We start from the raw sequence: 128,318 nt of genomic DNA, 5'->3' as shown, positions 1-128,318 counted from the left end.
ACTTCTGATGGCAGCAAACTTTTTTAGATTGCTGAACTTACTTTTTTACCTAAAAATTTAACTTGGTTTGGTTATTTTGTTTGTTTGTTTGTTTGTTTGTTACTCAAAATTTCCGTGTTGGTTATTGCAGTGTTTTCTTATTGCTGAAAGTGCGTGAATGAACAGCTAAAGTAACCTGTTAAACAAACAGAAAGAACTATTGTATGTGGAAAGAAATTAAGTACCTGTATTGTACACAGCAGCCAAAAGCCTCAGTCAATGCTGTGTTCAGTATGTAAGTGTACTAAATTGAACAAACATAACTAGACTTTGTGGCCTCATGTGCAAACATTTTAAAATGTTATTTTTCAAGTATAATTTTAAACTTTCAAACCATACCAAAAGAATCTTTTTTGTTTGTTTTTTAGAGATTTGATCCACTGAATAACTTACAGTAAAATTATTTTAATACAAAGTATTGCTATTTGTTTACTTCTGTTTTGCTCTTCTTTTTTTAACTTCCATGCAGTTTTTAATACAAAAATCAAAACTATAAATAGCTTTTTTCAAATAATGTTATTTTTATTTATAAAAAATACTGAAGACTGGGCATTGCTGTTGGAATCATGCAAGCTTGTCACAATCTGATTGGCTAAAATGGATTTACTCTTAGCCTGTGATAGGCAGATCTGCTGTGCCTTCAGTTCATATGGTTCTTGAAATGCCTGGTCATATGGAGCTCCAAGAAACAGCACTGATGTCATTGTTTCTGTAGAATTATTCTGCTATGTAATACTATTTTTGCAGAACTTTCACTTTGTACTAATTTTTTACTGCATTAACTAGCATGGCTGAAAAATATTTTTAAATGTCTGTGAGATTTATCATTTGGTATTAAAACTTGTGTTTGACATAATATATCATTTTACAGTGAGGTTCAGGTAGCAAGATATGGTGTGAACCTTGGGAAAAAACATAAATAGGGAAATATTTCACTTAATATTAAATTTGTAATAACATTAATTCTGTTTTTGAAACCTTGCAATTCCAGTGTTATTCTTTTTAGAAAACTTTATTGTGTGTAAAAGTTTCATTCCCAGTAAAGTTTGTGAATAAGTGAATGTTGTTGGGGTTAAATATTGTGTCCTAATAAGTAGTTGAATGTTTTAATTAGTGGTTTGAAGTTAGTCTGTAATAACTTAATTTAAGAGTGCAACCCTTGTACCCAACGAAAAAATACCAAAATAATTTGTATATGTTTTTTTTTGGCATAGCTTAAATTTCTGTTTTAGGCTGAAATTATGCAAAGAGGTCTGTAAAAGCCTGAAACAAGAAATGTAATTTTGTTTATATAGGGTCTTTGTCAAAAATGTTTATATGTTGGAATAACTAGAAATCTAAAGAAAAAATAGAACATTTTACATATCTTACTGTCAATGTAGTGAACACAAAATGTTCATTACTTATACTTTCAGTTTGTGATCATTGAAATCAAATTTTGTTTCCATCTTTTAGTTAATGTTTCACATTTTATACAATTTCAAGAGATTATCTTTCCTTCCTTAGGTACGTTTTTTCATAGATAATTAAACTACTATTTCTCTACTTGTCTTGTTACACCATAGCCAATGGGTGAAGAATAAGCAGAACGTTAGAGCTAATGTCTCCTGATTGGTGTGAGACAGATGTAATAAAACAGTAAACACCTTGAGGTGATTTCCTTGATGCTATAGATAAATGTCTGGGAATAGTAGGCATGCATGAACAGGAACACAATGTAAGTGTGTGTTGAAAAAAATAATACAGTATCATGTACATTGGGATGAAAATGTGAATGTACTATGAAGTAAAAACTGGGAACTTTGAAAATAGTGAGACAATAGCATTCAATAAATGTGTTGTGAAGTACAACTAATAATAAAGATTATAAGTTGTTCAGTGTCCATAAGTTATTCCTTTGTTTATTTAGATGTAGAATGGCAAAGTAGAAACAATATAATGTAGGGTAATTTCTATTTCTTGCTATTAGTTTGTAGATACTGTTTTTTTTTTATCTTATGAAAGTAGAATGTGTAAAAAAGCTTTAGCTCTAACGTTACATTACATTTAGGTGTGTCAGTTGTACACTGTAGTCATTAAGTGCTCATATGTAATATGTCTTTATAATGAAAATAACATACGTGAGCTTTCACTGTTTTATCAAGCACCAGCTCAATGCCTAAACGGGTTCATGACATCTTCACATTACAACCATGCAACTTGCATATTGAAATCAATATTTGTAATTGTTTTGTTAAGGAGTAGTGGAAAATGCAGAACAAATGTTTTCAGGTAATGCCTAGTTTAAGACAAATGCTTTAATAATTCTCCTCCATACCTTAACCATTAATAGTTTTCAATATTTTGGTGTGAAACATGTACTACTTAAGATGTTGTATGAAATTATTCACAGAGATTTGAGACAGATAAAAAGTCAGTGCTTTTTGCTTAAATGAATGTGTTCATGTGTTTGTATACTTCTAATGAACAGAACATTGTGTAAACCTTTTAAGCTTTAGATTGGAATATGAGTGTTATCCCCCTCAATTTTATTACAAGTAGCCTTAAAACACGATGGGCAGTGGTTAACTTGGATTGAAATATCAAGCCTCATGTCTCACTATGGGTTGAATAGTATATAAAAATATAGTGAGATACTCTTTTTATTTCAGATCTGATTTTTCTATCTTTACTAGTAATCCAGTTATGTTTAATTTTCTTTATCCTTTTCTTTCTTTGTTATCAGCAACTATTAGGACTATTTTATATTAAAGCATCTTTTAACTATTCATTCCTAATTGTTTATGATAACAGGTTGAATAGTATATAAAAGTATTTATACTCAGATACTCTTTTTACCTCATATGTCATTAAACCTCTACATTGGAAGATATTAAAAAAATATATATTGCATAGAGAATAGATTTAATGTTACTACTGAAATGTAAGGTCTTTAATTTGTCTAAAACTGTAACAGACATACTCATAGTATGTGTATGTCAAACTGCCGTGATAGATGTAACAGTATCTATAAAGGATATATATTATTTAATAGTATTGTATAATATACCTTTGGGAAACTTTAGAAGTAAGTGTTACCAAACTCTTACTACATGTCATTTTTGTGACAAGACTATCTAGTCTTATTAAAATTCCTCTATAATATGACTTTTATGTCCTTCTGAAACACTTTAAGACTTCAAAGATCTGCTAAATAATTTCTGTAACCTTAGTGAAATGTTTTGCTAAAAAGTTGAACATTTTGTAAAAATCTTAAATAATCTTTGTCATGACTCAAGATACTCACTTAATGGTTTTGAAATTTTCTATTGTGGTTATTAAGAACCTTAATGCTAAATTATGCTTAGCAGAATTTTATGGAATGATCAAACAGGGTTTACATAAGTTTGTGTTTGACATAATATACAGACAATAACAGAATCTTTGGTCCTTCAAAGCTGTCTTTGCACACCCACACTTCTGACAAGTAAATATTTAAGACCCCACTTTCCTGTTTTCTAGGAAATCATTGAATCTCTTGTTAAACTCCCATCAAGTAGCGGCTGATGGAAACTCCCTCTGTAATTAAGTCAGTCATGATTTTGAAAACAATAAACTATTTTAACTGAAAGCTAGCCTAATTTTTTTTTTTTTTATGTTCATAATACAGTGTAGAAAGTTAGAGGACTTCATACTATCAAACACCAAGGATAGGTTTGTAAACTTTGGTAAGATCAACTCCTTATACCTTTATTCTGTCAAGAGAAAATAAGTTAATAGATCTTAACTTATCCCTTAAGGACAACCCTTGAACCATTCTGACAATCCTTCTTAAATCTTTTCAGTAAGTCAGTATCCTTTCCTTGATAAGGAGATCATAAACATATCTTGTATCCTTTCTACTTGTAATCATTGTGTCTTATAAGTACATACTAATTGTCTAATTAAGTTTACTGCTACTAACAGAGAAACTGCTTTGATGGCTTGAGAGATGTTTCCACCAAACTGAAGTGAAGATCCTTTACTTCATTTGCACTGTTGAGTGTTTTTTCATTAACCATGTAATCAAGTTATGAAAATCTAAATGCACTTACTATAATCAAAAATAATTTATTAAAAATTCTTTGAACTTACCTCTTTATACAAGTCATTCTGTAATATTCTAACATTCTCTATTGCTAGAAATGCCCAAATGTTTATTTTTGTCTTCAAATTTCAATAGCTTAATAGTAACGTTTCCACTGATTTAAATAAGGTAAAAATACAAAGTCCAAGCACTGCTCCCCACTTTCCTTTGTCTTTATCAGTTATGTTTAATTATCTTTATCCTTTTAGTTATCAGCAACTATTAGGACTATTTTATATTAAAGCACTTTTAATTATTCATTCTGAATTGTTTGATAATTTTTGTCTCTTGGCCTCAAAATCAACTTTTTGAAAATTAAGATGCTGAAATTTCTTTTATGTTTCAACATGTGGTAGATATTCCCCCATGTCACCTTTTATGCTTCAACATGTGGTAGATATTCCCCCATGTCACCTTTTCCAACAAACTGAGACTGTGAAAGGGTTGAATAAGCTTATTAAGTAACTATTTTTGATGTTTCTAAAATTCGTGAAAAACAATTGGTGTGGCTTGTCAGATCTGCTACATAACATTATGGTATAACTGATTTCACCTGTTGACTAACTAGGCACAACTTTCATAACCTGTGAAAAACAGAATTAGACTTTGGTAATATTTCCAAGTTAAATTACTAAACTTGCAAAATAACCAGCAAGAGCTCTCTAACTATCATTTTAATAATTAAGACTGAGTTGCAAAGTTTTCATCTTGTGAGATAGAAACCCAATTTGTTTAATGCACTAAAAGGCATGTAATAAGTCAAAATTGACTTTTAAACACTTGGTTATGGAGAGGGGAATTGTCAAGTCCACTAAACATTTTAAGCAGTAAAATATACTTGCCAAGTGTAACGTGTCAAACAGTTAGAGAAGGTTATTAAAAACTTAAAATAGTTTCAAACTGTTGATGGAGTAATGGAAGATTGTGACATGGTAGTTGGTAGTATTGTGAATACCTTGGGTCACTCAGCAAAATTCTTTTATGAATATTTTAGTACACTCATTTGTTGTAAAGTTTAGAAAAATTTGTTACATAATAAATATCAGATTTAAAACTATATTGTGTTTATTTTCAGTCAAGAGAACAACATCAAATTACCAAGTTATTTATTTACATGATTTATAGAGTTTTGTTAAAGAATTGGCAATGTACAACTTTGTGTTTGTTTAATATATTAAAATATCATTGTAATTAAATCACTAATAGACGTGCAAACTTAAATGACAATCTTGTAACAGAAATGAAGTTTCACTTATCTCATACGTGTTATTGTATATTTGATAGAAAATGCTTATAATGTGGTTATAATGTACTTACTATATTTTTAGAAGTTTATTATGGACATTTACTATGTGAATAAAATACATATGTTTTTTATATTTATATATTTTTAAACGTTATTAAAATTATGAGGGTACAATGGGAAAAGTACTGTGTTGTTGAAATTAACAGTTCAGTTTTACTACTTTAGTATGAATAGGCAGAACTAGTGGTAATGAATAGCTGTTATCAGATCAAAATAAAAAGTGCCTTATTTTAGGACTGTTCAGGTGACCACCTACCCTTAACCAACAGTGCATCATTAAACCTTTTTACCAAAGTAAGTGATCTTTATTTATAGAACCATTACTAGTATTTAGAAGATAAGCCAATATATATTTCTACTGGTGTGCATATAGAAAATGTTAGTACAAACGTTTTGAGCTGTAATAACCATAAATGTTAAATAACTTGCAATACTCATAAATCTTTTATAGATTCATAAAATTTGAAAGGGATTTATTAACCCATCGAGGATGTCTCAATTCCCAATTGTAACCACCCCTTACTTCTCATGTATTCATTTAATATATTTTTTAATTTTCTACCTCCACCACCCTAGAAGGCAGCTCATTACCACAGCTAACCACTTTGTGTGAAAAGTAATATGTGTAAAGTTTGAATGACTCCAACATCACTAAAATTTGAATTTATGCCCCATCTTCATATTGTTTTCACTTCTAAACACAGAAATGTTTGATCTATATTATCAGTACCCTTAAACACTTCAATCAGATCACCTCTGACCCTTGCCCTCTCTGAAAGAAAAGAAGTTCAGAGATTTTAGTTTCTCCTAATACAGCATCCAATATATTACTTGAGTGTCTTATCACAACATCCAATATATTACTTGAGTGTCTTATTACAACATCCAATATATTACCTGAGTGTCTTATTACAACATCCAATATATTACTTGAGTGTCTTATCACAACATCCAATATATTACTTGAGTGTCTTATTACAACATCCAATATATTACTTGAGTGTCTTATTACAACATCCAATATATTACTTGAGTGTCTTATTACAGCATCCAATATATTACTTGAGTGTCTTATTACAGCATCCAATATATTACTTGAGTGTCTTATTACAACATCCAATATATTACCTGAGTGTCTTATTACAGCATCCAATATATTACTTGAGTGTCTTATCACAACATCCAATATATTACTTGAGTGTCTTATTACAACATCCAATATATTACCTGAGTGTCATATTACAACATCCAATATATTACCTGAGTGTCTTATTACAACATCCAATATATTACCTGAGTGTCTTATTACAACATCCAATATATTACCTGAGTGTCTTATTACAACATCCAATATATTACCTGAGTGTCTTATTACAACATCCAATATATTACCTGAGTGTCTTATTACAACATCCAATATATTACCTGAGTGTCTTATTACTTACATCCAATATATTACTTGAGTGTCTTATTACAACATCCAATATATTACTTGAGTGTCTTATTACGACATCCAATATATTACTTGAGTGTCTTATTACAACATCCAATATATTACCTGAGTGTCTTATTACAACATCCAATATATTACCTGAGTGTCTTATTACAACATCCAATATATTACCTGAGTGTCTTATTACAACATCCAATATATTACCTGAGTGTCTTATTACAACATCCAATATATTACCTGAGTGTCTTATTACAACATCCAATATATTACTTGGTGTCTTATTACAGCATCCAATATATTACCTGAGTGTCTTATTACAACATCCAATATATTACCTGAGTGTCTTATTACAACATCCAATATATTACTTGAGTGTCTTATTACAACATCCAATATATTACCTGAGTGTCTTATTACAACATCCAATATATTACCTGAGTGTCTTATTACAACATCCAATATATTACCTGAGTGTCTTATTACAACATCCAATATATTACCTGAGTGTCTTATTACGACATCCAATATATTACTTGAGTGTCTTATTACGACATCCAATATATTACTTGAGTGTCTTATTACGACATCCAATATATTACTTGAGTGTCTTATTACACATCCAATATATTACTTTGAGTGTCTTATTACTTACATCCAATATATTACCTGAGTGTCTTATTACGACATCCAATATATTACCTGAGTGTCTTATTACAACATCCAATATATTACCTGAGTGTCTTATTACAACATCCAATATATTACCTGAGTGTCTTATTACAACATCCAATATATTACCTGAGTGTCTTATTACAACATCCAATATATTACCTGAGTGTCTTATTACAACATCCAATATATTACTTGAGTGTCTTATTACAACATCCAATATATTACCTGAGTGTCTTATTACAACATCCAATATATTACCTGAGTGTCTTATTACAACATCCAATATATTACCTGAGTGTCTTATTACAACATCCAATATATTATCTGAGTGTCTTTTCACAACATCCAATATATTACTTGAGTGTCTTATTACAACATCCAATATATTACCTGAGTGTCTTATTACAACATCCAATATATTACCTGAGTGTCTTATTACAACATCCAATATATTACTTGAGTGTCTTATTACAGCATCCAATATATTACCTGAGTGTCTTATTACAACATCCAATATATTACTTGAGTGTCTTATTACAACATCCAATATATTACCTGAGTGTCTTATTACAACATCCAATATATTACCTGAGTGTCTTATTACAACATCCAATATATTACCTGAGTGTCTTATTACGACATCCAATATATTACTTGAGTGTCTTATTACGACATCCAATATATTACTTGAGTGTCTTATTACGACATCCAATATATTACTTGAGTGTCTTATTACGACATCCAATATATTACTTGAGTGTCTTATTACGACATCCAATATATTACTTGAGTGTCTTATTACGACATCCAATATATTACCTGAGTGTCTTATTACGACATCCAATATATTACCTGAGTGTCTTATTACAACATCCAATATATTACCTGAGTGTCTTATTACAACATCCAATATATTACCTGAGTGTCTTATTACAACATCCAATATATTACCTGAGTGTCTTATTACAACATCCAATATATTACCTGAGTGTCTTATTACAACATCCAATATATTACTTGAGTGTCTTATTACAACATCCAATATATTACCTGAGTGTCTTATTACAACATCCAATATATTACCTGAGTGTCTTATTACAACATCCAATATATTACCTGAGTGTCTTATTACAACATCCAATATATTATCTGAGTGTCTTTTCACAACATCCAATATATTACTTGAGTGTCTTATCACAACATCCAATATATTACTTGAGTGTCTTATCACAACATCCAATATATTACTTGAGTGTCTTATCACAACATCCAATATATTACCTGAGTGTCTTATTGCAACATCCAATATATTACCTGAGTGTCTTATTGCAACATCCAATATATTACCTGAGTGTCTTATTGCAACATCCAATATATTATCTGAGTGTCTTATCACAACATCCAATATATTACTTGAGTGTCTTATCACAACATCCAATATATTACTTGAGTGTCTTTTCTCTGTACTTCCTCTGACAATTTAATGTCCTTCTTGAGGAAGGAAACCCAAAACTGTACACTAGATGAGGCCTTACCAATGAGCTGTACAGTGAAACAATAATGTCCCTTGTCTTCTGTTCAGTGTTTCTGTAAATGCTGCCCCAAATCATACGAGTCCTATAACAAGCTTAATACACTGTCTAGATGATTTAAGTTTATTATTACTGTGGCCTTTTTACTCTCCAGCAAATTTTCTATCCAATTTAATAATATTTCTCACACACACTCACACATTTATTTTTTGTGAGACACTTTGTCAAATCTTTTTTTAAAACAAAGGTAAACTAAATCCACAGTATTTCTTTCATCAACTATTGCAGTAATATATTCAAAGAATGTCAGAAGATATGTTAAACTTATTCCTTAGTGGAACCATGCTTGTTATTTAACACTATCAGACTGCTTTAAGTGACTTTAAATTATAATTATCCAAGTTGGTGATACTGTTTTATGGATTAACTTTGTAATCTAGACTTGATATAATGCTTTACATTGATTGAACTAAGTATTGGTAATTGTATACTGTGTGATTAGATTTGATGCATCTTTTTACATGACTTGTGCATACCGATACCATAAAGTTACGTTTCAAGTCCTTATTTGGTACGTGAAATCGTAATTAGTCAATTATAATTTTTAATTCATCAAATTAGAAACCCTTTATCTCTGTCCGAATCTGGTTAAAATATCTTTTATTATATATGATAACATTCAACCATTAAGTGTAATATGTGTAGCTGTATGTCGAACTGATGATGGCTCTACTGTTCACTACTGTGTGTTGACAGGTAACTGCTGTGCTGTCCACGGCTGTGTGTTAACAGACTATTTTACAACTGCGTGTATTTTTTATGAGATATCTACTCGGAATCCAAGTTTGTAATGTGTGTAAAAGCATAAACTTTACCATTTTTCTAAATTTAAATAATTCTTATTGTTTAACTTAAGTTCGTTTTAACTTTGAGAAATAATGAAGTTTATAGATTTTTACACTACTTGTACAACAAAGAAATGTTGGAAGGATTATTCTTGTCTCCAGTCTTCATATACAATGCGTAATTGTTTTACTATTTTTTTATTAAGAAATTTCATCCTCTGCTACAATGTGTCCACCTGTGTATCAAACAAAATATGCGAGTGGAATCACTCAATACTTCATTATTTTTGACATAGAGTATTCTAGTCAAGGCTGATATTTAATAAAATAGTTGTAATGTAAAAAACAAATCTCGCCCTTTTTAGCTGTACGGTGTTATAATGTCGCAGTCAATTCCACTATTTGTTGGTAAGAGTCACCCAAGCGTTGATGGTGATAACTAGCTGCTTTCCCTCTTCTTTCTAAATTATGAACTGCTAGTGCCGTAATAGCCTTTCACAAATAGAAGGATGACACAACCTCTTTGTACAGTAACTTGAGAAGGAAGAGCAACATTACGTTATTTTTATTCTGTGATGTTTCTCAAGTGAGAATGGGAACAAATTTAACACTCAGCATGATGTAGAAATTCAGCCACTACACAGATGGAGTTGATGTCTATATTGGCACACCGTCTTTCATGTCAAGTGACACCACTAATTGATTGTTGTCGTTATTATAATCAACAGGAACTAGTGAAAGGAAGAAATACATTTCAATGTTTTACAGGTTCAGTTGGGAAGCGAATTTTGCATAACCTGATCACTATGGTACTTGACTCACAATCTGAGAGTTGCGAGTTCGAATCCCATCATAATATGCTTGTTCTTTTAACTGTTGGGGTGGTATTACGTGATGGTAAATCCCACTTCTTGTTGGTAAAAATAGCCTAAGAGCTGGTGTTGTCTAGCTCCTTTCCATCTAGTTTGTCATTTCTAAATTAGAGAGATCTAGAAGAGATAACCCTCAGTTAGCCTTATGCAAAATTCAAAAAGAAATAAAGAAAATTCTATATCACTTCCTTAGACCCAGGACCAAACAAAGCAGAATTTGCTGCTTAGTATGGATGTCTTTCACTTGACGACATGAAACATTTGGAACCTGATTAAATTTGCATTAGAGAAGACGTGGTAGTGGAGTTGAGAATTGTCATAACTTTAACGTAGTAAGAAACAAAATCATCTTTGCAGTAGAATGCAAAGCTGATAAACATGATACCAATGATAACATGGCTAGGTGTGCCAAATAGATGCAATATTTACGCTTAAAGAAAATCACCATAATGTCGGAGAACCGAGAAGATACGGTCATGTATACTTTTTTGGAAGGGCTTCCTGGTGAACCCATGAAACACCATACTGGTACTACAGAAATTACAATTATTAGTAGTTACAAAGCAAGAGTTTGTTAAATGTTGCATGATGAATTTGTTCAATTTGGTCATCTGACCAGTAAAGACATTTGAAGCCTGCTGAATAATTTTACAGATGGTTATTGGTTTAGAACCATGAAAATAGTAAAGAAGATGCACGTGCTATCTGCACAAGAAAAGAAACAATGATGACAATCTGTGAATGCTGTCAGATTCATTAGTTAAAACAAACCAGTGTTCTTAAATAATATGTAACTGCTGGTCTACGAGAAAATATCGTTTGTGTGTTCCTTTAAGCATAGTGGTTAGTACAATTATAGGACAAAGCATGGTTTGGTGTCTACCCGTGCAAGTATCTAAATACAAGCTAGGGAACTAATTGGTTTTAGGGTATATCAGTCACTATCATTTCTACTGTCACTCTGGACAATTCACACAATTGTGAATGGAGAAGTTTGACATCACATGAGTGTGAGTAATATAATTAAGCATGGGAGGGTTATTATTGTGAATCTTGGATCAAGTAACTATTTCAGGTTTATATGTTGAGTATAGCTTCCATACCAGTTTAACTACAGCTCCTTAGTGAAATAATAGTGGTTCTTATTAGGTTTAATAGTGGTAGTCTAGGGAGGTCACTTACCCGTTTTAATTAGTCTGTATACACAGCATTGCCTTTACATTTTATGAACTTTTTGCATTCAGATATAAAATATCACAACCGAAAGAAATGTTTCGTATGTAGAGCATGAGTTTTCTTCCTTTTTTTAGACAAAAAATAAGTGAATTTCATAGAATTAGTGAAAGCGATTTTTTTTTGCTGAAAATTGGTTTTTAGTCATCAGTTGTTTAAATGTTATTTCACTGAGAATACATTGACTTGTTTTCAACAACTTATGTCAATTATTCTAAATTCGATAAAAATGTCAAAAGCATTAGTTTCAAAGTCGACCTGCAACGTCACTGTCGCAAAATGTTCAGAATGTTGCCAGTGTAACAGTGGTATATGTGATCATGATGACATATCAATAACCTCCAAAAGTAAGGTGTAAAAAATATAAATTAAGGTTTATCTTTGACAAAAGTGGTGAACACAAAGAATAACATCGAACATTTTCAAAAAGGTTACACGAGTTTCTAAATAAGGATGGTGAAGAGGACATAAAGAATATTGGCAAGTTGCTTACCAGTGAAGTGTCTAAAATAAACAAACTGAACTTTCACATGGGTTAACAACAGATTAATGGTCCTGTTGTAAAATACTAGAGAAATGTTTGGCTAAGTTTTCGTTATGGCTAAATTATAATCTTGAGGACGTGTTGCAAAATAATAGGTGTGAAATGCAAATGAAAAACAAACATCGAACGCACCTGCCAAGAACAACTCCCATGTGCATCAAACATTGTCTGCGTGTCAGTGAGAGGAGTCTCACGTAAAGTGATTCTAACTATTGTCCCCTTTAAAGGGTATATATACATATAAACAGAATCCATAAGGTTTTCACAGTGAACTTTATTCATGGATGTGAAAGTATCCATGAAGTAGCAACAAATATCATCCGGTCAAATAGATTTTCGTAAAGACAGACTAAACAGAATGAGGAATTATACATACAAGTAACTATAACGTCATTTGAGGTGCAGTCCAGGATCACTGAGCAACTACTGGACCAATCACCTTAAAATCTATCTTCAAGAGTTTGAAAAGATTATTCAATACTAAAATATATACACTTTATTAACTATGAAGGTTTATAATGTATGAAATACAATTGTAGTGATAAACCTTATGAATAGAAGGAAATATCCAAAAGTAAAGTTTCGGAACAAAATACAGAGGAATGAAGAGACCTTAGCTGAACTTGCAGAAGATTTTGAACGATTTGCCTAATTGTTTTACTCGTATACTCCACGTACAATAATGGATTCATTGGCACGTAACCAATTTATAGATACAATAACAAGCTATAATATGTAAATTAGACTGAAGCAAAGTAATTTTACATCGTTAAAGGGAACTTTAGTATTGAGGATGATGCTTGTTTTGTGTTGTTTTTGAATTTTACACAAAGCTACTCGAGGGCTATCTGTGCTAGCCGTCCCTAATGTAGCACTGTAAAACTAGAGGGGAGGCAGCTACTCATCACCGCCAACTGTTGGGCTACTTTTTTACCAACGATTGGTGGGATTGACCATAACATAATAACGCCCACACGGCTGAAAGGGCGAGCATGTTTGGCGCGACGAGGATGGAGCTTGAACCCATTAAAGTGACAGTTAGACAAGTAAAGGAATCATCTTTAAGTTAGGAGATCATAAAAATTAAGTGGTTCCGAAACATCAACTCCCCCTTAAGATGGTCTAGAAAACCTTAAAGGATTAAGTTTAAGAACTTTGCAAAGAATGGAGGAAATAAGTCACAAGCTGTTTTTAATGTAACTTGAAAAGATATATCGGAAAAAAATTGTAGAGAAAACCTATTTGTAACAAGAATGATCTGAGGAAAATGTAATTTTTATAAATGTGGAAAGCATAGCCATTATAGCTGAAACTGTAGTGAATCAACAGCTCCTAACACCTCAAGAAGAACACCGGAAAACAGTAAATAAGTGACTGACAGAGCAAAGTTCAACTGAGAATACTCCATTTACCTCAAATGAAATAAGATCATTACTAAACGAAAATAGTCCCAGGGTTTATTGAGGACAAGTTTTCTGATGTGTTGAAAACACTAGTTTTTTAACTGCTATAGTTCAAATCAATTTGCTGATGAAAAGTAAATTGTTCGCTGATAGAAAAAAGAAGATACGAACAGCAAGTGTACATAAATGTGTAGTAAGAGAAATTTGAATGTCACTTTTATTATAGGAAACTTTCTTATACATCATGAAGGATGCGTAATTGACTTCAAGAAAGAATGTGTGCATATTAGAAAGCAGCTTCATGCAAATACGCAATTGTCAAGTCAGGGTAACTTCAAATAGTTTCATGGTATATGGTCAGGAAATCTCAATGAACTGCGTGACAGTTACTACGTTAGAAGTTGAACTTCCAGTAACAACAAAGAGAGCAGTCACTGTGCCACCAAGAAATGTAATTATATCAAGACGTACTGAGAATAAGTTTTATTTCGTGACTGGAATGTAGTAGAGTCAAATATTCCAGAATTCCTGGAAGATCAATGGTTTGAAGAACTTTTGCGAATCTGAAGAATAAATATATTATTATTAGAGATATAAACGCAACAAACTATAAAATTCAAATAATTTGAAACAAAATGTCAGAAGTATCAGGTCAGATACTAAAATAAGGAAAGCTTACTACCTCACAAGAGATGAAAAAGTTTTACAGCTCATGGAATATTTATATACCTCCTCCAGGAACCCTCATGACTTAGACCAAATAAATAAAATATCTCACTACATCGATAGTGGAAGCGTAGCTCCAATCTGTTATTCAGCCAAACGATTCTCACTTGAAAAACATGCTGAAACTTTCAAAGTCGTATAAAAACAAAGTGGCAAAATTGAATATTATCCCTTGGGCCTTATCTTCAGAACCTATACAAAATAAGGATGGATCAACAAGGGTCTTTATGAGCTACCAGAATATGAATGGAATCTCAGAAAAGGATTTACACCCACTGCAAAGGATCTACTCTACTTTCGATGCTTTACCTGGATCAAAAGGACACTCAGCAATGAATTTTAAGAATGGATATTGGCACGTAGAAGGTAATGAAGCAAGCAGAGTGAAAATAAGCTCTATTACAAAACTGTTTGTATTAACTTTATGTTGCCATATTTCTATTATGTAATGCACCTGCTACATGTGTGCTTTCTCTAAAGTGTCATACTCGTCATATTAACTTACATGATTACATATGGGAAGATTCTTGATAATACTCATTATGGGCTGAAAAAGTTCTAGATTGATCAAAGAAAGAGAACCTTAAGCAAAATCTTAAGAACTATTTCATCAACAAGTGAATTTCTTGGGACACATAATCAACAGAAGTGAAGGGTTTAAGGATCCATTTAAGACTGAATCTGCCCAGATTTACTCAAGAATTAGCCAACATCAAGGAACTTTGGACTGTATTCTTATTATCATCGTAAATCAATTCTCTGGCATAGTTCACTTTCGACACATATTAATTGAAAACACAAATACGTTCTGGGAACATGAACTCAGTAAAATCATAAAATAATTGCTTTACGAACTGTTTGAATGCCAACTCATTTTAGGTACAGCTGCCAGGGATTTTTCAGAGGGAGAAGTGTTCGCATAAGTATAGTATGGAAATGAAGTTCTGATAGCCTACTAGAGCAAGGCATTGAATGTTACAGAAAGGAGGTATTGCACAACCGGATATTGCTAGTTCTGATAGCCAACTAGAGCAAGGCATTGAATGCTACAGAAAGGAGGTATTGCACAACCGGATATTGCTAGTTCTGATAGCCAACTAGAGCAAGGCATTGAATGTTACAGAAAGGAGGTATTGCACAACCGGATATTGCTAGTTCTGATAGCCTACTAGAGCAAGGCATTGAATGTTACAGAAAGGAGGTATTGCACAACCGGATATTGCTAGTTCTGATAGCCAACTAGAGCAAGGCATTGAATGTTACAGAAAGGAGGTATTGCACAACCGGATATTGCTAGTTCTGATAGCCTACTAGAGCAAGGCATTGAATGTTACAGAGAGGAGGTATTGCACAACCGGATATTGCTAGTTCTGATAGCCTACTAGAGCAAGGCATTGAATGTTACAGAAAGGAGGTATTGCACAACCGGATATTGCTAGTTCTGATAGCCAACTAGAGCAAGGCATTGAATGTTACAGAGAGGAGGTATTGCACAACCGGATATTGCTAGTTCTGATAGCCTACTAGAGCAAGGCATTGAATGTTACAGAGAGGAGGTATTGCACAACCGGATATTGCTAGTTCTGATAGCCTACTAGAGCAAGGCATTGAATGTTACAGAGAGGAGGTATTGCACAACCGGATATTGCTAGTTCTGATAGCCTACTAGAGCAAGGCATTGAATGTTACAGAGAGGAGGTATTGCACAACCGGATATTGCTAGTTCTGATAGCCTACTAGAGCAAGGCATTGAATGCTACAGAAAGGAGGTATTGCACAACCGGATATTGCTAGTTCTGATAGCCTACTAGAGCAAGGCATTGAATGTTACAGAAAGGAGGTATTGCACAACCGGATATTGCTAGTTCTGATAGCCTACTAGAGCAAGGCATTGAATGTTACAGAGAGGAGGTATTGCACAACCGGATATTGCTAGTTCTGATAGCCTACTAGAGCAAGGCATTGAATGTTACAGAGAGGAGGTATTGCACAACCGGATATTGCTAGTTCTGATAGCCTACTAGAGCAAGGCATTGAATGCTACAGAAAGGAGGTATTGCACAACCGGATATTGCTAGTTCTGATAGCCTACTAGAGCAAGGCATTGAATGTTACAGAAAGGAGGTATTGCACAACCGGATATTGCTAGTTCTGATAGCCTACTAGAGCAAGGCATTGAATGTTACAGAAAGGAGGTATTGCACAACCGGATATTGCTAGTTCTGATAGCCTACTAGAGCAAGGCATTGAATGCTACAGAAAGGAGGTATTGCACAACCGGATATTGCTAGTTCTGATAGCCTACTAGAGCAAGGCATTGAATGCTACAGAAGGAGGTATTGCACAACCGGATATTGCTAGTTCTGATAGCCTACTAGAGCAAGGCATTGAATGATACAGAAAGGAGGTATTGCACAACCGGATATTGCTAGTTCTGATAGCCTACTAGAGCAAGGCATTGAATGATACAGAAAGGAGGTATTGCACAACCAAATATTGCTAGTTCTGATAGCCTACTAGAGCAAGGCATTGAATGCTACAGAAAGGAGGTATTGCACAACCGGATATTGCTAGTTCTGATAGCCTACTAGAGCAAGGCATTGAATGATACAGAAAGGAGGTATTGCACAACCGGATATTGCTAGTTCTGATAGCCTACTAGAGCAAGGCATTGAATGATACAGAAAGGAGGTATTGCACAACCGGATATTGCTAGTTCTGATAGCCTACTAGAGCAAGGCATTGAATGATACAGAAAGGAGGTATTGCACAACCGGATATTGCTAGTTCTGATAGCCTACTAGAGCAAGGCATTGAATGCTACAGAAAGGAGGTATTGCACAACCGGATATTGCTAGTTCTGATAGCCTACTAGAGCAAGGCATTGAATGTTACAGAAAGGAGGTATTGCACAACCGGATATTGCTAGTTCTGATAGCCTACTAGAGCAAGGCATTGAATGTTACAGAAAGGAGGTATTGCACAACCGGATATTGCTAGTTCTGATAGCCAACTAGAGCAAGGCATTGAATGCTACAGAAAGGAGGTATTGCACAACCGGATATTGCTAGTTCTGATAGCCAACTAGAGCAAGGCATTGAATGCTACAGAGAGGAGGTATTGCACAACCGGATATTGCTAGTTCTGATAGCCAACTAGAGCAAGGCATTGAATGCTACAGAGAGGAGGTATTGCACAACCGGATATTGCTAGTTCTGATAGCCAACTAGAGCAAGGCATTGAATGCTACAGAGAGGAGGTATTGCACAACCGGATATTGCTAGTTCTGATAGCCAACTAGAGCAAGGCATTGAATGCTACAGAAAGGAGGTATTGCACAACCGGATATTGCTAGTTCTGATAGCCTACTAGAGCAAGGCATTGAATGTTACAGAAAGGAGGTATTGCACAACCGGATATTGCTAGTTCTGATAGCCTACTAGAGCAAGGCATTGAATGCTACAGAAAGGAGGTATTGCACAACCGGATATTGCTAGTTCTGATAGCCAACTAGAGCAAGGCATTGAATGCTACAGAAAGGAGGTATTGCACAACCGGATATTGCTAGTTCTGATAGCCAACTAGAGCAAGGCATTGAATGCTACAGAGAGGAGGTATTGCATAACCGGATATTGCTAGTTCTGATAGCCAACTAGAGCAAGGCATTGAATGCTACAGAGAGGAGGTATTGCACAACCGGATATTGCTAGTTCTGATAGCCTACTAGAGCAAGGCATTGAATGTTACAGAAAGGAGGTATTGCACAACCGGATATTGCTAGTTCTGATAGCCTACTAGAGCAAGGCATTGAATGCTACAGAAAGGAGGTATTGCACAACCGGATATTGCTAGTTCTGATAGCCTACTAGAGCAAGGCATTGAATGCTACAGAAAGGAGGTATTGCACAACCGGATATTGCTAGTTCTGATAGCCTACTAGAGCAAGGCATTGAATGCTACAGAGAGGAGGTATTGCACAACCGGATATTGCTAGTTCTGATAGCCAACTAGAGCAAGGCATTGAATGCTACAGAGAGGAGGTATTGCACAACCGGATATTGCTAGTTCTGATAGCCTACTAGAGCAAGGCATTGAATGCTACAGAAAGGAGGTATTGCACAACCGGATATTGCTAGTTCTGATAGCCTACTAGAGCAAGGCATTGAATGCTACAGAAAGGAGGTATTGCACAACCGGATATTGCTAGTTCTGATAGCCTACTAGAGCAAGGCATTGAATGCTACAGAGAGGAGGTATTGCACAACCGGATATTGCTAGTTCTGATAGCCTACTAGAGCAAGGCATTGAATGCTACAGAAAGGAGGTATTGCACAACCGGATATTGCTAGTTCTGATAGCCTACTAGAGCAAGGCATTGAATGTTACAGAAAGGAGGTATTGCACAACCGGATATTGCTAGTTCTGATAGCCAACTAGAGCAAGGCATTGAATGTTACAGAAAGGAGGTATTGCACAACCGGATATTGCTAGTTCTGATAGCCTACTAGAGCAAGGCATTGAATGTTACAGAAAGGAGGTATTGCACAACCGGATATTGCTAGTTCTGATAGCCTACTAGAGCAAGGCATTGAATGTTACAGAAAGGAGGTATTGCACAACCGGATATTGCTAGTTCTGATAGCCTACTAGAGCAAGGCATTGAATGTTACAGAGAGGAGGTATTGCACAACCGGATATTGCTAGTTCTGATAGCCAACTAGAGCAAGGCATTGAATGTTACAGAAAGGAGGTATTGCACAACCGGATATTGCTAGTTCTGATAGCCTACTAGAGCAAGGCATTGAATGTTACAGAGAGGAGGTATTGCACAACCGGATATTGCTAGTTCTGATAGCCTACTAGAGCAAGGCATTGAATGTTACAGAAAGGAGGTATTGCACAACCGGATATTGCTAGTTCTGATAGCCTACTAGAGCAAGGCATTGAATGTTACAGAGAGGAGGTATTGCACAACCGGATATTGCTAGTTCTGATAGCCTACTAGAGCAAGGCATTGAATGTTACAGAAAGGAGGTATTGCACAACCGGATATTGCTAGTTCTGATAGCCTACTAGAGCAAGGCATTGAATGCTACAGAAAGGAGGTATTGCACAACCGGATATTGCTAGTTCTGATAGCCTACTAGAGCAAGGCATTGAATGCTACAGAGAGGAGGTATTGCACAACCGGATATTGCTAGTTCTGATAGCCTACTAGAGCAAGGCATTGAATGCTACAGAAAGGAGGTATTGCACAACCGGATATTGCTAGTTCTGATAGCCTACTAGAGCAAGGCATTGAATGCTACAGAAAGGAGGTATTGCACAACCGGATATTGCTAGTTCTGATAGCCTACTAGAGCAAGGCATTGAATGCTACAGAAAGGAGGTATTGCACAACCGGATATTGCTAGTTCTGATAGCCTACTAGAGCAAGGCATTGAATGCTACAGAAAGGAGGTATTGCACAACCGGATATTGCTAGTTCTGATAGCCTACTAGAGCAAGGCATTGAATGCTACAGAAAGGAGGTATTGCACAACCGGATATTGCTAGTTCTGATAGCCTACTAGAGCAAGGCATTGAATGCTACAGAAAGGAGGTATTGCACAACCGGATATTGCTAGTTCTGATAGCCTACTAGAGCAAGGCATTGAATGCTACAGAAAGGAGGTATTGCACAACCGGATATTGCTAGTTCTGATAGCCTACTAGAGCAAGGCATTGAATGCCTACTAGAGCAGATGCTAAGGAGGTATTGCACAACCGGATATTGCTAGTTCTGATAGCCTACTAGAGCAAGGCATTGAATGCTACAGAAAGGAGGTATTGCACAACCGGATATTGCTAGTTCTGATAGCCAACTAGAGCAAGGCATTGAATGCTACAGAAAGGAGGTATTGCACAACCGGATATTGCTAGTTCTGATAGCCAACTAGAGCAAGGCATTGAATGCTACAGAAAGGAGGTATTGCACAACCGGATATTGCTAGTTCTGATAGCCTACTAGAGCAAGGCATTGAATGCTACAGAAAGGAGGTATTGCACAACCGGATATTGCTAGTTCTGATAGCCTACTAGAGCAAGGCATTGAATGCTACAGAAAGGAGGTATTGCACAACCGGATATTGCTAGTTCTGATAGCCTACTAGAGCAAGGCATTGAATGCTACAGAAAGGAGGTATTGCACAACCGGATATTGCTAGTTCTGATAGCCAACTAGAGCAAGGCATTGAATGCTACAGAAAGGAGGTATTGCACAACCGGATATTGCTAGTTCTGATAGCCTACTAGAGCAAGGCATTGAATGCTACAGAAAGGAGGTATTGCACAACCGGATATTGCTAGTTCTGATAGCCTACTAGAGCAAGGCATTGAATGCTACAGAAAGGAGGTATTGCACAACCGGATATTGCTAGTTCTGATAGCCTACTAGAGCAAGGCATTGAATGCTACAGAAAGGAGGTATTGCACAACCGGATATTGCTAGTTCTGATAGCCTACTAGAGCAAGGCATTGAATGCTACAGAAAGGAGGTATTGCACAACCGGATATTGCTAGTTCTGATAGCCTACTAGAGCAAGGCATTGAATGCTACAGAAAGGAGGTATTGCACAACCGGATATTGCTAGTTCTGATAGCCTACTAGAGCAAGGCATTGAATGCTACAGAAAGGAGGTATTGCACAACCGGATATTGCTAGTTCTGATAGCCTACTAGAGCAAGGCATTGAATGCTACAGAAAGGAGGTATTGCACAACCGGATATTGCTAGTTCTGATAGCCTACTAGAGCAAGGCATTGAATGCTACAGAAAGGAGGTATTGCACAACCGGATATTGCTAGTTCTGATAGCCTACTAGAGCAAGGCATTGAATGCTACAGAAAGGAGGTATTGCACAACCGGATATTGCTAGTTCTGATAGCCTACTAGAGCAAGGCATTGAATGTTACAGAAAGGAGGTATTGCACAACCGGATATTGCTAGTTCTGATAGCCTACTAGAGCAAGGCATTGAATGTTACAGAAAGGAGGTATTGCACAACCGGATATTGCTAGTTCTGATAGCCTACTAGAGCAAGGCATTGAATGCTACAGAAAGGAGGTATTGCACAACCGGATATTGCTAGTTCTGATAGCCTACTAGAGCAAGGCATTGAATGCTACAGAAAGGAGGTATTGCACAACCGGATATTGCTAGTTCTGATAGCCTACTAGAGCAAGGCATTGAATGCTACAGAGAGGAGGTATTGCACAACCGGATATTGCTAGTTCTGATAGCCAACTAGAGCAAGGCATTGAATGCTACAGAAAGGAGGTATTGCACAACCGGATATTGCTAGTTCTGATAGCCTACTAGAGCAAGGCATTGAATGCTACAGAAAGGAGGTATTGCACAACCGGATATTGCTAGTTCTGATAGCCTACTAGAGCAAGGCATTGAATGCTACAGAGAGGAGGTATTGCACAACCGGATATTGCTAGTTCTGATAGCCAACTAGAGCAAGGCATTGAATGCTACAGAAAGGAGGTATTGCACAACCGGATATTGCTAGTTCTGATAGCCTACTAGAGCAAGGCATTGAATGCTACAGAAAGGAGGTATTGCACAACCGGATATTGCTAGTTCTGATAGCCAACTAGAGCAAGGCATTGAATGCTACAGAAAGGAGGTATTGCACAACCGGATATTGCTAGTTCTGATAGCCTACTAGAGCAAGGCATTGAATGCTACAGAAAGGAGGTATTGCACAACCGGATATTGCTAGTTCTGATAGCCAACTAGAGCAAGGCATTGATTGCTACAGAAAGGAGGTATTGCACAACCGGATATTGCTAGTTCTGATAGCCTACTAGAGCAAGGCATTGAATGCTACAGAGAGGAGGTATTGCACAACCGGATATTGCTAGTTCTGATAGCCAACTAGAGCAAGGCATTGAATGCTACAGAAAGGAGGTATTGCACAACCGGATATTGCTAGTTCTGATAGCCTACTAGAGCAAGGCATTGATTGCTACAGAAAGGAGGTATTGCACAACCGGATATTGCTAGTTCTGATAGCCAACTAGAGCAAGGCATTGATTGCTACAGAAAGGAGGTATTGCACAACCGGATATTGCTAGTTCTGATAGCCAACTAGAGCAAGGCATTGAATGCTACAGAAAGGAGGTATTGCACAACCGGATATTGCTGGTTCTGATAGCCTACTAGAGCAAGGCATTGAATGCTACAGAAAGGAGGTATTGCACAACCGGATATTGCTAGTTCTGATAGCCAACTAGAGCAAGGCATTGAATGCTACAGAAAGGAGGTATTGCACAACCGGATATTGCTAGTTCTGATAGCCTACTAGAGCAAGGCATTGAATGCTACAGAAAGGAGGTATTGCACAACCGGATATTGCTAGTTCTGATAGCCTACTAGAGCAAGGCATTGAATGCTACAGAAAGGAGGTATTGCACAACCGGATATTGCTAGTTCTGATAGCCTACTAGAGCAAGGCATTGAATGTTACAGAAAGGAGGTATTGCACAACCGGATATTGCTAGTTCTGATAGCCTACTAGAGCAAGGCATTGAATGTTACAGAAAGGAGGTATTGCACAACCGGATATTGCTACTAAATTTAGTTATGACCAAAACTTATTTCTATCATTACATAGATGGACAAAAGCTTACACTCCAGAGAACTCGTGAGCACTGAAGTGGTTAATAAATTTTATAATCAAGAAAGTGAGATAGCAAGATGGCTTCAGAAACTCCAGAACTATATGTTTAACATCGTGCATTGCCTTGGTCACAACCATAGAAATTTTGAATCATTATCTCAGAGATTATTCTTTAAAGAAGAATAAACTCTTACACTGTGTCGAGTTTATTTTGCTATAAATGCTATAAAGATAAAATATTTTCCAAAAATCCATTTTGAAATTCACATTCGTGAGATTTCCATGTGTAATATTTTCAATTTAACATTTTCAATGTGTATTTGGATGCTACCATGTTGTAAGTCTTTTTCACCAGTAAAAAAAACAAAAAAACAAAACCGTATTAAAGTAATTCCAAAAAGTATTACATATAATCATACAATATCTACGTCATTTATAAAATAACGTGTAATAACTGTCCAGAATACCAAATCGGAGAAAACTGGAAACCGGATTCACCGAATGTAATAAAAAAACCTCCCATGTTTACCATTATTGTAATCCGAAAAACTGTAGTATATATATTACAAACGCTGTAATTTTAAATAAGGATTTAACATCAACAAACGTAAAATAAAAGAAGTTATTTTAATATTGTAGATACAGCCCTACTGTAAAACAACGCTCCAGGGTACGAAGGTATCTTCATTAATTTGTTAAGCAATCTCTGGTCGTGTGGCCTTATTGTTCCATACTGTGTCTGTGTAAACTACTTGTACCTGGTATTAACAAAAACCCTGTCAAAACGATGTATATTTGTTACTATGTTAATCTTGTAATAAATTGTTTCTTATTATGCACTCAAGCCGTCTTCATACTTTATTATCTCAAAGTAGGTACCTCATCATCAAATTCAAAATAAGATATCTATCACAATGTGGTAATAAAAAGTGATATAAATCCAACTCTGACATTGCAGGATAACATCACATATTAAGCAACTTCATTTAAGGGTTAGAACAGTAAATCATGGTGTTTAAAAAATTGTATTTCTTTTTATAACAATCTTCAAAGGCTGGGAGGATATTTGCCATAATTCCCGTATATAAAATAACGCCTCTGTGAGGAAACAATGTTCAGTTACTTATTTGACCTTATTTTTTAACTGTTTAATAGATATTCTAAATCAATATAGATTAGTCACGGTAATTAATGGCTTAATTTAGGATATGTTTTCGTTTTTAATGCAAAATTACATGGAGATGTAAGCCTTAAAAAATTGATAAAAACTACAACTCATCACCTTAGTCTATCGTACATCAAAACAACTGCTGTTCAATTAGTTCGATATTCTCCCTACAGTAGCAAACTGACTCTATGTCGACGACTTCTACATCTCGGGTCAGTCGTCAAGCATGAGGTTTATTGAGCGCCAGCTACAAACTGCCCTCAATCGTTTACTGAAGTGGACCACAGCAGCCGGTTTTACTTTATCTCTCTCTAAAACCGTTTGCATGCACTTTTGCTACCAACAGAATATTTCCCCAGAACCCGAGCTCCGGCTTTGTGAAGTTATGTTTCCTGTGGTCTCCGAGGCAAACTTTTGGGAGCTTATATTTGATCGTAAGTTGACTTTTATTTCACACATCAAGCAGCTATGTGTCAAGTGTATAAGGGCACTGAACATCCTTTGTATCATCTCTTCCACCTCTTGGGGAGTGGATCGATATTCTATGCTAAAAATCTATCATATCTTCATTCAATCAAATCTAGTCTATGGTCCTGTCAGGACCTTGGCCTTGAATTTGTTAAATCCTATTCGCCCTCTAGGGCTTTGGCTCTGCACGGGGGCTTTCCACACATCTCCAGTTCAGAGCTTTTACACAGAGTCTCATGAACCTCATCTACACCTCAGCTGTTTGGAACTGTATTTACTGTATGTTTCGAAACTGGGGTTGTGTTTTCCTTCCCCAGTGGGCCATGTTTTTCAGAATAAATGCTCTGTCATTGTTCCTTTTGGCCTTCGTATTCAGGCGCAATTGACTCAATTGGCTCTGTTTTCAGATGCCGTTGCTGTCTGTCTCCACTGGTTAGCCCATTCCACCATGGTTTATTACCATCCTCAAGTTTGACCTTTCTTTGAGTCATCTAAAAAAAGCGGATGCTCCCGATTGGAAGGGCCGTCTTCTATATGCTGAATATTTCTCGAACTATTATTTTATTCCAATTTATACGGAAGTTCGAAATCAGTTGACTCTATGGTTGCACAGAGGATCTCCTCTACTGTTTTTGTCCTGAGTTACGCAAACGCTATGCAGTACACAAACTGTAATATTTATATCGACGAAAACAGGGTGAGAACTAACATTAAGCGAGAACCACTAGAGAGTTAAGCGAGTCGGTTAAGTTAAGTCGACTGGCTCATTTTTCTTTATCATCTACTTCTATCTAGTTCTTCTGGATACTAGGCCACGTCGGTATTCACAATAGACCACATTTTACTGTCGTTACAACCGTGAGCGATGGCACAGTTTTCGGCATGTTTTTACCATTAGATCACCCCTGACGTTGGACAGTGTCATTGGCGAATATCACACCGTCCACCTTACAAGTGTTTTTAATTGTTTAAGGGTAGTTGGCCTTTTAATTCTATTTAAGTTTTCCCCGATGTTGGGTCACTGTTTTTGTTTCAACTTAATTTCCTTTTACACCTTATAATAATTTTACTGTTATTTTATATTTTAACGGTTGTTTGGCGCAGTTACCTAATTACTTTGTACCATAAAAAGCCAAACAAAAACAACAACATTAGTTCGTTAATATGAATAAAGTTACAAATACTAATGTGTTCGTCCTATCCCAATCGATTCAAATAACCTTAGTATTAGTTGGAATTCTTTGTTTGGGCTTTTGTTCAGTAAAAACTACAAAATCGTCTATTTATTTTGCAACCACCGCGGGTATCGAAATCTGATTTGAAGTGTTATAAGTCAAGAGACGTATCGCTAAACCGTTGTTTCGAAATGCTGTTTTCTGCTTATCAATAAAAGTGTTAATACCCATATCCAGCCGTTATTTCAAGTGGGTTTCTCGTCATCAAGAATTGTATGCACTGACTGCTTACTAACCATGAGGCCTAGCATGGCCAGGTGGGTTAAAGCGTTCGACTCATAATCTGAGAGTCGCGGATTCGAATACCAGTTGTACCAAATATGCTTGCCCTTTCAGCCGTGGAAGCGTTCTAATGTTACGGTCAATCCCACTATTTGTTGGTAAAAGAGTTGCCCAAGAGTTGGCAGTGGGTGGTGATGACTAGCTGCCTTCCCTTTAGTCTTACACTGCTAAAGTATGGACGGCTAGCGCACATAGCTCTTGTGTAGCTTTGCGCGAATTTAAGAAAACAACAACAGTATTAACCGGGTAACTTTTACAGATGCTTCCAGTTTATGAATATTTGATACAAATAACAAAATAAAGTAAAACGATAATTGGCCTTTATGCAAAAAAAAGTTTTTTAACAGTTTTTAATCAACTCATTTTCAGTGATGTCGAGAAAACCCGCTTGTAGAGAAATATATATGCAAAAACAACTCGTTTGGGTTGAGAAAATATTTTACATAGAAGAGCGAACAACGTTTCGACCTTCTTCGGTCATCGTCAGGTTCACGTAAAATATTTTCTCAACCCAAACGAGCCGTTTTCGCGTATATAAATCAACTCATTTTGTTTAGTGTATAGTTTCTTGATTATAATTATTGAAATTTTACAAAACTTTAAGCAAACCAAATTAGCATTCAAATGTAAACCAATTAAACCTTTTGTGCATGTGTATTAATAATTCAAAATACTATTTATAATTTTTGTCAGAGACTTGTTTAACTTTTATTACTCGTACATTTACAGTTTAATCGAGGCTAACTGGAATTTACGAGTATACCTTATTGATTCAGTGTCTTATATTATGAAAAGCTCTTTCTGTGTAAGAACATGTAAAATAATCATTGTACTGAAAATAATATTAAGATGTTAAACATATTATCATGGTCTGTGATGTATTTTACGTATTTAAATTAATCAGTGATGTCGAGAAACCCACTTGTTGAGAAATTTATATGCAAAAACGGCTCGTTTGGGTTGAGAAAATATTTTACATAGAAGAGCGAACAACGTTTCGACCTTCTTCGGTCATCGTCAGGTTCACAAAGAAAGAGGTAACTGACCGGAAGATGACCACATGTGTGAAAGGAGTTGTGTAACTGTGTGTCGAAATGTAGAGGGCGGTATTAGATGTTTGCATATATAATTTTATTTATTTTATTATATTAATATAGGTATAAAGGCGTTCCTTTATATTGGTTTATTTTGGGTTTAAGTTGTTGTATAAGTAAGGCTTTTTTAATTTTGCGTTTGTTTCTTTATTTAGTATTTGAGTGTTTTCTATGGTTATGTTGGGTTTACTTGAGTTGCAGTGTTCGAAAACGTGTGAAGGTGACTTTTTATGTTCTTTGAATCTGGTTTCCATTTTTCTACTTGTTTCTCCAATATAGAAGTCGTGGCAGTTATCACATTGTATTTTATAAATAATGTTGGTGTGGTGTTTGTCAGTGTAGTTTTTACATAGTATAGACCTCAGTTTTGTGCCTGGTTTTTGAATAAATTTGGTATTAACTGGAATGTCATATTTTGTTACTAATTTTTGCCAAATGTTGGTTATTTGTTTGCTGATGTCAGGAATATATGGTATACAGCAGTATATGGTTTCGTGATTTTTTGATTCGTGAGCTGTATTTACTTTAGTTGGTTGATTTTGCTTTCTGTCTAGGTGTGTGCGTATAATGTTTTTTACGGTTTGTGGAGGAAACTTATTGATGTTGATGAAGTATTGTTTTATTTTGTCTAATTCATCGTTAATTTTATCTGGTGAGCATAGTTTTATGGCTGTGTTTATTTGGTTTCTTAGTATGTTGAGTTTTTGTTTTGTTTCATGTGCTGAGTCCCAAGGAATGTATAGTCCAGTATGGGTGATTTTTCGGTGGATTTCTGTTTTGAATTGTGTGTCAGTTCTTGTAATTTTGAGGTTAAGAAATGATATTTGATTGCTTTCTTCCTGTTCACATGTGAAGTTAATGTTGGGATGTATAGAGTTAATGTGATTGAAAAAATCATGTGTTCTGTAGATTTGAATCCCGCAACCGTGTCATCTACATATCTGTACCAGTATAGTGGTGGATGTAATGCTGTGTTAATTGCTTGTGTTTCAACTTGTGTCATAAAAATATTGGCTAGAACTGGTGATACTGGGTTGCCCATGCTTAGGCCATTTGTTTGTATATAGTTTTGGTTGTTGAACATGAAGTTTGTCTTTATCGTGGTGAATTCTATGAGGGTTGCTAATTGGTTAATGAGAATTTCTATAGTTGGGTTAGGGTCTGGGATATAGAGTTCTAAGGCTATCTTGCAGGCTTCAGTGGTTGGAACTTCTGTAAAGAGGGATATAACATCGAAACTGGCCATTAAGGCTTTATGATTAAGTTGATTTAGATTAGACTTGAAATTAAAAGAGTCTTTGATGAATGAGCTGGCTGATGTTACATATTTGGAGAATGCCCATGCTATGTATTTACCAAGATTGTAATTAAACGATTCATATGTGGACATTATTGGTCGTAATGGACAATCTGGTTTATGAGGTTTGGGGATGCCGTATATTTGTGGTGTGCGTGAGTCGGTTTTACGTAGGTAGGAATAAAGTGTTTGTGAAATTGTGTTGGCTTTTTTCATTTGTAGTAGTAATTTGTTCAGTTGCGTCTCGTGTGTCTTTGTTGGATTTGTGTGTATTGGTTTAAATTTGTTCGTGTCTGATAGGATGTTATTCATTTTTTGGATGTATTCATTCGTGTTCATTATGACTATAGCGTTACCTTTATCTGCTTTTAGAATTTCTAAATTTTAAATTAAGAACTTTTATTATATAGCGTCCTCTAGTGTGTTTTATCAAACTTATGAAGGCTGAGTAGGAGATTAATTTTCCTCTTTCGTTTAGCTCCCGAAGCAAGGTAAAGTTATGTATTGTATTTGTCGATAAAGTTCCAGTTTTTCGTGGTAAATTCTGCCAATAATTTTAAAATTAAACAAAAATATTCTCTGAAATCTATATTTTTCTTCAGGTAATGTAACAGAGAGGTATTGTATCTCTTAAAATAGATGATTTCGGATTGATTTGGCTCATAGGTTTGAGCGGTTTTTAATCATGTTTTATTACAGCATTAGTCATTATGGTTAGGCTTTTCATCTGAAATAAAGTGGTGTTTATAATTTATCAAGTAATGGTTTTTCATTCTGTTTTTATTATTTTTTACTTGGTGTTTTCGTATTTTAGAGAAATAGAATGCAACTACTGTAGTAGTTGGAAGAATTAATAAGGACGTAATTTTATTTTAAAAAGTTAAAGTCGATATTAATCCAAGACTAAGAAATGTGTAAATAGTCATAACTTGAAGTTGAACATGAATTACTGATTTTTAAATGTACTGTGGTACAGGTTTTAAAAATATCGTGTATATTTTTGGAGGTTTCAAATATGAAATTAAAAATGGCTACAGATCATGGGCTTATGCAGTTGAAATATTTGATTAGTGATATTCGAAGTGTACCTTAGTGTTTTAAATTAGGTTTTGTATTTTAAGATTAAATATTTCACCCTGTGACCCCAATAACTCTTCTGTTTACATTAATGTTTGGAACATAGACATGTACCTGTGAACTAATATTTGACTAAAAATAAGGTGTAAGGTAAATGTTTGATGTTTCAAGCTACATCTAGAAATTCCTGGTAATGATTGTACAAGATTGTACTTATGATTAAAGTTTTATAGCTGTTGCAAACTATGACCTCCCCTCCTTAAATTCTAACTCTTGACAAAACCAGATTTATCAAGGTTTCTTGTAGATCTGTATTGAGAAAACAGTAACTTAAGTATAGGCCATTAAATGTTTAAACTTGAGAAGAATTGATCTAGAGGAAACACAATCAGCACAAAGAATTCATGATGTGTAAAATAAAGAGCTTGCTAACATAAAGGACTGATTCCAGAACCCCTTGTAGCTCATACTACTATTATCTCCAAAAGTTGATTTTATTTGTAAAACTATTTACTGCTTTTACTTGTTTCAGCTTTGAGTTACTATGTTCCATAACAATGTTGAATAATCAGTGATGAGAAAACCCACTTGTAGAGAAAAATATATACGTAAAAAATGGCTTGTTTGGGTTGAGAAAAATTTTTTTATGTAGAGGAGCGAACAGTTTTGACAATCAGTTGCATAACCCCTTTCAAACATGTGGTCAACTTCCAGTCAGTTACCTCTTTGTGAACCTGACAATGACTGAAGGTAAAAAATTTTCTCGACCCAAACAAACCATTTTTACATATATAATATTGAATAGTTGAAACTACTTTGAGTTATTTTGAAGTAGTAAAAAAATTCATGTTTATTTCAGTTTTAAAATCACATTCTTGAAGTATTGTGAATATAACTTAGGTTACCCCTTCACACAGGCCGTGTCATCACATTTCTTGATTCATATTCAAATTTTTGTTGAACCGCTATTTTAAATATTTATCATTAAATTTGGTATCAAACTAATTAAATTCAAAGGTTCATATCATACTTTAATTTCTTAATTTAAAAAGTAAATGTCAAACACAATATTTGTCTTAATATCTTGAAGATGGTGTCTTAATACAAGTCTGTAGCTTGTTAAGAATTAGAAACTAATTACCAATATTGAAAAGTTAGAATATAGAATAAGAACCTCCTGTCTTTTGTATTTGCTAGAGATATTACTTTTACTGAATTACATTAAGCACTGTTCATCTCTTCACTTTTGGAAAGAGTCCATAATATACGTGTGCTTCTACACGACATGAATAATCAATCATAAACTCAATGTGCATCAAAGATTTTTTTCAAATATAGTGGTGTCTCTTTCTTTGTACTAGTAAGTTCAGTTTTACTGTTTAAAATTTCATACTTTTGATAGCCCAGGTACTTAACGTGATAAATTGTAGTGGATATTTCTTATTCACAACAACCAAGTAGAAAGATTGTAACTAGAAAGTAATTGTTTCTAATAAGTTTAAGAACTTGTTTGTAAATTTCATTAATCTAAATATATACAGCATATAATAACTGAAATATTATTTTGTTTTGTCAAATACTAGTTCACTAATAACACAGTCAAGACAAGTCAGTTTTATATTCTTGAATATGGTAACATGAGCCATGTCATTGTAACTTCTGTGATGTTAGCCAGGTGCAGCTGTAATGTTATACATTTATAAATGTATAATGTTATGAAATTTAAGCTACTTACACTATGCATTTGTGTTTTTAACTTAGTTTGTAGTTATTCTAGAATGAAGAAAGCATAATTTCTCAATTTTTTTGTGGTGGTTACAAGATTGCTCGATTCTTCTAAACAGATTCCAATTTGTTAGTGAAAATGACAGATAAAATACAAAGTTTTATATTTGAAAAAACAATTTATCTGTAGGTCATGTGTAATATGAAAATTTTCTGATGCATAGTGGTTTTAATCTTAAAATGAAAATTACTTATGTTGGACAATCATTCTGAAAGAAAAGGTTTTATGAAAAATTCTTTAATTAAAAAATCTTAACACTTGTTATAAATATTTTGTGTACAAAAGCCTTGTAATGTTTACCAGTAAGTTGCAAAATTTTGTAATGGTACATGTATATTAACAGAAACCAGTGTAATTCTTGTGGATACTTTTGTTGCAAGCTGGGTGGATTTCACCCCACTCATAAATGGAAGGTTTAATCTTAACATGTAAAATGTACATGCAACTAATCATCAAATAATTTTGTGTAACAATTTTCAGTGGTGTTAGCATCTTCAGTTTTTTTTTTGTATAATTAGTATCTTTGAGAATTTTACTTACGGATATGTTGTTTTTAACAGATGTATTCGGCTAGTGCTAAAATTGTCAAACCCCAAGGGGAAAAACCTGATGAATTTGAATCTTCTATTGCTCAGGTATGTTATATGGACATTTTTTGTGGTACTGAAAGAATAGTTTTTAATCCTCTCAGTTCTTTCTGTGAAAGTACAACTAGTAATATTTGCTAGAATTCAAAATGTTAAATATATTGTCCTGAAATTTATCAGTATGTTAATAAATATGTTAAACATTCTGTTGGTATGAATATGCTTTTATCTATTAAATATAAATGTTGTATCAGAAAAATCTGGTTTGTTTTAAAAGATTTTTCTGTAAACTTGGTTTTTGTTATCTGAATAACAAATGTTATAAGTGTTATGCATCATTCATACTCTTTAGAACTTCCTAAATGCTACTTGCAAATAATTATTTTACAGTGTAGTTGAAAATATTTGAATAATTTAATGTAAATATCTAGTCAGATTATTAACTGACAGTTTATACTGGTGGTCTCGTGAATCCAGTCAGATTATTAACACTGACAGTTTATACTGGTGGTCTCGTGAATCCAGTCAGATTATTAACACTGACAGTTTATACTGGTGGTCTCATGAATCTAGTCAGATTATTAACTGACAGTTTATACTGGTGGTCTCATGAAATTCTGAGTATTCATTTTTCTTTTTGTAGTATAAAGTTTCTAATTTTTAATTTCAACATCTTTGTTAAATAATACATATAAACTATAAACATATTTTGGACTTTCATACTTGATAGCCTAATTCGTTCCCATTAGTTTTTTTCATATACTGCATGGATTCTTCATACACTTAGTGATGTACCTTTCAAATGTGCATTTTAGAAAACAAATGTATCAGACACTAAAGTGAATGTTACTATAAATACCAGTATGATGAATCTGGAAAAGACAAAGTTATTTCTGTTGATTTTAAATATTATTTCCAAAATTACTGATGGGTTTAGACAGTACGTGAGTGTAGTGAGATTAATATCTGAATAGAGCAAGATTGAAATTTTATATTTTGGCTGATCAGCATCTGTGGTATGCATTTCTCATTAGTTTTATGCTTTGAAAATTATGTAAGAGTAGAAAGTTAATCTGATGTTCTGTTGTTAGTTGGTACAGGTATTCCTGTGGTCAGGGGTTAAAGGGCATGTCATTGCATTGATAGGCTTATATTAAAAAATGTTTGACTATTCTGTGAATACATACCAATAATTTTGGTATCACATTGTGGATTATAATTTAAAACTAAATATTAACATTCCTATACATCAATATTTGCATAGATGATTGTGATGTCCATATACAGTCTAGTTTATGAATTAGAAACTCATTACCAATTGGCAAGCTAGAATGTAAAATAGAACCTACTGTCTTGTATACTTGCCAAGAAGTCACTACATTTAGTAAATCACAGTAGCCTACCCACTTTCAGTTGTTGGAAATGCTTATGTATATCTACTTCTATGATGTGTGGAAACTTGATGTCCTCCTGGTTGTTTTTTCAAGTCTAAAAGTGGTAAATGAAAATCTCTGAAGAAAATGTTCTTAAATGGAATTAGAATTAGTAAATCGAATACTTTAAGATGATAAAGTATGGTTGGAATTAGAATTAGTAAATTGAATACTTTAAGCTGATAAAGTATGGTTGAATTCTGCAAAATTGATCTACCAATTTATAGTATTTGGTTATTTCTAAAGGTAAAACCTAAGTTTTGTATCCTTTATATGTTGAATATGACAGCGAGTGCAAAGTTTAATTAGGAAAAAATTCTTTATTTGGTGTTCTATGTTTTAAAAAAACCTCAAATTTAAGAACTTGTTTGTAAATAAGTATCTGACATAAATGTAACTATGTATAAAGTACAGACCTCTTTGTGAGGGCTAGTTTTATCTAGATATGATAACATAACTGTTACTTCATTGTAACTTTTGTAATGTTAGATACAAAACAAACCAAGTACAGACCTCTTTGTGAGGGCTAGTTTTATCTAGATACGATAACATAACTGTTACTTCATTGTAACTTTTGTAATGTTAGATACAATTGAAAGATGAATAAAATAAAATATATATTTAATGTATAATTAAGTGGTTAAACCTATTTAGACTAAACATTTGTTTTTTGTCATTCTGGAATAAGTGTAGCTTCTACTTATTTCCTAATTTTTCTGTTGCTTGTGAAATTGGTCAAATCAACCAACCCACACAGATACAATACTGAAAATAAAATGTAAAGTTTTTAGTTAAAATTCTCAGGGTGCAGATATGACATTTTGAATACATCACACAAGGATCTAATGCACTGGAGCCATCTATATAAATAAAATAGTACTGTCTGTTTTGTGTCCATGTAAATACTTTGCAGGGTATGGAGGCTCATTAGGTCCATGGGGAAGTGCACACACATTTTCAATTTTCCACTACTTCACCCCTGTTGATGAATCTTCACCATATTTGGCATGAAGAGATACATGCAAATTTATGGCTTCACATTGTGTTTTGGGTTTTTTTTAAATTGTATATAAAAACTTCAAGTCCAAAAATAACTTTTTATTAATCATGAATTTAAATAACTTCCATCTAGGTTACAGGTACCCCAGCAAGTGTTCAACAATTTTTATGGTTGGTGGTGGGTTAGTTCAGAGATTTGTCTTGGAGTTAAACCAGTAGTGTAACACTTTTTGAAGTCCATGAAATCAAAATTAGTTGATTAACTTGCACTTCCTGTTACTGGACACTGATACATTTACTACATTAACAAAACCTTTTCCGTTGGAAGTGGGTAATTTCGCTAAGTTAGTCCTTCCATTGTGGGTTGGGTTAAATACAAAAAGCTGCTATTTACAACAGTAAGTGTACTGTTTTTGATAGCACGCGTGTTTACAAAAAATTAGTAAATATTAATTTTTTTCGTAGAATGACAAATTATAACAAATATTTAGTCTGAATTGCTTAAAGTTTTTAACATTATACATTTATGTACGTAATTATTTGTTATACTAACATTTCAACTATTGCCAGCTAACATCACAGAAGTTACAATGATGAATGCATGTACCACATCCATTAGGTTTTATTTATATATATGATACATACACTCTTAAATAACAAAAAATATCAAATTACAATACCATAAAATTCCATTAACTATTCAAGTATTTGGGTACAAAAAATATGATTTTGAACAGGCTATATATTAAACTTGCATGCATGAAGGTTTGTCTTGAAACAGAGAACTTATATGAAAATGGCTGAGACATTCTGCATTTTGGATGGGTTATTTACATGTCATATATGAGGGACCATTTCCAAGAAAGAAAAAAGTTGAGTAGGGGCCACTGTTTGATTTGCTAAATATATCTCAATAAATCGAAAGGAATAGAAGCTCTTATTTTATTTTCTAGCTTTTAAATATTGGTAACTTGAGTTTCTAATTCACACAACACTATGTAATTTATTTTGACATCACAAACATTAAATTGAACCAGTGCTGTACACACCATACCATGCATACATGTTTCTTTAACATTTACTCTTAAGAAGTTCAACAATATATGGAAAATTGAATGAAAATAGATAATTTAATACTAAACTCAATGACATAAATTTATAAAATGATAATTTAATAAAAATTTGAATGCAAATTAAACAAGGTGACATAGCCTTTGACCTAAGATCTCATATGGAAAGGGCTAATTAAGCATTTCCTATAACTGGAAATTGGTGGTTTTGATAGATTAATTAAACCTATCTTACCACTGCAAACAGGTAGTTTTGCTTGATTTTAATATTAAAAGCACTAGTGGTTCAATAACCCTAAACATTAAGCATCTGAGGTTCCTTTCCAAAAATGTATGGAACTCTATTCAAACTAGATGTGTGATAGTAAATCAGCTTAATATATATATATATAACCATTAAACTTTCATTACTGGTTCAAATGTCTGACACGTATGTCAGTTTCACTTCTGTAGAGCATAAACACTTTTGAACACAAACTCCATTTATTGTAATGTTAATTTCACCACTGAATATGAAAATAATATTCTTTCCTTAACCATAGATTATCAGATCTGACATAATTTCAAAATCAAAATTTACTGAAAAATTTCACATTCCCCTGGAATTGTGCCCATAAATCCAAACAAATTGATATACTAAAAACTCTTAAACATGCAGCTTCAAGACTTTGCTCAACTGGATATATAGATGAAGAAATACTTATTTTTTCATGCTAACACTTTCTACTAACGATTGTTGAAACATTTCCATGCAAACACCAGAACTCAACTCATAAACAGAATTGAGACAATGTAAAAATAACATTACCCTGCAGTTTTTCACTTACACTTCACATCAGCTCAAAAATAATCAAGTGTTGGAAAAAAACTTGTTATTAAATATAAAATTCCTGTTGATGTCAAATCCACTATAAAACGTGGCCCTAGATTGAAGCCCTTGTTAAATAAAAATTATAGAATTATACACAGTACCAAGACCATTTATTAAATAATATGCAATAAATGGTCAGAATTGTACATCACAAAATTGGAAACCAAATTCACTGAATGTAATTTAAAAACCTCCCATGTTTAGCATTATTGTAACTCAAAAACAAACCTATTACAAATACTATATTTCTAACTAACCAAACCTCAGCAAATGTAAAATAAGAGAAGATATCTTAAAACAACCCTTTAACTAACACCTCAGTGTACCAAGATAGCTAAATCAAGCTGCATAACTGTTTGACATCATTTTTCTGTCTACTGTGTGTGTATGTACACACATACTCGGGTATCTTAAATTTCTCATGCCTGTGGTTGTCGATTTTGTATGAACCATTGTACATTTAATATAGTTTTTCATTACTTAATCAGGCTGTCAACTTTCATTAACTATCAAATTCTAATGTTTCATCTTCATCTACTCCAGTATCCTTTCTTGCATGCTTTCTTTGGTTACAGCAGTGTTGGTATCTTCCATGCTTTTTTAGATAGATAAGTATATATTAGTATCTAGTGTTCAGATGTGTTTTTGTATGTGTACCAGTTATCTCCCAGAAAACATTTTAACTACAGCTGGGAAATCAATTACAGCATTAGTCAGTGCCTCCAACTGTCACTCTTAGATGATTTAAACTTCATCAGCAATTAAAAAGGTATTACTGTTGTAATTTATTTTTGGTTGATTAGTTTAATCAGTTGTGTATACTTGTGAAAGTACTTTGTTTTCAACTACTGCTCTTCAGTTGTTCTTACTCTCCAAGTCTTGTGAGAATAATTGAAGACAGGTATTAACCATTCCACAAATTGCCCAGATCTGTTCGTAACCAAACATTTAATGATTATCACTAAAAATATCTGGAATGGACATTTCATGAGTAACAGGTTAGGTCTATCTCAAGATCTGTAGCTCTGGTTATAACTACTTTTAATTCCACAGATGACTTGTATTACTCATCTTCACACAGTTCTTAATGGTTTAAGTACATTATCTCAAGATCTGTAGCTCTGGTTATAACTACTTTTAATTCCACAGATGACTTGTATTACTCATCTTCACACAGTTCTTAATTGTTTAAGTACATTATCTCAAGATCTGTAGCTCTGGTTATAACTACTTTTAATTCCACAGTTGACTTGTATTACTCATCTTCACACAGTTCTTAATGGTTTAAGTACATTATCTCAAGATTTGTAGCTCTGGTTATAACTACTTTTAATTCCACAGTTGACTTGTATTACTCATCTTCACACAGTTCTTAATGGTTTAAGTACATTATCTCAAGTTAATATTTTCCTATTTACATAATAGCTTTTGTCTTCTGTAGGCACTCTTGGAGCTTGAGATGAACAGTGACTTGAAAGCACAACTAAGAGAACTCAATATTACTGGTGCAAAGGAAATTGATGTTAACAACAAAAAGGTGAGATAGTCAGTTGTAAGTTATTTAAGGTACGATTAGTTATACCAGACAGAAATGTCAGTTGTAAGTTATTTAAGGTACGATTAGTTATACCAGACAGAAATGTCAGTTGTAAGTTATTCAAGGTAAGATAGTTATACCAGATAGAAATGTCAGTTGTAAGTTATTTAAGGTAAGATAGTTATACCAGACAGAAATGTCAGTTGTAAGTTATTCAAGGTAAGATAGTTATACCAGACAGAAATGTCAGTTGTAAGTTATTTAAGGTAAGATAGTTATACCAGACAGAAATGCCAGTTGTAAGTTATTTAAGGTAAGATAGTTATACCAGATAGAAATGTCAGTTGTAAGTTATTTAAGGTAAAATAGTTATACCAGACAGAAATGCCAGTTGTAAGTTATTCAAGGTAAGATAGTTATACCAGATAGAAATGTCAGTTGTAAGTTATTTAAGGTAAGATTAGTTATACCAGACAGAAATGCCAGTTGTAAGTTATTTAAGGTAAGATAGTTATACCAGACAGAAATACCAGTTGCTTTAGAATTACAAGTTTTAATATACTGACTGTTTTAGGATATTAGTTTGATACATTGAGAGCACTTGTTCTGGAATGTTAACATTTCTGCATCATATTCTGTACTGAGTGTGACAGTGGGTTTTAGTCTTTACATTCAAATTTCATTAAATTACTTCATTATACCATTTAGTATAGCGTGAAATCTTAGCTAATAACCCATATATAATATTATACAAGTTTTAAAGGCAACATACTGAATTTCCCCAAATGTGATTCACATGAAACATTTTCAACTCTATTTTACACCTCTCCCCTAAGAAACATTATTCACTATAAAAATTAACATTGCTCAAACAAACCATAATTTTTGTAGCCCTCAATTTTGTTTGGTTACAGAGCTATTAAATAGAAAATCATTCCCATCATGTCACATCCTCTTACAGGATATCTTGATGGTTCTCTTACATTTAATTATATATTACCTGTAACAATAGAAAGTCAGTGTTTTCATCTACCAAATGATGTATTATGTTCTGAATAGAAAAGTGTCAATTTCACTTATAATAACACTTTGGTTCCCTGAAGAAATGCAACAGCTAGTTTGGATGAATTTGTAATGGCTCTTGTTGCTTACTTTGAAAGCCAGAATAATTGTGGTTGATAGGTTATAACAGGTAAAAAGCAGACATTTATTCTATGTTCTTTGGTGCATTATTTAGTGAAATATAATTCATTTAATGCACTTACTACCATTGGTATAAAAATATTTGTCACTGACAATCTACAGCAAGATCCTCAGATAAGTGCATTATTTCTTGTTTATTATAAAGATAAACTGTAAAAATAGTTAGATTAGGTAAAATAGATTTCATGAGAAAAGCACATGACCAGTTTGGTGTAGCTCTTGTGTAATGTAATGTGAGCTGCAACTTCTCCACTGGTTTATAACTTAGTGGTGTGAAAAGGAGTTGAACACACTTCAAAAGATAATAAAATGTAATTATAAATAGGTGTATATTGTTACATGTTTAGAGCTACTTTGGATAAATGAATGTATTTTCACACTACCTTTGAAATCATTCTATAAAGAAAAGGGTGATTATTTAGAATTATTTTGGATTTATTTTCGAGGGGGCTATGAAGTTACTTATTGACCACCCTTGTATAGATTTAAGGTAGAGAAGTTTTACTGAAAACAAACATTTGAAATGTACATAGGTTTCAGAAGTTATGCAGTTAAATTTCATGTGAAAGGTTTACATTTGCTGAAAGATTGACAAATTTTGTGAAGATACACTATACATACAGAGTTAATGGTATTAATTTTATAAAGACTTGGTACAAGAAAGTCATGTTGTTGGTCAGATTGACCAAGCCCATGTGGAAGGAGTTCAAAGTTTGATATACTGACAGCTCTTGTTTGGGGTGCAGCCATTCCGTTCCAGTTTTGGTTTACATAGTTTGAGCACATTGAATGGTAGTGTTTCTTAAATTGTGAGATTGATTAGATCTCCACAAAGTTGACTGTATGGTTATCTAATATATACCATTTAAGATTTTGAGTAATTTTAATAAAATGTAACATTTTAAAAGTTTGCTGTATATTTATATGGAACCAAAACTGACACTTGTAAGGTTGAAAGATTTGTTTTTCATATGTAACAAGTAGCTTTCTCGTAATCATGAGACTGAAGAAAGGAGTACCTTGCAAGCTCTTAAACAGCATCACTAGTATGTTAGATAATTAGATTACAGTGTGTATGGCAAACAGCATCACTAGTGTGTGTGTGTTAGATAATTAGATTACAGTGTGTATGGCAAACAGCATCACGTGTGTGTGTGTGTGTGTGTTAGATAATTGGATTAGTGTGTATGGCAAACAGCATCACTAGTGTGTGTGTGTGTGTGTGTGTGTTAGATAATTGGATTACAGTGTGTATGGCAAACAGCATCACTAGTGTGTGTGTGTGTTAGATAATTGGATTACAGTGTGTATGGCAAACAGCATCACTAGTGTGTGAGTGTCAGATAATTGGATTACAGTGTGTATGGCAAACAGCATCACTAGTGTGTGCGTGTTTTAGATAATTGGATTACAGTGTGTATGGCAAACAGCATCAATAGTGTGTGTGTGTGTGTGTTAGATAATTAGATTACAGTATGTATGGCAAACAACATCACTAGTGTGTGTGTGTGTGTGTGTGTGTTAGATAATTGGATTACAGTGTGTATGGCAAACAGCATCACTAGTGTGTGTGTGTGTGTGTGTTAGATAATTGGATTACAGTGTGTATGGCAAACAGCATCACTAGTGTGTGTGTGTGTGTGTGTTAGATTAGATTACAGTGTGTATGGCAAACATCACTAGTGTGTGTGTGTGTGTGTTAGATTAGATTACAGTGTGTATGGCAAACATCACTAGTGTGTGTGTGTGTGTGTGTTAGATAATTGGATTACAGTGTGTATGGCAAACAGCATCACTAGTGTGTGTGTGTGTTAGATAATTGGATTACAGTGTGTATGGCAAACAGCATCACTAGTGTGTGTGTGTGTTAGATAATTGGATTACAGTGTGTATGGCAAACAGCATCACTAGTGTGTGTGTGTGTTAGATAATTGGATTACAGTGTGTATGGCAAACGGCATCACTAGTGTGTGTGTGTGTGTGTGTGTTAGATAATTGGATTACAGTGTGTGGCAAAGCGGCATCACTAGTGTGTGTGTGTGTGTGTGTGTTAGATAATTGGATTACAGTGTGTATGGCAAACGGCATCACTAGTGTGTGTGTGTGTGTGTGTTAGATAATTGGATTACAGTGTGTATGGCAAACGGCATCACTAGTGTGTGTGTGTGTGTGTTAGATAATTGGATTACAGTGTGTATGGCAAACGGCATCACTAGTGTGTGTGTGTGTGTGTTAGATAATTGGATTACACTGTGTATGGCAAACAACATCACTAGTGTGTATGGCAAACAGCATCACTAGTGTGTGTGTGTGTGTGTGTGTGTGTTAGATAATTGGATTACAGTGTGTATGGCAAACGGCATCACTAGTGTGTGTGTGTGTGTGTTAGATAATTGGATTACACTGTGTATGGCAAACAACATCACTAGTGTGTATGGCAAACAGCATCACTAGTGTGTGTGTGTGTGTTAGATAATTGGATTACAGTGTGTATGGCAAACAGCATCACTAGTGTGTGTGTGTGTGTGTTAGATAATTGGATTACAGTGTGTATGGCAAACAGCATCACTAGTGTGTGTGTGTGTGTGTGTTAGATAATTGGATTACAGTGTGTATGGCAAACAGCATCACTAGTGTGTGTGTGTTAGATAATTGGATTACAATGTGTATGGCAAACAGCATCACTAGTGTGTGTGTGTTAGATAATTGGATTACAGTGTGTATGGCAAACAGCATCACAATTATTGTGTGTGTGTGTTAGATAATTGGATTACAGTGTGTATGGCAAAACAGCATCACTAGTGTGTGTGTGTGTGTTAGATAATTGGATTACAGTGTGTATGGCAAACAGCATCACTAGTGTGTGTGTGTGTGTTAGATAATTGGATTACAGTGTGTATGGCAAACAGCATCACTAGTGTGTGTGTGTGTGTGTGTTAGATAATTGGATTACAGTGTGTATGGCAAACAGCATCACTAGTGTGTGTGTGTGTGTGTGTTAGATAATTGGATTACAGTGTGTATGGCAAACGGCATCACTAGTGTGTGTGTGTGTGTGTTAGATAATTGGATTACACTGTGTATGGCAAACAACATCACTAGTGTGTATGGCAAACAGCATCACTAGTGTGTGTGTGTGTGTGTGTGTGTTAGATAATTGGATTACACTGTGTATGGCAAACAACATCACTAGTGTGTATGGCAAACAGCATCACTAGTGTGTGTGTGTGTGTGTGTGTGTGTGTGTGTTAGATAATTGGATTACAGTGTGTATGGCAAACAGCATCACTAGTGTGTGTGTGTTAGATAATTGGATTACAGTGTGTATGGCAAACAGCATCACTGGGGTGTGTGTGTGTGTGTTAGATAATTGGATTACAGTGTGTATGGCAAACAGCATCACTAGTGTGTGTGTGTGTGTTAGATAATTGGATTACAGTGTGTATGGCAAACAGCATCACTAGTGTGTGTGTGTGTGTTAGATAATTGGATTACAGTGTGTATGGCAAACAGCATCACTAGTGTGTGTGTGTGTGTGTGTTAGATAATTGGATTACAGTGTGTATGGCAAACGGCATCACTAGTGTGTGTGTGTGTGTTAGATAATTGGATTACAGTGTGTATGGCAAACGGCATCACTAGTGTGTGTGTGTGTGTTAGATAATTGGATTACAGTGTGTGTGTTAGATAATTGGATTACAGTGTGTATGGCAAACAGCATCACTAGTGTGTGTGTGTTAGATAATTGGATTACAGTGTGTATGGCAAACGGCATCACTAGAGTATGTTAGATGATATTCATGTTGTCTAACATTCCACCCTGATGCAAGAAAATTTGGAGAACAGTCTTAATCTTTAAGTTCTCTAGCTTGAAGATGCTACTTTACCTCCTACAGTTGAAGATGGAAGTTAATTTTTTTTGTGACAAGTTACTGATTAATAGCCATATCATTGTTTGTTGACTTGTATTCAAAATTTTGAACAATTTTAAGAATTTGTCAGTAAGATTGTAATTAAGTTATAGGTAATTTAATGTTTATTATTATGCATAAATTAATATTTTGTGTAAAAGTATTAAAAGAATGCAGTGCTAGTTGAGGTTAGATGTTTGTGATGTCAAAATTACCAAGTCTATAGTTTCATTCAAATTAGGAACTCTACCATTATTGACAAGCTAGAATATGAAAAGAACCTCGTATTGTTTACTGAGATACAGTTCATAGTGAGTCAGTCAGTGATCCTGTTCACTCTTTCCCATTGTACACACACTCAGTATATAACATGAATAACCAATCAACTGCTCAGAATGTCTCCCAAGTCTCAGCCATTGTAATCTGTTAAGTCTGCCATGCTGTTTTTTAACCAAAATTTTGGGGAGGTGGATTGTGTCTTTAGTCTGTTAGAAATCTTGTGTTGGTTGAGACCTAAATACAGCTAAGTTATTAAACTTGATTAAACTATAGTGTAATTTCTGTAGTATTGATATAATAATTTATTATCTTTTGGTTATTGAACTGTGTATATATAAGCCTAAAAAAATTTGTTCATATCCTTCACTTGAAATTTTAAAAGGCTTAGCAACGTGTATCCAGCAGTAACTTTTTGCTTCTTGATTTATTATTCTATATTTTAAGAAAACATAGGTTTTGTTTCTGGATAGTAATAATCTATATACATGTATAATTTATAATAATTGAAATATGAATGTATATTAAAAATTACCAGTCCAGTAAAACACAGCAAAGACTATAAAGGTTTAAAGTTTTATTAGATCTGGCAACATGAATGTATGTGCACCATGTAAATGCATGCAAGCTGTAAAATGTTAGCCAGGCAGGTCAATATAATAAAAATATGTATAAATGTTTGATACAATGAGATTTAAGTTACTTAAACATGTTATAATTTAGTCATTCTAGAGTCAATTGTATTTAATTATTTTATGGTAGAGAAAGTAACAGACAAAATATAAAAATTTTTACTGAAAACTAATGTTTAGTTTGTATTTTGAAGGTTTTTAAGGGTTCCACAAATAACATCTAAAATTTTGTGGTGAAGATTTTTAATTTACATAAATTGTTTACACTCAGGCTAGTAATGAAACAGGCTTGATACTGTCACAAAAAATCTTTAGTCAAAATACTTTGTTAGAAAATCTGACTTTTTATCATTCAAGAATATTGTAACATTTACCAAAATTCTACTAAATTTTGTGAATATACACATACAGTATGAAGTTATAGTATAAATAATGTGTGGATATGTATATTAAACCAAGCTTCCTGCAAAAACATGAACTCCTGCAGTAGGACAGCTTTAAATTTGTGTAGTCATGATTATTTTAGAATATTTTCCTTTGTTTATACATAGTGTGTGTGTGTGTGTATAAATGAAGTAACATTTGAAATATCAATAGATTACAAGGTTGACATGTAGTAATTAGCTGATAAAGTATAGCTTATTAGATATGTAGTACCACATTAGTAAGGGAAAATATGATAATCTGTTAGAAGAATATTTACAAACCTGTATAGCAGTTGGACATGCATAGTTACCTGTGATTTTGATCCAGTCTGTGTAGTAAGGTATAAAGGCAGATGAACTGTTCATGTTGGCCAGTTTTAACCTTGCACGAGTACAAACTAACTTTTTGTAGTGGTGAAAATTGATTGTAACATCTTGATTATTAGTCATAACCAATTAATGATCAGTTATTGGTAGCATTATAATATAACTATACAGCCCTACCTAATTAAGGTTTTGATGAATATAATTTGACTTATTAGTCTGGTTCTCACTAGTATGAAGCCCTTCACTGGAATAATTGTGTGGCATGGATTTCTCTTATCTTGATTTTACATTGTTCCATGCACTTAATATTATATGTATCCATGTAATTAGTACTAGGAAAAGAAGGGGTAATTTTCATTGTTGATGGGGAGAAATACTGGGTAGTTCAAGAAAATAAGTAGTTGTGGAATAATTATCTTAATTATAAAGAATATGAAGCCAACATGTAGACAAAGATGTGATTGTAAGATGCTCTTAACATAATAAGTAAAAGGTAAAGACCATGGCAGGTAAGTTATGAATAGAATACCACCTTTCAGTAGATGTTTTAGTTTCGAAGCTGTGAAACTTAAATGAGGTGACATGAATGTTTCAGTTCTTGACCTTGTCCATTTCTGAAGTTTAAGAGCTAGAGATAAATGTGAACAAAGGTCACCAGTTTTCAACTTTGTTTTGGAAACATAATTTTGTATATGATTTAACAAAAACTGGATTACCTTTTTAAAACTATATGGCTAGAAGGTGTTAAATGAGCTAAGTTACCAGGTACATTCTGAAGTCATGTACCTCTCACTAAGATAGTAGAAACATTATACAGGACTAGAAAGTATTGAAAAATAATTTGTGTTTATGGTACAGTGTGGCATATCCTTCTGTAATCACTATGGTGATACAAAAATTATATACAGGGTAGAAAGTGTTAAAAAAAGATTCATGTCTATGTGGTACAAAGTGATGTTAGTTACAGTTACTAAGGTAACAGAAAAATTCAGCAGTGTTACACAAGAACTAAAATGTGTGTGGTACTGTGACATGTCAGCTGACCATGGCAAGTATGGTAATAGAAATTATCCATCTGTTTTAATTATCCCGTATAATATGATGCTTTTGTTTAGTTATGGATAAGTTTTACTGTGCTTAGTATTGTCAGTAACTAAACTTGTAATGTTATTCTACAAACTAATTTTAATCTTTTTAAACACTTTAAACTGTTAAGGTGTGCACATGTGTATTTACATAGTAAAGGTACACGTATATTTTCAGGACAAACAAAATCTGTATTATTGTAATGGATTAGTTGGTAAGATGACCTGTTTTAAATATCAGTCTATTTTCAGGCTATCATCATCTTTGTTCCTGTGCCACAATTAAAGCCCTACCAGAAGATCCAAGCTAGACTTGTGAGAGAACTTGAAAAGAAGTTTAGTGGGAAACATGTAGTATTCATCGCTCAGAGACGAATTCTTCCTAAACCATCAAGAAACATGAAAGTTAAAACCAAACAGAAGAGACCAAGGAGGTAAGAAGAATAATGTTCAAAACTTACAGAAGACAGACATTAAAAAGTACAAGTTTAGTGCTGCAGTAACCAAATATTCATGTGCTTTATCATGGTCCACTGTTGTAACCAAATATTCATGTGCTTTATCTTGGTTCACTGGACCAATTCCACCCAGGTGAAGGAATGTTGTATGTAATTCTAACTTTATTATGACAAAATATGACAGACTTTTAGAAAAAAGTATGTTGTTCACTGAAAATCAGATGTTATGAAAGTAATTATATTCAATATAGGGTCTGTGAATTGCAGACATCAGTTTAACTTGGAACTGACACTTTGGAATATAAGGTGTTCATGTGAAGAATATGAGATTTTGTCATCTGCAGCTGTTTTCAGTATCTGGTATTTACTGTTTGTTGAATCATCATTTTGGATAAAATAAATAGTTGATAACTATGACACTGTCATACATTATTGAATGATACTGTTAAAGGTCATGGCATGTGACCCCCCACCCTTACACAAGTTAAAATCACTATTATTGTTGAACTAGAAGCTGGTAAACATGTATTAAGTACTTATGACTACCTTAAATGATTTTGTTTATATAAGTGCTAAATAAGTATATAGCATATGTTTAAAGGTATTTCTTATTTCTCTAGCCGTACCTTAACATCTGTTCATGATGCTATGCTAGAAGATATAGTTTTTCCTGCAGAAATAGTTGGAAAGAGGATCAGGATTCGTCTTGACGGATCACGACTAATCAAGGTTCATCTGGACAAAAACCAGCAGACCAACATAGAACATAAGGTAATGAACTTGTTTGGGACAGACAAGAGTGTAATAAACTTTCTTGTTTGGGTCTGTTTTGAGGTAATAAATTCCCAGTTTTTGCTCATAACTTCACAGTTAAAAATTTATCATATTCCAAGAAAAGTGCATTTACATCAGAACAGAATGTTCAAGTTAATTCACTGAAGTACAAATTGTTTTATTATTTTTTTCTTATAGTGTTATATCAAGTGTTGGTAATGTCTAGTAGTATTACCTGTGGATATGTTCCATTTAAATCCTCCAATAGTTACTGTTTTTATCTTGTAGCCATGTTTTATAACTTTCCAACACATATTCCAAATAGCCTTGTTTTTGTAATAACCTGTGTTGCAGGTTGTACCATTTTTGTGTTTTGTTTCAAATTGTTTTTTCACTATTATCAGTTGTGTTTATTAACCCCTCTGGTATTGTCCTAAGTGACATTACCTTGAAATCCTGTATGATCTCATGTTTAGTGTCTCTTCAGAAGTTGAGTTTAGCAGTGTGATGTAACAGTGTACAGTAATGATGATTTAAACAATCCAACTCTGAAGGCTAATCAGAGATGTTGACAGAAGTATGATCCTGAAAAGTACATGTTACTGTTTCTACCTGTAGTTTAATTGTAGAAGTTAAGTTAGTCATGCTCTATTTTAATATACTTCATTAACCAACAAGCTGTATGTTATCCAGTTCTTAACAGGTGGACGTGTAAGTTTTAACTTTTCTTTATTTTCAGACTGACACGTTTGCTGCTATCTACAAAAAACTAACAGGCAAAGAAGTGACGTTTGTATTTCCTGAACCTTTATTCTGAAAGTATGTGAAGTATGTATAACTTGGGAAAACACTCGAATAAAACAGGTGTTCAAGTCTGTTTTTCTCCCATTTTCTTACCAGTGAATAAGATGTCAGGTTTATCAATGTTAAACTTTCCTGAATTCCTTTTAAGGAGTTAAAATGAAAACTATATACACAGAATGTGATAGTGTTTCATTCAGTCATTGACTCTCAAGTTAATGTTTTCAGAGTTGTGTGTTTTATAAACCAGTAACACTTAAATATAAAAACTAGATTTTTTACTGGAATTTTAACAACTGAACTTGATTCTTAAATAAACATTTACTACTACTAAAGTACAATGACACATGCTTCTGACTTCAACAGATTAATGCATGCACCTGAGCAGATTACGCAATAGCTTAAACTTGTGTGCTGAATGAATTTGCATGGTGTATAATACTCAAGTTTGAGTTCAAAACTCATTTTTGCTGTACATATGTTTAGGTACAACTGACTGGGAAAAAGAGTTGTGTGAACTACTTTGTATTTTCTAGAATGTTTTTGACAAATGGTGTTAGTCCTCTGTCAGTATTATCTATACTTGCATGTTAAATAAATTTTTGTCTTTTACTGAGCACGATGACATGTGATCACTTATGAAACCAGTATGGTGGTTCATAATGCTATTCTAAAATCGTTTCTCCCAGAACAGACCCCTCTGTGTGGATTTCTGTAGGTGGTGAGGGGACTTTCTAAGGATGGTTTTGTTCTTTCAGTTTATCTTCTCTGTGATCTAAACATCCACCCATGTGTGTGGTGACTCATGAAGAGAAGATCCTGGTGGTTGAGGGGTCCAACCCTAACACACCACTTTGCCCTTGAATTTCTGTAGATGGGCAGCCTTGGGGTGACCTCCCTTGGGTCAGTTGGCTGGTCCAACTACTAGCATTAGATGTTCTCAACAGGTGTTGTAAACATTGCATCTGATGCTGGTGTTTGGGTATAGTACTCACAAAACCATGGCAATGCTGCAGTGTCCTTGTTTAACATTGTAGTGCATCCCCTCCTAGGGCTTCATGGTGGGTGGAGTCAATGAGCACTGAAATTTCCCTTTTTTTTTATTATGAATCTTCCAAATAAAAACTTAAATAAAATAGTGAAAAACAGTCCATAGGTAAATGACTGTATCTTGAAGATTCTGAGCAGCAATCTTCAACACCTGTTGTACCTCATTTTTTATCATACATTATCTTTCAGACAAACCTTTACGGCAAATGTCTTCCATTTTTATTCAGAAGGGAATTGCTGGCTCTCCAAAGTCACTAAAGAAGCTTTGCTCTGGTGACATATTGGTGGAAACATCCACATCTCAATACAGTGAACTCCTCTTGAATTCAAAGGCAATTGGGGATATACCTATTGAGGTTACCCCTCATGCTACCTTGAATTCATCATGAGGAGTTATTGTTAAGAGGGATTTGAAGAACATACCCAAGTCAGAGATTCTTGCTGGTTTCTCTACTTACAAAGATAGAATTACAATGCTGACCAGTATCTTCATTCTATCATTTACATCACCACATCCACCTGCCACCATCAAGGTAGGTTATCTTATTTGCTTGGTATGGCCATACATTACAAACCCTGTCTCCATTGTCAGCAGTTTGGTCACTCAGACATCATGTCGTGGTTCCATGATGTGTGCTCATTGCAGTGGCAAGGACCATGATACCTGTGAGTGTGAAACGGACTCTTATTGCATCAATTGTAATGGCACTCACCTGTCCTAGTTTCGTTCTTGCCTTAAATGGTCGGAAGAAACAGAGGTGCAGTGTTTGAAAGCAATTTATAACATTATTTACACTGAGGCTTGAAAGTTGCTATCCACTGCTTCATCTCGGATGTATGCTGCTGCACTTCATTCCACTACAACAGTGAGAATGCAGATAGATCTCTGTGCCTCCAAAAGAATTGTTCTCAAAACAAAGTCTTTTGATCTACATGGTTAAAAACAGTTGATGAATCAACTTCAACACCCATCTCTGTTTCTAACATACATTCCAGCAAATCCCAAGATCCACTTCTTTTAGTTTTGGGTACGGGCATTTCCTTGGATACATCTTCTTCTGTCCCAATATGGAAAACAATCATTTGTTCATGTCCTCATTCACTGTAATCCTTTTCCAACAGCAAAGACCTGCCTAATTAACCCCAATGGCCTTCCCTTGAATAAAGACGTATAAAAAAAAAAAAGTCATAAACAGAATGGCTCTTCACCCAATTCATCTACAAATAAAAATGGTATCCTGGCAGGAACACTAAATTAATCAAGCTGACCAGTCATTGTTACTACTAAATTTCACTTTTACTAATATTTCAAATATCAGCTTATTTATTAAACTAAATAAATTATTGCTAGAAACTAATTATGATTAGCGATTTTAGTATCAAATGTAAAATACGAATGTAATGGAACATCGAGAAGTGGTAAAAAAACTGGATGTTTAAATGTCAGTGTGTCATGAATGACTTAACACTAACACTAGAAATATTGTGGATCTGCTTATTTGTTGTACAGAAAGTGGCATTTTTAAATTTTAACAGATCATGATGGTAAACAGTGATAATTTATGTATGTGGTGTCTGACCTTTAACCTCACCTGAATGTACCCCTACTTTAAAATTTAATTATCAAAAAGAAAATTGGAAAGAATATGCAAATGATTTTTATACATTACTTGTTACATTATTTCCTGAAACTGAAACAAGATCAGCATGCACTGCAAACAAATAATGAATCTAATAATGGAGCAGAGACATTTATACATGAATCAACTAATTCAAACATTGGAAAATGAAATATAAAAGCAAGTAAAAACAAAACCCAAGATACTTCCTGTTCAAAACTCAATGGGTATTTGTATTGAAAACTATTCTGAACAACATCGAATAATTAATTAATATTGCTTAACCATTAAAATAAACTTGCAAAATAGTGAAACATCCAAAAAACAGTTAAAACACAAGATATGAACACCCAATATTTTAATACAGTAATCAGTATATTAAATAAAACAATTATATAATCCACTATTCTCAACTGAGAACTTTAACAAAAATTTGGCAAATGAAATAGCAAAACCAACCGTTAAAACAGAAATAATCATCTCTGCTAAAAATATGTAAAATAGAACCAGATGAAGACACATAAAAGCGCTTGGAAATTGTTTAATCATTTACCAGCATTGTTTAACCTATCCATAATTTCAGGTTATATTCTGGCCTCTTGGAAACAAGCAAGTGTTCTTATGTTTCTAAAAGAAAGTAAAGTAGCAAAGAGAATTTTAGACCAAATTAGGCAAAATTTTAGAAATAATTGGTAATAAACTTTCAACACTTTGAGAGAACGTCAGGATTACCTGAAGTTTAAATTTCAGCGAACTATGGATTATCTAGTTAGATTAACTGAAACCATAAAAGGTGGTTTTAATACTGACTAATGAGCTATCACCTGCTTTCTTGATATAAAGAAAGCATTTGACATTTTATCATACTGGGACCTGACAAACACTTGAAGTCTAATTTTGTAAGCTGTTTAGGAAAGCCTTTGTGCCAAACATGGGAGAGTTAGCAAGTAGAAGTGGTGCAAAAGGAAACTGCATGATGACTCAACATGTACATTTAGAATAGAAAACAACGGATGAGTATCATTTCGTGGTTAATTTGCGATTTATGTTAAAATTTATAATTAATGAATAAATAAAAATGTTTATCAAGGCTGCTCTATACGGTTTATCCAAAATAGCTAGGTAACTATCAGTATAAGTGTAGATCTGTTTTATTTTTTTGCTGATCATTGTTTGACAATTTTATCAACAAATTAAAACATAACTGTGTATTATAATTATGAATAGTATTGTGCTATGCCTAACTTGACTTTCTTTTTTACAAAAACTACATGTATCGTTCAGGATGAAACTAGTAAAATACCAACTAGAAGAACTTCAGTTTCCTCATATATTGGAGGGAATAATATCCTAAAAGTTGAAATATTGTGGACACTGCAAATCATAGCACTGTTTGTTTTTGAATTTCACGCAAAGCTACACGAGGGCTATCTGAGCTAGCCATTCCTAATTTAGCAGTGTAAGACCAGAAGGAAGGCAGCTAGTCATCACCACCCACTGCCAGCTCTTGGGCTACTTTTACCAACAAATCGTGAGATTGATCATCACATTATAATACTCCATGGCTGAAAGGGTAAGCATGTTTGATGTGACAAGGATTTGAACCTGCGACCCTAGGATTGCGAGGTGAGTGTTATAACCATATGGCCATACTGGGCCAAAAACCATGACATCAAGCTGTTTGTATAGTTCATGCAGTGGTCTACCTGACCTGTTTAATTATTGTATTGTCAGAAAAGAAGTGTTCCTACTTAACTGTTTAGACTGGCTCCCTGATGCAGACTTCCAAACACAGATGGAAAAAGGTCATCCCACAGAACTGGTGGATATTGAAAGTTGTGGCTTCTAAAGATGGAGTAGCTGCTTCACAATGCAATATATCACACATCTCCACACTTTTAATGGTTATTTAAAGATACACCACCTAGATTATACAGAAGTGATATATTTCTTATGAAGTTTTGTCATCACGGATGGCTATAAAATCTGGTAGGGAAGAGCACTCAAGGTTTGACCAGATATTAAGTTGAATGTACAAGCAGTTGGTCAGATGAAAGTGACAAACCCAGAGACAAAAATCCTTTGATGATCAGTCGTGATGATCCATTGACTACTGTGAAGCTAGTCGTCTTTAAAGGGTTGCAAAAATGATAAATCCTCGTACAGTATCAGCCAAAGTCTCATACTACCTTTTGTAGCCAAGAACATGGCAGAAGTGGTGACTGAACTAATAAATATTTCAGATGTGAATAAGTTGAGAAAGGAAGTAAGACACCAAGGAAATTCATTCCTCTTAATGTTAGGAAAAAATAAACTTCAAGTGGCCTGCAGTAAAACAGATGGTGGGCATGGAAGCAAAACAGGCACTGACAACTACTTAAATATGTTCACAAGCAATGGAACTTAGGATGGCACGCAAAGGAACGACAGCTAAAGGCGCCAATCAAGTACTCACTGGTGAGAAATCTACAGTGTCTGAATCCACGTCAAATGTCAACAAGCCCTATTCTGGGTGCTTCAAATGAAACAAGCATTAATGATCTTGTAACACTGTCTGTATTCAGGTGGTTTCTTTCCAATAAAGTTCCTAAGCAGAAAGCTGTTTTTATAACTTCAATTCTGAAATGCAGTCTTAGACACTTCTATAAATTATTCTCTGCACCAGGCAAAACTGAGTATATGGTACATTATGAGACTTGCTTTTGTTCTATTCTGTGGTTAGACTAGCAAAGCAGGGATTTTCAGTGAATTAAGCATTGGAAAGAGAAAATCTATCAGAAGGATAATATGTGGCTCAAGGACTAGATTTAGAATCCCATTCAAAAATCTGGGGAAAGTTGATTATATGGGTATTAAACTAATTAAAATTAAAGTACAGAACAACGTTGTGACCATCTGAGGTCGTCTTCAGGTTAACAGAGTTTGCAACTGCAGTGAAAACACTTTGTTCATGGAACTGGTTGCCAATTGTTTACTAAATGACCAAATGAAGTGATGTTGCAAATTAGAACTAAATGCTATGGTATGATAATAGACGTGGCCCTGAAAAGAGGAGAGATAGAATACGTGTGCATTTTCGTGTACACTAATTTCATAAATATTGAATATAATTTGACGGCTTAGATTTAAAAAAAAAAAAGATTCGAGGATAATTTGTTTGTTTTGCAATTTCGCACAAAGCTACTCGAGGACTATCTGTGCTAGCCGTCCGTAATTTAGCAGTGTAAGACTAGAGGGAAGGCAGCTAGTCATCACCACCCACCGTCAACTCTTGGGCTACTCTTTTACCAACGAATAGTGGGATTGACAGTCACATTATACACCCCCACGGCTGGGAGGGCGAGCATGTTTGATGTGATGGGGATTCGAACTCGCGACCCTCGGATTACGAGTCGCACGCCTTACGCGCTAGGCCTTCGAGGATGAACGAAAAGGTTTGAAAGTGGATGAACCTCGTGGACACAATGTTGTTGCCATAACAGTATGATTTTTAAACATTTTTACTAAATCAAGCAGCGGATTGACAAGTGAATTGGGCTGGGGTGTTAAGTTTACTATAAAAGTTGACACCCAGATAGAAATCTAAGTTTACAGTTGTGGACTAAAATAACGACACTTTTACATGTTACAATAATGACTATTGCATATAAGTTTTCTGAATGTTAAGTAAAAATGTAAGTAATCAATATTTACCCCTGATTATTTGGTTACTAAACGAATAATAACAGCCTGAAAGTTTTGTTTTGAATTTCGCGCAATACTGCACGAGGACTATCTGTGCTAGTTATCCCTAATTTAGCAGGGAAAACTAGAAGGAAAGCAGCTAGTCATCACCACCCACCGCCAGTTCTTGAGCTATTCTTTAACCAACGAATAGTAGGATTGACCGTCTTATTGTAACATAACTACAGCTGAAAGATTGAACATGCTTGTTGAGATGGAGATTCGAATCCGCAACCCGACCGTCCTAACCACGTGGCCATACTGGACCGAAGTTGAAATAAAACTTTCGAAGTTAAAAGTATAAGAGTTAATTAACGTCTCTCAATGGAAAACATTTAATGCAGTTAAGGGTTAAGTATCAATACAAATATGGATAAAAATAACGCTGACGTTGCAGAGTAAACCATAGCTTTGTATACAAAAATGAAATGCAAAAACAAGACTAAATTGCTAAAAGTCGAAAACATTTTTCAAAAAATTTACATACCAGTTAAGGGGATAAGAAATGTATGATACAATCCAGCTTTATAAAGAGTGACGAATTTAAGGTTACGTGGGCCCTACATCTTTTGAAAATTTAGATAGACTAATCAATGGGTCCCATGTATTCCCTATCTAAATACGCCACTGGTTACAAGAGTGATAGTGGATCTCTTAACATGGAAAGTGGAAGACATCTGTGACTGGTTGATTTCCAGTCAGTCAGTAATGGGTACGTAATAAATACATATGATTAATAATCCAGAGGAAATATTAACTGCTCTCCTGTTCTATGTTTATATCAAGAGAGGAGTGTATTCTATAAGATACCTAAAGTAGAACGTTAAGAATATGTATATACAGTGGAACCCCTCTAAAGCAGCCACCTTAAGGACTGAGACAAACTGGCCTGATTAGAGGGGTTCCACTGTGTATGCCTTTTTAGAGAGCACATTACATTCAGATCATGTCAGACCAAAGATATTAGGGATTCTTAATAAACGAAAGGTTACTATAAATATTCGGAACAAGGGTTAGATTGAAAAGTGAGTTTAAATGTATCTCAGAATGGCTGGTCGGGTATTAACACTTTTATTAATAAAACACCTGAAGATGTAGGAAGGTCGAAATGTTCTCTGCTTATCAGTAAGTGTTAATATCCGTTCTGAGATACATTTTTATTTTAAACGGGTCTTTCGTTATCCAAGAAGGAGTATATTATGAACAGGGTGAGTTAATTAGTTGGTCAAGTAAGTTTGTAGTGAAACAGTAAAGCACTGGAAAATGTTTTATGATCAGTAATGAAGTTGGGGTAATACTAATTCTTCCCACAATCTTTCTTTGTTTTATGATCAGTAATGAAGTTGGGGTAATACTAATTCTTCCCACAATCTTTCTTTGTTTTATGATCAGTAATGAAGTTGGGGTAATACTAATTCTTCCCACAATCTTTCTTTGTTTTATGATCAGTAATGAAGTTGGGGTAATACTAATTCTTCCCACAATCTTTCTTTGTTTTATGATCAGTAATGAAGTTGGGGTAATACTAATTCTTCCCACAATCTTTCTTTGTTTTATGATCAGTAATGAAGTTGGGGTAATACTAATTCTTCCCACAATCTTTCTTTGTTTTATGATCAGTAATGAAGTTGGGGTAATACTAATTCTTCCCACAATCTTTCTTTGTTTTATGATCAGTAATGAAGTTGGGGTAATACTAATTCTTCCCACAATCTTTCTTTGTTTTATGATCAGTAATGAAGTTGGGGTAATACTAATTCTTCCCACAATCTTTCTTTGTTTTATGATCAGTAATGAAGTTGGGGTAATACTAATTCTTCCCACAATCTTTCTTTGTTTTATGATCAGTAATGAAGTTGGGGTAATACTAATTCTTCCCACAATCTTTCTTTGTTTTATGATCAGTAATGAAGTTGGGGTAATACTAATTCTTCCCACAATCTTTCTTTGTTTTATGATCAGTAATGAAGTTGGGGTAATACTAATTCTTCCCACAATCTTTCTTTGTTTTATGATCAGTAATGAAGTTGGGGTAATACTAATTCTTCCCACAATCTTTCTTTGTTTTATGATCAGTAATGAAGTTGGGGTAATACTAATTCTTCCCACAATCTTTCTTTGTTTTATGATCAGTAATGAAGTTGGGGTAATACTAATTCTTCCCACAATCTTTCTTTGTTTTATGATCAGTAATGAAGTTGGGGTAATACTAATTCTTCCCACAATCTTTCTTTGTTTTATGATCAGTAATGAAGTTGGGGTAATACTAATTCTTCCCACAATCTTTCTTTGTTTTATGATCAGTAATGAAGTTGGGGTAATACTAATTCTTCCCACAATCTTTCTTTGTTACGCTTATTTCTATTACTCGAAACTTTCTCTAAATTCTACCACTTAACTCTTTAGTTCATCTTCGTCCACAACATCAACTTTAAATAAAACTCATAGTTTTTCAGTTGTCGGATTCTCTATTTGAGTTCTACCAATGCACTGTCCAAAACACACACAAAATCAGTTTCAGTGTTTTTAATTATCAATTGCCTCATCACTTCCTTCATCAAAGGCTAGCCTTTTTTTATGCAAATGACTTTTTTTTATGAGTTCATCAATTTCATTAATTGTCGTCACCCATTTTTTTAAAATTTATACAGTTCAATCCGATTCATCATAGCATCAACGTTGTCTTTTCCTTATTCTGGTTCAGACAATTTTGCACCGATGTTTTTCCACAATCACGAATGCCTTTTTTTGCCAATCTACTGCTGATTTCTGTAGGTAAAGTGAAAATTTACAAGCAAAACAGTACAGAGCATCGTCTTAATTGGAATGCATCAAATATTGTCGATGAATCGGTTCACCATTTAACAATTTGTATTTAAAATATTCCGCACTGAAGTGTACCAGCTTCGTTAGTGTGGAAATACAGGACGTCACATTTTAAAGGCCCATTTTTAAGTTTAAACGTAATCATGTTATGGTTCAGAGTAATTGGTCAAAATGCCGGATTACTTCTACAAATCTGCTGACTATCTGAACTTCCTTGAATGGCTGTAAGTGACTTGCATGTTCCTATATTACTGCTTCCATTATTTATTTTTACTCTTCAGAACCAGCTGGGATGGTAAGTAGGTTAACTGTACTACTTGAAACTCGCTAACATCTTTTGTTTGTCTTGTTCTATATCACAACAACTGTTAATTTCAATATATTTTAGCGTAGGATCGGCTCTGTTTCTGGATTTCAGCTGCAACTTTGCAGACTTTTCCCCTATTTCTAGCACTAGATGGTGTTTCTGTCCTACCTCACGCTGACGTTTTGGTCCAGTGGAACCTCTTGTTTCTAAGGTGCTAAACATTATTAGGTCTAATGAAATGAATGTTTTAAATGTGTGTGTGTGTATATATATAATTATGATATATAATTCACAAAAATTAACAGTTGTCATATTTAAACTGTGTAAAGGAATATTATTTAGTAACTAAAAGTGGTATTGAAGCAATAGTAAAAACGCTCCTTAATCGATAATACATTTATTTATAATCACAATTACCAAAAGATGAATTATAAAGATATGCATGAAACATGACAATGATTGAGGTACCAAGGAATACAGTGTCATGTGTTTCAAGGATTATTTGATATTTCTTTAGAATAAATGAAACAAGAATAAATACAATTCAAACAACAGCAAAAATGTTAAACATAGGTATAATCACATTAAAATTAATTGGACAGAATTATAATTGTGACGTATGTAAGACTGGGAGTTAAGGCATCACGAGCCCACAGTTTACGATCAGAAAGTGCATTCCTTCACATTCTGGCATACGAGTTGTGCAGTATACTCCTATAAATAAGTATAACCCGAAAATCATCTACTCTAACTTTAAAAATATATCAAAACTTTTATTTTAGTTATAAGGTAATTCATAATTAAACATCACAATTTCTTTTGCCAATGAACATTGCAATGTTTATGTTGCATTTGGTTACACTTGAAGATAATAATTTAAGTTTATAACCAATTTTTAGTGTAATAACAAAACATACCAACAGTACAAAATATATAGAATAATGTACATATTCTGCGTTGAAAGACGTTTCCTTTATTTGCGAAATTTTACCTCTCCTAAGCTCGAACTACATTGTACTAATACGGTGTTGCTCGATGTGAAAGCTCCGGTATGGGGTCCGAAAGCTCTGAGATAACAATCTATTTTAACGTATAGAACAGTTCGTGTATGATTCTACATACTAAGTTACCTACGTTATGAATATTTAAAAACAGTACGTAAATGATGAAGCAAGCAATATGTATTTTAAAAATGTCGGGTTGTACTGCAAAAAATAAAGTTTTAGCGCTTTAGAAACGACTCATCGATTGGTTGTTTTAACCAGTTTTGTGACGTCACTGATACAAATACATCTGGTGAGCAATTAGCATTTGACAGCAAACATTGAGTAGGGAGGAGGTTAAGCCTAATGATTGTGTGGGTAACGGTAGTTAAATTGAAAATGTTGATCTGGTACTTAGTAACACTTGAGAAGATTTAGTTGTCCCTTATGTGAATTTTAATGTTTCATTGCATTTACAACATATTTATTTATTAAGTTATGCCAGAAATGTTAACTGAGGTGAGTGAAGTAAAGCCGAACCCATCTGACAATGAAATTTCTTATTTCTACAACTTCTAGTGAGTGTTACTGTGGTCTTATTTAAGTTTGAGACTAAGTAATAATGGTAGGCCTGAATTCTTCCTAAAAGAACTAATTGGTTCTATTTGCGTTATGTCTATCACTGTTTTAATATTGATGTTAAATTGTACTCTTGTGAAGATCAACCTGATGGCATAAAATAAGCCATTAGTACATTATTAAAAGTTAATTGAATATATGATATTTATTATTGTTATAAATATTAATTAACATCTGATATACAAGCACCAAACAGTTGATATAATAAAATTATACAGCCAAGTCACACTGTTAGGCTTGTGATGCTGTATTAAACAATGTTCTTAACAGTAGGAATACTTTATTATATGGGTTAGTCAAATTGTGCATGTGTATAGCATTTTAACAGGTTTTATTTATTACTCTTAAGACCTCCATCTATATATATCTGAGAATTTGAACTTATTAAATGTAAGATTGTCATTAATAAGTTATTACATGTGTGAAACTGTTAAGTACCACAAATAATAGTGCAGTAGGTCACATGGAACATTTCCTCATACTTTTTAGGCTTAGGATCTCATGGTATTGTTATTGGGTTGAGGAATAATTCGTGAGCGTTTTTTCAAGTTAAAAAAAAATATATTCATAAATGAAACGCTTTCGCAAAATATTTCATGTCATTTGGTAGATAATTTTTTGCTCTAATAGATGGTGTGTTTGATTTTCATATGTCTTTAATTTTTGCTTTCATTTTCAGCTCATTAAATGGAATGTCAAGTGGACAAAATCGAGCATTTTCGACACTATCTGCTTTTCGCACTTAATTTCTTGCAATTTCGTTTAAAACAATGCGTACTATATACCTAGGTATTACATGAAATAAAGTATCATAATAAATGTTTTGGGTGTAATGTGTTCATGCATTGAAGTATTGTGTAGTCTTGCATGTAATGCTTGAATGAAATTATTTAAAAACGCTCACGAATTATTCCTCAACCTAATATATCAGTAACATATACTTTTGTAGTGTCAGCATCTGGTAGTAAAAGAAGTACAGTAACTTCACTGGAAACTTAAAACAATCCAACAGTCACAATAACAAAAATATGAAAGTAAGTTTATTTATTTCCAGTTTCTCAAAGTTGTGTGTACCATTGTGTATCCAGTTTCTCAAAGTTGTGTGTTCCACTGTGTAAAGTTGAGGACAACAAAGTATTGTAATTCATGAGTGGATGTGATTGAAAATTATCTTTTCACATTATTATCTGTGAAATAGTTGATTCGCCTAACTTAAAGTTGCATGGAATATTATTTTTATTTCCTTAAAATCCAAACTATCTGTATGTCGTTTGACACTTTTCAAGAAATACTGCAATTCAGTTTTTACGTTTCTACAAATGTAAGTATCTTAATATATGACTTTAAGAAATGGAAGATAAAAGGTGTTATAATTAACAACTACACCTGGACTGAAAATCATGTTTGTTTTTATTTGAACCTATGATAGTCGCTTCCGATCAAAGTAAGATATGTACGTAGAGCAAAGCTCAAAAATCAACCACATATAACTAAATATGCTATTATGTTCTAACGTATAAAGAGTAGAATGCGTAGTTTCATCAGTTGTGTGACCTCACTGTTAGCAGTAGTTTTTATCATAATTCCATTAATGCAAGAAACCAGGTTTACATTGTATGAACGAAACATCAAGGAACTGATACAGGTTATAAAATGTCTGTTTTGTCTTTTAAGTTAATAACTACATTCCAAACATTGCGAAAATGTTCGAGTTTCATTAACATGTGAGGATTAACAGCTTTAAGTTATCAACTTCCTTAAATACACTCACTATGATGGAGTACACATCATGTTAAATACACTCGCTATGATGGAGTACACATCATGTTAAATAATTTTTATATTTCCCCTCTTATAACACCTATAATAATCTTGTTGAAAATGCTGCATGAAATCATGCATTTTCCTGTAACGTGTTAGGGAGCTCTAATACTGACCCGGAGTAACCTATTTCTGTTGTCATGGTAAACACACACACCTTGTACCGTGTATGCAACGGTTGAATCGTTTGTAATTATTTAAGCCTTAAAAACTATATTAGGTTAATTTCGTATAAAACTTCGAAGACGTGAAATTCATGGACTTGTACATATACCCATTTAAGGTAATGCTCACAGTAATGTGGTAAAATTTATATCAGTTTTCATAAACATTGTTTGTGAAAACACGTATGTTAAAAAAAAATTGCTTACAGTGTGTTTTGTTTTTTTAAGTTGTTAATAATTTAGCCAACAGCAATAATAGTTGAACATGTTTGTTGACCGGTAATAAAATTTATAAGTTCTACATTGTTAAGTCAACTTCTATAATACATTTCTTAACTTCCAACATTCTATACTCCTGTCACCATTTTACTACAGTAATTTCGTATCAACGCATAAAGATACAGACCAGCGATTCTCAAACTTTTTATTTTCTTAATATCTGCCGCCTATAATGGGATCTGTAAACTGTTACCGTTTTGTTTACATGGCCTGCTGGTGAGGGCAGTCTACTTACAGTTTGGGGGTTGCAGTTTCGAATCCTAACACCGAACATGCTTAATCTTTAAGTAGAAAATTCTCAGAATATCTCAAAGATCGTGTTTCATAGTTTAAGAAATGAATAGGCGGGATATAGGCGTTTCTAAAAGATAATAGAAAATGAGATATAAAATGTTTTTCTTCAAAAAGTAACAAAACTAAGTGAAAGTGGTCTATACCAAGTAAACAAAAATAACAAAACTAAGTGAAAGTGGTCTATACCAAGTAAACAAAAATAACAAAACTAAGTGAAAGTGGTCTATACCACGTAAACAAAAATAACAAAACTGAGTGAAAGTGGTCTATACCAAGTAAACAAAAATAACAAAACTGAGTGAAAGTGGTATATACCAAGTAAACAAAAAGTAACAAAACTGAGTGAAAGTGGTCTATACCAAGTAAACAAAAAGTAACAAAACTGAGTGAAAGTGGTCTATACCAAGTAAACAAAAAGTAACAAAACTGAGTGAAAGTGGTCTATACCAAGTAAACAAAAAGTAACAAAACTGAGTGAAAGTAGTCTATACCAAGTAAACAAAAATAACAAAACTGAGTGAAAGTGGTCTATACCAAGTAAACAAAAATAACAAAACTGAGTGAAAGTGGTCTATACCAAGTAAACAAAAAGTAACAAAACTGAGTGAAAGTGGTCTATACCAAGTAAACAAAAAGTAACAAAACTGAGTGAAAGTGGTCTATACCAAGTAAACAAAAGTAACAAAACTGAGTGAAAGTGGTGTATACCAAGTAAACAAAAGTAACAAAACTGAGTGAAAGTGGTGTATACCAAGTAAACAAAAAGTAACAAAACTGAGTGAAAGTGGTGTATACCAAGTAAACAAAAAGTAACAAAACTGAGTGAAAGTGGTCTATACCAAGTAAACAAAAAGTAACAAAACTGAGTGAAAGTGGTCTATACCAAGTAAACAAAAAAGTAACAAAACTGAGTGAAAGTGGTCTATACCAAGTAAACAAAAGTAACAAAACTGAGTGAAAGTAGTCTATACCAAGTAAACAAAAAGTAACAAAACTGAGTGAAAGTAGTCTATACCAAGTAAACAAAAATAACAAAACTGAGTGAAAGTAGTCTATACCAAGTAAACAAAAAGTAACAAAACTGAGTGAAAGTGGTCTATACCAAGTAAACAAAAATAACAAAACTGAGTGAAAGTGGTCTATACCAAGTAAACAAAAATAACAAAACTGAGTGAAAGTGGTCTATACCAAGTAAACAAAAGTAACAAAACTGAGTGAAAGTGGTCTATACCAAGTAAACAAAAGTAACAAAACTGAGTGAAAGTAGTCTATACCAAGTAAACAAAAATAACAAAACTGAGTGAAAGTGGTCTATACCAAGTAAACAAAAATAACAAAACTGAGTGAAAGTGGTCTATACCAAGTAAACAAAAAATAACAAAACTGAGTGAAAGTGGTCTATACCAAGTAAACAAAAATAACAAAACTGAGTGAAAGTGGTCTATACCAAGTAAACAAAAATAACAAAACTGAGTGAAAGTGGTCTATACCAAGTAAACAAAAAATAACAAAACTGAGTGAAAGTGGTCTATACCAAGTAAACAAAAAGTAACAAAACTGAGTGAAAGTGGTCTATACCAAGTAAACAAAAAGTAACAAAACTAAGTGAAAGTGGTCATTACGTCATTGTTTTGATTGATATTTTCTGTCTGGTAACATTACGTCATTGTTTTGATTGATATTTTCTGTCTGGTAACATTACGTCATTGTTTTGATTGATATGTTCTGTCCGGTAACATTACGTCATTGTTTTGATTGATATGTTCTGTCCGGTAACATCACGTTACTATTGACAACATGAATTCTTATCTATTAATTGTCCCTTCATGACCGTTTCGTTCATACGCATTACTCTCACCCTGAGTGTCGCAGGTTCGAGTCCACGTCTCACTAAACCTGTTCGTTCTTTCGTGCCCCCGTGGTGGTTTTATAGGGTAACGATCAATCACAGTATTTGTTGATAAAAGAGTAGCCGAAGAGTTGGCGGTGGGTTGTGATAACTAGCTGCTTTTACTGCTGAATTAGGGCCGGCTAGTGCAAGTAGTCGTTGTGTAGCTTTGCACGTATATTAAAAAAAACAATATTATTTTAGTTGTCAAGTTTGATTTGTGTAACGTTATTTGTCCATCGTGTTTGACCTGGCATAGCCAAGCGCGTAAGGCGTGCGACTCGTAATCCGAGAGTCGCGGGTTCGCGCCCGCGTCGCGCTAAACATGCTCGCCCTCCCAGCCGTGGAGGCGTATAATGGTACGATCAATCCCACTATTCGTTGGTAAAAGAGTAGGCCAAGAGTTGGCGGTGGGTGGTGATGACTAGCTGCCTTCCCTCTAGTCTTACACTGCTAAATTAGGGACGGCTAGCACAGATAGCCCTCGAGTAGCTTTGTGCGAAATTCCAAAACAAACAAACCCTCGTGTTTTTATTGTTATTTTGTGTGTATCGTTTTTGCTATGTTTGTCTCTGAGGACGCTATCACGAGAAACCCGCCGTCACCAAGACGCAAACCTAGAGTTGTAATATTGTATACTTAACTCATATTTTAAAAAATTCTGTGTAAACGCATTAAAAGCACGGATATAAACTATAGTGTCAGCGGTATATAGATGTAACATATTTGTAGGGCTCTCGTTTTAAAACGGTTATGAAGTTGAAGTTACGTGACAGTAACTAGATAATTATCATTGTTTACGTGGGTGTAGAGCATGAACGTTCTTTTGAAAGTTTGGTTGTAGAAATAGAAGAACCAAAAATAAAATTGAAATTTATTATGTCTGGGAGATAGGAAGTGTAACTATCCCCTTCATGCGAATTGTTACCGGATGTAATAGTTGGACGGGTTATTAAACTTAGCACAGATGTTGTATTTTATACACTGAATGTGTTAAATGTATCTACAGGGTGACGCTAAAGTCGCGCACTGTAATCATAACGTCCTGCCTCAGCCGCTAGTTGAGGTCACGACACATTGTCACAACTTGTTCATTTCCGACTGCTGTAAAGACAAGAACGTGACTTACAGAAATATTAGCGGGACATGTTTCCCTATCATTTAATTAATGTTCTATTCAATAATATTTGTGGAAACCCAACGTTTATGCATCTGTCTAGAAGTTGTGATACTTTTGATGGTTTGAACGACTGCTCAGCTATGTTACGTACGGATTAAATAGGTGTACTCTACAAATAAACTGACAATTTATCGTCTGTCATTATAAACTTTTAACTTAAACAAATTCAACCTCCTGTATGTTTAATATATTACACTAGATGGCGAAACCCACTACATAGATTTCCACAATAGGTCTACCACAGCAAGGTACCTCTTTTCAGCTTTCGCCAACTTAAAAATGTCTTTTAATGACGTTTTCTGTATGTTTTCTCTGTGTATTTAAAGCGGCCTATTCTACTCGGGTAACAAACTTTCACAACGAGAAGAGCCAGTCGTGTTTCTCACTTGTTACTGGTTTCAGTAAAACAGAACTTTTATCGTAACCAGCTGGGAGGCGCGAGCTCAAGCCATGGGTCAGTGCATGTAGTTTTAAAAAGCAGAGAATGAAATGTTGTGTATATTACTCATAAATCATATTTAGATTGCCTTCAAAAGGTTTCGCTTTTATGCGTTGATTGAATGATATATGTGTAGAATTGAATGCACTACCTAAATCTGTGAGTAACTAAGAGGTAATAACCAGGCCATGTGACATTGCTGTACTAAAACAAACCGAGTATGTGGCGTTAAGCAACAGAGAACCAGGAGTGCATGAAAATGTAAGCAGTGAGTCACCAGTCGTGACCGAGGGGTTACTAACAGTGACTATGTTAGAAACGGACTTTAACTCACCCAAAAATATTTTGTTTAATCATTTTGCTGACTAGTCTTTTACAGTTTTGGGGTAAACTAACCATACTTACCACTATAACCCTAACAACTGTATATACCTCTGATGTAAAACCAGTAATAATAATGTTCGGCACTGACTGTGCAGTAAAAACAATAGTAATAATGTCCGGTATTGGTTGTACAGTAAAACCAGTAATAATAATGTTCGGTACTGATTGTACAGTAAAACAAGTAATAATAATGTTCGGTACTGATTGTACAGTAAAACAAGTAATAATAATGTTCGGTACTGATTGTACAGTAAAACAAGTAATAATAATGTTCGGTATTGGTTGTACAGTAAAACAAGTAATAATAATGTTCGGTATTGATTGTACAGTAAAACCAGTAATAATAATGTTCGGTACTGATTGTACAGTAAAACAAGTAATAATAATGTTCGGTATTGGTTGTACAGTAAAACAAGTAATAATAATGTTCGGTATTGATTGTACAGTAAAACCAGTAATAATAATGTTCGGTACTGATTGTACAGTAAAACCAGTAATAATAATGTTCGGTACTGTACAGTAAAACCAGTAATAATAATGTTCGGTACTGATTGTACAGTAAAACCAGTAATAATAATGTCCGGTACTGTACAGTAAAACCAGTAATAATAATGTTCGGTACTGATTGTACAGTAAAACCAGTAATAATAATGTTCGGTACTGATTGTACAGTAAAACCAGTAATAATAATGTTCGGTACTGATTGTACAGTAAAAATAATAGTAATAATGTCCGGTACTGATTGTACAGTAAAACAAGTAAAAGCAGTCTATACCAAGTAAACAGAAGTAACAAAACTCAGTAAAAGCGGTGTATACCAAGTAAACAGAAGTAACAAAACTTAGTAATAATGTCCAACATTGGTTTTACAGTAAAATCCGTAATAATAATGTCCGGTATTGATTGTGCAGTAAGACCAGTAATAATAATGTTCGATATTGATTGTACAGTAAATCCCGTAATAATAATGTCCGGTATTGATTCGATAGTAAAACCAATAGTAATAATGTCCGGTGTTGGTTTTATAGTAAGAATGGTTTTCTTGTAGGACTGTGATAAGTTCAGAAACTTAAAACGCTGAATTCGTGAACTCTATTTCATTCTGTAGACACGATCTCGTGTGACTTTGTTCTAAAACGACAGTAACACATGTCGTGGAGGTCATTGCTGTACTAACACAGACATAGACTCCATTGTGTGTTACTGTACTAACTCTTTTCTTGCTATTTGTCCCAGTTTAGAGTTTTGTACCAGTGACTCGGGTCTTGGTGTTCGTTGCTGTACTTTAGTTTTGTACTACAGTGATTCAGGTCTTGTTCATTGTTGTACTGTAGTTTTGTACTACAGTGATTCAGGTCTTGTTCATTGTTGTACTGTAGTTTTGTACTACAGTGATTCAGGTCTTGTTCATTGTTGTACTGTAGTTTTGTATTACAGAGATTCAGGTCTTATTGTTCATTGTTGTACTTTAGTTTTGTACTACTGTGACTGTGGCCCTGATATTTGTTGCTGTTTATTCATGTAGTTATTTAAGAGGATGTGACTTAGAAATCATATTTTTACTGCGAAATTATTATTAGAGTAATAATCTCGAATACGTAACATCTGTGTAGCAGTTCACTGTGCGGGTATGAAATTGTTTCATAGCGTACGTGTACAAGTATGGAAATACCAATTTAGTTTTATACACTGGTTACTCAGTTGCCTTGGTGTTACTGTTTCATTTTGATCACGTGCTAAACGGCGGCCGAAGCGTGTCGTTTGGTGTTGAACTTGAGGGTGTTCTTAACGTCAAGAGTTGCACGTGGACGTCTAGGGGTAGGATATGTTGTAGCAACACTACCTCAGGAAATTCGTATGCGGGCTCTTCCGCTGCCTGTCACATTTCGCGAGCTCGTGCATTTTAAAGTGAAAGTGTGCGGGAACATCGTGTTCACTCGCAGTAGCGAATACTTAGTAGTGTTTCGTTATATCGGAAACGTGTGTATTATAATTGTGGAAAGTTTATGTACATCAACTTCGGAATGTATTTGTTTCAAGGTAAGAGTGTTGGAGGTATATTATGGTAGAAAGCCTATATCTAACACAGAAAGGTAATTAGTACTATATTCGATTAGCAATAGTATAAAGCGAAATACCAGAGCTTAATTTATATGTGTTTCTCTGGACTATAACTCTCCACGTCACACACTTGATAGTGCATGTAGTACCCAGGGTGATGCTGCTGTTCAACAACTCCCCACACTTTCTAGCGAAGGGGCCAGAAAATAACAACACAGACCTGCGTTGGTTTTATTGTCTTAAATGTTTACATGTTCACAGTAATTTCTCTGCGTTGTTTCGAAAAGTGATATCCACTTCTATCCATTAGGTACCGAATTTTTTCTCAAAATGTCAAATGTACTTTTACATAAGTGAATCACTTTCATTGAAATTGGGTCAAATTTTGTTATACCTAAAATGTGATAACCATTGACTATAGATGTCTCTAGAACAACCACAACGTGAGAATCTTATGGATCGTTCTAGAGCTCAAACATAATAATAACAAACGTTCATTGTGGTGAACGAAATAATAATTTAATTAATTAAGTTTTATTCTTCCCATTTGTAAAAACATCCTTATGTGATTGAAAAAAAACAAAAACGAATGTTATTTTCGAAACCTCCATAGCTGGGTTATGAAAAATCTACATAGCTGGGTTATGGAAAATCAGTTAATACCAAAACAACTGTTATGAAGTTTAAATTAGCAGATCTGTGTTGTCCATAAACAGTACCTGCCGTGAACAGTGCTACTAATAGGTACTTGTTGTTTTTATTTACCACGAAACTTGTACAAACAATTTTCCGTAAAGAGAGCTTAGTTTTACAAATAATAAGTTTTCTATCCTTACTTTTCATAAGGAATATAACCATCTTGAATATTTAATAATTTATTTTACATTTTACAAGTATCTCCAACTAACTGAGTCACACATTTCGTAGTGTGTACACAGTTGTTTGCTCTCTTCATAATTTCAAACCAGAACCTTCGTTTCAAATCTCCAAATACAGTCAAACCACTTCTAATTCGATAATGATCACTAACTGTCACCAGTTTTCTAATCTCTACCCGATCAGCCATTTCTCAGTTACAAGTGAACAGTAAATTTAAAATAGCAGTATTTCCACTATGTTCTCTAACCAATTGTTGGTGATCATTCACAGCGAAAATGTTATTAGGTCTTATGATGTCATAACTTCATTTCTTCTTTAACTCTGAACTTAGCATACACAGATCTCCATGTTCCGTTTTAATAGACATACTGTAAATGTAGTTATGATGTCATGATGATGTTTCTGTTTTATAGATATACTGTAAATGTAGTTATGATGTCATGATGATGTTTCCGTTTTGATAAACATACTGTAAATGTAGTTACGATGTCATGATGGTGTTTCTGTTTTGATAAACATACTGTAAATGTAGTTACGATGTCATGATGATGTTTCTGTTTTGATAAACATACTGTAAATGTAGTGATGTCATGATGGTGTTTCTGTTTTGATAAACATACTGTAAATGTAGTTATGATGTCATGATGATGTTTCTGTTTTGATAAACATACTGTAAATGTAGTTATGATGTCATGATGATGTTTCTGTTTTGATAAACGTACTGTAAATGTAGTTATGATGTCATGACGGTGTTTCTGTTTTGATAAACATACTGTAAATGTAGTTATGATGTCATGATGATGTTTCCGTTTTGATAAACATACTGTAAATGTAGTTATGATGTCATGATGATGTTTCTGTTTTGATAAACATACTGTAAATGTAGTTATGATGTCATGATGATGTTTCTGTTTTGATAAACGTAGTGTAAATGTAGTTATGATGTCATGATGGTGTTTCTGTTTTGATAAACATACTGTAAATGTAGTTACGATGTCATGATGGTGTTTCTGTTTTGATAAACATACTGTAAATGTAGTTACGATGTCATGATGATGTTTCTGTTTTGATAAACATACTGTAAATGTAGTGATGTCATGATGGTGTTTCTGTTTTGATAAACATACTGTAAATGTAGTGATGTCATGATGATGTTTCTGTTTTGATAAACATACTGTAAATGTAGTTATGATGTCATGATGGTGTTTCTGTTTTGATAAACATACTGTAAATGTAGTTACGATGTCATGATGATGTTTCTGTTTTGATAAACATACTGTAAATGTAGTTGTGCTGTCATTATGATGTTTCTGTTTTGATAAACATACTGTAAATGTAGTTGTGATGTCATGATGATGTTTCCGTTTTGATAGACATGCTGTAAATGTAGTTATGATGTCATGATGATGTTTCTGTTTTGATAAACATACTGTAAATGTAGTTACGATGTCATGATGGTGTTTCTGTTTTGATAAACATACTGTAAATGTAGTTACGATGTCATGATGATGTTTCTGTTTTGATAAACATACTGTAAATGTAGTGATGTCATGATGGTGTTTCTGTTTTGATAAACATACTGTAAATGTAGTGATGTCATGATGGTGTTTCTGTTTTGATAAACATACTGTAAATGTAGTGATGTCATGATGGTGTTTCTGTTTTGATAAACATACTGTAAATGTAGTTGTGATGTCATGATGATGTTTCCGTTTTGATAGACATGCTGTAAATGTAGTTGTGATGTCATGATGATGTTTCCGTTTTGATAAACATACTGTAAATGTAGTTACGATGTCATGATGGTGTTTCTGTTTTGATAAACATACTGTAAATGTAGTTACGATGTCATGATGATGTTTCTGTTTTGATAAACATACTGTAAATGTAGTTACGATGTCATGATGATGTTTCTGTTTTGATAAACATACTGTAAATGTAGTGATGTCATGATGGTGTTTCTGTTTTGATAAACATACTGTAAATGTAGTTATGATGTCATGATGGTGTTTCTGTTTTGATAAACATACTGTAAATGTAGTTACGATGTCATGATGATGTTTCTGTTTTGATAAACATACTGTAAATGTAGTGATGTCATGATGGTGTTTCTGTTTTGATAAACATACTGTAAATGTAGTTGTGATGTCATGATGATGTTTCCTGTTTTGATAGACATGCTGTAAATGTAGTTGTGATGTCATGATGATGTTTCTGTTTTGATAAACATACTGTAAATGTAGTTATGATGTCATGATGGTGTTTCTGTTTTGATAAACATACTGTAAATGTAGTTACGATGTCATGATGGTGTTTCTGTTTTGATAAACATACTGTAAATGTAGTTACGATGTCATGATGATGTTTCTGTTTTGATAAACATACTGTAAATGTAGTGATGTCATGATGGTGTTTCTGTTTTGATAAACATACTGTAAATGTAGTGATGTCATGATGGTGTTTTTTGTTTTGATAAACATACTGTAAATGTAGTGATGTCATGATGATGTTTCTGTTTGATAAACATACCGTAAATGTAGTTATGATGTCATGATGGTGTTTCTGTTTTGATAAACATACTGTAAATGTAGTTACGATGTCATGATGATGTTTCTGTTTTGATAAACATACTGTAAATGTAGTGATGTCATGATGGTGTTTCTGTTTTGATAAACATACTGTAAATGTAGTTGTGATGTCATGATGATGTTTCCGTTTTGATAGACATGCTGTAAATGTAGTTGTGATGTCATGATGATGTTTCCGTTTTGATCAACATACTGTAAATGTAGTTACGATGTCATGATGGTGTTTCTGTTTTGATAAACATACTGTAAATGTAGTTACGATGTCATGATGATGTTTCTGTTTTGATAAACATACTGTAAATGTAGTGATGTCATGATTGTGTTTCTGTTTTGATAAACATACTGTAAATGTAGTGATGTCATGATGGTGTTTCTGTTTTGATAAAGATACTGTAAATGTAGTGATGTCATGATGGTGTTTCTGTTTTGATAAACATACTGTAAATGTAGTGATGTCATGATGATGTTTCTGTTTTGATAAACATACTGTAAATGTAGTTATGATGTCATGATGATGTTTCTGTTTTGATAAACATACTGTAAATGTAGTTACGATGTCATGATGATGTTTCTGTTTTGATAAACATACTGTAAATGTAGTGATGTCATGATGGTGTTTCTGTTTTGATAAACATACTGTAAATGTAGTTGTGATGTCATGATGATGTTTCCGTTTTGATAGACATGCTGTAAATGTAGTTGTGATGTCATGATGATGTTTCCGTTTTGATAAACATACTGTAAATGTAGTTACGATGTCATGATGGTGTTTCTGTTTTGATAAACATACTGTAAATGTAGTTACGATGTCATGATGATGTTTCTGTTTTGATAAACATACTGTAAATGTAGTGATGTCATGATGGTGTTTCTGTTTTGATAAACATACTGTAAATGTAGTGATGTCATGATGGTGTTTCTGTTTTGATAAAGATACTGTAAATGTAGTGATGTCATGATGGTGTTTCTGTTTTGATAAACATACTGTAAATGTAGTGATGTCATGATGATGTTTCTGTTTTGATAAACATACTGTAAATGTAGTTATGATGTCATGATGATGTTTCTGTTTTGATAAACATACTGTAAATGTAGTTATGATGTCATGATGATGTTTCCGTTTTGATAAACATACTGTAAATGTAGTTATGATGTCATGATGATGTTTCTCTTTTGATAAACATACTGTAAATGTAGTTATGATGTCATGATGGTGTTTCTGTTTTGATAGACATGCTTTAAATGTAGTGATGTCATGATGATGTTTCCGTTTTGATAAACATACTGTAAATGTAGTTATGATGTCATGATGATGTTTCTGTTTTGATAAACATACTGTAAATGTAGTGATGTCATGATGATGTTTCTGTTTTGATAAACGTACTGTAAATGTAGTTATGATGTCATGATGGTGTTTCTGTTTTGATAAACATACTGTAAATGTAGTTGTGATGTCATGATGATGTTTCCGTTTTGATAGACATACTGTAAATGTAGTTATGACATGATGATGTTTCCGTTTTGATAAACATACTGTAAATGTAGTTATGATGTCATGATGATGTTTCTGTTTTGATAAACATACTGTAAATGTAGTGATGTCATGATGATGTTTCTGTTTTGATAAACGTACTGTAAATGTAGTTATGGTGTCATGATGGTGTTTCTGTTTTGATAAACATACTGTAAATGTAGTTACGATGTCATTATGATGTTTCTGTTTTGATAAACATACTGTAAATGTAGTTACGATGTCATGATGATGTTTCTGTTTTGATAAACATACTGTAAATGTAGTTATGATGTCATGATGATGTTTCTGTTTTGATAAACATACTGTAAATGTAGTGATGTCATGATGATGTTTCTGTTTTGATAAACGTACTGTAAATGTAGTTATGATGTCATGATGGTGTTTCTGTTTTGATAAACATACTGTAAATGTAGTTATGATGTCATGATGGTGTTTCTGTTTTGATAAACATACTGTAAATGTAGTGATGTCATGATGGTGTTTCTGTTTTGATAAACATACTGTAAATGTAGTTGTGATGTCATGATGATGTTTCCGTTTTGATAGACATGCTGTAAATGTAGTTGTGATGTCATGATGATGTTTCCGTTTTGATAAACATACTGTAAATGTAGTTACGATGTCATGATGGTGTTTCTGTGTTGATAAACATACTGTAAATGTAGTTACGATGTCATGATGATGTTTCTGTTTTGATAAACATACTGTAAATGTAGTTACGATGTCATGATGATGTTTCTGTTTTGATAAACATACTGTAAATGTAGTGATGTCATGATGGTGTTTCTGTTTTGATAAACATACTGTAAATGTAGTTATGATGTCATGATGGTGTTTCTGTTTTGATAAACATACTGTAAATGTAGTTACGATGTCATGATGATGTTTCTGTTTTGATAAACATACTGTAAATGTAGTGATGTCATGATGGTGTTTCTGTTTTGATAAACATACTGTAAATGTAGTTGTGATGTCATGATGATGTTTCCGTTTTGATAGACATGCTGTAAATGTAGTTGTGATGTCATGATGATGTTTCTGTTTTGATAAACATACTGTAAATGTAGTTATGATGTCATGATGGTGTTTCTGTTTTGATAAACATACTGTAAATGTAGTTACGATGTCATGATGGTGTTTCTGTTTTGATAAACATACTGTAAATGTAGTTACGATGTCATGATGATGTTTCTGTTTTGATAAACATACTGTAAATGTAGTGATGTCATGATGGTGTTTCTGTTTTGATAAACATACTGTAAATGTAGTGATGTCATGATGGTGTTTTTGTTTTGATAAACATACTGTAAATGTAGTGATGTCATGATGATGTTTCTGTTTTGATAAACATACTGTAAATGTAGTTATGATGTCATGATGGTGTTTCTGTTTTGATAAACATACTGTAAATGTAGTTACGATGTCATGATGATGTTTCTGTTTTGATAAACATACTGTAAATGTAGTGATGTCATGATGGTGTTTCTGTTTTGATAAACATACTGTAAATGTAGTTGTGATGTCATGATGATGTTTCCGTTTTGATAAACATACTGTAAATGTAGTTACGATGTCATGATGATGTTTCTGTTTTGATAAACATACTGTAAATGTAGTTGTGATGTCATGATGATGTTTCCGTTTTGATAGACATGCTGTAAATGTAGTTGTGATGTCATGATGATGTTTCCGTTTTGATAAACATACTGTAAATGTAGTTACGATGTCATGATGGTGTTTCTGTTTTGATAAACATACTGTAAATGTAGTTACGATGTCATGATGATGTTTCTGTTTTGATAAACATACTGTAAATGTAGTGATGTCATGATGGTGTTTCTGTTTTGATAAACATACTGTAAATGTAGTGATGTCATGATGGTGTTTCTGTTTTGATAAACATACTGTAAATGTAGTGATGTCATGATGGTGTTTCTGTTTTGATAAACATACTGTAAATGTAGTGATGTCATGATGGTGTTTCTGTTTTGATAAACATACTGTAAATGTAGTGATGTCATGATGATGTTTCTGTTTTGATAAACATACTGTAAATGTAGTTATGATGTCATGATGATGTTTCTGTTTTGATAAACATACTGTAAATGTAGTTATGATGTCATGATGATCTTTCTGTTTTGATAAACATACTGTAAATGTAGTTATGATGTCATGATGGTGTTTCTGTTTTGATAAACATACTGTAAATGTAGTTGTGATGTCATGATGATGTTTCCGTTTTGATAGACATACTGTAAATGTAGTTGTGATGTCATGATGATGTTTCCGTTTTGATAGCCATGCTGTAAATGTAGTTGTGATGTCATGATGATGTTTCCGTTTTGATAAACATACTGTAAATGTAGTTACGATGTCATGATGGTGTTTCTGTTTTGATAAACATACTGTAAATGTAGTTACGATGTCATGATGATGTTTCTGTTTTGATAAACATACTGTAAATGTAGTGATGTCATGATGGTGTTTCTGTTTTGATAAACATACTGTAAATGTAGTGATGTCATGATGGTGTTTCTGTTTTGATAAACATACTGTAAATGTAGTGATGTCATGATGGTGTTTCTGTTTTGATAAACATACTGTAAATGTAGTGATGTCATGATGGTGTTTCTGTTTTGATAAACATACTGTAAATGTAGTGATGTCATGATGATGTTTCTGTTTTGATAAACATACTGTAAATGTAGTTATGATGTCATGATGATGTTTCTGTTTTGATAAACATACTGTAAATGTAGTTATGATGTCATGATGATCTTTCTGTTTTGATAAACATACTGTAAATGTAGTTATGATGTCATGATGGTGTTTCTGTTTTGATAAACATACTGTAAATGTAGTTGTGATGTCATGATGATGTTTCCGTTTTGATAGACATACTGTAAATGTAGTTATGACATGATGGTGTTTCCGTTTTGATAGACATGCTTTAAATGTAGTGATGTCATGATGATGTTTCCGTTTTGATAAACATACTGTAAATGTAGTTATGATGTCATGATGATGTTTCCGTTTTGATAAACATACTGTAAATGTAGTTATGATGTCATGATGATGTTTCTGTTTTGATAAACATACTGTAAATGTAGTGATGTCATGATGGTGTTTCTGTTTTGATAAACATACTGTAAATGTAGTTGTGATGTCATTATGATGTTTCTGTTTTGATAAACATACTGTAAATGTAGTTGTGATGTCATGATGATGTTTCCGTTTTGATAGACATGCTGTAAATGTAGTTGTGATGTCATGACTTTGAATTACCCCTTTGTTATAACTTTGACTTTAGCAGAAGTAATATAACTATTATTTGATAACCTAATAGTCCTTTCGTTTATTTGAAATGATGTAACTTAAATATGTCACGATCGTTCGGTTTTTCATCCCCCGGTGTGTCTACGGACATACAACGCTAAATTGGGAATTCGATTCCCGTTGGAGGGTATAACAGATAACCTAATATAGCTTTGCTTTGACATAATCAGATCTTTGTTGTTGGTTTTACAAATGCTGAAGATCATTATTTTCTTTGTCACAGCAAACATTTAGTGTTCTTAAAAAATAAAAATTAATCAAAACAGTTTTATTCTGTGAGAGTTTTATTACCTGTGACCAAGGTGAGGAAAGTACCGTGAGTTTTATTACCTGTGACCAAGGTGAGGAACGTACCGTGAGTTTTATTACCTGTAACCAAGGTGAGGAAAGTACCGTGAGTTTTATTACCTGTGACCAAGGCGATGAAAGTCCCATGAGAGTTTTATTATCGGTGACTAACTAATCAAGAAAGTACCCTGAGGTCTGACCAGAGGTGAATAAGCAACAGTTTCTTCTCCGTCCCAATAGCTTAGCAGAAATTTTGTAGACTTATATACTGTAGTGTGTGTGTGTTTTTTTCGTATAGCAAAGCCACAAAGGGCTATCTGCTCAGCCCACCGAACTTATATACTAGAAATCGGGTTTCGATACCAGCAGCGTAAAGGGCACTGATAGATCATGTGCAACTTTGTGCTTAACAAACAAACAAACATTCGAATCTCAGTTTAGCCTTACGAATATCTCTTTCTCAGTTATGTTTTAGGAACTAAAGACGATGACTTTTAACGTGAGAGAAAACAAGAAAGATTGGCATGTGGACAACATGTATAAACATCCGGGAACTAGCAGCACAACATGGTTGTTTGATAAACTACGTTATGTGTTTTGTCACATTATTCAGCTACACTTTAAATACCCATATAGTGCCAGTTGTTGTGTAAACAACTTAGTATATATATGTCAAGCAGACAGAGAACCCTGACCACATATAACACTTAGACGTGTTCAAAACATCAAATTAAAACGTCTGTCTGGTGCTCGTCAAAAAGTGTCACGTTCTACATGCAGTTCAAGTTATCTTAACGTTTCGTTCCTTCCAGAGTGACGTGTGTGTGTTAAAGGAATTAATCTGTGAAGTAACACTTTGATGTGATTAATTTGTCGCGGTTTTAGTCAACAATCAATTAAAAACTTAACACTGAACAAAGTTTGTTTTTCTGAGAATGTCGTCATTACACGATCTGCGAGATATAAATCAGGACGTTCTTTTAAATCTTACAACCTAAACAGTTAACATGAGGAAAATGGGTATTACAACAAAAAAAGATCTTTTTTATCAGTTAATATAAAGTATGTTACAACAACTCATTGTTACTATTTAACAGAAGGAACAGTTACCTAACCAACGATCACTGTTACTAGTTAACAAAATGAAAGGTATGTTACAACAGTTCATTGTTACTAGTTAACAGAAGGAACAACTACCTTACCAACGATCACTGTTACTAGTTAACAAAATGAAAAGGTATGTTACAACAGTTCATTGTTACTATTTAACAGAAGGAACAGATACCTTACGACAGATCACTGTTATTAGTTAACAAAATGAAAAGGTATGTTACAACAGTTCATTGTTACTATTTAACAGAAGGAACAGATACCTTACCAACGATCACTGTTAGTAGTTAACAAAATGAAAAGGTATGTTACAACAGTTCATTGTTACTATTTAACAGAAGGAACAGATACCTTACCAACGATCATTGTTACTAGTTAACAAAATGAAAAGGTATGTTACAACAGTTCATTGTTACTATTTAACGGAAGGAACAGATACCTTACCAACGATCACTGTTACTAGTTAACAAAATGAAAAGGTATGTTACAACATTCATTGTTACTAGTTAACAGAAGAAAAAGGTATGATACAACAGTTCATTGTTACTAGTTAACAGAAGAAAAAGGTATGTTACAACATTTCTTTGTTACTAGTTAACAGAAGGAACAAGTATGTAACAACAGTTCATTGTTACTACTTAACAGAAGGAACAAGTATGTAACAACAGTTCCTTGTTACTAGTTAACAGAAGGAACAAGTATGTAACAACAGTTCCTTGTTACTAGTTAACAGAAGGAACAAGTATGTAACAACAGTTCCTGGTTACTAGGTAACAGAAGAAACGAGTATGTAAGAACAGTTCCTTGTTACTAGTTAACAGAAGGAACGAGTATGTAACAACAGTTCCTTGTTACTAGTTAACAGAAGGAACGAGTATGTAACAACAGTTCCTTGTTACTAGGTAACAGAAGGAACGAGTATGTAACAACAGTTCCTTGTTACTAGGTAACAGAAGGAACGAATATGTAACAACAGTTCCTTGTTACTAGTTAACAGAAGGAACGAGTATGTAACAACAGTTCCTTGTTACTAGTTAACAGAAGGAACGAGTATGTAACAACAGTTCCTTGTTACTAGTTAACAGAAGGAACGAGTATGTAACAACAGTTCCTTGTTACTAGTTAACAGAAGGAACGAGTATGTAACAACAGTTCCTTCTTACTAGGTAGCAGAAGGAACAAGTATGTAACAACAGTTCTTTGTTACTAGTTAACCAAAGGAACAGGTGTGTAACAAAAGTTCTTTGTTACCATTTAACCGAAGGAACAGGAATGTAAAAAGTTCATTGTTACTAGTTAACCGAAGGAACAGGTGTGTAAGAAAAGTTCTTTGTTACCAGTTAACCGAAGGAACAGGTGTGTAACAAAAGTTCTTTGTTACTAGTTAACAGAAGGAACAGGTGTGTAACAAAAGTTCTTTGTTACAATTTAACCGAAGTAACAGGTGTGTAACAAAAGTTCTTTGTTACCAGTTAACCGAAGGAACAGGTGTGTAACAAAAGTTCTTTGTTACCAGTTAACCGAAGGAACAGGTGTGTAACAAAAGTTCTTTGTTACCAGTTAACCGAAGGAACAGGTGTGTAACAAAAGTTCTTTGTTACCAGTTAACCGAAGGAACAGGTGTGTAACAAAAGTTCTTTGTTACCAGTTAACCGAAGTAACAGGTGTGTAACAAAAGTTCTTTGTTACCAGTTAACCGAAGTAACAGGTGTGTAACAAAAGTTCTTTGTTACCAGTTAACCGAAGGAACAGGTGTGTAACAAAAGTTCTTTGTTACCAGTTAACCGAAGGAACAGGTGTGTAACAAAAGTTCTTTATTACTAGTTAACCGAAGTAACAGGTGTGTAACAAAAGTTCTTTGTTACCAGTTAACCGAAGGAACAGGTGTGTAACAAAAGTTCTTTGTTACCAGTTAACCGAAGAAACAGGTGTGTAACAAAAGTTCTTTGTTACTAGTTAACAGAAGGAACAGGTGTGTAACAAAAGTTCTTTGTTACAATTTAACCGAAGTAACAGGTGTGTAACAAAAGTTCTTTGTTACCAGTTAACCGAAGGAACAGGTGTGTAACAAAAGTTCTTTGTTACCAGTTAACCGAAGTAACAGGTGTGTAACAAAAGTTCTTTGTTACCAGTTAACCGAAGTAACAGGTGTGTAACAAAAGTTCTTTGTTACCAGTTAACCGAAGGAACAGGTGTGTAACAAAAGTTCTTTGTTACCAGTTAACCGAAGGAACAGGTGTGTAACAAAAGTTCTTTATTACTAGTTAACCGAAGTAACAGGTGTGTAACAAAAGTTCTTTGTTACCAGTTAACCGAAGGAACAGGTGTGTAACAAAAGTTCTTTGTTACCAGTTAACCGAAGAAACAGGTGTGTAACAAAAGTTCTTTGTTACTAGTTAACAGAAGGAACAGGTGTGTAACAAAAGTTCTTTGTTACAATTTAACCGAAGTAACAGGTGTGTAACAAAAGTTCTTTGTTACCAGTTAACCGAAGGAACAGGTGTGTAACAAAATTTCTTTGTTACAAGTTAACCGAAGTAACAGGTGTGTAACAAAAGTTCTTTGTTACCAGTTAACAGAAGGAACAGGTGTGTAACAAAAGTTCTTTGTTACTAGTTAACAGAAGGAACAGGTGTGTAACAAAAGTTCTTTGTTACTAGTTAACAGAAGGAACAGGTGTGTAACAAAAGTTCTTTGTTACTAGTTAACAGAAGGAACAGGTGTGTAACAAAAGTTCTTTGTTACTATTTAACAGAAGGAACAACTACCTTACCAACGATCACTGTTACTAGTTAACAAAATGAAAAGGTATGTTACAACAATTCATTGTTACTATTTAACGGAAAGAACAGATACCTTACCAACGATCACTGTTACTAGTTAACAAAATGAAAAGGTATGTTACAACAGTTCATTGTTACTAGTTAACAGAAGGAACAGGTGTGTAAGAAAAGTTCTTTGTTACCAGTTAACCGAAGGAACAGGTGTGTAACAAAAGTTCTTTTTTACTAGTTAACAGAAGAAACAGGTGTGTAACAAAAGTTCTTTGTTACAATTTAACCGAAGTAACAGGTGTGTAACAAAAGTTCTTTGTTACCAGTTAACCGAAGGAACAGGTGTGTAACAAAAGTTCTTTGTTACAAGTTAACTGAAGTAACAGGTGTGTAACAAAAGTTCTTTGTTACCAGTTAACCGAAGGAACAGGTGTGTAACAAAAGTTCTTTATTACTAGTTAACCGAAGTAACAGGTGTGTAACAAAAGTTCTTTGTTACCAGTTAACCGAAGGAACAGGTGTGTAACAAAAGTTTTTTGTTACCAGTTAACCGAAGAAACAGGTGTGTAACAAAAGTTCTTTGTTACTAGTTAACAGAAGGAACAGGTGTGTAACAAAAGTTCTTTGTTACAATTTAACCGAAGTAACAGGTGTGTTACAAAAGTTCTTTGTTACCAGTTAACCGAAGGAACAGGTGTGTAACAAAATTTCTTTGTTACAAGTTAACCGAAGTAACAGGTGTGTAACAAAAGTTCTTTGTTACCAGTTAACAGAAGGAACAGGTGTGTAACAAAAGTTCTTTGTTACTATTTAACAGAAGGAACAACTACCTTACCAACGATCACTGTTACTAGTTAACAAAATGAAAAGGTATGTTACAACAATTCATTGTTACTATTTAACGGAAGGAACAGATACCTTACCAACGATCACTGTTACTAGTTAACAAAATGAAAAGGTATGTTACAACAATTCATTGTTACTATTCAACGGAAGGAACAGATACCTTACCAACGATTACTGTTACTAGTTAACAAAATGAAAAGGTATGTTACAACAGTTCATTGTTACTAGTTAACAGAAGGAAGAGATACCTTACCAACGATCACTGTTACTAGTTAACAAAATGAAAAGGTATGTTACAACAGTTCATTGTTACTAGTTAACAGAAGGAACAGATACCTTACCAACGATCACTGTTACTAGTTAACAAAATGAAAAGGTATGTTACAACAGTTCATTGTTACTATTTAACGGAAGGAACAGATACCTTACCAACGATCACTGTTACTAGTTAACAAAATGAAAAGGTATGTTACAACAATTCATTGTTACTATTCAACGGAAGGAACAGATACCTTACCAAAGATCACTGTTACTAGTTAACAAAATGAAAAGGTATGTTACAACAGTTCATTGTTACTAGTTAACAGAAGGAAGAGATACCTTACCAACGATCACTGTTACTAGTTAACAAAATGAAAAGGTATGTTACAACAATTCATTGTTACTATTTAACAGAAGGAACAGATACCTTACCAACGATCACTGTTACTAGTTAACAAAATGAAAAGGTATGTTACAACAGTTCATTGTTACTATTTAACAGAAGGAACAGATACCTTACCAAAGATCACTGTTACTAGTTAACAAAATGAAAAGGTATGTTACAACAATTCATTGTTACTATTTAACAGAAGGAACAGATACCTTACCAACGATCACTGTTACTAGTTAACAAAATGAAAAGGTGTGTTACAACAGTTCATTGTTACTATTTAACAGAAGGAACAGATACCTTACCAACGATCACTGTTACTAGTTAACAAAATGAAAAGGTATGTTACAACAGTTCATTGTTACTATTTAACAGAAGGAACAGATACCTTACGACAGATCACTGTTACTAGTTAACAAAATGAAAAGGTATGTTACAACAGTTCATTGTTACTATTTAACGGAAGGAACAGATACCTTACCAACGATCACTGTTACTAGTTAACAAAATGAAAAGGTATGTTACAACATTCATTGTTACTAGTTAACAGAAGAAAAGGTATGATACAACAGTTCATTGTTACTAGTTAACAGAAGAAAAAGGTATGTTACAACATTTCTTTGTTACTAGTTAACAGAAGGAACAAGTATGTAACAACAGTTCATTGTTACTACTTAACAGAAGGAACAAGTATGTAACAACAGTTCCTTGTTACTAGTTAACAGAAGGAACGAGTATGTAACAACAGTTCCTTGTTACTAGTTAACAGAAGGAACGAGTATGTAACAACAGTTCCTTGTTACTAGTTAACAGAAGGAACAAGTATGTAACAACAGTTCTTTGTTACAAGTTAACCTAAGGAACAGGTGTGTAACAAAAGTGCTTTATTACTAGTTAACCGAAGTAACAGGTGTGTAACAAAAGTTCTTTGTTACCAGTTAACCGAAGGAACAGGAATGTAAAAAGTTCATTGTTACTAGTTAACCGAAGGAACAGGTGTGTAACAAAAGTTCTTTGTTACAAGTTAACTGAAGTAACAGGTGTGTAACAAAAGTTCTTTGTTACCAGTTAACCGAAGGAACAGGTGTGTAACAAAAGTTCTTTATTACTAGTTAACCGAAGTAACAGGTGTGTAACAAAAGTTCTTTGTTACCAGTTAACCGAAGGAACAGGTGTGTAACAAAAGTTCTTTGTTACCAGTTAACCGAAGAAACAGGTGTGTAACAAAAGTTCTTTGTTACTAGTTAACAGAAGGAACAGGTGTGTAACAAAAGTTCTTTGTTACAATTTAACCGAAGTAACAGGTGTGTAACAAAAGTTCTTTGTTACCAGTTAACCGAAGGAACAGGTGTGTAACAAAAGTTCTTTGTTACAAGTTAACCGAAGTAACAGGTGTGTAACAAAAGTTCTTTGTTACCAGTTAACAGAAGGAACAGGTGTGTAACAAAAGTTCTTTGTCACTAGTTAACAGAAGGAACAGGTGTGTAACAAAAGTTCTTTGTTACCAGTTAACCGAAGGAACAGGTGTGTAACAAAAGTTCGTTGTTACTAGTTAACAGAAGAAACAGGTGTGTAACAAAAGTTCTTTGTTACAATTTAACCGAAGTAACAGGTGTGTAACAAAAGTTCTTTGTTACCAGTTAACCGAAGGAACAGGTGTGTAACAAAAGTTCTTTGTTACAAGTTAACTGAAGTAACAGGTGTGTAACAAAAGTTCTTTGTTACCAGTTAACCGAAGGAACAGGTGTGTAACAAAAGTTCTTTATTACTAGTTAACCGAAGTAACAGGTGTGTAACAAAAGTTCTTTGTTACCAGTTAACCGAAGGAACAGGTGTGTAACAAAAGTTCTTTGTTACCAGTTAACCGAAGAAACAGGTGTGTAACAAAAGTTCTTTGTTACTAGTTAACAGAAGGAACAGGTGTGTAACAAAAGTTCTTTGTTACAATTTAACCGAAGTAACAGGTGTGTAACAAAAGTTCTTTGTTACCAGTTAACCGAAGGAACAGGTGTGTAACAAAATTTCTTTGTTACAAGTTAACCGAAGTAACAGGTGTGTAACAAAAGTTCTTTGTTACCAGTTAACAGAAGGAACAGGTGTGTAACAAAAGTTCTTTGTTACTAGTTAACAGAAGGAACAGGTGTGTAACAAAAGTTCTTTGTTACTAGTTAACAGAAGGAACAGGTGTGTAACAAAAGTTCTTTGTTACTATTTAACAGAAGGAACAACTACCTTACCAACGATCACTGTTACTAGTTAACAAAATGAAAAGGTATGTTACAACAATTCATTGTTACTATTTAACGGAAAGAACAGATACCTTACCAACGATCACTGTTACTAGTTAACAAAATGAAAAGGTATGTTACAACAATTCATTGTTACTATTCAACGGAAGGAACAGATACCTTACCAACGATTACTGTTACTAGTTAACAAAATGAAAAGGTATGTTACAACAGTTCATTGTTACTAGTTAACAGAAGGAACAGGTGTGTAAGAAAAGTTCTTTGTTACCAGTTAACCGAAGGAACAGGTGTGTAACAAAAGTTCTTTTTTACTAGTTAACAGAAGAAACAGGTGTGTAACAAAAGTTCTTTGTTACAATTTAACCGAAGTAACAGGTGTGTAACAAAAGTTCTTTGTTACCAGTTAACCGAAGGAACAGGTGTGTAACAAAAGTTCTTTGTTACAAGTTAACTGAAGTAACAGGTGTGTAACAAAAGTTCTTTGTTACCAGTTAACCGAAGGAACAGGTGTGTAACAAAAGTTCTTTATTACTAGTTAACCGAAGTAACAGGTGTGTAACAAAAGTTCTTTGTTACCAGTTAACCGAAGGAACAGGTGTGTAACAAAAGTTCTTTGTTACTAGTTAACAGAAGGAACAGGTGTGTAACAAAAGTTCTTTGTTACAATTTAACCGAAGTAACAGGTGTGTTACAAAAGTTCTTTGTTACCAGTTAACCGAAGGAACAGGTGTGTAACAAAATTTCTTTGTTACAAGTTAACCGAAGTAACAGGTGTGTAACAAAAGTTTTTTGTTACCAGTTAACAGAAGGAACAGGTGTGTAACAAAAGTTCTTTGTTACTATTTAACAGAAGGAACAACTACCTTACCAACGATCACTGTTACTAGTTAACAAAATGAAAAGGTATGTTACAACAATTCATTGTTACTATTTAACGGAAGGAACAGATACCTTACCAACGATCACTGTTACTAGTTAACAAAATGAAAAGGTATGTTACAACAATTCATTGTTACTATTCAACGGAAGGAACAGATACCTTACCAACGATTACTGTTACTAGTTAACAAAATGAAAAGGTATGTTACAACAGTTCATTGTTACTAGTTAACAGAAGGAACAGATACCTTACCAACGATCACTGTTACTAGTTAACAAAATGAAAAGGTATGTTACAACAGTTCATTGTTACTAGTTAACAGAAGGAACAGATACCTTACCAACGATCACTGTTACTAGTTAACAAAATGAAAAGGTATGTTACAACAGTTCATTGTTACTATTTAACGGAAGGAACAGATACCTTACCAACGATCACTGTTACTAGTTAACAAAATGAAAAGGTATGTTACAACAATTCATTGTTACTATTCAACGGAAGGAACAGATACCTTACCAAAGATCACTGTTACTAGTTAACAAAATGAAAAGGTATGTTACAACAGTTCATTGTTACTAGTTAACAGAAGGAACAGATACCTTACCAACGATCACTGTTACTAGTTAACAAAATGAAAAGGTATGTTACAACAATTCATTGTTACTATTTAACAGAAGGAACAGATACCTTACCAACGATCACTGTTACTAGTTAACAAAATGAAAAGGTATGTTACAACAGTTCATTGTTACTATTTAACAGAAGGAACAGATACCTTACCAAAGATCACTGTTACTAGTTAACAAAATGAAAAGGTATGTTACAACAATTCATTGTTACTATTTAACAGAAGGAACAGATACCTTACCAACGATCACTGTTACTAGTTAACAAAATGAAAAGGTGTGTTACAACAGTTCATTGTTACTATTTAACAGAAGGAACAGATACCTTACCAACGATCACTGTTACTAGTTAACAAAATGAAAAGGTATGTTACAACAGTTCATTGTTACTATTTAACAGAAGGAACAGATACCTTACGACAGATCACTGTTACTAGTTAACAAAATGAAAAGGTATGTTACAACAGTTCATTGTTACTATTTAACGGAAGGAACAGATACCTTACCAACGATCACTGTTACTAGTTAACAAAATGAAAAGGTATGTTACAACATTCATTGTTACTAGTTAACAGAAGAAAAAGGTATGATACAACAGTTCATTGTTACTAGTTAACAGAAGAAAAAGGTATGTTACAACATTTCTTTGTTACTAGTTAACAGAAGGAACAAGTATGTAACAACAGTTCATTGTTACTACTTAACAGAAGGAACAAGTATGTAACAACAGTTCCTTGTTACTAGTTAACAGAAGGAACGAGTATGTAACAACAGTTCCTTGTTACTAGTTAACAGAAGGAACGAGTATGTAACAACAGTTCCTTGTTACTAGTTAACAGAAGGAACAAGTATGTAACAACAGTTCTTTGTTACAAGTTAACCTAAGGAACAGGTGTGTAACAAAAGTGCTTTATTACTAGTTAACCGAAGTAACAGGTGTGTAACAAAAGTTCTTTGTTACCAGTTAACCGAAGGAACAGGAATGTAAAAAGTTCATTGTTACTAGTTAACCGAAGGAACAGGTATGTAAGAAAAGTTCTTTGTTACCAGTTAACCGAAGGAACAGGTGTGTAACAAAAGTTCTTTGTTACAAGTTAACTGAAGTAACAGGTGTGTAACAAAAGTTCTTTGTTACCAGTTAACCGAAGGAACAGGTGTGTAACAAAAGTTCTTTATTACTAGTTAACCGAAGTAACAGGTGTGTAACAAAAGTTCTTTGTTACCAGTTAACCGAAGGAACAGGTGTGTAACAAAAGTTCTTTGTTACCAGTTAACCGAAGAAACAGGTGTGTAACAAAAGTTCTTTGTTACTAGTTAACAGAAGGAACAGGTGTGTAACAAAAGTTCTTTGTTACAATTTAACCGAAGTAACAGGTGTGTAACAAAAGTTCTTTGTTACCAGTTAACCGAAGGAACAGGTGTGTAACAAAAGTTCTTTGTTACAAGTTAACCGAAGTAACAGGTGTGTAACAAAAGTTCTTTGTTACCAGTTAACAGAAGGAACAGGTGTGTAACAAAAGTTCTTTGTCACTAGTTAACAGAAGGAACAGGTGTGTAACAAAAGTTCTTTGTTACTAGTTAACAGAAGGAACAGGTGTGTAACAAAAGTTCTTTGTTACCAGTTAACCGAAGAAACAGGTGTGTAACAAAAGTTCTTTGTTACCAGTTAACCGAAGGAACAGGTGTGTAAGAAAAGTTCTTTGTTACTATTTAACCGAAGGAACAGGTGTGTAACAACAGTTCTTTGTTACTAGTTAAGAGAAGGAACAGGTGTGTAACAACAGTTCATTGTTACTAGTTAACCGAAGGAACGGGTATGCTACACCAGGATGTGTTTTTTTCTTATTAGGTGATAGAGGGGATGTTGCTATATAAATGGTATTTCTTATTATTTACTCAAGGGTATGAATGATGACTGAGGAAAATGTTCTTTTGTACCAGTGGAGAAAACGTTTCGAAATGAAACGAATACTTTATATTTTATATGTTAACTTAGTGTGTAGAGTATTGTACTTAAGGTGTTAACAGTATAGAAAGTTATCACAATATGTTAAAATATACAATGGAACTGATTAGATACTTAGGTTTTCAAACTCAACCAGGTTCTTTGTTTCCCACTCATTGATATTTATATTTTGACATTTTAGTGCACCGAAGGAGTGCAGTGGAACGTCTTGAGGAAAGTAAAGCTGACTACGTGAAGTCTGAGAAAGTTCTGGATTGCAGGCAGCCTTTCAAGCACAGTGCCTATCTTCAACTGTCTACCCAATCTCAAGGGGCATCAAAATATTCACAGGTTTATGAAACCCTAAATGTTGAATGTAATAGAAGAGGTCAGCAGAGAGTTATTAATAAGGAGTGGACCAGTCCTCATTCTGACGCATGGTATTGTGAATCCTTCAGAAACGTTCCTTTATTTCATCAGGTAACAGGACAATCCACTGAAAACGTAAAAGATATAAACTTTAGAAAAGAAGAAACCAGTTTTTCTGAGACACGGAACCTGTGTGGAAATATTGATTCTGTTTCAAAGTGCAACCCTCATGAAATCCAACAAGTGACTTACAATGTACATAAAAGTATGCCAGATCTTTCTCAATCTCAAGGAAAACAAGTAATATCTTCTCATCACTCTACTGAGAGTTCTGAAATGGTTTCTAATAGTTCAAGACTTGAGGAAACTGAGGTGAGGACAAGTCCCAGACCTTCCTCTTTCCCTGATCAAAAGGCTAGAAATTTTGCTTTCGTAAGTGACCAAGATGACGTGATTAGACAACTTTATCATGAATCAAACGAGCATGCTATATCTGGAGTGACAGCAACGACCTCACAAAGTTGCTGTGTGCAGAAAAATCCCACAGTTCGGTCCAAATCGGATGTTGGTTGTCGGTATAGTTATAATCAATCCTCTTTAAAATTCCATAGGGTGGGCAACAGATGTTCCCCAGAATTAGAACGTTTCTTTGACAGTATGGGGCTTGAATCCAACATATGGAAACAGTTTAGTTCATCCACAACAATCTCTCCACCACAATATTTTGGGTCCGGCAGCTCAATCCATACTGGTGACCATCGGTCACAAGTGTGCAGCGAGGACTCTATACAAGATAATTGGAGCAATAAAGATGGGTTGCGGGGTCAGGACCTTTTAGAACATGGTCCAGTAGAGACATCTATTGTTGAAAAAAATGCTCGTATCATAAAATGGCTTTTTAACTGTAGGAAAGCAACAGAGGACAATGAATTGTGATGCTGGCCGCACTTTAGCCCAAAAATACTCTTGAGAAAGGTTTGTATTTTTATTTAAGGTAACTTGTTCCTTTTGATATTTGTTATGATCATTTTGATAACTTATTAGTGTTGTACTTTTTAATGGTTTTTATTAACCATAGTTGATAAAACAAATTTAGTGGCATTGAACTAATAAAATATTAGAGAAAGAATACTTGGGTATTTCTCATGTAATAAATTTTTATTACTGGTTTTCACAAATCATTTGAAAATATTCGTGTGTATTTGGTTACAACTGGGAACTTACATAACACTAAAGTTTACAAAATTATTGCTTTGACTTTTGTTGTTAAATTATTATCAAATTATACTAACTTGACTTGACATATAACTATACTAACTTGACTTGACATATAACTATACTAACTTGACTTGACATATAACTATCAGGTGGAAACAAGTTTCCTTAACCCTATTTCTATAATAAACAGATAAATATACAACTTTAAAATCACTAAGTTTCTTTTGTCTCCATTTCTAAAATTATTAAACAAAATGTTCTGTTTTCCAGGATCCTCATGCTGTGATGGATACTAGAATATATGTTTCTTTCTTCCACTTACCAGGAAATACACATTTCTGTACATATTTCTGAGTGCTTTCTTTGAGTCAGGCATATTTGACTTTTTTGTTATTATGTATGTATATAATTGGATTTTTTACAATACATTGTGTATTTTAATCACTGTAATTATCTTTCTTCTAAACTCTTATGTTTAATAAAAGAATGTATCATTCATAAATGTTACCATCACAGTGAAATATTTCAAAAATAAGCAACGAAAGTTTCTTCCAGATGCACAGTTTAGGTTAACGAAAATAACACAAGACAGGTAGAGATTCAGTGTTGAGTTGTTTCTCACTTACCCTTCTACTTTAACAGAATCTATTTAACAACCAATGTTCCACCAGTGTTAGTAACATTCCGTCAATAATAACCTCTCTATAAAAACTGTTACACCTGTGTCAGTAAGTACTCTGTCTATAAACACTGTTACACCTGTGTTAATAAGTACCCTGTCTGTAAACATTTTTAGCCTGTGTCAATAAATACTCTGTCTGTAAACACTATTACACCTGTGTCAATAAGTACCCTGTCTATAAACACTGTTAGCCTGTGTCAATAAGTACTCTGTCTATAAACACTGTTATGTCTGTGTCAATAGGTACTCTGTATATAAACACTGTTACCTCTGTGTCAATAAGTACTCTGTCTATAAACACTGTTACACCTGTGTCAATAAGTACTCTGTCTATAAACACTGTTACACCTGTGTCAATAGGTACTCTGTATATAAACACTGTTAGCCTGTGTCAATAAGTACTCTGTCTATAAACACTGTTAGCCTGTGTCAATAAGTACTCTGTCTATAAACACTGTTAGCCTGTGTCAATAAGTACTCTGTCTGTAAACACTGTTAGCCTGTGTCAATAAGTACTCTGTCTGTAAACACTATTACATCTGTATCAATAAGTACCCTATCTATAAACACTGTTAGCCTGTGTCAATAAGTACTCTGTCTATAAACTGTTAGCCTGTGTCAATAAGTACCCTGTCTATAAACACTGTTAGCCTGTGTCAATAAGTACTCTGTCTATAAACACTGTTACACCTGTGTCAATAAGTACTCTGTCTATAAACACTGTCAGCCTGAGTCAATAAGTACCCTGTCTATAAACACTGTTAGCCTGTGTCAATAAGTACTCTGTCTGTAAACACTGTTACATCTGTGTCAATAAGTACTCTGTCTGTAAACACTGTTACATCTGTGTCAATAAGTACCCTGTCTATAAACACTGTTAGCCTGTGTCAATAAGTACTCTGTCTGTAAACACTATTACATCTGTATCAATAAGTACCCTATCTATAAACACTGTTACGGCTGTGTCAATAAGTACTCTGTCTATAAGCACTGTTACACCTGTGTCAATAAGTACCCTATCTATAAACACTGTTACGGCTGTGTCAATAAGTACTCTGTCTGTAAACTGTTAGCCTGTGTCAATAAGTACCCTGTCTATAAATACTGTTAGCCTGTGTCAATAAGTACTCTGTCTATACACACTGTTACACCTGTGTCAATAAGTACTCTGTCTATAAACACTGTTACACCTGTGTTAATAAGTACTCTGTCCATAAGCACTGTTACACTTGTGTCAATAAGTACCCTGTTTTAAACATTGTTTCACCCATGTCTGTAAGCACTGTTAATCTGTGTCAGTAATGCACTGTCCATAACCCTCCATCCGTGTCAGTAATACCATGTCCATAACTCTCCATCCGTGTCAGTATTATCTGTCCAAAAATATTATTCGAAAACCTGCTAGATTTAAACTAATCATTTTGGTCCCTTCCATTATAGCATGATAATTCATGTATGTTTATAACACTATTTTCAGATCATATGTTTTAATACAATTATTTACAAATCGTAATTGATTCTGCAGAAAGTTTTGTTGTTTTACTGTTGTTAAAAACTATATAAAAAAAAGAAAAATACTCATACTTCAGAATCGTGCCACTAGATGGCAGAAAATATGCCATTAGAAATAATGAAAAAATTGAACCTTGCCACCAGAGTGTAGTAAAAGCTCAACAACCACGTATTAAAAATATTAAATATAACAAAAAAATATCCTTAATGTCGTTTGTTCTCACATTTAGAAATGTCTCAACACTTTTTACCTTTGCTATTTAATATTAATAAGCTAGAAAGTTTAAAAAGCCTCAACCATTCACTTGATGTCAAATATTGACTACAAGGGTAATAAAATCTACATGTTTTATTCTCGTTGTTATTACATTTATTTTTGTTCCTCTATCTATTTTTGGGCAGTTAACAACAACTCGAGTCGGTTGACCTACTTTGACCATGTGGTGACCGATCTCCAAGAAAGGGCAATTTTACGCTGCCCAAACGTTTAATTGTTTTAACATTCATACTGGTGATCTAAAATAAACTTCGTCAATCACTGTGGTTTTTAACGTTTAAACTGTGATAATACAATTGTCGTAAGTATCTTCCACACTGCCATGTGAAATACCAGGAACATTTTGTGTCCTGTCAGAAGTTACTCATATATCAAGTTACAATAGTTTGTTTTTTTTATCATTAAAATTGAATTAAATCTACATTTAAAATATTGAATATTTAATTTAATAAACAATGAATTATTTACATGAAGTGCTTGTTTAGTCACCTGAGACAGACCTTTATTTAATAGATCAGTATTGACATGCAAAGCGATGTTCACTGTATTATTCATCAGTATTGGGTTGGTAAAGGATGTTTGGTGTATTATTGATGGGTATTGTGTTGGTAAGGTATGGTTAGAGTATTATCGAGCTGGTAAGGTATGTTTAGTGTTTATTTGATCAGTATTGGGTTGGTAAAGGATGTTTGGTGTATTATTGATGTGTATTGTGTTGGTAAGGTATGGTTAGAGTATTATCGAGCTGGTAAGGTATGTTTAGTGTTTATTTGATCAGTATTGGGATGGTAAAGGATGTTTGGTGTATTATTGATGTGTATTGTGATGGTAAGGTATGGTTAGAGTATTATCGAGCTGGTAAGGTATGTTTAGTGTTTATTTGATCAGTATTGGGATGGTAAAGGATGTTTGGTGTATTATTGATGTGTATTGTGTTGGTAAGGTATGGTTAGAGTATATTCAAGTTTATACGTGAGTAAAATATAAAAAGTATTAAAATATACACATTATTCAGGTATATACGTGAGTAAAATATAAAAAAGTATTAAAATATACACATTATTCAAGCATATACGTGAGTAAAATATAAAAAGTATTAAAATATACACATTATTCGTATATATACGTGAGTAAAATATAAAAAAGTATTAAAATATACACATTATTCGTATATATACGTGAGTAAAATATAAAAAAGTATTAAAATATACACATTATTCAAGTATATACGTGAGTAAAATATAAAAAGTATTAAAATATACACATTATTCAAGCATATACGTGAGTAAAATATTAAAAGTATTAAAATATACACATTATTAAAATATGCAGTGTTTTACTATTTTGTTATTTTTCAACAGTATTTGACATTTAACCTCTATATATTCTTCATTCAGTAAGTAAGAATTAAACGAAAATATGATGCTTTTCTTAAGATAGCGGAACCATGGGGCTATAGAGTAGGACTATAGTGCAAATAATTTGACCACATTTTTTTAGTCAAATTTAGAAAATAATACGCAGGTGCACACCCTTAGTAAGTGTACAAAGTTTCAGGTTTATCGACTCTCTCCTCTTGAAGCTATGGCTGTCACACACAAAGACAGATTAGTTTATTATTGTTACAGTCTGCAAACATTAATTAAGGTTGGACAGTACTACCTTTGATATAACCTATGAGAGCTATAAACAAGCGAGATACCGTTACTTAGCAGATATGATGCACGTCATAACTACCCTACCTGAGGTTACTGTTGGTTAGCAGATATATAGCCTAAGCTATTACAGTTGATGCTATATAAATATTTTGTTTGTCTGAAAAGGATACTTTTGAGACCCTTGGTAACAGATAACAGAATGTGTTTTTGTAATATTTTTTAATTACTGTACGATATAGACTGTAATTAATGTCAGCTAAGTAGCTGCTTATTACACATAACACAAAGAAACCCGATAGCTAGTCGGCCCTACTTTAGAAACTGTAGACGAGAGAGAAGGTCCCTTGTCAAAACTACCACATTGAGGGATTGACCGACGCGTTATAATACCAATACGACTAAAGGACGAATATGTGATAACACGTTTTCAAGACCTTAAGGTTGTATTATTTACTAAAGAAATCCTGTAAATTATTAGTTTTTAACAATACTTGATCGAGAGGCCCAACATTCGTGTCGCGACACCGTTGAATAAGCTCTGTATTTCCAGCCTTGAGTACGTTATAAAAGTGACAGTCAATCCCATTATTTGCTTCATAGCCTCTTTGGCGGCAGATGTTGATGTTTGACTGTATTACTACAGACAGCCATAATAACTTTCTAAGTGATCTACATGTATGACCAGATTGTTCAATCCACGTGTCAGGTAAGGTTCCATTCACATTGAAAATACCATTTCGAAGACCAATAACATACCAGGAAAAAGATTTTCTGTTTCTTACCAACCTAATCTGTCAAACAATGAATTTGATTGTCTCATCCTGTCTATTTCTAAACCCAGGTGGGAAATTAACAAAGCGGATAAATCAGTTAAAAAATGAAACGTGATAAGTTTATTTGTGTGTGGTTGGGAACTCATATTTTGAGGTTTGATTCTTGCTACAGGCACAGTGCAGATAGCCTACGGCGCAAATTTTGGCCTAACACAAATCTTAACACCGCTTTGAAAACAAACTGATTTGATTAAAACATTCTATACCACAAGATTCGGTTTTACGTTTGAATAATTTGTAGTGAGACTTTTGAACAAATATGTCCCTAAACTCGAAATTTCTTTTTGTGAGAAATTCTTGTTTATGTAAAATAAAGGCGTTTAGTGTGGTACAACCACTAGAAGTACCCCTAGTTTCCAGACAATTAATATGTAAAATTGATACTTTTTTCAATTGTCTCCACACGCCAATCTTCAAAGAGGCTGGGGTCGTTCTTCGCCGTCCAAGACGACGTTGTGATAGAGGTCGTGTAGAAAGGTTAAGCGTAGGATTAGAAAGGGTATTTCAGGATAAAAATGTTGATAGTTAACAAAATGGATAGTTTCCAGACATCATCTACAGCTTCAATGTTTCATGCTAAGTTCAAAGGTTACTTCCTGGGGTCAGTGAACGATGTTGGCTTAGAATTAGAACAAAGTCATAAATCAGCGATATTCGTATACACTAGGAAAATAATTATTATTTCCGGAAGTGGGTGTGTATATAATTGTAAACATATCACAACAATGAATTGACTAATAAATGTTCTTTTGTTTCTTTAAGCGCAAAGCTGCACAATGGGGGATCGAAACTCATATGCCATCGTTACGAAGAAATCGAAATGTTGTTTGGCATTTATGTTATATATTTATAATTTATCTCGGACGAGTCTAAAATTTATTACGTTACGTACATTACGTATTACTACTTCAAATAACCGGTCATTATAACTTTAATTTAAAAGTTAATTAAATATTAATATGTATTAAATTTATATTTACCAACAAGATTCATACACACAATTCTCTTGTTTAACACAAATAAATTTTAACATACAAACAACAATACAATTTATAATAACGGTTATTACCAACAGTTATTACAAATATTGATTTATCTACAACAGTTTCATAAACTTACAGACAATACTGAGTCTTATATCTGGTCTACAATTGAAACTTTTGTCCACGGTTCACAAGCGCGAATTAATTCTTTGTTGATACACAGATACACTTATTTTGACGGCTGGTCATTTGGAGCATTCGTAAGTTTCACCGGCGGTATTATCTAATGTCCTCGTAGAAGTACTAATGTCGAAAGTTAATTCACTGAACTTGAATGGTTTGTAATGTTCGAAATATATAAACATTCGTGGTTCAAATTATGTAGTTTTCAGATTAATAAGCGTTAGTCACAATTATAGTTTCCAAGTCCTAATGTATACTGACAGTAGCTGACAAACAATAACCTTTTTCTACTGTCTCTCGACTAATAAGCTGCTTTCATATGAATCACACGAGTTTCTCGTAGTTTCAACAATGTTCGAGCACGATAGGATTTTCGTAAAACAAATGTTGATTTTTACTCTCAAAAATCTTCCACAATCTACATATTCAGAGAACAGACGGTGCTTGCGCAATACACTGCCAATAATATGCGTCATATGCAAAAAAAAAAAGAAAATTATAAAGAAATAAGTGTAGACATTAAAATAAACGTATAACGGTAAATCCGTACCACATATTACATATACAAGAATAAAATATACTTTATCACTGTACTGTTTAGCTTCACTACCTAAGTTAACTGTTGTTTATTGGAAGTTATGTACATCATAACCACACTACTTAAGTTAACTGTTGTTTATTAGAAATGATGTACATCATAACCACATTACTTAAGTTAACTGGTGTTTATTAGAAATGATGTAGATCATAACCACACTACTTAAGTTAACTGTTGTTTATTAGAAGTTATGTACATCATAACCACACTACCTAAGTTAACTGTTGTTTATTAGAAATGATGTACATCATAACTACACTACTTAAGTTAACTGTTGTTTAGTAGAAATGATGTACATCATAACTACACTACCTAAGTTAACTGTTGTTTATTAGAAATGATGTACATCATAACCACACTACCTAAGTTAACTGTTGTTTATTAGAAGTTATGTACATCATAACCACACTACCTAAGTTAACTGTTGTTTATTAGAAGTTATGTACATCATAACCACACTACCTAAGTTAACTGTTGTTTATTAGAAATGATGTACATCATAATTACACTACTTAAGTTAACTGTTGTTTATTAGAAATGATGCACATCATAATTACACTACTTAAGTTAACTGTTGTTTATTAGAAATGATGCACATCATAATTACACTACTTAAGTTAACTGTTGTTTATTAGAAATGATGCACATCATAATTACACTACTTAAGTTAACTGTTGTTTATTAGAAGTTATGTACATCATAATTACACTACTTAAGTTAACTGTTGTTTATTAGAAGTTATGTACATCATAATTACACTACCTAAGTTAACTGTTGTTTATTAGAAATGATGTACATCATAACTACACTACCTAAGTTAACTGTTGTTTATTAGAAGTTATGTACATCATAACCACACTACCTAAGTTAACTGTTGTTTATTAGAAATGATGTACATCATAACCACATTACTTAAGTTAACTGGTGTTTATTAGAAATGATGTAGATCATAACCACACTACCTAAGTTAACTGTTGTTTAGTAGAAATGATGTACATCATAACTACACTACTTAAGTTAACTGTTGTTTAGTAGAAATGATGTACATCATAACTACACTACCTAAGTTAACTGTTGTTTAGTAGAAATTACGTACATCATAACCACACTACCTAAGTTAACTGTTGTTTATTAGAAATGATGTACATCATAACTACACTACCTAAGTTAACTGTTGTTTATTAGAAGTTATGTACATCATAACCACACTACCTAAGTTAACTGTTGTTTATTAGAAGTTATGTACATCATAACCACACTACCTAAGTTAACTGTTGTTTATTAGAAATGATGTACATCATAACTACAATACTTAAGTTAACTGTTGTTTATTAGAAATGATGTACATCATAATTACACTACTTAAGTTAACTGTTGTTTATTAGAAATGATGCACATCATAATTACACTACTTAAGTTAACTGTTGTTTATTAGAAATGATGCACATCATAATTACACTACTTAAGTTAACTGTTGTTTATTAGAAATGATGCACATCATAACTACACTACTTAAGTTAACTGTTGTTTATTAGAAGTTATGTACATCATAATTACACTACCTAAGTTAACTGTTGTTTAGTAGAAATGATGTACATCATAACTACACTACTTAAGTTAACTGTTGTTTAGTAGAAATGATGTACATCATAACTACACTACCTAAGTTAACTGTTGTTTAGTAGAAATTACGTACATCATAACTACACTACCTAAGTTAACTGTTGTTTATTAGAAATGATGTACATCATAACTACACTACTTAAGTTAACTGTTGTTTAGTAGAAATGATGTACATCATAATTACACTACTTAAGTTAACTGTTGTTTATTAGAAATGATGTAGATCATAACCACACTACTTAAGTTAACTGTTGTTTATTAGAAGTTATGTACATCATAACCACACTACCTAAGTTAACTGTTGTTTATTAGAAATGATGTACATCATAACTACACTACTTAAGTTAACTGTTGTTTAGTAGAAATGATGTACATCATAACTACACTACCTAAGTTAACTGTTGTTTAGTAGAAATTACGTACATCTAACTACATCAAAAGTTGATTGTTACTTCTTTCATTGCACATATAATCATGTGAAAACTGTGCTTTTCATTAAAAGCGAACGACAACTTGAACATAAAGTTTGTTATGAACAACTAATTTGCTTAAAAACAAAGGATTACAAGGGTCTTTAGATCACCATGTTATGTAAATATCAAAAAATCTATAAGTAACTTAACCGAAGGGTATCACATTTAAAAACAAATAATCAAGACGTTAATAATAGAAATGTTTTTGAAAAGTGTTAAAATATATCGTTTTATTATAATTACACTATCAAATTTACTTGAATAAATAATTTACGTTAGAAAATCATTTTTAAAAAGTATGAAATATATATTTGCTTTAAAATTGTATACAAAACATTTCTAAACACAGGAAAATGTTTCCTATACAAGACACGTGAGAAGATATGTGTTGAATATTACTCAACATATTAATTAACACACGGTCACCAACAGCTGCTCTTTCAACATACAATCTAGTTCCCCTTATAAATGTCCCTAAGGCTACCCACGAACAGTTAGTAGGGTAAATGTTTTCCGTATTCCTGCCGAGCCCGTGCGGTCAAGGTGAACTTCGTTTCTTCACCTGTATAAAAACATGGATATTATTCGCCAGGGTTCAGCCATGTGGCTAAAACACGTTTTTTCCCTTTATAACAACAAAACAAGGAATATATATATTTATGCACTACTATTTATACTAGACAAGTTGGAGAAAGTAAGATAAAAAATGTATATATATATTAAAAACGTATTATGTGATTTTGTACACTTGCATATGCGAAATTTATAAAAAGTTATAAAATGGTACACCATCTTCCATAGCATAAAACTTTCACAAGGAAATGAAATATATCTCTACTAATTACTGGAATAACTTTGAATGTGTAGCAGATCTAGCAATAAAAATATCTAATTAGTAAGTCTAAAATTAGTGGTAAAAATCGCGTTAACTGTATATCTTTTTCTCCACATTATTTTTAAGCTGTAGATTTTGGATTTCAACTTAAAAGCATGTAAACATGGTATTTCATAATTTCATATCCTCTGTCTTCCATAATTCATAGCCAAAAAGACCTTTCGTACAGTACCAGCACTAATAAGTTTGACGATAAGAAACAAAAGATAACCTGCGTTATTTATTCAGTATAATACTTTAAAACTTACAGTTTAAACGCCGAAAATAAACATTAGAAACCAATATACATGTATTCTAATGTTTATTGGGAACCAATATATTCTAAAGTCTATGATAAAACTCACGTTATATAATAGATTCGTTTTTTTACTCATAATTTTTAAGCCTAATGTTTCGCCAACTTTCGACGTTTAATCTCTAGACTAGTCACCACAACAAAAGAAGCTTTCTTCAAGTCGTATCATACAATACACCAATATTTTTATAAGATCGTTCACGACGATGTGTCCTCGAGTGGGACAGCAATAAGTCTTCAGATTCACAACCCTAAAATCAGAGGTTAGATTCTCTTCGGGATGTAGCAGATAGCCGGATGTCGCACAAAACAGACACGCAATATGTAAATAGTGTTCGCAACTAAATTCTCGCCCTTGGGTGTGAGCTTTAAGGAAGGCTTAGCTGATCAAGAAACAAAATAACACACTTCACCTTAAAGCGACTTCCGTTGCTGCACACAAGTTTATTAGAAATCCTGCAGGAGAGGGGGAGAGGAATCTCACTCCTAACCTACTTATAGTTCAAAGTACTTTCAAGAGATAAAATGTAGTAATTACCGGCTTTACAGAACCAAACGACTGACCACTCTACACAATACCTGCACAACCGCTGTATTTTAATAACGTACTTCTAGAATACAGAGACCAATAGAAAGAAAGCGGTTTATCAAATAAAAACGTATTTAATAAGATACTTTTAGAAAACTGAAATTAACAGAATGAAAGCAGTTGTATCAAATAAAAAAGAAAGCGGTTATATATCAGATTGGAAGAAAAAATTAATAAAGCACTTTAAAATATCAAGACCAACAACGAGAAAGCGGTTACATCAAATTAAAAATATATTTAATAACGTACTACTAGAATATAGGGACGACCAGAAAGAAAGTGGTTTATCAAATTTTTGAAATATTTAGTAAAGTACTTTTAAGATACAAACGCTAACAAAGATAACTGGTTATATCAAGTTAACAATGCAACTTTTAAATCTAAAACCACATCCTAATAATTAACGAATATAAATGTACAAACAAGCGAGATAAATAAAAAATAATCGTCCATTTTACAAATATTTCTTTTACTACCACCATGGTTTCGTCAGCAAATGTATCATTGGTTTTAGACTGAACGTTTATATACATTTAATTTCAAATAATATCGTTTATTTATTAAAATATTAATGATAACACCATTATTTAACTTAGATGCTCGTTACATAATAAGAAAAGCATACGTTATGATATCAGGATAATATATATAATTATGTAGACTACTTATTGTTTGTTTTGTTTTGTTTTTAATTTCGCGCAAAGCTACACGAGGGCTATCTGCGATAGCCGTCCCTAATTTAGCAGTGTAAGCTAAAAGGAAGGCAGCTAGTCATCACCACCCACCGCCAACTCTTGGACCACTCTTTTACTAACGAATAGTGGGATTGACCGTCACTTATAACGCCCCCCACGGCTGAAAGGGAAAGCATGTTTGGTGTGACGGGGTATTCGAACCCGCGACCCTCAGATTACGAGTCGAACGCCTTAACCCACCTGGCCATGCCGGGCCCAACTAGTTAATAAATCAAATTGTATGCAAATACAGAAAATACTGTTATGAAAACAGTGCTTTACAAATGTCTTTCATATGCAGGGTGTTTGGAAAATCACTGTGCACTTATATATTTATTAACAGATATGTTTCAATATAGAATACAGGAGGTAAATATGAATGACAATTATAAACAATGTTGAAAGTGACCCCCGTTGGCATCAATACAGGCTTGGATTTTTCTTATTCTGTTTCTAAACACCGCTATCAGTTGCTGGCTTGAAATAGACTGAATAAAATATGATTACAAAACTGCACAGTGACTTTCCGAACACCCTGTATTATTTCAACTTACTCTTCTCTTTACTGAAAGTTTGAATTTTTATTAAAATGCTTAGCCAGTTGAAGGGTCTGAAGTTCGAGACGTGACGTCGCTGAATCCGTTTCGTATGTTTAGCTATGGGTACGTTATACAAATGACAATGAATATCTATCTATTCACAGACCTTGCGATACCAAGTATTGCTGGTTGATCACCTTCCTTCTTGGTCCCGGAGTGGCGAGGTGGTTAAGGCACTCGACTCGTAATCTAAGGGTAGCGGGTTTGAATCCCTGTCACACCAAACATGTTCGCCGTGGGGGCGTTATAATGTGACGGTAAATTCCACTATTCGTTGGTAAAAGAGTATCCCAAGAATTGGCGACGGGTGGTGATGACTAGTTGTCTTTCCTCTAGTCTTACATGCAAAATTAGGAATGGCTAGTGCAGATATCCCTCGTATAGCTTTGCGCGAAATTCAAAGCAAACCCAAACCATTCCTTCTGGTAAAAAATTCGAAATGAAAAGCAGTTATGTGTGAACCTTAAGGATCATCAACTTATCCATTAAACCCACATACGCATAAGACGTTGTTGAGGGTGAAAAATAAACTCCCCAAGGCATTTAGGCAATTAATAAAATAGGTTAAAATCTTTGACGATAAAGAGATATGAAAAATAAGATCGAGAGCTGGAGATGTGCAACTCAATTTTAGTCTGTTAGTTTTGAGCAAAAACAATTTTTTTTTTTTTTTTTATAATCCCGAAACTCTCTGTGAATATCAGTACGACCTAACCGAAATATCCAGAAATAAAGTCCTGTTTTATCTGATGTCACGTCAAAAAAACAAAAAAGAAAGTATTGCAGTAAGCAAGTTTGTATATCAGTTGTTCGTAAGACAGAATATAAGTAGTAATGTGTATATTAATAGTTTAGTTTATCAGCTCTCGTAAAGTTGTGTTAATAACGTTTGTGCTTTCATAAAAAAAATTGTTCTTCCGGTTAAATGAAAAGACACACAATTTATGATGTCCACCGTGAGTAATTGAGCCCCGAATTTTAGCATTATTAACCCTAAAGCTCACAGTTGATCCACTAGGAATTGAAAATAAAAGACGAAAAAAAATCACATTTTAATTAAATCACAATAAATTATTTATATATTTCGATGGCTGTGATGGTCAGAGAACGGACAGACCATTGTGTAACGTTGAAGTTAACGTAAAATAAATTAGTTGATTATAACATTCAACATGGAAGGTCTACTTTGTGTAACAGTCTTTATTACCCCTTCCTCGTGGTTGGAGAAGAAAGATCCAAAGTAACTCCAATAGCATCATGGTCAAAAATAGGTCACAGAGTGCAGTTTTGTCCGGTTTACTCTCCTTGCGACACGATTGACCTTTGGAGTAAGGTCAGTAAGTAGGCATTCTTCCGTAATCGTTTTCATTGTCTTTATTTGTGTGTGTGTTTATGTGTATGATAAAATATATTAAACCCAATTTATCTAAGCTGATTTACTGAGAGGAAAATGGTGCAACTGATTTCTTTAGGCTTACTGGCCCAGACCAGAGGTTTTTGCAGTTATAGATATAATACAATACAAAATTACTTTTGTCCTGATCTCTTGAGAATAAAGACGATTTCCCATTGTTAAATTATCAACTGTTGAATAGTTTGAATTTTAGTTGGTTGACATTGTCTATATTAACATTAGTATCTCCGTAGAAGAATAAAATAACGTTAGGGTTAACTGTTACAAAAATATTTTTTAGTTATTTATTTATTTTTTAATATTTTACTTTATACTTAAATCTTAATATAATGCATTGCGTATAGGGTCGCTTGTCATGAAAGTATTCAAATGAAATTTTATAATATTTTAAAATTCAATAATAATAATAAGCTTGCACACAATTATTTATAAGCGAAATGGATTTATTTTGGGGAGCACCTACATATTTGTACAGAAATAGACGACAGACCAATGTAGTGTATTTCCCCCAAAATAAATTACTTCATTAAGCTTGCAAATCAATGTTTACAAAATTATTATTTAGCACAGTGTGTTTCCTTGCTCAAGTACAATTCGATAAAGAAAAGCAACAACATGAAAAACAGTCAATAGTACGAATTATAAAAAGTAAAACTGTCACAAAAGAAATACATAATCTTATCTGCTGTTTTTTATATCAAATCTTAGATTAAGTTGTATAAGAAAAATGTAAAAATAAACTAATTAATTTTAATAAAGTTTCTGTAATCATGAATAACATACATATATAAAGAAATATTAAAGGTGAGATTTGTCACCAGGGTTATCCGGTGTTAGTCTTTATTTCTTAATAAATATCTAAAATAAAGTTTATATCTGTCGTTATGAAACAAATTATAAGGATATGTATTTCCTCTTCTTATGTTTGTTTATCAAATAGAATTTTGTCTACAGAGAACATCTGAAATTTGTTTATTAAATTTGGATCTATACTTTATGATACCTTCTATGGTATTGTATATTTAGTAACTATAAAACCTGTCCGTCCATATATAATGTGTTTTTTTAGTAAAATTTGTTGTTTTTTTAATTAATGGTTATTGGATTGTATATGCTAACGACAGTTAGATAGTTTAACAAAATAGCTTGTTTGTTTAAAGTTAAGAACAAACCAACACAATGGGCTATCTGTGCTCTGCCCACTACCGGTATCGAAACCCAGTTCCTCAGGCATTCCGCTGTGCTACATTTTAATGAAATATTGTTAATGTTTACGAAATACTGCAGGTATCAATGAAGCTAGTAACTAACTCTCTGGTAGTTGTTTAGATGGTAAAAGTTTCTAAACAATTAATTTCCATTTATCCAGCAGGGGCGCTCGGAGATTAAGCAAATAAATTCACAAATGTTCCTTTGTATCGTGTGACATCACCTCCGTTTCGTACAGTTTAAGCCTTATAGCAGAGCACATTGTGATTGGTTAAGCTGCTCGAGACGCCCAGATCCCGCCAGATAAAGCCGTGTATGTATTCTCATTCAGAGATTTTATGTGAGAAGTTGTATAAGGTTTCTTTCGTTCAAGGGCAAGGTGAAAAACAGTAGACATTAAAAACTAAGTGGAATATGGCGTTTTTACAGACGACATTTATTCACGTCCTTACTGTCGTCGTTTTCCTAGCTGACCACAAACAGTTAGTTGGTGAGTTGTTAAAAACCATTGTTATAACTAAAATATATAGAAAAGTAAGAATGAGATAAAACTTTGTTTAATTGTTGAATTTTACTTAAAACAACATTTTGACCAATTTCAAAGTTCGTTATATTTTTTATTAGCATTTCATATATTTAACACTATAAATATTTCGGCAAATAAAACTTGATTTAATGAACGAAAATTTTTACGAATATATTGTGTATCTGAAAATATGTACAACATATTTGAAATTCAGTAACCTCGTCAGGTAGCGCTACTGTTTCTTGTCGTTCTTACACTTAGATCCCTAAGACTCATTGAAACATCATATATATTTATAAAACTATACTGAGAATTAAAAACAAGACTTTTAAATGACATATGCTAATACCATAAAATTTAATATGAATAATTAATTTCTCAACAAGAGACTAGATTTGTGTAATTTTAAAAGTATATCGATATAAGTTGGTAATTGACGATCACGCACGTTTCATTGGTAGTGTTTTAACATCACTTGTTTTTGTAGTTCGTTTTGTAATGGTTATTATTATATGATAAGTGTTTCATTCTGCTATCAATTATTTCGCTAGCTTTTGTTATGTATTTTTATAGTCAAGTGTTTAGTCTCGAATCAGTGATTCTGCGTCCTCTATCAAAATTACTTCTATGCTCTATTATTTTGCGAAGATTAGTTATCATACGAACATGAAATTATGCATTGTTATTACAATGAGTTTGTAACGTAACAATATCTTAAACCATTGCCAATTGAACAGCGTCGGCTATCTGCGGGTATCCCGGTTCTCCGGCTCATGCAACCGTCCGGTTCAGTAGCGAACAAATTTCACCGGGCACAATCGCTACATACTTCTGTGACCAAGGTTTCGAGTTGCTCGGCCAACCACGCCGAATATGTAACAACAATGGCACGTGGACCCCTACTGGCATCCCGTTTTGTGGTAAGTAGTTGTGTGTTTTTTTTTAACTCGAATTCTGTCGTTACCATGGTAACTTTAGTCTTATGAACAATGAGCAAATTAGGTTAATGTTGTTTTTTCATTGTTCCTCATTTAAATGAACATCTTTAGTGAAAGAAAGAAATAATCCATTGTTCTATAGTCCTTCCTCAAAGGTTGTTGTTTCATCGTCTATGGGTAACATGTCTTTAACACATATTTAAGCGAAGCCCCCCCCCCCGACAGTTTGGGGATATTTGATCTGTCTTTCATTCCTTAACCAGCTAAGAAGGATCACCTGCTCATTTTAACAGGGTAAAAATGTGTCACAATCCTCTGAATTTTTATTTACGTGTTTACTAAGAATAAGTCTTTATATAACTATAGAGATGTACAAGAATGATTAAAGCAAACAATGACTGGTTTTATAAACGTGATGTATAACGTCCAAGTTAGTTTCCCGTTTATGTTCACTGATGTGTTGATGAAATGTATGTACATAAAATCCGTGTTGTTGCCTCAGTTCACTTACACAGCTGGGAAAGGAACCCCCACCGGTTATACGCTGCCTTTATTTGTTTGTCTTAGTTTTACAAATTTTATAACGTGAATTCTTGTAAAATTTTAGCTTGACTCTTTCTTCAGATACTTGTTAAAGTTTTGAGCATGAATACAGTATTTTCCTCTTCATAGTTTATTTGTAATAATAAACTATTTGATGTTTTGTTACTTCTTCCCTTATCGTGCACGTCTAATAGCATTGTCCACCAGCTTCGTAGTTCCGGTTTCTTACCTCTGACAGTCACAATGTCATTGGCCCGAAAAACCACCTTCACGTGTTACGTTCTAGTTAGGCTTAGAATGCGTGAAACAAGGTTCCGGCTCACTGGCGTCATCTAGTGCAGAATGATAATACAAGCATTTTTAGGTCAAGCAAAGCTATGATAATGCGGAATATATGGATATTACACAACGAAACAAGTAGTAACGTAGCTATATCAGAACCATCCACCCTGTAGTAAACATACGGATATTACACAACGTAACTGTATTAGAACCACCCTACCATCCACCAGAGGAATACACCAATTCATAAGTATTCCTTTGGTCATTTAACAGATTTGTGCTGTGGTCCATACTGTGAACCATAAAAAAAAATATGGATTAATATAATAACGATAACAAGATATAAAAACTTAATAATTTAAAACCTGAAATATGTAAAAAAATAAGGAAACAGCTGTAGATACTGTAGACATTATTTACTAAAACTACAAACCACTGTTTTGGTTCCTCCTAGAAATGAAACATAAAACATTGCTTTATACATGCCTTCATGACTTTTAAATTAGATGCTTTACGAATGTGTATGAGAAAATTTAATATGTAATGATATATATTTAATCCCTTCGTTTGAAACATAATAGGCGTTAGTTCCTTGAAGATATCGATTGTATAATAATGTACAAACCATTGGATGTTCTACAGTCATGTAATGTTTGTCTGTTATTGGCTGGTAATTCCTGATTGTGGTTTGTTTGTTTTTTGAAGCAATAAATATTTGTAAGAAAGCTAGCTTAATGGGGTTATGATAACATGATTTACACTAGAATTATGTTTTAACTTATGTAAAATGTGGAAGAAACGAACAGGCGTTTCAATACCTCTAATTTGACCTTTACAGATCCTTATTTTGTATTCTACGTTTGTTTTTAGGCTAGCAAGTAAATTATAACTACAAATGGGACGTTTTGAACGGATTTTGTGAGTCTAACATCTGCAATTTTTTGTGCATTTTTATATACGTACAGCTTTAACGCTTACTACTAAAGTTTTTAAAGTGTTTGAACTGAATCTTTACTGTTTAAGGTGCACGAACGTTCTATTAGGGTTTTATGGAGTTATTTGTGATCGAAAAAGTTCAAGAAAAGAATATTGCATTAGTTAATTAAGGTATTTCTTTCTTGGATAGAAACATCATTTGTGACGAAATTGAAATAATTCGCTACAATTTTAGGCTTAGTGATTGCTATGCCACGATCGAAAGAAACGTCCAACAAAATATTATGATAGTTAAAAACTTTTAACATTGAATATTATAATATGAGCTACTAAAGAGATACAGAACCACCTCATTTACGATAAAGATGATTTTAATTAATGTGAGAATGTATTTTCCAGTTCTTAACGTCGCTGCCGGAAAAGCACCAATGCAATCTTCCGTTGCTGGAAGAGGTATGTCAGAGAAGGCTGTTGACGGCAGTACAAGCACTTTTTTCGACTTTCGAACTTGTACCATGACGAAGAGAGAGAAAGATCCCTGGTGGTATGTAAATTTGCTGGAGGTCTACGTGATTCAGCTGGTACGAGTAGATTTTGGAATGGCCTGTTGTTGTGAGTATCCGCTTCCTTTACTCCAGGTTATTTGTGAAATAAAAACTGTTTGTACTGACATATTGCTTCCATATTCCAAAGAAGAGTAATTGTTACGTCGTTTAACAGAGCAGGCAGTTGAAGGCTACGACCATATTAGTATCATAAAGGATTAAGGTGGATCCGACACCTACCCTGGGGCTGTAGTTGGGTTGTTTTTTTTAGCATGTTATCCATTTTTTAGAAAACTTCAATGAAAGTTGGTCGGGTGTGGCCTACTAATTAGCATGATAGGTTTTCGATACATGGCTTGCGGCTCTTCCCGAAGAAAAAACACGCTTTACATTGTTGGTACATTATATAAGGGTTACGGTCAAATGTATATTATAAGGGTTACGGTCAGATGTATATTATAAGGGTTACGGTCAAATGTATATTATAAGGGTTACGGTCAGATGTATATTATAAGGGTTACGGTCAGATGTATATTATAAGGGTTACGGTCAGATGTATATTATAAGGGTTACGGTCAGATGTATATTATAAGGGTTACGGTCAAATGTATATTATAAGGGTTACGGTCAGATGTATATTATAAGGGTTACGGTCAGATGTATATTATAAGGGTTACGGTCAAATGTATATTATAAGGGTTACGGTCAGATGTATATTATAAGGGTTACGGTCAAATGTATATTATAAGGGTTACGGTCAAATGTATATTATAAGGGTTACGGTCAGATGTATATTATAAGGGTTACGGTCAAATGTATATTATAAGGGTTACGGTCAGATGTATATTATAAGGGTTACGGTCAAATGTATATTATAAGGGTTACAGTCAGATGTATATTATAAGGGTTACGGTCAGATGTATATTATAAGGGTTACGGTCAAATGTATATTATAAGGGTTACGGTCAAATGTATATTATAAGGGTTACGGTCAGATGTATATTATAAGGGTTACGGTCAGATGTATATTATAAGGGTTACGGTCAAATGTATATTATAAGGGTTACGGTCAGATGTATATTATAAGGGTTACGGTCAAATGTATATTATAAGGTTACGGTCAGATGTATATTATAAGGGTTACGGTCAAATGTATATTATAAGGGTTACGGTCAGATGTATATTATAAGGGTTACGGTCAAATGTATATTATAAGGGTTACGGTCAGATGTATATTATAAGGGTTACGGTCAAATGTATATTATAAGGGTTACGGTCAAATGTATATTATAAGGGTTACGGTCAAATGTATATTATAAGGGTTACGGTCAGATGTATATTCGAATGAAGTTGTCATAACAGAATTGGCGACAAGTACTGTTCTCCCTACCTCACGGTTTTGCCCCCCGCTAGTACAGCGGTAAGTCTCCGGATTTACAATGCGAAAATCAGGGGTTCGATTCCCCTCGGTGGGCTCAGCAGATAGCCCGATGTGGCTTTGCTGTAAGAAAAACACACAAACACACGCTTCACGGTTTCACCTAAAGACAACAATATTTTCTGTTACATAACTCTTGTTTCAGATATCTTTGTTAATTAATGAGATATTCCGAAACAAACCCCCCCCCCCAGACAGGTACATATGGCATCTTTAACAGCTTAAGTGAAACGTAATTAAAATAAGGTAAATATGTAAAAACCCCAAATATTACTAGAGTTCTGAGTGTTCTTATCGTAATAAGGCCCCTACACTTTATAACAATATTATAATATTTTTATTTTATTAACAGCAAGCGGTCAAGAAGTAACCGTTGTCGTGCGTGTGGGCAATAATCGACCTGATCTTGGTGTGAACCCTATTTGCAACAAATTTACGGGTTTTATTGGTAAGTTTCACATTTGTCATGTGAGCGAAATTTATTTACATTTTACCTATTCTAATTTTTGTCATGCAGTTTATTACTTATGATTCATGGTAGTTTAACAATAATAAAATAACTTTTTTCAGAGGAGGGTCGTCCACTTTATGTTCCTTGTGTAACTTCCATTCCTGGTGCCTTCGTGAGTGTTCACCTAGAAACGCCAAGTCAACAGACGCTGTCGATTTGTGAAGTTTTAGTGTATTCGGACAGAGGTAAGGCCTAGTTTTTTTCGTTAAACATAATTTGTTACCAATATAATGTTATATTTTGTCGTTTCGATATACTGTTAAGATCTTTGACAGTTGAAGTTCTATTGTAATTTCACTTCTGACACCAATATTGTAACGCTGTTTTTCCATTGGCGAGTTCTTTTAAATTATGCACATAAATCACAAAAGTTACTTTGTTTCTTCATTAACGATTTTAAAAAACTTGCACTGTTAAACTTGTAGTCCTCTTTTAGATATGACTCTGTATCACACTAACGTAATAAATACCTTTAATTGTACCACTTCATATCTAAAAATGAAAACATACTTATTTGCTCTACCAGTTAGAAAAACTCTACTATCTATTAAACTATCTTTGTGCTTCGGTCAGCCTCATATTTACATGAAAACTATTTTATTAAACGTTTTTATCTTAACATCATTACAACTTGCAGCTCCCTCTAACCAACGTATTATAACATTAAAAATACCTTTTAAAGATATTATGTTAACCCCTAGTCAAAGCGAAGTAATTAGTTCAACTTAATTAAACGTACTGTTTGTTTTTAAAGCACTTCCTATTGAGAGATGCCCGTCATTCAGGGACCAGCCATTAGGAAGCACTTCAACTTACAGTGGAAAATGTTATATTTTTTATGACAACCAACCAAAGAATTTCACGCAAGCACGTGAGTTTTGTCAAGTTCGTGGAGGGTCCCTCGTCGACGAGACAAGTCCGGCCCTGCAGGGATTTCTGAGCTGGGAAATGTATCGTCGGCACCGAAATCGTCCGACAACGAAGTTCTGGATGGGTGCTGTCCGAGATCCAAAAGAACCGAAGAACTGGAAATGGATTAACGGTAAGTTGTGAGGTGGCTGCTGATCCATCTTTATTAACTAGTTTAATGTAACTCGTCTTAGTTGATAACTTGCCTTGCATATCAAGTGAATTTTTGGACTGTTTCGTGTTATTTCCTTTAGTTCATTATGTTCTGAATCGCTTTTCAGGCAATGACGTCACTATATCTTTCTGGAATCTTCCTGCAACAAATCAGAATTGTTCGGCATACGATGGAAGTAGAGGCTGGCTTTGGTCAGACACAGATTGTAATGCGAACTATAATTTTATTTGTCAACACAGTGAGTTACTATTAGATATATTGTTAATATAAGTTATAATTGTAAGACTTGTGTAAATTTTCCTGTCATAGAGAATTAGTTAGAACTCAACATTTCTTCGTTGTTTTATTGTACTGTTATCTTTAAATAAATCATATAATTTAAGTTTAATAGAATAAATGGATTCACTGTAATTTTACTCCTGTCTGATAAACTTGCTTGAACTGAGCAATTTTTGATCATCTCGAATTCCATAAATATTTTCATTTCACATCATGATCAAATATCTCTACAGTGAACATGTAATATACAGTAGCTGCATAGAAATTTAACATTTGGAAAAATTTATATTATTTAAGTAGACAAAACATCTCAGGACAAAGTTAGGTGACGTTTACTGTATAGGTGAGAATGTAATGATGATAAGTGGACAAAACATCTCAGGACAAAGTTAGGTGACGCTTACTGTATAGGTGAGAATGTAATGATGATAAGTGGACAAAACATCTCAGGACAAAGTTAGGTGACGTTTACTGTATAGGTGAGAATGTAATGATGATAAGTGGACAAAACATCTCAGGACAAAGTTAGGTGGCGCTTACTGTATAGGTGAGAATGTAATGATGATAAGTGGACAAAACATCTCAGGACAAAGTTAGGTGACGTTTACTGTATAGGTGAGAATGTAATGATGATAAGTGGACAAAACATCTCAGGACAAAGTTAGGTGACGCTTTACTGTATAGGTGAGAATGTAATGATGATAAGTGGACAAAACATCTCAGGACAAAGTTAGGTGGCGTTTACTGTATAGGTGAGAATGTAATGATGATAAGTGGACAAAACATCTCAGGACAAAGTTAGGTGACGCTTACTGTATAGGTGAGAATGTAATGATGATAAGTGGACAAAACATCTCAGGACAAAGTTAGGTGACACTTACTGTATAGGTGAGAATGTAATGATGATAAGTGGACAAAACATCTCAGGACAAAGTTAGGTGCGCTTACTGTATAGGTGAGAATGTAATGATGATAAGTGGACAAAACATCTCAGGACAAAGTTAGGTGACGCTTACTGTATAGGTGAGAATGTAATGATGATAAGTGGACAAAACATCTCAGGACAAAGTTAGGTGACGCTTACTGTATAGGTGAGAATGTAATGATGATAAGTGGACAAAACATCTCAGGACAAAGTTAGGTGACGTTTACTGTATAGGTGAGAATGTAATGATGATAAGTGGACAAAACATCTCAGGACAAAGTTAGGTGACACTTACTGTATAGGTGAGAATGTAATGATGATAAGTGGACAAAACATCTCAGGACAAAGTTAGGTGACGCTTACTGTATAGGTGAGAATGTAATGATGATAAGTGGACAAAACATCTCAGGACAAAGTTAGGTGACGCTTACTGTATAGGTGAGAATGTAATGATGATAAGTGGACAAAACATCTCAGGACAAAGTTAGGTGACGTTTACTGTATAGGTGAGAATGTAATGATGAGATTTATCTTCTAACAGAGCCACAGGCGTGTGGACAACCTGAGAGACCACCCAACTCTACCCTAAATTTACCAAGTCTGACAGTGGGAAGCGTTGTGGAGTATGCATGTGACCCAGGCCATCTGTTGGTGGGGCCCAATACTAGAACTTGTCTTGCCAGCAGTTTCTTCAGTCAGTTTCCACCAAGTTGTCGATGTAAGTGTTTATAAAAACTTATTACACAGGTTTTCATAAGTATGAACTAGTGATTCTTATTACACAGGTTTTCATAAGTATGAACTAGTGATTCTTATTACACAGATTTTCATAAGTATGAACTAGTGATTCTTATTACACAGATTTTCATAAGTATGAACTAGTGATTCTTATTACACAGGTTTTCATAAGTATGAACTAGTGATTCTTATTACACAGGTTTTCATAAGTATGAACTAGTGATTCTTATTACACAGGTTTTCATAAGTATGAACTAGTGATTCTTATTACACAGGTTTTCATAAGTATGAACTAGTGATTCTTATTACACAGATTTTCATAAGTATAAGCTAGTGATTCTTATTACACAGATTTTCATAAGTATGAGCTAGTGATTCTTATTACACAGGTTTTCATAAGTATGAACTAGTGATTCTTATTACACAGATTTTCATAAGTATAAGCTAGTGATTCTTATTACACAGATTTTCATAAGTATGAACTAGTGATTCTTATTACACAGGTTTTCATAAGTCTAAGCTAGTGATTCTTATTACACAGATTTTCATAAGTATGAACTAGTGATTCTTATTACACAGGTTTTCATAAGTATGAACTAGTGATTCTTATTACACAGGTTTTCATAAGTATGAACTAGTGATTCTTATTACACAGGTTTTCATAAGTATGAACTAGTGATTCTTATTACACAGGTTTTCATAAGTATGAACTAGTGATTCTTATTACACAGATTTTCATAAGTATGAGCTAGTGATTCTTATTACACAGGTTTTCATAAGTATGAACTAGTGATTCTTATTACACAGATTTTCATAAGTATAAGCTAGTGATTCTTATTACACAGATTTTCATAAGTATGAACTAGTGATTCTTATTACACAGGTTTTCATAAGTCTAAGCTAGTGATTCTTATTACACAGGTTTTCATAAGTATGAACTAGTGATTCTTATTACACAGGTTTTCATAAGTATGAACTAGTGATTCTTATTACACAGATTTTCATAAGTATGAACTAGTGATTCTTATTACACAGATTTTCATAAGTATGAACTAGTGATTCTTATTACACAGGTTTTCATAAGTATGAGCTAGTGATTCTTATTACACAGATTTTCATAAGTATGAGCTAGTGATTCTTATTACACAGATTTTCATAAGTATGAGCTAGTGATTCTTATTACACAGATTTTCATAAGTATGAGCTAGTGATTTAACAGAATATTTATATTTAAGTAAATGGTGTTACGTATTATAATTTATTTTTGATGAATTTCTAATTTATTGTGTTACGTGTTGCAATTTTCAATAGCCCGAAACTGAGTTAAATTGTGATTTTGATTTAGAAGTTCATTAAATGTTGAAATGTATCAAATTGATACTTGTCAACATTATTGGTAAACAATTTTCTTTTGTAATACGAATACATTTTAATACACAAACAATAATACAATTTACAATAATAACTGCTATTATCAATAGTTATTACAAATAAGGATTTACATACAAATAGTTTACAAACTTACAGATAATACTAAACCTTTTTGGTCTGGAACTTCCTCGAGATGTTATCGTGGGTTCACGATGAGCGAATTAATTCCGAAGTTAACGAGATACAGCTACCTCTGTATTCTTTGCTGGTCTCATGTTGTTTACAAGCTGATTTTTTACAGCAGACGTTTATAAAGTTGAAATCTATAAAACGTTCCTGGCCAAATATCTGTAGTTTTCCAATTAATAAGTGTTCACAGTTATAGCTTTTGAGATTTATAGTATACAAATTATGGCAAACCAACAAAATATATTGTTTCCAGTGTTGCGATGGCTACCTTTATCATTAGGCTACATTCTCGAAATTTCCGATGGCATTAATACTAGTCACTAGTCATTAATAGGTGTCACTAATCATTAATAGCAGTCACTAGTGTTTACATATTTACATACACACATTGTTGAGAATTTTCTACAAATTTAAGGAATAGGTGGGAATTTCGCAATATACAGTATAAGTTACATGCGTTTCTAAATGTATATTTAGGTAAAACAAACATCAATCTTAAAATAAATATAGTAATGAACCTGTCACAATGGCTAGTTTCTAAAGTTATGGTAACACGTTCAATTGTTAATCTATCTTGATATGGCTAGACTTGGAGTGTGGTCCACCTGCAAGTATTCCAAATGGAGGTTATGAACTATCCAATGGGACTCGATATTATCTGAGTTCAGTCCAGTACTTCTGCAACAAAGGATTCAAACTTATAGGAAGAAGTTTACTAACTTGTGATGTAGATAGTAAGTGGAATGGGCCTCCTCCCACGTGCAGAGGTAAGTCGTGATGAAAACTGTTCTATATTTAATGTTTAAAAATACTTTTACAGGAAAACTCACCAAAGTGTTTTCCATGGTTTTTATTATAACTTGAATAAATTTTTTTATCTCTACAAAGGAAAGAAAGGTTATAAGTTTAACCATGTATATACAAGTTTTCTATCTCCATAGTGTCTTTATTTTTAAAAGATTAAATGTCTTTTACCCCCAACAACCTTAGTTTTCTAATACTGTCAATATTTTTATTTTTCAGAGATTCAATGTCCTCTACCTCCAACAATCCTAAATGGACAGGTTACATTACCAAGAAACTCCACTATTGCTCACACTGTGGTCCAGTATTCCTGTATTACTGGATATAGCCTCACTGGAAATGACAGTCTTGTCTGTAATGAAGAAGGAGAATGGAAAGGAGATATACCAGCATGTGTTGGTAAGTTTCTAAATGCTATCACAAACATTTATTTGTGTGTAACATTTCTTCTTAGAAGGAGATATACCAGCATGTGTTGGTAAGTTTCTAAATGTTATCACAAACATTTACTTGTGTGTGTAACATTTCTTCTGAGAAGGAGATATACCAGCATGTGTTGGTAAGTTCTAAATGTTATCACAAACATTTACTTCTGTGTAACATTTCTTCTGAGAAGGAGATATACCAGCATGTGTTGGTAAGTTTCTAAATGTTATCACAAACATTTACTTGTGTGTGTAACATTTCTTCTGAGAAGGAGATAAACCAGCATGTGTTGGTAAGTTTCTAAATGTTATCACAAACATTTACTTGTGTGTAACATTTCTTCTTAGAAGGAGATATACCAGCATGTGTTGGTAAGTTTCTAAATGTTATGACAAACATTTACTTGTGTGTGTAACATTTCTTCTGAGAAGGAGATATACCAGCATGTGTTGGTAAGTTTCTAAATGTTATCACAAACATTTACTTGTGTGTAACATTTCTTCTGAGAAGGAGATATACCAGCATGTGTTGGTAAGTTTCTAAATGTTATCACAAACATTTACTTGTGTGTAACATTTATTCTTAGAAGGAGATATACCAGCATGTGTTGGTAAGTTTCTAAATGTTATCACAAACATTTACTTGTGTGTAACATTTCTTCTGAGAAGGAGATATACCAGCATGTGTTGGTAAGTTTCTAAATGTTATCACAAACATTTACTTGTGTGTGTAACATTTCTTCTGAGAAGGAGATATACCAGCATATGTTGGTAAGTTTCTAAATGTTATCACAAACATTTACTTGTGTGTGTAACATTTCTTCTGAGAAGGAGATATACCAGCATATGTTGGTAAGTTTCTAAATGTTATCACAAACATTTACTTGTGTGTGTAACATTTCTTCTGAGAAGGAGACATACCAGCATGTGTTGGTAAGTTTCTAAATGTTATCACAAACATTTACTTGTGTGTAACATTTCTTCTTAGAAGGAGATATACCAGCATGTGTTGGTAAGTTTCTAAATGTTATCACAAACATTTACTTGTGTGTGTATCATTTCTTCTGAGAAGGAGATATACCAGCATGTGTTGGTAAGTTTCTAAATGTTATCACAAACATTTACTTGTGTGTAACATTTCTTCTGAGAAGGAGATATACCAGCATGTGTTGGTAAGTTTCTAAATGTTATCACAAACATTTACTTGTGTGTGTAACATTTCTTCTGAGAAGGAGATAAACCAGCATGTGTTGGTAAGTTTCTAAATGTTATCACAAACATTTACTTGTGTGTAACATTTCTTCTTAGAAGGAGATATACCAGCATGTGTTGGGTAAGTTTCTAAATGTTATGACAAACATTTACTTGTGTGTGTAACATTTCTTCTGAGAAGGAGATATACCAGCATGTGTTGGTAAGTTTCTAAATGTTATCACAAACATTTACTTGTGTGTAACATTTCTTCTGAGAAGGAGATATACCAGCATGTGTTGGTAAGTTTCTAAATGTTATCACAAACATTTACTTGTGTGTAACATTTCTTCTTAGAAGGAGATATACCAGCATGTGTTGGTAAGTTTCTAAATGTTATCACAAACATTTACTTGTGTGTAACATTTCTTCTGAGAAGGAGATATACCAGCATGTGTTGGTAAGTTTCTAAATGTTATCACAAACATTTACTTGTGTGTGTAACATTTCTTCTGAGAAGGAGATATACCAGCATATGTTGGTAAGTTTCTAAATGTTATCACAAACATTTACTTGTCTGTGTAACATTTCTTCTGAGAAGGAGATATACCAGCATATGTTGGTAAGTTTCTAAATGTTATCACAAACATTTACTTGTCTGTGTAACATTTCTTCTGAGAAGGAGATATACCAGCATATGTTGGTAAGTTTCTAAATGTTATCACAAACATTTACTTGTGTGTGTAACATTTCTTCTGAGAAGGAGATATACCAGCATGTGTTGGTAAGTTTCTAAATGTTATCACAAACATTTACTTGTGTGTAACATTTCTTCTTAGAAGGAGATATACCAGCATGTGTTGGTAAGTTTCTAAATGTTATCACAAACATTTACTTGTGTGTGTAACATTTCTTCTGAGAAGGAGATATACCAGCATGTGTTGGTAAGTTTCTAAATGTTATCACAAACATTTACTTGTGTGTGTAACATTTCTTCTGAGAAGGAGATATACCAGCATGTGTTGGTAAGTTTCTAAATGTTATGACAAACATTTACTTGTGTGTGTAACATTTCTTCTGAGAAGGAGATATACCAGCATATGTTGGTAAGTTTCTAAATGTTATCACAAACATTTACTTGTGTGTGTAACATTTCTTCTGAGAAGGAGATATACCAGCATGTGTTGGTAAGTTTCTAAATGTTATCACAAACATTTACTTGTGTGTAACATTTCTTCTGAGAAGGAGATATACCAGCATGTGTTGGTAAGTTTCTAAATGTTATCACAAACATTTACTTGTGTGTGTAACATTTCTTCTGAGAAGGAGATATACCAGCATGTGTTGGGAAGTTTCTAAATGTTATCACAAACATTTACTTGTGTGTAACATTTCTTCTGAGAAGGAGATATACCAGCATGTGTTGGTAAGTTTCTAAATGTTATCACAAACATTTACTTGTGTGTGTAACATTTTTCTGAGAAGGAGATATACCAGCATGTGTTGGAAGTTTCTAAATGTTATCACAAACATTTACTTGTGTGTGTAACATTTTTTCTGAGAAGGAGATATACCAGCATGTGTTGGTAAGTTTCTAAATGTTATGACAAACATTTACTTGTGTGTGTAACATTTCTTCTGAGAAGGAGATATACCAGCATGTGTTGGTAAGTTTCTAAATGTTATCACAAACATTTACTTGTGTGTGTAACATTTCTTCTGAGAAGGAGATATACCAGCATGTGTTGTAAGTTTCTAAATGTTATCACAAACATTTACTTGTGTGTGTAACATTTCTTCTGAGAAGGAGATATACCAGCATGTGTTGGTAAGTTTCTAAATGTTATCACAAACATTTACTTGTGTGTAACATTTTTCTGAGAAGGAGATATACCAGCATGTGTTGGTAAGTTTCTAAATGTTATCACAAACATTTACTTGTGTGTGTAACATTTTTTCTGAGAAGGAGATATACCAGCATGTGTTGGTAAGTTTCTAAATGTTATCACAAACATTTACTTGTGTGTGTAACATTTCTTCTGAGAAGGAGATATACCAGCATGTGTTGGGAAGTTTCTAAATATTAACACAAACATTTACTTGTGTGTGTAACATTTCTTCTTATAAGCTTTTTCATTGTGATATTACAATACTTCTTTTCTTTTTATTGTTCTCATTAGCTGAAACGACTAGAGAAGAAATTAATGTAAGGATTTCTACATTAGAGGACAGTACCTTACTCCCCAGTACCAAAGTATTAACTGATACAGTAACAATGCATACTGATGATGCAATTCCTCTTCTAGAACCAAGTACTACTAACACCAATGTAGTGACCACTACAAAGGAATCTAGTACAAATGTAATGACCACTACAGAAGAACCTAGTACAAATGTAATGACCACTACAGAAGAATCTAGTACAAATGTAATGACCACTACAGAAGAATCTAGTACACATGTAATGACCACTACACAGGAATCTAGTACACATGTAATGACCACTACACTGGAATCCAGGACCTATAGACCAACATCTACAGACTTACCAGGTATTTTGTCCACAACAGAGTTTTCCACTTCTCCAGAAACCAAGATGTCTTACCATCACATCATTCCATCTACGGTACATTCCACTTTTCTTCAGAACACTAAACTGCCAGGTTTCACTTTAGATTCTCGGATAAATGAAATCACTGATTGGGATGACACCGGAGAAACTTCCACCACTGTATTGGGAAAATTAGGTCAACATGTGGATCCTGGAAAAGCAACATTAAATACAGGTTTGTTTGAGACATTACTAGATGAAACGTTTTCTAAAAGTAATATATTGTACTCTATGGATCTACAATCTGATTTCTTATGTTTGTGTAAAACATTACTTGTGTACACATGGAGATAGGAAGTTAAATATAAAACTGAGTCATTACATGGTTAAACGTCTAATGCTCATTTGTTTGTTTTTTCAGGAGGTTATATCGCTCTTGGTGTTTTTGGTGGATTTATTTTGCTGATTGCACTGACTGCCATCTTTATAATTACTGTTAGAAAGTAAGTTACATTGTTAGATTGTTTATAATGTTTTCAATTTGTTTTGCTTTTTATTTTACCTCCTCCCCCACTAGTGTCTCGGTAGCAAGTGTGAAGACCTTTAATGCTATAAACCATGTTATGATAGTTGTGGTGGGCAGAGCACATATAGCCCATAGCGTAGCTTAGTAACAAACAAACAAAAATTTTGATGTTAACTAAACGTTTTTTTTTTCTAACTTTTAATTGCTTACCTGTTGTAAACACTCAGTGATGTTGGACACTTGGCCAACTTCTCAGTATGAAACTTTCAGGCAATTTTTCCTGCATCGTGTTTTTTTGTTCCATATATCAGGTTACGAGACAGGCCTGTAACTTCTCGTTCTATGGATAGTCTTGCAAGCTCGACCTTTAGTAGCAACAATGGTGACCATGACTTAAACAGGTATTACCAGCGTGCTTGGGACAACCTGAGATATGGTATGAAGACCTCGACTTCACCCTCAACAAAGTCTGAGAAGTCCTTTCCACAACAACAAGGTCAACACCATCAAGTTTTGTCCCGCCAAGAAACTCTGGACAATCCAAACGTCCCGGGTCGAGGCAGAGGTAGTTTTGAGGAGTAGAAAATGCAGGTAGACAAAGAATGGGCACAAAGAATATAAGATGTTTGGATCCTCCAGTCCGTAAAGAATATAAGATGTTTGGATCCTCCAGTCCACAAAGAATATAAGATGTTTGGATCCTCCAGTCCGTAAAGAACCTGATATTTCTGTTTTAGTCATTATATATATTTATACATTGATATTTTCCGTTACTACCTCAGTCACAATGTTAAACTTTCACCCTCTTTGTTCTGTCTTGTGTATATATATATTCATTTATTTATAAATGATAGATTCAAATAATTACGTGTGCTTTTTTTTTTTCGTTTGAGTTTTCATTTTCCAGATGCTGAATTACAAGTTATTAGATTAGTCTTAAGTTTGATACAACATATTTAATTACTGGAATTTGTATGAAAACGTTCTATCTTCACGACCAGTTATTCGATGTTTAGTTCATCGAAAATGACTGAAACGCTGGCGTTCTGCACAGGTCTTCGTATTTAATGTACAGAAATTACGCTCAAGTGGAAAAGATGCCAAAGTTTCCAGTTTTTTGTGTATATAACAGTTTATGTTTCAGGTCTCTAGACGTATAATGATAGTCATTTTGTGAAGTAGACATCTTACTGAAACCACGTAGAAGTTTCTCAGTACTAGAGTATTTTTCTCAGTTTATTTAACGTTTTATCCCAGTTTTGGACAAGTGATTTAGGAGTTTCGTATTGTAAACAATATTTTACGTTAGTAATTTTTGGAGAAGTAAAATGCATGTTTTCGTCCCAAATTGTTGCGTCCAACATGGTGTATGAAACACGATATTTGTTCTGGTGGATTTACGTTTGTACATATTTCTACTTACAATAAAGGTTCTCTGTCCAGAAAATGTTGTACGAATGCATGTAATAAACATCTGTCCTCCCAGTTTACTATAAACAGCTGTTTTATTAATTGTCTTCAAATTAAAAGCATGTAAGAATTTCCTCCGTGTTGACAGAGCTGTATTGTTTATTAACTGGTATTACGTTAGACACAAGAGCTTTAGGAAACGAGTGAATTATATGAACAACAGGTAACCCAAGGGTTTAGTTTGTTAATTTAAAAATTAGAGAAAGTATGAAAATAGTGATTAGTTAAGAAAACTTAACAACACCTTTTAATGGTAAACATAATCAGTAGTTTTACAAACTGCAGTTTATAACAAAGTATCGAGGTTCGATACACGCAGTGGAACACAAACACATTATCGATGCATTACGTCACAGAATAACGTTTTCTGTTATCGAAATAACAAACTAACTTAAAAATGACATTTCGCACTTCCACTAATAATGAGAACGATTTTGAACAACCATAGCGAAAGAAAATCGTTCACGTAAAGAAATGTTACGTCACAGTCTACTGACCTGCATACTTTCAAACGATTGCTGGGGCAGGAGAAACAGGAAAAAAAAAAACGTGTGCACGTGGGAAAGACGATATATCCTGTTGAGATGTTCGAGCATTAAATCCTTAGTTTAAGATCGTAGTAAACCCCAACTATGTTTTCATTGAGGTATTAATTAATGTTATATGATAATGTGGACTACAAGAAATGGATTAGACTGTTATAAATGATATTGAAGTTATAATTCTAACACAGATGTATCCGAAAAGTTAGGTGACTTTGGCTGCCAGATATCAGTAGAAAGTTAGTGAAATCATAATTGTTATTTAAAAAAGCGTAATATTATTGTTTTATTTACTTTTAGTAATTGGTAGGAAGGTTAATCTTATGGTTTTCTTTTTACAAACTTAGCTACCAAATATACACAATAACCGGAGATTCGTGGATCTGGTACGTGGTTGATGTGAAGTTCAAACGAAGAAGTGAACACTTGGTTTACGAAATAAGGTGAAATAAAAGTTGAGAGGAATATTATATTATTTAGTTAATTCAATGAGTTATATTAATAATAAACTATAGTTAAAGATATATAAAATAATTCAATAAAATAGAAATTAGAACTTTTAAAGGAACAATACTGGCATCACTAAACCAGACTAAGAATTATGTTTAAAAATCAGAAAAGAACGTGATTGAAAGCAGCATCAGGAATGCACCTTATTTCTGTAGCTAATGAATCTGAAAACTGTAATATGATCCATGTCACAGTGGCAGACTAATCCTGCTAAAAAACCTAAAACTTCGGAAACAAGTATAGATTATAAAGGAATACAACATCAGATACAATAATACGTAGACGATACGAGCTGTGGCAACAAATAGAAATATTTAAACATTTTGTTTGGGGACATAACAGCATAACAAACACAACAAGGAAGTAAGTGAAATAATCAGAATACGAGACCTAACTTTTTAAAACTCAGGCACACACTAATTGACCATTTTATTATGATAACGGCCACATTTGCATGGCAGAGGTCTAAAATTTCTGGAATGTGTCTTGTTTGATTGAATTTGGTTTCCGAAAATTCTGGAATGTTACTTGATTGCTATATTAAAATACGATAATAAGGGAAGTGCCATGTATTAATTTTCTTTTGGTTTTATTACCCATGAAATTAAAATAAAAGTGAGACAGTTAGAAATATCGTCAAATTTCGTCCTATCATCCAATACAGCTTTATGGACATTTTCTTTCTTAACATTCATGTGGGTACTTCACATGTGTTTAATAATGTCCCTGTAAAACCTTTCATTAAACCTCTACTTTCATGACCACACCATCGCTGCCAAAGGCGTTGGGTTCTTGAAGAGATTGAAAGTAAAGGTTCTTGATTTTATATTGTAACTTGATGGACACGGGTTACAGTAATGTCAATATTTTATTATTGATGAGGCATCAGTACCATTCGGATCGTTACTACTGTTACTCCAGTTAATTTAAACTAGGGAGTCTAGGTGTGGCTACAAACTTGAATAGGTGTAGCACTAAGTTTGTGCCCAGTTTGGAGATTGTTAGATCATACAACTTAGTGTCACGTGATATTTCCTGATAACAATGTGAGATTGAGTTTCTAAAAATCCCAGGTCATTGTTCAATGTTGTCATTTATCATGAACTTTGAGCAATTATATCAAACTTCATGATGAAAAATGTTGACAAGCTAGACATCAAGTAAAGAAGCATCTCTCCAACTTTATCTTCATCGTGTCTCTCGTTAAGTAAAAGCAGATGTCTTTGATCTGGGTTTAGGCATTGGTGGCTTAAAGTTGGGGCTACTTTAGAAACGGTCATCCAACTTCAACTCGCGCAACAAGTTATCTGTAGTAATAGAACAATAATTACACCTTAGTACAGAGGTGATAAAACGATCAGATATCATTAAAGAATCATGAATGGTGTTAGCACTCCAGTGACGAAGTACGACATTTAGTGAGGGCTTGGTTGTCGGATATTCTACATGGGTTCTGTGTAATCTTACGTATAGAAAACGGTAGGACACGTTGATACTATCACAAACTGATGAATGTGTTGATGTGAAGAAAAACACCTATTTACTGAAGGATTGTATGACAAAGTAGGCCTACGACTGGCTTAAGTGATCATTAAAAACTATATGACGAAGTAGGCCTAGGGTTGCATTCAGTTCTCTGGAGACTGTATGACTTTAGTGTCGTGATGTTTGAAATGTCTAACACAAACGTCACTGTTGGGGGAGAATGGAGCTTATATAGAGTGCAATGGGAGTGGTTTTATCTATGTGAGTACTTTACCACAATATTATTATAGTTTAACGTTCATAGTACAATATTATTAAAATTTAGGTTCGTATTGTATATTGTTAATAGCTTATGTTATTAATGTTTAATTTCCAATTGTACGCTGTAAACGTATAGATTCCTACTGTATGTTATTAATATCTAAGTTCCTATTGTATATTATTCATATTTAGGTCCTTACGGTATACTATTAATGTTTAGGTTCTTATTCTATATTATTAATAATCATGTTTCTATTGTATATTATTCATATTTAGGTCCTTACGGTATACTATTAATGTTTAGGTTCTTATTCTATATTATTAATAATCATGTTTCTATTGTATATTATTCATATTTAGGTCCTTACGGTATACTATTAATGTTTAGGTTTTTATTCTATGTTATTAATAATCATGTTCCTATTGTATATTATTCATATTTAGGTCCTTACGGTATACTATTAATGTTTAGGTTTTTTATTCTATGTTATTAATAATCATGTTCCTATTATATATTATTCATATTTAGGTCCTTACGGTATACTATTAATGTTTAGGTTCTTATTCTATGTTATTAATAATCATGTTTCTATTGTATATTATTCATATTTAGGTCCCTGTGGTATATTGTTAATGTTTAGGTTCTTATTGTATGTTATTAATAATCATGTTTCTATTGTATATTATTCATACTTAGGTCCTTACGGTATACTATTAATGTTTAGGTTCTTATTCTGTATTATTAATAATCATGTTTCTATTGTATATTATTCATATTTAGGTCCTTACTGTATACTATTAATGTTTAGGTTCTTATTCTATGTTATTAATAATCATGTTTCTATTGTATATTATTCATATTTAGGTCCTTACGGTATACTATTAATGTTTAGGTTCTTATTCTATATTATTAATAATCATGTTCCTATTATATATTATTCATATTTAGGTCCTTACGGTATACTATTAATGTTTAGGTTCTTATTCTGTGTTATTAATAATCATGTTTCTATTGTATATTATTCATATTTAGGTCCCTGTGGTATATTGTTAATGTTTAGGTTCGTAATTCGTGTTTAGTATTCTACTAGACATTATCTATCTAAAAGTAAATATGTTAAAATTTAGTACCAACAATATCAAGATATATAAATATGTAATCTGGTGTACAACATTGAACGCATAATTAGTTGACAGAACTAATCTTAAGAGTTTATTTATAGTCAGGAATATAGAAGACGTGGACTGTGTTTAAAAGATTATTGTAACATAAAAGGATAGTTTGTTTGTTCATTCTTAAGCACAAAGTTATACCATGGGCTATCTGTGATATGTATACAGTTAGTATCAAAACTAACTTTTTTAAAACTTTGGACTTATTGCTAGACTAGTGATAACTAATAGGATCAAACCAACATGATATTAGTGACGTAACGAGCTATAATTCTTTTGTTTTGAAATTTCGTAGAAAGTTTCTCGAGAGCTATCTGGGCTAGCTGTCCCTAATATAGAAGTGTTAGACAAATTGTCAACACCACCCACCACCAACTCATCCATTATTCTTTAACTCAAAACAAAAGTGGGATTTCTTGTCGCATTAAACACCCCCACTGGTGACACTACTCCAACTCTCGACCCGCAGTTTGCGAGTCAAACGTCCTAACTATCAGGATCAAACATGTCATAAGTACTAACTAATTTCAAAATCTGCTGTTACTTCGTTTTTCTCTACGAGATGGCGCAACGTAAACATAAGATTATGTTTTCTTTTGAACAATAATAACCTTTGCTAGAAATAAGGGATACGCATGACAACGAAGCTCTACACAGAGAGTCAAATATAATAGTAGTATAACTAATAATGACACCTATGTTGAAGGGTCTAGTTGTTATGTATTTGTCACTCCTTTTATCATCGCTTGAGAATAGATCGGTCAGGGGTCAGGGTAAGTAACTTATGTATCTTATATTATGGCTTTCTTTATCCAGTATTCACTGTATCAAACACACTAACCTGCAGACCCTGAGCAACAAATCGAAGCTAGAATCAAGATGGTTATATTTATCAATTGATATCAGTCTAAGATGTGTATATTTTATTTATTCTATCTTTTTAATATGTCAGGTATCTTCAGTGAAACGTAGTGGAGTTTAGAATGATAACGTTTTCGTCAACGAATGGTCGAATATTTGGTTTCAGAAATATAACAGGAAATAAAATATACAGCGAAAGCTGACGTTAGTTTGAAAATATCGCGTCATATAAGGAGATTGAAGTTGTAAAATAAAACCTCACAAACTGATATCTGGTAACAAAATAAAACTTACTTTTTGTTGTGCAGGCAGCCAGTCTTCTGACAGCTAGTGAACCTCGTTTAAAACCATTTTCACTTTAGGTGCTAATTAGAGAGCTATAGGAAACACATACACAGATGTGTGTGTGACATAAATATATGTTGTTGTTGTTTTTGTCTGGGTGGTCATAAAATGGCTGTTTGTAATGACATCATATACTAGCGTCGTCTATTAAAGTCACTGAGGCAACGTAACATTAAGATGTCGTTATTAGTTCAATTGTAGTATGACCTAAAAGGGAATTTAATCTGTATCCAACATAACAGTTTACTATCTTGTTAGAGTATGGTTTACTTCAGTTTATAGTTTCACTAGTAAAACATGTATTCAGATATCATATAAAACCCGGAAATGGTTTAAGTGGCTCCACATCTTATGAACCACGTAGTATAATTATCTCGACTGTGAAACTATAATGTAACTGTTTAGCCCAATATAATACTTTTATATTTATTTGTAAAACTTACAGTACAATTATGATAAATAACACATGTTAACATGTAATATCGTGTTTACTACACGGGTTCACAAATATATGTTCTCTGAGAAGTGTAATAGAAATGTTGTTAGAATTCATTATGTCTTAACCCACGTGCTAAGTTGTGCTTGGCCCACCGTTACTGTGGTATTGATTATTCGTAACATTAGGTAGAAGTCTCCTAGCATTGCAGAATTAAATAAAACTCTTTCAAATAATGAGTTTTTCTGAATGCTTTAATTTTCCAAGATATCTTTATAAGTGTCGAATTCAAGTAAACATTAAAAAGTTAGTTTTGAGCTAATGTAGGCCTTTAAATGAAAATACACTACTTGTATAAGGCGTAAGCCGCGTTTTTCCAAACGCCATTCATTGATTACCCAACGTTACAGACGTAGAACATAGTGTACGAGATGCACTCCCTTACAAACCAGAAGGTTGATCGATTGGCAGCAAAATAAAACTGTGTGGATCTGTAATCTCGCTCTACGGTTCGATAGTAATTGTTTTTTTTTTTCCAACGATAAAAATCTATTTTCTTTTTAATTTGCCATATTATATTTTTAAAGAATGTACAGTTTAGAATTTCTTAATTAAAATGGACGTTAAGTAAGGATAGTAAAGTCTAATTTTTGTAAAAAGAGTTCTAGCTCATAAAATATATCTATACAAATGTCATAAAAAAACGTAGAAAAATATTCGAATATTGTACTCCAGTTGATGGCGCCTTATATTCTAGATTACATCGTTAAAATTGGTGGCGCTTTATATTCTAGATTACATCGTTAAAATTGGTGGCGCCTTATATTCTAGATTACATCGTTAAAATTGGTGGCGCCTTATATTCTAGATTACATCGTTAAAATTGGTGGCGCCTTATATTCTAGATTACATCGTCAAAATTGGTGGCGCCTTATATTCTAGATTACATCGTCAAAATTGGTGGTGCCTTATATTCTAGATTACATCGTTAAAATTAGTGGCGCCTTATATTCTAGATTACATCGTTAAAATTGGTGGCGCTTTATATTCTAGATTACATCGTTAAAATTGGTGGCGCCTTATATTCTAGATTACATCGTTAAAATTGGTGGCGCTTTATATTCTAGATTACATCGTTAAAATTGGTGGCGCTTTATATTCTAGATTACATCGTTAAAATTGGTGGCGCTTTATATTCTAGATTACATCGTTAAAATTGGTGGCGCTTTATATTCTAGATTACATCGTTAAAATTGGTGGCGCTTTATATTCTAGATTACATCGTTAAAATTGGTGGCGCTTTATATTCTAGATTACATCGTTAAAATTGGTGGCGCTTTATATTCTAGATTACATCGTTAAAATTGGTGGCGCTTTATATTCTAGATTACATCGTTAAAATTGGTGGCGCTTTATATTCTAGATTACATCGTTAAAATTGGTGGCGCCTTATATTCTAGATTACATCGTTAAAATTGGTGGCGCCTTATATTCTAGATTACATCGTTAAAAAATTAATATTTTTATGGAACTTTTTGAATGATTGCACGTTGGTTGAACTTTAAAAACCGGAGAAACTTGAAATTATTATTCCACTGTTCAAACTACTACGTTTGAAAATATTTCAGAAATCTTAAAAAATATAAAAGAAAACATATAATCCTCAAGAAATAAACCCTGATAATGTTTAATTCTTGAAGTAGAAGAAAATACTTATATGTTTTAGAAACC

General features: G+C 33.4%; 4 protein-coding genes across 6 annotated transcripts; all 4 read left to right on the top strand.

Annotated features, from left to right (window-relative positions):
- Window positions 1-29,352: 29,352 nt before the first annotated feature.
- LOC143229932 (small ribosomal subunit protein eS7-like) lies at window positions 29,353-48,268 on the top strand. 2 transcript variants are annotated; one of them, XM_076462803.1, is made up of 6 exons: window positions 29,353-29,433; window positions 32,366-32,440; window positions 38,207-38,302; window positions 46,414-46,595; window positions 47,240-47,390; window positions 48,133-48,268. In XM_076462803.1, the coding sequence occupies exons 2-6, from the start codon at window positions 32,366-32,368 to the stop codon at window positions 48,208-48,210; spliced, it is 582 nt and encodes a 193-aa protein (XP_076318918.1). In that variant the 5' UTR covers window positions 29,353-29,433; the 3' UTR covers window positions 48,211-48,268. The 2 variants fall into 2 exon arrangements, with proteins under 2 accessions (XP_076318918.1, XP_076318919.1); XM_076462804.1 differs by having other exon boundaries at window positions 29,411-29,544.
- A 10,772-nt stretch (window positions 48,269-59,040) lies between these two features.
- LOC143228162 (uncharacterized) lies at window positions 59,041-89,641 on the top strand. Of its 2 annotated transcripts, none has more exons than XM_076459473.1 (3): window positions 59,041-59,280; window positions 87,761-88,902; window positions 89,416-89,641. In XM_076459473.1, the coding sequence occupies exons 1-2, from the start codon at window positions 59,253-59,255 to the stop codon at window positions 88,861-88,863; spliced, it is 1,131 nt and encodes a 376-aa protein (XP_076315588.1). In that variant the 5' UTR covers window positions 59,041-59,252; the 3' UTR covers window positions 88,864-88,902; window positions 89,416-89,641. The 2 variants fall into 2 exon arrangements, with proteins under 2 accessions (XP_076315588.1, XP_076315586.1); XM_076459471.1 differs by lacking the exon at window positions 59,041-59,280 and adding an exon at window positions 67,605-67,830.
- A 14,380-nt stretch (window positions 89,642-104,021) lies between these two features.
- LOC143229930 (sushi, von Willebrand factor type A, EGF and pentraxin domain-containing protein 1-like) lies at window positions 104,022-115,204 on the top strand. Its single transcript, XM_076462801.1, has 9 exons — window positions 104,022-104,192; window positions 104,966-105,148; window positions 107,327-107,539; window positions 109,263-109,358; window positions 109,481-109,606; window positions 110,176-110,463; window positions 110,612-110,743; window positions 112,251-112,427; window positions 114,595-115,204. The coding sequence occupies exons 1-9, from the start codon at window positions 104,117-104,119 to the stop codon at window positions 114,783-114,785; spliced, it is 1,482 nt and encodes a 493-aa protein (XP_076318916.1). The 5' UTR covers window positions 104,022-104,116; the 3' UTR covers window positions 114,786-115,204.
- A 3,193-nt stretch (window positions 115,205-118,397) lies between these two features.
- On the top strand, window positions 118,398-120,372 carry LOC143229931 (uncharacterized). The gene is made up of 4 exons (XM_076462802.1): window positions 118,398-118,414; window positions 118,608-119,213; window positions 119,400-119,481; window positions 119,816-120,372. Exons 2-4 carry the CDS (start codon window positions 118,703-118,705, stop codon window positions 120,084-120,086), a joined length of 864 nt encoding a protein of 287 aa, XP_076318917.1. The 5' UTR covers window positions 118,398-118,414; window positions 118,608-118,702; the 3' UTR covers window positions 120,087-120,372.
- Window positions 120,373-128,318: the final 7,946 nt, after the last annotated feature.

Source organism: Tachypleus tridentatus, chromosome 10, assembly GCF_004210375.1.
Source record: "Tachypleus tridentatus isolate NWPU-2018 chromosome 10, ASM421037v1, whole genome shotgun sequence".
Lineage (NCBI taxonomy): Eukaryota > Metazoa > Arthropoda > Merostomata > Xiphosura > Limulidae > Tachypleus > Tachypleus tridentatus.
This window is presented reverse-complemented; position numbering and strand designations above follow the sequence as displayed.

Bases quoted from the DNA above. Each gene is read 5' to 3' on its own strand.
- LOC143228162 (XM_076459471.1), top strand. From the start codon at position 67,797: ATGTACATCAACTTCGGAATGTATTTGTTTCAAG. The intron at 67,831-87,760 runs GTAAGAGTGTTG...TTGACATTTTAG, and splicing joins CGGAATGTATTTGTTTCAAG to TGCACCGAAGGAGTGCAGTG.
- LOC143229931 (XM_076462802.1), top strand. From the start codon at position 118,703: ATGCATACTGATGATGCAATTCCTCTTCTAGAACCAAGTACTACTAAC. The intron at 119,214-119,399 runs GTTTGTTTGAGA...TTGTTTTTTCAG, and splicing joins AAAAGCAACATTAAATACAG to GAGGTTATATCGCTCTTGGT. The intron at 119,482-119,815 runs GTAAGTTACATT...TCCATATATCAG, and splicing joins TTTATAATTACTGTTAGAAA to GTTACGAGACAGGCCTGTAA.
- LOC143229932 (XM_076462803.1), top strand. From the start codon at position 32,366: ATGTATTCGGCTAGTGCTAAAATTGTCAAACCCCAAGGGGAAAAACCT. The intron at 46,596-47,239 runs GTAAGAAGAATA...TTATTTCTCTAG, and splicing joins AAACAGAAGAGACCAAGGAG to CCGTACCTTAACATCTGTTC. The intron at 47,391-48,132 runs GTAATGAACTTG...CTTTATTTTCAG, and splicing joins AGACCAACATAGAACATAAG to ACTGACACGTTTGCTGCTAT.
- LOC143229930 (XM_076462801.1), top strand. From the start codon at position 104,117: ATGGCGTTTTTACAGACGACATTTATTCACGTCCTTACTGTCGTCGTT. The intron at 104,193-104,965 runs GTGAGTTGTTAA...CCAATTGAACAG, and splicing joins TGACCACAAACAGTTAGTTG to CGTCGGCTATCTGCGGGTAT. The intron at 110,464-110,611 runs GTAAGTTGTGAG...ATCGCTTTTCAG, and splicing joins GAACTGGAAATGGATTAACG to GCAATGACGTCACTATATCT.